Below are 144,179 nucleotides of genomic sequence, written 5' to 3' on the forward strand. Positions count from 1 at the left end.
AGTGAAGCCACTTCACAGTAAGGTTGAGGAGACGAGGGCAGCCATTGAGGAGGCTGAACACAAGCTCTCCATGCTGGAGAACAAGAAGAAGGTACAGTTCTGCTATGTCAGTCACTTGCTAAGTCAGGCAAGCATACAGAAAACCTCAAGCAAGCACTGGAATTGCCACAGACAAGGCACTTCTTCTTAATCAGAACATGGAAGTGAACCTATGTTGCTGAATGATTTCTGGTCATCTGTAATTTGTGTGTTAAGTCTTTCAGTGAGATTCTTGAGCCATTCTGTAGACCCTGCTCTAAATATGGTCTTTTGTATAACTTGCAATGCCTAGTTATCACTGAAGGCAAGGTCCGAAAGAGCAGTTGTAACAAGAATGAGACAAGCCATAGTAAATAGGATGGCACTGTAAGCGTCCATATTTTCACACGATGGATTTTTCACGTTGAGTGGCTCAAAAACATATTTGTGGGTTCTTGAATTCGTGCTGCATGATTGTCAACCCATTTAATATTTGTTCAGAGATAATAGTGAAGATGTTTTCAAGGCTTTTAAAATTTGCGCTGGCCAAAAGTAGCATGAAATGAGCGAAAACTAATGCACTGCGACAATTTGTGTGTTTACATTACGATACCTATGTACACTTGTACATGTACATGTTAGACTACTGATTTTACCACACCTTGTGATATTTTCATAGAAGGTAAACTTAAATTATACTATTCCAGCAGTTACACGTACCAGTCCTGTATTCAACATACCATCATGCATATGAGCTGTACACTCTTGATCCCTTGATTCAATTTCTACTCCTATGCAGGCCCTTGAAGAAAGACTACTGGACCTTGCCCTGAGCTTTGAGAGTGCTACTGTGGATAAGAATGACCAGGAGGACCTGTCCAGGAAGATGACCAAGCAGCTGGACACAGCCAACAAATTCAGACATGTGAGAAAGCACATCCTTTTTTTAATTTTTTTTTTTTTCCCTGTGATATATATTGCTAATTAAAAAAGTGTCATCAACCATTTTTTCTCTTTTTTGATATTTCATACTTCCCACCACATTGACACAGGCGATCCAGATGTCAAAGACAAGAAAACCTAAAAATACTTCAATAGTAAAAATGCAAAAATAATCATGAAATGCATGCCACTGTGCCCAGCAATTCTCCTTAAAACATTTTATAAGAGGTGGAAAAACAGACAAGTCAGATTTTACTGCACTCTAACTGTGTCACTGTACATCACTCATATTTGATCTCATGAGATGAATGAGATGAATGAGGCAGTTTAGGGTCTCAATGCACAAAATTCAGTGCTATCATAATGGAGCACTCAGGAGCCATTTAGCAATCATTATCCTTATGTTTCCAGGCACTTACAGTTGTAGCTTCATGTGCCAAGCCTTTACATCAGCTTTCAGTAATCCCTCCAAACCTTAACCCAGTTGTATGATTAGTAAGCCCACTCAGGTGTACCAATGTGCCTCAGTCTACCATTGCAGCATGGCCATGGTGACACAATGGGGATTAAGGAATTAGGTGATCTCTTGTTCATTGACAATTCATTTCCAAACACCTGTGTGTATTGGTGAAGAAAGTATGCACTCCATTGGGTGTTCGGTAATCTCGCTGTTCATTGATGATTACTTTCTGGACACTTGTGTCTACCAGTTAAGAAAGCATGCATTCCAGCATGTTTGCCAATCAGCGAACAATGCAAAGTAAAGGTTAACCCACTGAGGACAAGTCCCGAGTAAACTCGGGCAAGTGTCTATGGAAAATGCTTCTATGGGAAATGCTTGTTGTAGCAAAATTAAACCGTCCTCAAAAAGTTAGGTTGATTTAATAGCCTTTACACTTTTTGGAAGATATAAAGAAACCACTTATGAAATATTACAGAGCATACCATAAGAAGAGGAATTCAAAGTTTATTTTATGGAAATCAGGTTGGAAATGGCTGAGATATCCAAAAACAAAGTAAAACAAAGCGTCACTTTGTTTTGGATACCTTGGCCATTTCCAAAGCAGTTTTCATAAAACAAACTGTGAAATCCTCGTAGAATGATAATGCTCTTTTATATTTCATGAGAGGTTTCTCATCTCTCGAAATCATCATAAAAAGGTATTAAAAACCTCAACCCCCATCTCAAAACAAAATGTACCATTCCTATAAATATGGATGTTTCTTCTCCCTGCTCCTGCATCATCTCATCAGATCCTCGCCATGGAACACCAGCACTGCATCCAAATCTGCCAGTCCCTGCCCCAGCGGGAGTTTGCCATCTCAGGCGCTGTGGCCATGGCAGCCGCATTTGCCACCTACCTGGGGCCGTACGACCCCAAGTTCCGTCGGTCGGTGCTCACCGTCCACTGGCCGCTATGCCTCCAGGAGAGGGGAGTCCCCCTGGTGATAGATGCCATAGATCCCATGAAAGGTAAAAACAGAACCAAGGGTAGCATTCCAGAATTGTTGTCATACAGAAAGAAGGCACATGATGCATGACTTTCAAGTCATAGGCACTGTTACAGATGTAGAATATTACCCCTCCTGCACGTTTTTGCCCTAATCAGGTGTTAAAATTTGATTACCTGCAAAGTAACTAGTAACCCCCAGGTGAGGAGTAGATTCTCATGAAGTTTGTTGATTTTTAAAGGTGATTGCTGTGCATTCCCCCCCCCCCCCAGAAATAAGGAAGAAAAGAAAAAAAATATAACAATCTAAACCTGGTGTTGGGTTTTGACTGACTGTAGCATCAACAAAAAGTACTGTATGATGCTGATATAATGTTAAGTGTAGCATAGCTACATGTAGGTACATATATATGGGTGCAATCATGCAATGAAGTTTGAAGATGCAATTTTTTTGCATGTATATTCATATTGTGTTGCTTGATATGGGTAATATTTAGTGAAATTACTTGAGATTTTGAACTGTTATCATAATGATTTATGTGGCAGTCTTAATTCAGGTGATCGACTGAGAATAGTTCAGTCTGAGTAAAGCAACCTGCATCTGTTTTGTGCAATGTCCACAGGTTGGATAGTGGAGTGGGCCATACACACCTCACCCAAGACCAGGGCCAACACTGAGATGTTCGAGAGCGCCGTACCACCACTGGACCTCGGCCAAGACGAGGACGATGAAAACCAGGAAGAGGGGGATGGAGAGAAGGGAGAAATGGAGGAGACGAATAGAGGAGGGAGCGGGATGGAAGGGCAGACAGAACGTGAGGAGGGCGAGGGAGGGCAGGAGAAGGGAGAGATAGAAGGAGAAGGTGAAGGACAGGAAGAAGGAGAGGAAGGTGCGGGATTGACAGAAGAGAAGAGCCAGGAAATGAAGGAGAAAGAAGAGGAGATGGATGCCCTACTTGCCCAAACTCAAGGTTTGTTCATTTCTCTCTCACCTCAGTGCATGGTCATTTACTAGATAGTATAATGTGTGTGTTGCTACATTAACCATTAATGATGGGCTGATTTTGCTACACCACACATTTCCCATAGACACCTGCCCTAGTATACTCGGGACTAGTCTTCAACAGGTTAACTTAAGGCCAATATCGCCCTTTGTTCTTGTGTTCCTTTGAACCAGTGTGTCATGAAATTTCAAGAGTAAGTGTTTACAGCCATCCAAGCTTAGTCACTGGACATGTTGTACCTTGTACAATAATTCACATCTATGAAGTAGGTGTTAAATGCTTTCTATCCTGTTAAGCATTAATTAATGTTCAAGCTGTCTTGTTGCTCTATGAAAATTGTATTCAAAATCAACTTTCACCCTCTTAGAGTGGGAAAACCATATAAATTATTGTCTTGTCCAAAGTGGTGACAAAGTGATGACAGTAAAATAATGTGTGATTGCTGGAAAGAGTAATGTGTGTACACTTAATAGATACATGTGTGTACACTAAGTAGCCTGTTTGTTTCTTTTAATCGCATTCATAAGATACTGTTTCAAATTGAGAGAAAAAAATAAATTTTTAACAGCAAATGATATTTACCCTGAACATGGAGATGCATTATGGCTCCATGAAATTCTGGTAATCACTTTTCTGATATTCGTTGTGTGACTTGCAGAAGCCCAGGACCCTCCACAAAACGACCAGGCAGCGGCAGCAGGGGATGACGTGCCCCAGCGAGGATTCACCGCTATGAGTGGGATCGCTGAGAGTCAGCACGCCTACTCTGTTGACGCCTTCCCTCAGATTGGAGCGTCCGAGTATCAGCGCTACGTCCAGTCACTGATCAAGTTACTTGTTGGAGAGGACTGTGTGCATGACTGGTGGATGAAAGGTAATTTTTTTGTTTTTTGTTTTGTTTTGTTTTGTTCTTGTACCTCTGAACAATATACAAATGATGCACAGGTCTGAGTGTGTCAGTAGGGAATTGTGTGCATAAGGTAACTATGGAATGCTTGACCCACGAGACAAAGCCATGTGGGTTAAGGCTAAATTACAGTTCCTTCTGATGCACAAAAAGACGCATACAACTGTACATCATTTGCTCTACAGATTGGCGACAAATTTTGCCCGAAATACATTGATTTATCGTATTTGTGACAATTTGCAAGTCTCTCTTTTTAGCTTGCCATAGATGAAACAATACATCAGTAATCATTGATGCATGAATTAACTGATGCATGGCTAGCCATCTCTTGCTATTAAAGTGTGCAAACTCTTTGATATAAGTACACAAACTATTTTTTTTACAGGTACTCGTAGGCCTATGCCCACCAACATATTTACTGTGTCTGTCTCCAGTGATCAAGCATACTGCCAGTAAAAATTGATACATTGCTCTCAACCAATGAGATTACAAGATTCCTTCTGCCTGTTCTATCATATTCACTGACAACTTCATGTCATCTGAGCTTATCTGGAAGAAAGCTAGTTACCGATCACACTGATACCAGTCAGGGAATGACGCCTAGTTAAAATGTTCTTCATCACTTTTTTTCCTCCCTCATCCCCGACAGGTCTGAGTCTGCGGCAGATGGAGAACCTTGCCATTCAGAAGTCGTCATGGCAACGACCTCCGTACCTGATTGACCCTGACATGGAGGGTGTGCGTTGGCTCAGGAGAATGATCTACCAACACAGACTGGTCAACATAGACATGCACTCCAGGTTAGAAGGATACCCGTTACTTTGCAGAGCTTGCATTTTCGTTGATATGGCATGTAGATTACCCTTGATAAAAGTTTATTGAAAATGGTAAACGATAGGCAAGATAAGCATCCCAAGTGATGTGTGGTACCTCACTGATATCTGTCTAAAGATGTTGTTTACGTTCCTTCTCTCGGACAGTTGTCAGTGTGCTGTCCAAGTTTTATTTTGTATATTAGGTTAGGAGCAACTCATCCTTTCTCAGAGCCTTCATTCCCACTGATATAGAGCATAGAATATCCTTAATAAAAGTGTAGTCAAAATGGTAAACCATGGTCAAGATAAGCAGGTGCTGCGTCACAATCTGAAACAATATGTTTTACCTCACTGACACCCATTTAATAATAATAATAATAATAACTATTTCTTATTGAGCGCTTTTACAGGACCTGATCAAAGCGCTGTACATACATCAACAAACAACATTCACAAAGCATAGGAACATACTTAGTAGTTACAATTGAAATAGTTCAGTCTTGAGTTTCCTTCTAAACATTTCCTCTGAATCACATAGACGGAGTTGTTTTGGTAGAGTGTTCCAGACAACAGATCCAGCATATGAAAATGTACGTTCGAAAGCTTTGGTTTTTGCTTGTGGGATTTGTAGGACTGTCTTATCATTTTGTGACCGGAGTTGATATCTGGTGGCTGTAGGGGTGGTTAGTAGGTTGGATAGGTATTGAGGAGCGGTATTCATCATGCATTTATAGACAAGAAGGGCTAGTTTGAAATCGATACGCTCTTTGATGGGGAGCCAGTGTAACTGCTTCAGTAAAGGAGCACTCGGGGATCTTCTCTTTACACCAAGCACCAGGCGAGCCGCTCGATTTTGGACTTTTTGGAGTCTTTTCACATCACTGACATTCATATTTGCCAGCAGAGAATTTCCATAGTCAAGCCTGCTCAGAACTAGAGAGCGCACTGCATGGTTACATGCATCTTCTGTAAGATACTTTCGAACATGAGATATGTTTCTCAGATGGAGGTTTGCTGTCTGGCACACTCTACTGACATGATCTGTCATCGACAGTATCTGGTCAAAATGAACACCTAGATTTTTTACAGTGTGTGATACATTGACAGTAGTGTTTCCAAGCCGAATGCTTGTATCTCCCGTAGGGCGTAGTCTACTAGATGAGAAAACAATGCTTTGAGTTTTGTCCTCATTTAACTTCAACATATTACTCGCCATCCAGTGCCTTAACTCATGTATGCATTCCTCTAGTTTAATCCGGGCTTCGTTCAGACTGGCAGGATTGCGTGGATCGAAAGTACAGTAAATTTGTGTATCGTCAGCGTACAGATGATATCGTAGGCCATGTCGTCTGATGATATTAGCGACAGGTCTGATGTACATTGTGAAGAGTTGAGGCCCAAGCACCGAGCCCTGAGGGACTCCGTATCTTACAGTATGAGGCTCAGAGAACTTTCCCCTAGTGACGACACGTAGAGAGCGTCCGGTAAGGTACGATGTAAACCATTGTAGAGCTGTGTCTCTGATCCCATAATCAGACTGAAGTCTTGCCAACAAGATCGAATGATCTAGGGTGTCGAATGCGGCACTTAGATCTAGCAGCACAAGTATGACTGCCTTCTTGTGATCAATCTCTTGCAGAATATCTTGCTTCACGCGAAGTAATGCCGTCTCAGTGCTGTGGAAGGCCTTGTAAGCTGACTGAAAGTCCTCATGCAAGTGGCAGTCACGTAAATAAGATGTCAATCTAGAAGATACCTCATGCTCAGTTACTTTTGACATGAAAGCGATGTTTGATACTGGCCGGTAGTTTTCCATAACTTTCTGGTCCAGTGACGGCTTTTTCAACCGAGGAAAGACAATAGCCTCCTTCAGTTTATCTGGGAATACACCGGAATTCATGGATGTGTTTACAATCTGACTTATGACTGGTACGAAAACATCGACATATTCCTTTAAAAGCCAGGTGGGTAATGGGTCAAGATCACAAGATTTACTGGGAGCTCTCAAAATGATCTTCCTTATTTCACTGTCACTAACATAGCTAAACTCAGTCAGTGATGGCATATCCTCAGGACTATCTTGTAGGGTAGACATGATGGGACCAGTGGACGATGAGACACTTCCAGAGGTACTGGATTCAAGGGATTGTCTCATGCTGGATATCTTATCATCAAAATAGTCTGCAAATTCATTGCTCAGCTGAAGATCATCGTCTGAGGCATGTAGCTGTTGCTTATCTGCAGTTCCGAGCAGAGAATGGAGTGTTGTGTACAGACTCTTTGGATTTGACGAAAGAAATACATCAGTGTAGAAACTTCTCTTGGCTGTCTGGATAACTTGAGTGGCATGGTTTTTCTGTTTGACGAAGAGCTCGCGATCGCATGGTGCTCGTGTCTTCCGCCACTTTCGTTCAAGCTTCCGACGCTTCTGTCGAGCTTCATGCACCGTCGAATCATACCAGGGAACGCAGGGTCGTTGCTTCCTTGTGCGTGTTGATGCTGGACAGTGAACATCGAGGACGCGTCTGATAGTTTGATTATATGAGTCTATGGCAGAACTGCTGTCATCTGTAGTCAAATCACTGAGAGTCGTCAGAAGATCTTGTCCAAATGACTTCCTGTCAAGTTGGCGGAAGTTACGAGAAGTTGTCGTTTTCTTCTGTGGATCTGGTTTCTCTCTCTTCAGGATGCAGCCCACATTGAAATGATCAGAAAGTGCTTTGTCACTCACTGAACATTTGGACACAAGACAACTTTCTTTTCGAGACATGATCAGATCTAATGTGTGGCCCATATTGTGGGTAGGTCCAGTAACATGCTGTTGCAGTCCTGCTGCTTTTACAGAACTCAGAAACTGCCTAGTTTCTCGATTTCGTAGAACATCAATGTGGACATTGAAGTCACCTACAACCAGTAGATCTCCAGTTAACATCGCTAAGCTGCCGAGGAAATCATCAATTTCTTCTAGGAAAGCCGTCACTGTGTAACCATTGGCTGCTGAAGGAGGTGGCCTGTAGACAGCAACAATGTTCAAGTTGTTTGAATCATCGCTGACACATACATATTCAAATGTAGTCGTTTGCTGATCTAGCTCCTTGATTTTGAGATGTAACTGTGACTTAAACAGGATGCCGATACCACCATGGCGGTCGCTTTCTCGAGGAAAGTTCATGAAAGAGTAGCCAAGAGGAGAAATTTATTTAAAGATAAAACATCACATGACCATTGAAGATGTTCCATCTCTAGGATAGTTGACAGTGTACGTGTAACTGTCCAAGTGTTTAGTTGTTGTTGTTGTTTTTTTTACAGGTCGTAATATTTATCAGGAGAAAGCTTGCAACATTGTATAATGTACTTTCATAAAAATACACAATACTGTTGAGCAAAGAGAAGAAATTATATACCTGTACCCTTACCTGAAGGTATGGTCCCATTGATATACACGAACACATGTGTATTGAGTGCCTGAATGTCATTCCTATTATCAGATGTATTTTTTTTTTTTTTTCAATACATGCATACCAAGTCATTTTCAAATTGGTGTATGGGCATTGCCTTAATCATGTGATGTTTCTTTTTTTCTCATTCTCCATCTTATCTGGTTCACCCACCATATCAACTACCCTCTCATCGTTTTCACCTCATATGGATTAATACATACTGCAGATGGTAAGTAAAGACTGCATTCCTTTAACTCTGAAAGTGTTTGTTAATATTCTAAAGAGGTTTTTGTACCTGCATACTAGACTTTCTAATGTTGTGCCTTCATTGTAAGAATATTTTTATTTATTTATTTACATGTATTTTTACATTTTTGCATTTTCATATTTAGATGCTGGATGTACTTTAATGAGACTTAACACTGTGATTCAAAGCTAAGACTTAAACAGATTTTTTAGTATACGAAATACATGAAAATGAAATATTGAAACTTTTGTGCTATTTAACTCAGATTGAACTTTAATTATAATTTTATTCATTTTTGTGTTAGAGTCTAACAGATGTTGTCATTTCTTTTGTTTTGACTGTCTTGGGGAAACTAAAATATGTCTGTTTGTGTTTTAATGTTGACTTGTGATTGCAATTCATACATTTGTTTATCTATTTTTATTTTTTTTTTGTCAGTTAATTTGGATGTGAAACTGTATGTTGTGGGCTGTGTTGGAGAATTTGATATGCTAGAGATGTGGTATTTTGACTGGCCATTATTTTGTCTTGATTTCTGTTATGCATGCATTAATTTGGAAATTGTTTTAGCTGTTATGCGTTAACTCTCTGATATTATCCTCACATTCACATGTGATTATGTCATTTCCCCCTATTTTGTTTTGTAGGCGTCACCAGCAAATTCATGTCTATTCAAAAGACACGTTTGAATTGTAAGATTCTCCCCTGCATGAACTTGCATGCTCTCTTTGAAGCACATACACATGTATACACACCCCATTACAAAAGACTGCAGTTACACTTTTCCCTTAGCTTTGCACTCACCTAGTCACGCTGCATGGCATGTTACAAGATATCTAGAGCTCTGCATTGCATGACAGCCTCTACGCAGTATTTTTCTCCCACAGAATGTTGCACTGTCACTGAAGAATTCTTGTAGACAACGAATTGATGTAGATAGTTGGAGGATTTACAAACAGATAATGATGGTAATGCAAACATTTCACATTGCCACATTCAAGTCAGGAATCACTCACTACACCTCTGTTGTATCTCACTCATGTGTCTTGAAGACTCAGTTTAATGACACCTTCATTTTAAATGCATACTGCTTGAACCACATAAATTTGTGTCCATGTAAAAGTATGGTAAGCTCCAGATTTAAATATAGACACTACGACACCTATAAGCCCTGAATTGTGAAAAATAAGAGAGAATTAATATATTATTTTTTTCAAATCGTCCCTAGTGGGAAATTTCTTTACATGATTCATACCATTTACAGTTTGTTAAAAATTAAATGGAAAGTCATCCAAAACCACCTTCACAGAAACTCTCATAAAACCATTCATCAAGAAACAAAAGTGATGTGGGCATTCATTAGTATCAAATCATAACATATTTGTTGCTCTCTGCTTTGAAAATGAAATGAAAGTTGGCATATTATGGCTATTGATAGTGATTCTGTGGATACTGTTTTTACAACTTGCATGCAAATTGTGCACTGAAAGTACAGTAGGTATTGATGATATTTTTATATATTTGGCCTTTATGAGCAGCTGTTAGGCTATCCCACAGTGTAGCAGCACAGTAACTTGGCATGAATTGTACTGGTAATAAGTACAAACATCTCTCTGTTGATTTGATGCGCAGGGATTTCATTAGCACATCTCTGCTATCTTCAGACACCTTTACAAGGCTAGTCCATAACATGTTCTGACAGACATGTACCAATTCTCATCATCAATATTATATCTGAGGTTACATAAATGCAAAATGAAAAATCAAAGTGTATCTTTGAGCAAATGTTACACAAAACGTAATACCAAACAGTCACCATCAGTTTATGATTTTATCGTGATTTTAGGCTAGTTCGTTCACCAGCCTTTCCTAATATTCCTTGCCATATGCGTCACTACTATATTGTGGAGCACACCTGCATTAGCTGCTGTGGAAACTCAAGTGTAGACAGGATTTCTGCACCCACATTCACTGTGAACAGTTCTTGCAGTTCTGTTTCACGCATCATTCTATGATTACTACGCCGAATATTTGTAATGTAGGCAAGCATGCACAGTACACAGCTGCACTGAACACCTTTTAAAAACACTACTTCACTTTCTCTTTCTTTCAGCAGTTTGAAAGTTTGATACTGTCAGACTCAATAAAAAAAAAAAGAAAGAAGAAAGCATTACACGATGATGTAATTGTGTGCTACATTATATTGATTGCCTGGTTGATTTCATGGTTGAACTCTATATAGAAAATGTAGGCAACATCATCGTGCCATGGTGTCAAGCATGTACAACAGTATATAATGAATACACTTTATAGCAATGCACAGAAACATTAGGCATACTTGTACCTTTTTTTTTCTGCTGCAGAATAACCATCTCCTCACCTGTGTCTCTTTTTCTTCATTTCTTTTTTGCATGTACCCTTACACTGCCAGTATGTTGAGTATCTGTAATTTCTACTGACGCATTAATTACTTAGATAATAAGATATATAGTAAGAACAAAAGGGACGATGAGGAAAAAAAAAAAAAAAAACAAACAAACAAACAAAACTGGAATTAGTAGAATGGAATATCTTATCAAGTTCAACTTACTCTCCACCTAAACAGATATGCACTTTCATTTGTTTTATAACTTTTAGCCTCTACACTTCATGATTAACTTAATCCATTCACTACACTTGGCGTTGTAGTTGTATGCTATACACATTATGTCAATGTATATTAGGCTAGATATTAGACACTTTGCACAGCTTAAAATTCTATCACCATTGACACTTGAATATTTTGACTGCTTTGTACTCCAGCACACACACTTTACCGTTAGATATGAACACGCAAAGTGCTGTTGTATGATCACCACAGTACATTGTATTTGATATGCTGTGTCTAGTCACAGGTTTGTATCTGTTTTACAAGTTAAATTTTCTTGTCTTGTGTTTTCATAGACATGTTGGCTATTTCTTTGTGATGGACCAATCCCGTTCCTACTGTATCTCTTAAAATGTAACTTCGTATCAATTTATTGGTGAAGAAACTTGTAGCAGTACATTTATGAACACTCTAGTGACATTCTCAAAGTCATTAATTGTGAATGAAATCTAAGTAGTACAAAGTTGACAAAATATTGAAAGAGAGGAGGATGAATATGATTAGAACAAATGAGAGGAATAGTAATTGACTTTCATAGTTAACATCCAGTTTGCAATAAGTAGGCCCGTGTACCAGTAATTATCTTAGTAGGTTTCTATCTAAGCTGATACTAATTATAGCTGCTATAACACCTAATCTAATCCCGTATTACATTACACATTGTTCAATATTTCACATTATGTACTACCTCTGTTTTGACATATTATACATAATGCATGCATTTTTTTCTTTTCTCATACAGTTCAAAACATTTATGAAATGTCGCTTTGTTTTGTACTTGATGGAACTTCATTACACCTTGTATATCATTTTCTTGTTTCTGCTAACCTGACTTTTTATTTTATTGATATTGAACTGACCATTCTCCCTTATCCCCATTGTTTTTATTACTATCCATGCACACATAGTCATGTGGAAAATAAACTTGGGTAGGTCTGTACATGTTTGCAGTAAAAATCTTGTGTGGTTTGTACTATTCTTTAAATCATACCTGAAGTTCAGTTTAACCCAGATCTTCAAAAAAAAAAATATATATATATATCTTTTTTTTTTTCTGTGCCTTTTCCTTTTCTCATAAGCTATATTTATGCACTATATATTGTTAAGAAAAGTACATTACATTTGTGATATAATGATATTTTTTGAAAGGGGATTGGTGGGGATTTGATATCATTCATTATTGCTGTGACTGTCGTAATTCATGTTAGCGTTATTCGCTTCAGCATTCTGCGATGCATGTTTTATGATACAGTTTGCTGTTCACCAGTTCAGGCTTTTGTTGTTTGTGATTTCACCTGTATGTGCATGTCTCTTTCCAGTGTACGCTGTATCAAACAGTATACATGGTGTATGCTTGTGTCTTTAGTGTCAGGTAGACAAAGGACTGTCATTGATGGCTTTATACTGTAAAAACTGTAAATTATTTTTGCGAGGGTGTAATTTTCGTGAATTTCACGAGTCACAGTTGGAATCGCGAATTAACACACGAAAAAGTCGCCAGATGCTAGAGTAACAGTACATTAAAATTGGCGTATAGGTGTCAATTTGCAAAAACAACATCTCGCGAAAAAGTCTGTGACCACCTCATTCGAGAAAATATCTGCATGCAAAAGTAACAGGCGACAGCGTATACAGTAATACTGCCTGCAGTCAGTGTGTGATCAGTCAGAATCATTAAGATTAGGCTCATTGATGAAGTATCGGTGTTTAACCCATTGAGGACGGACTGATTTTGCCACAACACACATTTCTCATAGACCCCTGCCTGAGTATACTCGGGACTCACCCTCAACGGGTTAATGAATAATTTGTCTAAGAAATCAATCACCTGACAAGGTATTCAAAAATGAAAAAGAAATACTTCTAATGAGAAGTTTTGTGTGTGGTTAGCATGGCATTTCATTGTCATTTCATGTTGCTATCCATTCATCTTTCTTTGCATTCATCCGTGTTTTTTTTTTTTTTTTTTTTTTTCATTACGTAAAAAGCAAAAAAAGAAAGGGCTGAACAAAAAAAGTAGCAGAAACTAAAATGTTATTTTTTGAGTATTCCACTGTCTATAAACCCTGCAATATATCTTGGGGCACAGCAGACTTAATAATGATTTTCCACCATACTAAAACAATGTGTTCTAATGATTTATGTTTTAAGGTTTGACCCATCCATTGTGGTGCGCATTGAGAAGGCCATTCTTGGAGGACGCCCTCTGTTGATGATGAACAGCGAGGAGTGTGTAGACTCTATGTCTGCACCACTCATTCACCATGCTAACCATGGAACAGAGGAAGGTGGCAGTGGAGGTAAGTCAACAATCATTGAAATTCACTGTGTTATGAAATAATAGAGGAACATACAACGTTTCTAGTAAAGTTCCCCCTTCCCCCTCCCACCCTGCTGTCCCCCCCCCCCCCAAAAAAAAAGAAAAAAATATGCATAAAGCTATAATTGCTTCATGCTCAATGCAAAAGTATCTTGTACAATGTAGACTTCTCTCCTCTCACTCTCATGATTCAGCTCATGTGGCTGTTTTACAGATTTGTTTTGGCTGTGGTAGACAGATACAAAACTATACAGCCCTGTATGTTTTCACTATTGTGCTGCACTGAATCTCCAATATACATGTAGTGTTTATCCTTCTTCATTGGAAAATGGTAAAGGAATATATATATTTGTATACACATGAAAAACCAAAACAAAATGGAAAACAAAAGAACAATGTGACTCTGACTGACTGTTTAATTATACCTCCTATGGAAAACCCTTTTTGAAGATGCGTAAGTCATATGACATTGTTTAATCTTTAGAAGGCCTACTTGTCTATGTTCCATTATAAACATTTCATTTTCTGGAATTCAAATTTGGGGAATAATCAGCAAAGCTCCTCTCTACCCATTTAACACCCTACAGATGCCCGCCTCATCAAGTACTGCGGCCGGCGACTGCTGGGTCACGAGAACTTCCGGGTGACCCTGGCTACCACCTGCATGTTCCCGGACCTGAGTGCCCGGACCGCCTCGGCCACCACGCTGGTCAACTACAATGCCTCCCCCGAGATGTTGAGAGAGGACCTCCTGGACCGCGCCTTTGGGCGTGTCATGCCACACCTCTATCTGGAGAAGAAGCGAGTCCTGCGGGCCATCCAGCAACACAAGCAGACCCTGAAGGTTGGTGTAGCTTTTTTGTCTAAAGCTAAGCAGAAAGAGGTGTTTTTTTTTTTTTTTTTTTTTTTTTTTTTTTTTTTTTGTTGGCCATTTGGATGCAGTTTATAGGATTGCCAATTTTTTGATAGTTTGAACGTAATGCCTGGTGCTATGATGACAGCTTATTAATTTCACACTTTATTTTGCTTTCCATTTCTTAGAGTTATAGGTATGATGTTTACTAATCACTCCTGCCTTTTGCCTTTATGGTTATTTTCATGGCATGTCGATTTCAAAAAAAGGGCTGTCAGATGCACTCTGTTATTTTCCTAGAGTAAGCAACATGATATAAGTCTTTCTTGAGGAAAATTATATTTGATTTTTGGGGTAGACAGTCTGTTATATTTGCACTCTTTGATGATTTTGTTCTTGGGGTATTTAAAATAGATATCATTGTATATATATACCTCAGAGTCTCAGTGTATTAGATAAAATTTACTTTTTGAAACATCCTGATTTTGTACAACTGTAAAAATGAGATGAAAGTTGTAAAGCTAGAGTGAAAGGTATTGATTATCAAGCATGGTCTTTTTGTTGTAAAGAGTGAAGCATGATTAGAGTAGAGTTCAATGGTTAAATTAATGAAAGTCTCAACACAGAAAAGAAAGTGAGAAACTGAAGTGGAGGAAATTTATCTTCTGCATCAACCTTGTTCCAGGCCCTGGAGGACAAACTCCTGCAGGTGTTGGAGGGAGAAGTGTCCTCCCAAGAGATCACCTCCCACACAGAGTACGTCAACTCCATCGTGGACCACAAGGAGGCCGTCTTTGCCCGGCTCCAGGAGGCCGAGGCAGTCCTGGACCGGCTGGAGCACATCCGGGACCAGCTCCGGCCGGTGTCCAAGCGTGGCGCCATGCTCTACTCCGTGGTGCAGAGCCTGCAGGGGGTGCAGCGGGAGTACCGCCTGGCCCTACCACTCTTCCTTTGGATGTTTGACCAGGCTGTAGGGGAGGACCTCCCCCCAGAGGTGGTACAGGAGGAGGGCTGGAATGATGTGAGTAGGGGAAGCAGTTGCCATGGCAACATTTTTCTCTCAATCTCCTCTTACACCGTACTTGTTGCCTCGAAATCCTTTATTTCTTTATGAATTGTCCATTTTCCATTTAAATCCTGAGCCACATTTCAGAAAGAGGTTTGCATCCACTCTAAGTTCTAGTTATATGCACTAAGCTAAGGCAGTACCCAGCAAGCAACCAATCAGCCTTGAGCACTTGAGCTAAACTTTTGCAACCAGTGTACCAAAATATCCCAAACTATTTACATGCATGTACAGTACTTGCTGGGCTCTTTGTATTGTTGAATCTGTAGCAAAAAAAACAAAGAAAAAAAAAGAAATAAAAGTAATGATGGTAATAATTTTAAAGAAATAGATATGGTTGGAAGAAATACTCTTGAGATTCCATTCTCCAAATGGTGTAATAATAGTCTAATGTCTAGTAACCAAACAGCACAGAATCTAAGAGTATTAATTTTGTCCTTGCAGGTTTATGAATTTCTATGTACTTGTCTGCATACCATGCTCTCTGTCTAGTTAAAAGCATGGGCCACTGGAAGTTTGAGTAGCAGACGCTTGCCTGCTGCATTTCAATCTTGAAATCATGGACAAGACTCTGCAATGTGAAGTTCTGTTGGTCATGATTATGATATGGATTTATATTCTCTAAGATAACTAATTAACATTTTTTCTCTCTACAGACTGGAAATGGAAGCGATGATGAAGATGATCCACACCACGGGAAGGTTGTTCCTCCACCCAGACTGGGGAGTGCCTCAACTCGCATGTCAGAGCGCAAGGTGACCATCACTGAGGAACCTTCCTCAGACCAGCCACAGGATGGCAGCTCAGGAAAAGAAGGTGAGTGATATTTGTTTTGCGTTTGAATGTTGACTCCATGTTATTCTTCTTTTATCAAACAAGATCATCGATTAAAAAAAGAACATTCTAGGAAGATACAGACAAGGGGGTACTTGTTTGCAAGAGTAACTTAGTATGTTCATATGCAAACTATTGGTTCTGTAATGATTTGGGGGTTTACTTTAGGAATTTTAGAGGCATTTTCATTGCATCAGAGTATCTAGCATAGGGCAGTTTCACCATAAGTGTTAGCCTACTGTGTTATTGCTACTAGCACCAATACCAGATAGCAAATTCAGTTCAGTTTTTACACACAATACCAGTTACTTCAATCTTGTGTGCACACCACTACTTCCTAAGTGAGTACTGTATCCACTGAGAACTGGTGGGCATAATACCAGATCTCAAGTTTGTAAGGTCCACCCCAGGCAACTAGATTCTTAAAACTGCTTCAAGCTACTGTACTTCATTTGTGTGTGTGATTAACCCATGCTTTCTTCCTCTAAGTGGCTCACATGATGGAGAGCTGTCTTTGCTGATTAGCACAGATGGCTTGAAACTTATTGGCAATGAATAGAGATTACCTAATCCCCCCTAATCCCCGTGTGTGTCACAGTGACCTCCCTGTTTGACTATTCAGGGTACATTGTTACACCTGAGTGGGCTTGCTAACTACTGTATACAAGTAGGATTAGTTGGGATGGATTAAACATGTACTTTGTTGGTGATGAAAAAGCATGGCAGGTTAACCTGTTGAAGACAAATCCCCTGTATACTCCAGCAGGTGTCTATGGGAACTGTGAGGAAGAGCAACATCAGCTTGTAGTCAAAAGGTTAAATTACTAAAGTCTGGGAACATTGAGGATTAAATTATGGAGGTATAATGTACATGATTACACCACAGTGAACAGTATACCGCGTTTGTAGTTTCATATTATATCAAATTATATCATATTATATCATATGATAATTTTCTGATCAGAACAAGACCAATAAGAAATGTTAGAATTAAAGATCCAGACCCAGATATTCGTCATAAAATCACAGTTACATGTAAGGCTGCCACTGATGTTCATCATCAGTTTGTCTGTATGAACTGTGTATTCACTGCAACAAATTAAAACATTGCTGTATATCAACAACCAAGTAGGGCAATTTGTCAAACCGTTACAATAAAACAGCTCAACGCCCGAATTTTATCAGTATGAATTCACTGTTGTTATTTTTATTTATTTTATTTTTTTACGGTGTATATAATCTCAGATGGTACTGAACAGGAGGAGGAAGAGGAAGAGGGTACACCCCGGACCACAGCACCAGACATTGTTGTACCAGATGTTCCTACCTTCCCCACAAACGGCATGGAGTACAACAATCTGTCTGCTAATCAGGTCAAACAGCTAGTAGACTGCCTCACACAGACAGTCTTCCAGAACACTAGACAGTGAGTTTCTCTTTGCATTGTATTGTGTACTGTTTTGTTTGATGTTTTCAGAGACTCCAACCCCAAGCACAGTAATCTGACCTTGAGATTCTCCCCCTAGAGACCCCTAGCAAACGGGAGACTCCAAGTTAAAGTGCACGAACCGCACATCACGAGCGTGAAGCGCAAAGTTCCTTGCGGTCGGGGTCCAGAAGCTCTAGGGTTCAAGATGCTCTCTTGTGCTATCTAAGGCTTATTTTTCAACATTCGATTGCAATAAGTGAGAAATCTTTTTCAATGCGAGATACAGAGCCAGGGCAGGAGAAATTAAATCTCAAGTGGGAGAACGGGAGATTTTGCAAAAATGGGCTTTCGGTGGGAGATCTCCCATCAAAAGCGGGAGAGTTGGAGCCTCTGTGTTTCTATTTCATACTTTTGTCTTTTCGGGGGGGGGGGGGGGGGGGAGGGGGGTTGGTGGTATGTAGGCGGGTAGATGAGAAGGGCAAGAGTTAACTTATTCCATACATTTTTGTTCTTCCATTTCACGTAAGGTGTTTCCTGTGACCTAATTGCTGCTAAATAGTCCCTTTATAGTTCAAAGTTGAGGGTTTCTCACCTTCAGATCTGAAGCTGACTTGCCTCCATATAATGTGTGTGATGTGTATGTGTTTTTTTTTTTTGGGGGGGGGGGTTATACCATATGTGCAGGTGTTATTCATTTGATTTTGATGCTGAATTTTTGTTGACGGATGAAAAATTAATCACTTGTTTCCACTTCTCTCTCTTTGCTCTTTATGTGTGCTTCTCTATCTTTCTCTCTCATCATTCAGGAGCCTGTATGATGAGCACCGTCTCCTCTTCGCCACACTCCTCTGCATCAACATCCAGTATGAGACTACAAACATCTTCTCTGAGGAGGAACTGGCTCTCTTGCTCCAAGGTGAGAAATCTCTTGAGAGACTCGTGAGAACCATTGCACCTTACCTGATGCACCCCTCACTTTGAGTGCATTCTGTTCACATGCATAGAATTATGTGTGAAAGTACACTGCTTGTACAGTGAATTTGTAGTTCTCCTCTAGGAATTGGTAGTACTCCTCTTTGAGTGTGTACATAGCTTTTAGTCTTCTTTATTACTTTTTGTTTGCACTTTGTAGTTTGTTTGAATAATGTTTTGAGTGTTTTGCACAAAGTCCCCATGGAGTGTTTTACTTTTTTCTTTTCATCATGGCTGAATGAGATATAAAAATATGAATCAGAAATTATGAGTTTGACTTGTTGATTAAGTGTTTTTAAACCAGTGTACTGTTTGAAGTGTGCATGTCTGCCTAATTCTCTTTTGACACACTTGTTCACTTTACTTGCCTCACAGTGTCATGATTTTGACAATTGCATGAAATCACTTTGACTTCCTGTTTCTTTTTATTATTATTTCCTGACTTTATTTTCACCCTCGAACTTGGAGAGAATTGATACGTGATTAGCACCTTTAATAAGACTGTCTTTCTCTAACCTTGTTGGTTATCCGTTTCTTTTCCTGTTTTTGTGTTTGCATTCCCAATTTCCCTGTTTTCTTGCTGTGTTCTTCTACTATGCACTGTGTTCTCAATTCCCAAGGTTCCCTGCCCTATAGTAAGGGCGTAGCGCTACGGTGTCTTATTGGTAGTAGGACTTCTCTACCAATAAACAGAACAGGTGGGACCACAGAACTCGTTTTCAGCCCTATCAATGTTGTCTTGTCATGTGTGTTCTTCATGTACATGTAGTAGGCACATTTGCAAGATGGCACACAAATTCATTTTCTTATCTTTTAGCTACAGTAGCATTTCATTACAAACAAAAAACAAAAACAAACAAACAAACTCAACACGACCTTTGTTGTATCTTTTCATCGATAAAAACTTCCTGAAAATGTTTATATCAGTTTTGAGTAACAATCGTGCAGCTCCCATTTTGGTCGGGTCCGTGAGGTTCATTGTATTTCCATGTCATAAGAATTTGAAATTATGATTTGTCTTATGGAAGCATTGAATACTTGTGAGTTGCAACCTTAGGACTGATGGCTAAAAGCCCCCTCTATTCCTAGGACTAGGCATTGAGGAAAAGATACCCTGCCCAGGGGGGAACAGTGGTTGCTGGTGGGGATTTGAACTGGGAACCTCATGATTGATTGCCACTATCCTTACCCACTGAGCCACAACCCCTCAAATTGTCACAACACAATCATCTTATAACGTATCATTACATTTTACCACATACATTTGTACTAGCAGGACTTGCTCTGTTTTTGGCAGACCATAACCCTCTGTACGTAGTTAAAGGGGCATAGTCCCGGTAGTGTAGATGGCGCTGTTGATGATACTGCCGATCATCGTTAGCATTGATAGGAAGATTACCGAAGTTGAGCTGTCATCAAGAGTAAAGTGCGTAGGTGTTGCTAAGTAACGTTGCCTTTGTTGTCTTCTTTGCGCATCGCGCAGTCTGTAGTAATGCCTGGGTGCGTGCATATGTGCTTGTTATTGTGACATCACAAAAGAAGTTTGCTAAAGCTGTCATCCCCCTCAGCCGATTCATGAGCCGAACTGTGATGGGACCACTGACTACACTGAATCGGACTTCTTCGGACTCGGGAAAGTGGGCCAAAGCGTAAGCGCCAAAGAGAAGTCGATAGCGTAGGTCTCTATAGGAAACTTGCGCCGTGCGCCCGCGTACACATTTGACTAAAACACCGGGACCATGCACCTTTGATATTTAATGTCTGTCTGTTGTCCCATCTGTCTGTCTGTCTTGTCTGTCTGTCTTTGTTCTGTCTGTTCCACAGTCTGCAGTGTCTGGTTACTAGTGTGTCTATTTGTCTAATATATGTCTTCCACCTTGATTCTATGGACTCAACATTTCTTGAGTTAGACTTTATAGGCTATTCACTTTTATTGTCATCTATAAGTTCACACCTTGCTGTTTCACAGCCACCAACATTTTGAGTTTGTTTCATGGTCTCTTTACTACATTTGTAAGAATTTGCATCAAAAAATTTGATCTCCTTTGTATCATTGGAGGATGCAAAAACCACAAATGAAATTAATTGTGCTTAATGAATATACAGAAATTCAATTGCATACCATGTGCATGTTTATGTGGGTGTCGATATGCAGATGTTAGAGTGTTTTTTTAGTGGCAGGTCAGATTAATTCAATATGACATGTAATATTCATGAATTTTTACTTATTAGTGCACTGTCATTCGGCAGTAGTATTTGCTATACACAGTACTATATTCTCATTGTGTTGTTTGTTCACTAAACATGTTCATATACACATGAAATGTATGATTTCAGTAATACCTTGATGCACATGTACAGGTGTATGTCTTTACTTCTCACAGGAGCTGAAGAAAAATTGTGTATCAATGAAGGTGATGCTTAATCCTGTGCTCTTCATCCTCTCTTCCATTACCTAGGCAACCCGGGGCTGGGCAACATGGAGCTGAGCCTGCTGGACTTTGGCTGTGATGCCCCGCCCCCGCACTTCCTCCCAGCCGACAAGTGGGAGGATGTACTGGCCATCTCTGTCTTGCCGGGGGCCCTGGACTCTCTCTGCGTCCAAGTGGCCGAGATGCCGGAAGAATGGGAGGTGTGGTACAACTCGTCCGAGCCGGAGAGACTCTCGCTGCCCCTAAGACCGGTCACTTCTGCAGGTGAGACAAGATTCAATGCTAGAGGCAAAGATGGGAAGGTGATGTGATATGAAACATAGAAAATAAACAAGAACACCAAACAGTCCACTGGAAAATACAGACAAACCTGTCTTAGCAACCACCTGTCTGAAGAGGCCACCTGCCATATACAACCGATAAACAATTCCCTTCAAGAGAAAAAGCATGTTATAGAACCTGTCTTCAACGGCCACCTGTCTATAACAGCCACTTTTTCAGTCTCCCTTGGGTGACAGTTATAGACAGGTTTGACTGTATCCTGAGGATATACATGGGCTCCAGCAAGTGAAAAACACAACAAGTGTTCTAATCTTTGTCTTCATCTTCTAGGACAGAATGAAGAGACGATTGAATTTCTTTCATATGAATGTTCCAAGTTGGACTTTGGTGGTTCTATTTCAGGAGAGGATTGCAATAGTTATTTAATCTTTTAGTGACTCTTCAGTTTAGGTACTTGTTCAGAACATTTTGTATGAGATATATGTTGACTGATGTCCTATGTACCTCCTTTCAACGTAGGTGAGGAGCGTCCAGTTGATGAGCGAGGTCAGACGTCGGCCCAGAGCTCCCCAGACCTCGGTGGTCTCAACGAGTTCCACCAGCTGATCCTCCTCCGTCTGCTGCGGCCGGACCGCTTCCCCGCGGCCGCCTCCCGCTACGTCCAGCGGCACCTGACCTGCGTCAAGCCCCTCCCCTCGTCTCTAGGCAGTATCATAGGCTCCGCCTCCCGTTGCCTAGGCATCGTGGTCCTCATGCCCCCGTCCCCGGCTGCTGGCAACAAGCGTCTCCCCAGTGAGCTCAAGTCTACTGACCGCCCTGTGGAGATCTTAGAGACATACGCAGGAGTAAGTGTTGATTACAGTTCGAATATCTCATTCAGCATATTAGAAACTAGTTAGAATATACACATATGCAGAAATGTATCACTGCGATTTTTAAGTTGTTGATTTTCTGTGTATGCTAACTTTGTATTCTTTTCACATTCACCGTGCAAAAGAAGAAAATGGCATCACTCCAGATTGTAATGAAAATTATCGTAATGACAATATCACTTTGATTTACGCCTAAAAGGGATTATTGCTTGTTATTATAGCAGGAAAAACAATGAGATGGGAATAGGTTGATCACAAGTCCCTCATTGCATTACTTTTTCCTGATGTGTATTCATGGTTTTTGTGCAATGCAATCAACATAGTAGTATAGTAGTAGTAGTAGTAGTAGTAGTAGTAGTAGTAGTAGTAGTAACAGTAGTAGTAGTAGTAGTAGTAGTAGTAGTAGTAGTAGTAGTAGTAGTAGTAGTAGTAGTAGTAGTAGTAGTAGTAGTAGTAGTAGTAGTAGTAGTAGTAGTAGTAGAAGTAGTAGTAGTAGTAGTAGTAGTAGTAGTAGTAGTAGAAGTAGTAGTAGTAGAAGTAGTAGTACTAGTAGAAGTAGTAGTAGTAATAGCAGAAGATAGTTGTTGAAAAAGTGGTAATAGTAGATAGTAGTTCGTAGTTAAGTAGTAATCTTAGTATTCATGCTTGATTTATCTCTTTGGTTTTATTGTAACCCTGTAGAAGAAGAGCATTCCCTTCGAGAGGATAGCCATCAATGAGGGCACTGAGCAGCAGGTGGAGGTAGCCATTGATGGCACCATTGACCGGGACGGCTGGCTGGTCATTGAAGACCTTCATCTGGCCTCCAAACTCTTCCTGGCCAACCTGCGGGGCCAGCTGATACGGGTCGGAAACACTGGAGGTAAGACTCATGAGGATGAGGGACGGACAGAAAGATTGTTCTTCAGCAATCAGTCTGCAACACAAGCTGATTACTCAATACACAAGACTGTAGCATTGCTTTATATCTTTACCGGTGTGGACATAGTTTGATGTGTAGTCACTGTGAAAGACTACTGAGTTGCCATTCCAAATCATAGCTTGTTAATAGCTGTTTAAATCAAATGTACGTCCTCCAATCCTTAAGCAATGGCTGGCTGTGCTAATGAGTAACGTGTTGCTTGTTTGTGGCATTGATGATTACCTTTCTTCGATTTCATTTTGTATCTGTGGTACACTGTATGTGCCATGAGAACTTGAAGGGTTTAAGACGTGCTACCAAAGACAGTATAATATAGGCTTCAGATAATGTTTGCATTATACAAATCAAATTGTCTTTTGTTAATGCTGTGGAGGGTAACCCAGAGGAAAAAAAAAGAGAAGCAAAACAGAAAAAAAAAAAAAAAAACCTTTATTCTACACAACAAGCACACAGGGAGATTTACTCTCTCTATTTCGCCTGTGTTATGTCGGGAGTTCGTCGAAATCAGACAAAGGCAGTTAAAGAGAGGAGAAGGGGATTTGGGTTCTAAAACTGCCAATACCTGAAGTCAAAATAAATCTCATGTACACTTGGGCCCCGTTTCATAAATAGTTGATATGATAGCAACTCTTATTGGAATGACAATTGTCATAGTAACGACAAGAATCCAGCTTCCTGATTGGCTGTTGCTATTGGAAGTTGTCATTCCACCAAGAGTTGCCATCCTAACATCTTTTATGAAATGGGCCCAGGTGTCAATACTGCATTTTGCCATGCTATCCAACCCCATCAAATTCCAGGTCCACTCGGCCTCAGTCCGATCTCCAGCGATGGTCAGGCCCGGGCCTGTATCTGGCTGACCACCGAGCCCTCGTCCAATCTCCCCGAGGAGCTCCTCCAGTGTGTCCGCATCATCTCCTGGGACATGGTGGGGTCACATCTCCTGGAGGGAGAGGAGGGCCAGGCAACTGGCAGCGTCCTTAGCGGGACCAACGGGACTGCAAGCATTCCTGTTGTCACTCAGAGCAAGGATGACATGCTGAAAACAGGTCAGTGATTTAACCCTGAAAGGGCTGGGAGGAATTCCCTTCCCCTCCCCTCCTCCCCCCTCCCCCCCCCCCCCCCCAGACACACACACACACACACACACACCTTAAGGGTTTTCCATTGCAGTGATCATTTCTGAACCAAAAAGTAAAAAAAAAAAGAAAAAAAAAGTGCCTTGGTCTTTCATAATTTTTGAGCCCACAGTCTTGTGCATCTATTGATATCAAATAAAAAAAGAAATGGACTCATGGTTATTGCACCAAAGGGCATCTTACAATTGTTTGCATCCAAACAATATCCTGCCATGAATAATTACTAATTCTGAAATCATCTGGCTGTGATATCATTATTGAAATAGCTAAAACACAGCTGGGGTAACAAGTTCTTGATGTTGATTTTATCTCTGAAATTAGGTGTGTAGATCAGGTCCACATTAGGAAACAGAAAGAAAGAAAGACACAGGTCCCATGTCCTCCTATGTGTTCTTCTTCAATTTCTTTTCTCTATTCTTCCATTTGTAGCCACCATAGCCGCTCTCCAGTCAGTGAACCCGTCACACTGGCAGACGGTGTCTGAACAGAGCACCTCAGTGAGAGGCGTGGCCTACGGTGCCTGTGTCGTCCATGCGGTGCTCTTGACCCGGCAGACCTACGGCGCCAGGGGACTCTCCCAGTACCAGGCATTCAGCAGTGTACAGGTCAACCACTCCATGGAGGTCATCCTGGGGTCAAAGTTCATGGAAGCTGGGGGTCAGGCCCCAAGTGGGGCCCTGGAAGAACTTTGTCTTCTCATTACTGAGGTGAGGAAAGAAATCAGTCCAGGGCCAACTATCATGCCAAAGGCTTGCAAGTTTTTAGAATGTTTATGATTTTGCTTTTTCTATTTACTGATGAACTATGCAAACATGTATTAAACACAAATGTTTAAATAGCTTGTTATTTATAGATTGTCGTAAGCTATTCAGAGTTTGACTGGATTGAATGGGAAGCAGTATCGTCGCTGGTGCGACAAGACCTCATATCTACAAAATGTCAAATGTTCAGGAGAGCCAAAAACATGGCGGTCAAAGCTCTATAGTGAATGGGATAGCCTTTCCTTTGACATGCTGTGGTGGCTTCACTTTTGGAGAAGACAGTTGGGATTTGGACATGACATCACTTAACCCATTATTTGACCATTAATCAAAGAAAATAAATTTCACCAAATTGCAGGCACAAGGTCTTGTCACCCCAGTGATGATGTGTACTATGTTTACTCTACATGACTGTAATTAACTGATGATGCATGTCACACTTCTTGTGATTAATTTGAAAATCGAAGAAGCCAGAGGACATACTTTGACAGGAGCCATTTTGATACCAGACTTTGTACTTTGTGCTCTTTGTAGGTCGTGTATGGAAACATGCTGACCGACCACTGGGACCACTACTACCTCTCCACTGTGGTCACCCACATCTTGACCGCCACCAGCCGCAGCGGAGGTCAGCTGGTCCTGGGCTCCGTCACCGTGCCGACCCCTCCGGCCAACGTGGACCCTGCCGACTATGCCACCTGGCTGGGGGAGAAGTGGGGAGATGCAGCGAATACCACTGAGGCCATGGGCATGGATGATGGGGTGAAGAAGCTGGTTAACAAAGCAAGGTGCGTGAGAAAGTTTCGAGGGAATAACGAACTATACTACATACGCCATACATTTTTGGCGTAAAATATTCTCTAAATTTGGACCTGTAAGACATTTTAGGGAATGGCTGAATTTGTGATCCAATACCACAGTGACACAATGATAAATGTTGAGTGTTATTACTTTTCAGAAATAAATGATGTGACTTTTCCCTTTGAAAATGATATACAGGGCATTTGGTTTATGCTTGGTGATAGTTTTTGCAAGTTGTCATTTTTGCGACTTTCCATTGATTCACAAAAGTCATGAGTGACTTGTATTCACACACCAATGATCAGTTGTGTATAGTGGAACTGTTGTTAAAGTTCATGTGATATACATTTTAACATCTCAGTGGCCATATAGGATTATTCTGTTTGAGGAACTTCTGTAGATGAAACCTATTATCAATATTTCAAAGGTGAGAGTGTTAGGTACATGGTAGTTCATATTGCTATGTTTTCATATTTCTACCCCATATACGGTGATATGCAGGGAGTCTAATTTTTCGTGAATCAGGAATTCACAACAACTTTATGAGTGGTTAAATCAGTGATCATGAACTACTGCAGGGCATGGAGAAATATATGTGTGCATGTCACATTCATGTCAAAATCAGAGTTGATATTTCAGTGCATTATTAAATTTGCAAAATTGCAAAAATAGATCTCCATGAAATATGTGGTGTATACAGTATACCAGCTGAGGACAACTTGAATGCCATGTTGTGTCTGTTGTGAAATGGTTATCTCATCTTATTGATACATGGTACATCCATTTTCCAACTTACATTTATATAATAGGTAGATGCTCTGTGTGGTTTCCTATTTCTGAGCACTTTTTGTCATGCTATTGTACATGTATTGGGACCATGCATGATATCATCTTTATACTTCTCTTTTTCCTACAGTGGTCTAGACTTCCTGTCATACTTGGACAACCTGTACGAGCTCCAGCACTCTGGACCTAAGGCTCCCTCTGTGGAGACCCACCCACCGTTTGACTCCACCAAGATTGCCAACGCTGTTGACTCCATCACGGAGAGGCTCCCCTCCATCGTCGACCTCGGTGAACTCCCCGTCCACATAGTCAATGACGCCCCCAAGTACACCTTCCCGTACCACACCCAGTCCCTCATGAGTCTGCTCAGTGCTGCCAGTGTGGAGATGCCTCAGAGTATTGGCTTCGTGCTAATGCAGGTATGCAAGATTTCATGTTATAGCAATTTGTTCTCTTACTACTGACCTCCTTTTTAATTTGGAGGAAAGAAACTAAATTTTGACCATTCCCGGTTCTTGTTTCAATAGAAGTTTCCTATTTTTCTTGGTAATTCTGCTACCCAATACCATGGGTATTGCTCTTTCTTTTTTTCTCTTTTGCCAAATTATTCTTATTGTTCATTTAGAAATGGTTAAGAGGTCTGAGAATGTATGTACCAAACTCACTATTCTCATACACATGGTTCAAGAGGGGCGTGATGGGTAAAACATTTTGTTTCACAGTGCAAACCAATGTAATCTCTGTGCAGGATTTGCTATCTGACAGATCAGAGTATTAGGTACTACACCATGATACTGCTGACCCCTTTACAGTATAAAACAAAGTTGTACTTTAGCTCACTGTCAAACTTAACTCAAGTGTTTTCCTCAACTCTGTACTGTAGTGTAATCTTGATCACATCCTCCAACTGCAATTTCAAATACTAATCTCAAAACTCTAGACCCTGTGGTGTTTGGTGTTAGGTGTAAAGAACTTGCCAACATGCAGACTGTGAATGAAATGTGTAACAGTGTATTTCCTGGTGTTTTGTCTTTCACAGGAGTGTCACTGGTTCAACTCCCTGCTGTGCCACGTGCGTCAGTCCCTCTACGCCCTGGAGTGCTGCCTCCTCCAAGGCCAGTATGCCATGGAGCCCGCCCTCAGGAGTCTGGCCATGGCTCTACAGCTGGGTATGGTCCCTGCCAGCTGGGTGCATCCAAACAGACAGCCTTGTGGGCACACCATCATCTCATGGGTCACACGTAAGTTTCTTGCTATAATTTTGAGCATTGTTGCTGTTGCTTTCATTGCTCTCTTTTCCTTTGTCAGCTTATGTCCCACTCTCATTTGGTGCCCTGTGTAATGTGTTCACACCTTTTCCTAATAATGCAGCATTCATCTGTATTTACAACTTGTACATCTGCAAATATTTCAGGGTCTACTCAATTTTTTACACTTGCTGTATCTATTACAATCGTACTAACATTGAAGCAAGAAAGAGACACCAATAGATTTATAAATCATTGTTGTTATTGTTGTTGTTTTTGTTTTTGTTTTTGTTTTTTTCTGTTCCGAATTGTAGGATAAGTCATTTCTGGAATGTGCATATTTTCTTATGAACATTCATTACTATCCCGGGGCTGCACACTACTCCATTATTTTTTCTACTGGTCCAACCTGTCTGTTGGACCAGTAGGTACCTAGTTTTTCCATCTTTTTCTGGTCCATTCCTAAAAAAGTTAAAGGTCTCACAGTGATTCTTATTGGCCCTGGACTGTCAGACCAGTGCCATTGTGCAGCGTTGATTATACTGACTGTGAGAGAAACTTTTTTAATTTTGATTAGATCTGAAGAGACGTCACAGCCAGATGCAGAAATGGATCAAGGAGAGGAAAGTGCCCCGTTCAGCCCCCCACCCCAACGACACGCCAATCCCAGACGAGCCGCGTGGCCACCTCATGACCATCTGGATGGGAGGTCTGGTGAATCCCACGGCCATCATCACGTCCCTCCGGCAGGAGAAGGCTGCCCTCGCTGGCTGTCTCCTGACAGACGTAAGTGCCCCCTTTCTGCCAATACGTTCGTACAGCTGAATACACTGCACGTTCCTGCAGAATTCTCATTTTGTTGTCACAGTGTTCACAGTGGCATGTGAAGTAGTTGTTCAGTTGAGGGTGTGACTTGTAATTGCAAAATGCCTGTCATGCTTCATATATATTCCCCTCCCTCCTGAACAATAAATTAAATTTTGCAGACGAAATTGTCTTACTGCATAATCAGACTCAAATCTAATGTGAATTGGAGGCATTTAATAATCTCACTCCATGTCAGAGAGTACCAAGCTGTCATTGATAGAAGTACACCTTCAAGTTTGAAGTTGATGAGACAACAAAAGCAGACTCTGAAGTGTAACGAGGTGTCAAAAGTCACATGTGATATGTTACATACATGTATTTATATAATTGTTAAAATGTTCTGTGTCGTAGAAAAATCTGCCTTATTTAGTTTCAATTTAATGTATAAAATATAATTCTCTAGTAATCTGTCATATCAACTTCCTTCTAAAGTTTTTGGTGTGTATTGTTTGTCTATTCAAAGATTGAATTAAAGATTGAAACTTTAAAATGATTCAATTCTGATTGTAGGTGGACATTGCCAGCAGTGTGTCCAAGTCAATGGAGGAGGATAGCTTTGATATCGTCCATCATGGTGGCATGTACCTCAGAGATGTCTACCTGGATGGAGCCTCTTGGGATGTGGAGAAGTGCTGTCTGGCAGAAGCCAAGTATGTTCACTTGTGATAGAAGAATGTTTTCTTGATATACACTCACATAGAGAAATGTAGTTGTAGGTTAAATAATTGTACCATGTTACTATGTTAGTGGAGTACAGGATTGTGATATAAGATACCCAAGGTGCATGTATAAAAGCAATGTGCAGTGAATTTAGATATACAGGTGTATATGCAATAAGTTCTTGCTTGTATGGAGTCTGTAGATATATAGATTCATACACATATTGACAAATGGTGAAGATGATACATTACAACCTTAGTGACATTTCTCGGAGAATGTAAGCATTCTGAAATTTAGAGATTCCTAACAGGATTTGCATGCCTTCAGCTTATCATCTTGCCAAATGTGTTTACATGCCTTAAGTCTGAAATTCACTTTGAGAAATTGTTGTGAAAAGTACTTCAGCAGTAGCTTGGACTATAGTCCCCCTGTCAGACCACACAGTTTGTAACACTATAAATAACTACATCTTCTTTCCTACTCAGGCCAACGCTGTCAGTAATGCCCAGCATCTACATTAGGCCAGTCCTACCCGATGAGGAAGCTATGAAAGACGAGGCAGAAGTGGTCAATGAAAATGACCAGCAAGAATCGCCCGCTGCAGAGCCTACCAAGGTTGACGGTGAGGACACGGACACCGAACAACCCAAGCTTGGTGTTTACCGATGCCCTGTCTTCCTCAACCAGTCTAGACAGGTAGGAGTCAACTTCTTAGTTCTCATCCATTGTACAGCTGCGGCTTGTATTCTCACCTGGGTGTTGTAATTCTTTATGTCCATTTTCGCACGCCCGACTCGGTGGACGGCGTACCAACTGTGCATTTTCTGTTCAAACGCACAGACCCACCCAAACTGATCGATAGATTGCCGAATGCTACAGTACAATGAAAACGTTTATAGCTCTTCGGTTCCCCGCATGGTTAGCTTGCATTTTATGTGGTGACTGACTAGCAAGCAGTGCTTCCTACTGGATTTGCATGTAAATTCTTAGTTTCTGTAACTGTCTCGAAAATATGCCAATCATGCGTTTGTTTTCACTCCAGTAGCTGCTAAATACCCAGATGTCGGACCTCGAGAATACATTGTATTTCTCCGATACTGGGGAACATTTATTCTATCTTTTATGTCTTTTCCATTTCCTCAAGTGATGATTTCCTTCTAAAGTGGCCATTTCCTGCCTCCAGGCAGGTCATGCTGCCAAAGAAAATTTACTTCTCAGATGACAAACGGAGTACAGTCTTGAATATTGATTATATGCCGCTTGATCAGAATGAAAAGTTCAGAAAACAGAAATGATGTCACAAAGGTTGGGGGTTAGAGGCTTCAATCCAGACTCCACTTACCAATACTTGGGATGTGATCCAGTGATGGTAGGGTAAAGGTATTTTGTATAATTGTTTTTGAAGAAACATGTTACCTTTTGAGTATAAATGTTGGTGTAATGTCACTGTATGATTTTTATCATAGAGATCAGCAGTTAGAAAAAAAAAATGAAATGAAAATACCCCAAAACAGCAACTAAAGCTTGGTTGCTGTATCATTATGTAAAAGAAAAAGTTGAATAACTATTACAGTCACGCCATTATGTTATGTTACTCCCGCACGCACTGCGCACGGGGCCGCTTCGTGCGGCTGCGTGCAGGTTCGTGCGATCTCGCACGGGAGCGTATGGCTCCGTGCGCCCCTGTACGCGCCCGTGCGTAGTCGTGCACCTCCGTGCGGATCCATACTCCCTCGCACGCTGTCGCACGGACCCGTGCGGGTCTGGCGCACGGTCCCGTGCGGGTCGGGCGCACGGACCCGTGCGGCATTGGGGTGCGATTTCGCACGGCCCCGTGCCGCCAGTGCTTGGTTCCCGCATGATCCCATCTCACCTCCCTGGTTCCCGCAGTGCTTACACGGTACGTGTGTATCAGGTGTATACCGCGTGCGAGTCCATGCGCCATTCCCCGGCCGACAGTTTCATCGCAAGCGTGAAATAGACGATTCCCGACAATACAAGGCATGTTACTTGCGCCAAGGAGCTTCAAACCCTTGCTTGCGCATTGCCAGTCAGTCGGCAAGCCGAAAACCCCGTCTAGAATATCCAAGTTCTCGCACGGGTGACCTCGAGTTGACCCCGCAGATCATGATCACTGAATTACGTTTTCACATGATTTTTTTTTTTTTTTTTAACAGGTTATGGTTAAAACCTGAATGCAATTTTGTTTAAATTTTCCAAGAGCGACATGAAAGGTCATCGACTTCGTGCATGGCTAATTCATTACCGATGTCCCGGAAATAATGGGTTCACATACTCGTCTAAAATTCCCCTAAGAGTCTTCTTTTTCATTGTAGGGCACTAACGAACGCATACCATGTAAAAGGAAAATTATTATCCAGCTATAAGATGATACCTAAGGTGTAACGTGATGATTAGATGGGTCAGCAGCGCGCGCCAGCTGAAATCGTAAGGATATCATTCCTTTACTCGGCACGAAATCGCGAAAATATTGTACTGTCCCACATATAGAAATTGACGTGTTCCATGGAGGCCCTTTGTGTGTTATGAGCGACCCCAGCGTAACTGACATGGTCTATTATAAGCGTCTACTAGCTGTGATATACTGTGCTTGTGTCTGTCGGTGGGCATTATGTACAACTGTACAAGTAGCCTATAATTGCCTCTTGCTTGGCCTCTCTCTCTCTCTCTTCTCTCTCTCGCTCTCAACAAGTCATGAATTCACTTTACCCATCATGCCTAATCGAACTACGACATGATTGAGGTAACCGCGCCTTTTTATTCTCATAGTCAAAATCAAACTAATTCTTTACATAATTAAAAAAAAAAAATCTTCATATAATTTCTCAAAATATTCAAAAGATGGCCTCAGTCAAAACTTTCTACAAAGATTGCATACGGCAATCTTTACGGCCTAAACAAGTTTGTTAGAGTTATTAGTTCACCCTGTGACGATGACTTCGATTGCGTTTTGAACTTGTACCGAACTACTTTCAACACAACTATTACCTTTATAGTTCGATTGATGAACTAGTCTTTTGAATTGATAACCGACATTCGTAATCGTAAGCATACAGTAACAAAATACTGTCAATAACAGTTGGAAAATGCAAATGCTATAATAATAGCGCGAAATACACGAGTAACGATCATCTTCATACATTCTAATTCCCAAGTGATGTCGCTTCGAAAATGACACATGGTTTGACTACTGCTTCAAGCAAAGAAAAGGAAAAGGAATGGGATATACTTCTAATGATAATATCACGCCGTACAAGGCATTCAACTGTATTTGGTAATGTCGGTTACGTTTTTGTGCGCTTTACGTACGGAAAATAAAAGGCAGATTGATGCTATTAAATGCTAACACACCGCATTCAAATGATTTTTTGAAATAGACCGTGTACAATGTAATGTTTTAGTATTCGGTTTGAAACTTTAAATTTGCGAGTCCTTTATAAAGTTATATGGGTTATTACATTATCAAGCAAAAATTACAGTACTTTAAGGATTCGGATTTGCTCAGAAGATTAACAATGCTATCTTTGGCAATAGTTTGCAACAGAGACAATCCTCTTCAATAGATATACAATGTAATTCTGTTTTCATAAATAGAAAGGAAAACGTAAATAAGTCAACTTTATAACTTCAATCAGCTTTCTCACCAATTGAACTTGATTTGATCTGCCGTGCATGATATCGCTATGTGTTCTATTAATTTTATGATATTGTTAAATTTGAGTGTTTAATTGTTTAAGTGTTTTTTTTTAATGCAGAATATTTCAGGTAAGTATAATTCATTGAAGCTAATAATGTTTGTACATATGACGTGTTCGTTGTTTTGTATGTTCATTTTTATAATATATCACGTGTCCATTATCTGATTATTCAGCAGATTTCAACCGTTTTGTTTAGTGCCTGATACATGTAACGGGCAAAATTCTTTAGCGCATAAGCAAACACACAACTTTTGGGAATAAATGTATGTCTTAATGATTGTATCTTATGGAAGAAAACTCGTCTCCTTGCCTGAATTTCAGCTTCTTCTTTTTCAAGCTTGCGGGAAAGAAATAGTTGAACATCAATCGCAATCATAAAAAGAAGCCACATCCTTAAAAATAAACACAGGAGTACTGAGACGCACTACGAAATAAAAACTGGCCTGTTATCACTATTGACAACGTATGACAATGAAATGCTTCCTTTTGTTGGGAGGGGGGGGGGGGGTTATTGATTATTCTGAAGGTTCATAGATCACACAATTTATATGGTTCGCTATTAGCTTAGGTTCGTTAAGAAAAAATAAAATAAACAGATAAATGCGTTCCTTTTCCGGTGGTTTCTTTACCCGAAAGTAATCAAGCAATCACTTATTTCAGTATAAGATTTGTGAATACAAAACGAAACGACGACGGCCTTTAAAGTATTAATTCCGAATACAATTGTAAATATGACTATCGGTCTATACTCAACTTCTCAAATGCAGAAAGATTGCAACTGTAAATGTGGTGTTCTCTAGAAAAAAAAAAAATAATAAATAAAAATAAAAATAGGTTTAAGCTACAAGTTAATGGTTCTGTATAATTGATTATGCTATGGTATCACAAAAGTGACCGAGAATAAGAAGCACTATAATTTTAAATTAATATGATACAATCATAATTATAAAAAAAAAAAACAACATGAAGCTGTCAGGCCTATACATCAACATTTGCTTCTGATACGTATAGTATAAATAAATTATTATGTGAAGCTTTGGCAAGCGCGATAAAAGCGATAGATAATGTGGACGCAACGCCTATAAGGGAAATGTGCCTAATATGGCGGGAATTCAGAATGTTACGGCTGTATACAGCTGCAGTAGAGCAGGCACGAAAGCAGTCGTTGATGCTCTGCAACATTACGACCATGTGCATTATTAGAGGGTTTTTAGTACACGCAAAGAACACGATCTGAAAAGACGACTATCGTTAATTAACTTCATTAACTTTCTCTACTGATGCTGTCTTTTGAATCCCCGCCTACAATGGGTTCTCAGGTTCTATTCACAAGGGTTATGATATCCACGGCGCTTAGTCTAATATTCAAGACGGCGAAGGGAATATCCAAAGCTTATAATACAGTGTATATTCCTTTATCTAAAAACAACAACAGCAACAAAGCAATTTCTCGTGAATTTTAGCGTATTTTTCAATTATTTATAATTTTCCGCTGAAAACGCTACGGTGAAAACGCTTATACCACGCCAATGTCGCTTTATTTCCATTCAACAATGAAAGATTATGCAAAAACAATGTACCGGTACACTACAATACATTATAATTAATAATGTTCTAAATGAACAGAGTGATTTTTGTTTATAACTGATGTATTTGTTGAGAGGGTGGTATAAAAACAGTATAGATAATCCCTTTTATTAGGAACGGTACATTGTTCTAGATAAAGACTAAGCGCACCGCGTGACAGCTGTGGACATCATAACCCTTTGGATATTCCCTTCGCTGCCTTGAATAAAGACTAAGCGCACCGCGTTTACAACAGAACACCTGCGGACATGCAGAAGGCAGTGCTCTTCTTTGTATAGCGGTTAGTTTCGATTCAGAAGTATAGGGATATAAAAACGAGACCAAATTGGTAAAAAATTCATTTATTATGACTAAGCTACTCATTTGGAAATGCTATCATAGCTTGATAAGCGCATCTATGTCCGACAAACAAAATGACACCAAAAAGGTTTTGCCACCTCGAGTGGTACCAACAACCCATTTTTCGGCTCTTGGCCCATGGACTATAGGTATTGGTACTTGCTAAACGCATCTCATTTAGTTTCCATTGACAACAACATGGGAGGAGAATGGAAGCGATCAAGGCCCTCGCTAAAAGACGCTTGTTGTAATACACATTGTGTGCCTTTCTTTCTTTCTACTGTTTCCTATTGTTTGTGAGTTAAAAACTTGCGGCAACTAAGTCACCGCAGCCGACACACAACGCTTACCGACTCATTCATGCGGCGGCAGCGGCACGGACACAAACGCACTTCAGTTTACATTCGGGCTGCCGTATTGGTTAGAATAGTTAATGATAGACCTGTCCTGCGATTGGGTCATTATCTTACACATCCAAGCTATCGCCGTATACGGTAGTGCGTGCGATTGAGCGTAAACGCCGTCGCTAAGCAGGACTGTTGTATTGTTTCGTCCCGTGAAAGAAACAGGTTGTTAGCTTGAACATAGCCCGAACTTTGAGAGCGATTTTCTCCGTTATTCAGAAAATGGACTGACATTATAAGCGTAGTTAATATTCGTTTCTATGATCCATAGGGATGTCCAAATGAGTTGTATTACATATCAGTGTAAAGCTTAGTGTCTGTAGAATTCACATATAGGCATAACTACGATCTCATTTTTTGCGACTTTTGACTCATTCCGACGGAGCGCATCACGTGTGTGGCGCTCCGACAAAATGAGTCATAAGTCGCACGGGGAGTTTTCCCGTAATGAGCCGCAAATGAAGGGGAAGCAGTGCTCGGGTCGAAATTTTTTTATACGGATTTTGATTCCTTGATGTTTTATCTGTTTGTACAGAAAATTTCAGCGTGTAAAAATGAGTACAAGTGTCCCAAATCACAGTTTTTCTGAGACAATTTTTTCGGTTACATTTTTTTTTCGAACGCTCGCCTTTGCGTTGCGTTTCGCACCTATTGTTCTTGCCCGATTGAGATTCCACCTCCGTTTCTAGGGTGTATGCTAATGAGGCATTGCTCTTGACCCCATTGAAGACAAAACAAAGCATGGTGCGCGCGGCGGCGTCGGCGGCCAAGCGGCGAGGGCTTTAGAATTACGCAATAATAGTGAGCTGACCAAGGCTATTGATTGCATGACCAGCGAGTTTCGTTTGATACATGCCCTCCATTTCATGAAGTGGTGATTGATGTGACGCACAAATCGCGCTGAAAACAATAATTCCAACGAACGATCACGCAGAATTTATAATACTTTTTCTATGAGCTAATACAATGATCATAATAATCGAACTTGAAACCTCTTTATGCGAGTGTGTACTTTTACAACGGTTATAACTTGGCCTCATTAATGAATTCATTCAAATAATCATAACTTTCTTTCCCTGGTATGTGACTTGCTGTTTAAAGTTCATCTCTGGAGATATAGTAGGGCCTATAAGTTGTCAATTACATGTATTCTCGTTTTTATAAAGTCGACAATCCGTGTGATAATTCGCCAAATCTATGTAATGCGTACTATTGTTTCCCTGGTTAATAAAACTTATTGCCCTATTTCTTATGATGGTTTGGTCCGTGACGGCATGGAGAGAAATCGGAAGATAAACATTATTAATGCCCAAATACAATGTAGGTCGTGTTCCCTTTTGAGGATATTCTGACTCTTGTCATCTGTGTATTTTTTAGAGGTAGGACCTATCTGAGAAAGGGACAGAAAGCTGTGTCGCTACTCAAAAGTGTGCTTCTTCATTTTGTTTTGTTTTTTAATCAGAATGTTTGTAATGATAGCTGTTTGTCGTGAATTGCTTGTAGCTGACATGTGAGAGGTCAGGTCTGCAAAGAATTTGGCTAACAGCTTTGCGAAGTAGCAGCGCTAATTGCCCATTGAATTGCGTATTCTGAGGAATTTCAAACGAAAGAACTCGGACGACACTGTTCACGCCTTGTATCCGACTTAACCCCCATCAACGAAGCCTTAAACAATGAAAGGTAAATTTCCTGCTATCAAGGGGTGGATAAACACGCAACCAGTATTCTTTCTTCGCCATTGATAGCAGAATCAGTGAAGAATGGAGCAACAGTGTTGGAGGATCGGCATTATGTCTGCTAATTTGTAAAAGAATTTTTCAGTCCCCTTTTGTCTTCAGAACCACAGTCAGGGATGCTAAGTTACTCTATCTCCTACAAGCTGTCGTTACTATCTTAAAACGTGAATTTTATGAAAGGTTAAAAGTGATCGCGGAATCAGTTCTTCTGCGTGACACATGCAGGCTTTTATAATAGCATAAATCGTTTACCTGTATAGAAAGTGCGGGGATACACACTTATCGCAATCATCCGGATTTGAGAGTGATACACTCTACTACTTTTCTTCATCTTTCCCCCAACAAAGACCATGGTAATTCAAAACAAACAAACAAACTAACTAACTAACAAACAAGCAGTTGCATTATATCAGAACGTATACAAATTTTTGTGTTTCATGTATGTATAGGTCATCTCTTGATGTATAGTAGGCATTTGATGTCGTTTTTACAGCGTTTCCTAATAAATGCCTATAGCGAAAACCCAACACAACTTTTATCAAGGAGGAAAGGGAACTTAAATTTAAATATAACATAGTTTATAGAAATCAGACATGTAAATAAGGCAATCATATACATCCGCACGGCCGATTGTAATCTCTTACTTTGATTATCAAACATGATCGCCGGCATTTACGTGCTTTTTTTCTAATTTTTTAAACTTTGCCTCATTTTCTCTTTTTTTTTAAACAACCGCTCGAAACATTTAAAAATCGTAACACAGTCTGCTAATCCCACAACATAATATTCCATTTGATTCGTCACTTATTGTTGGTCAGGTGACGCCAAATGTTGGAATCTCGAGCGATGATACACGGCATTTTGTTTGTTGGTTTTCGTCTCATCACTCAAAAGAATTTTGACTACGATTACAGAGGTATCATCTACAAGACATAACTGATGGTTTACAGTAGTGATCATCAATTCAGTAAGGATTAGTCAAGTCATGAATTCACTTTACCCATCATGTCTTTTCGAACTACGACATTGTTTGGGTAACCGCGCCTTTTTATTCTCATAGTTCATAGTAATTCTTGACATAATCAAAACACATAATTCTTTATATAATTTCTCAAAATATTCGAAAGATGGCCTAAGTCAAAACTTTCTACAAAGATTGCATACGGCAATCTTTACTAGCCTAAACAAGTTTTCTAGAGCTATCAGTTCCCCCTATGACGATGATTTCGATTGCGTTTTTAATTTGCATCGAACTACTTTCAAAACAGCTATTACCTTTATAGTTCGATTAATAAACCAGTCTTTTGAATTCATAAACAACATTCGTAATCGTAACCATACAGTAACATAATACTGCATGTCAATAAAAGTTGGAAAATGTAAATGCTATGTCAGTAGCGCAAAATAAATGAGTACCGATTATCTTCATACATTCTAATTCCTAAGTGATGTCGCTGCGAAAATGACGCATGGTTTGACGACTGCTTCTAGCAAATAAAAGTAAAAAGGAATGGGATATACTTCTAATGATAGTACCACGCCGTACAATGCATTTCACTGTATTTGGTAACGTTTGGTTACGTTTCTGTGCGCTTTACGTACGAAAAATAAAAGGCAGATTGATGCTATTAACATGCTAACACACAACGCATTCAAAATGTTTTTTGAAATACACCGTGTGCAATATAATATTTTAGTATACGTTTTGAAACTTTGAATTTGCGAGTCCTTTATAAAGTTATAAGCAGGGCTATTACATTATCAAGCAAAAAATTAAGTATTTAGGGATTAGGATTTGCGCAGAAGACTAACAGTGCTATATATAGCGATCGTTCGCAACAGAGACAATCCTCTTCATTAGATATACAATGTAATTCTGTCTTCATGAATTGAAAGAGAAACGAAAAGAAGTCAACTTTTTAACTTCATGTAGCTTTCTCACCAATTGAACTTGATTTGATCCGCCATGCATGATATTGCTGTGTGTTCTATTAATTCTATTAAATTATTTAATAGGCGTGGTTGTTTTTTATGCAGAATATCACAAGTAAGTTTAATTCATTGAAGTTCATAATGTTTGTACATATGGCGTGTTCGTAGTTTTGTATTTTCATTTTTATAATATATCATTTGTCCATTATCTGATTCTGACCACGAAAATATGGTGACTGTTTAAATGCGGAGCATATACTGGAAAAATGTAATGTCTCCTGTCAGTATAGACAAACAAATTTCTAGTCTCTCCCCACTTTAAATGGAAACGAAAAAAAACAAAAAACGAAGTTCGACTTTCAGCAGATTTCAACCGTTTTGTATAGTGTCTGATTCATGTAATGGACACAATACTTTAGCACATAAGCAATCACACAACTTTCGGGAATAGATGTGTGTCTTAATGATTGTATCTCATGGAAGAAAACTCGTCTCCTTGCCTGAATTTTAGCTTCTTCCTGTTCAAGCTTGCGTGAAAGAAATAGTTGAACATCAATCGCAATCATTAAGAGAGGCACATCCTTAAAAATAAGCACAGGAGTACTGTTTTCTGTATGTTCCGTAGAGCTGTAAAATGCAGCTCTATGGTGTGTTCACACTATTCTGTTGTAAACGCGGTGCGCTTAGTCTTTATTCTAGACGGCGAAGGGAATATCCAAAGCTTATGATACAGTGTATATCCTTTTATCTAAAAACAACAACAATAACAACAACAACCAAAAAAAAAAAAAAAGATTCCTCTTGAATTTTACCGTATTTTGCAATTATTTATCATTTTCAGGCAAAAACGCTAGTGTGAAAACGCTAACACCACGCCGATGTCGCTTTATTTTCATCCAACAAAAAAGGATAATGCAAAAACAATGTACCGGTACACTACAATACATTATAATGAATAATATTGTAAATAAACAGAGTGATTTTTGTTTAAAATTGATTTATTTGTTTAGAGGGTAGTATAAAAATAGTATAGATAATCCCTATTATGAGGAACTTTAATATGATAATGGTACATTGGTCCAGATAAAGACTAAGCGCACCGCGTGACAGCTGTGGACATCATAACCCTTTGGATATTCCCTTCGCTGCCTTGAATAAAGACTAAGCGCATCGCGTTTACAACAGAACACCTGTGGACATACGGAAGACAGTGCTCTTCTTTGTATAGCGGTTAATTTCGATTCAGAAGTATAGGGATATAAAAACGAGACCAAATTGGTTTTGAAAAAAAAAAAATCATTTTTTATGATTAAGCTACTCATTTGGAAATGCTATCATAGCTTGATAAGCATATCTCTGCCCGACAAACAAACTGACACCAAAAAGGTTTTGCCACCTCAGGTGGTACCAACAACCCATTTTTCGGGCCTTGGCCCATGGACTATAAATTGAAGTGTGTTCATGCTACATTTGAAGGGATAGCATATAGCGAAGGGCAAACAAACCTGAATGGCCATCTTCAGGAAGCTATTTTTTGTTGGCGATTATGAATTACTTAACTATGAAATTGAAAGAAAAACATACAGAAAAACGACTGCAAAATCTTTACATAATGTGCCATTATTTATAATCAAGTTTCCATTACTTTTCTTTTATGATACATTTCCTTCGATTAGTGCTCCTTTATTCTTTCCCATTACATTTCATCACTTTCCTTTCCAGCTATCCACTTCATTCCCGCCTACAAACGTATACAGATATTTTGCCCGTATATACAATCTAAAAAGATATTGCCATAACATAGATAGGCTAACCTGACCGGATGTAACATTACATTTCGATTGCTAAAGTGTGATCGGATTACCATCCATCAAAAAGAATTTAGAAGACCATCATATTTCTCTCCCCCCCCCCACCCTCTTTGATCTCTCTCCCTATCTTTCCAGTTATCCAATTCTTTGATTGAATAGTATCATTAGTGAAGATCACTTCTCAATTATGCTTTGCCTGTATTATATATATATATATATATATATATAATATGTACATTCATCAAACAACATTTAGAAGACCAGCCTATTTTTCTCCCTCTCTCTTTCTCTCCCTTTCAATCTTTCTTCTCATCGCATAGATTCCAGTGTTTCGCCTGAAGACCGGAAGACCTCATAAATGTTTTATCAAATATACAAATTCCACAAAACAATAGTCTTTCCGGTTAGTGATGAGTTTTCATCATAATTATATTATAACAAATAACTTCTGTCTTATCACTATGTGAAATCTTATTTCATGTGATTCGTAATGAGCAATACTTCTTGGCAGTAGAGTTTTAAGTCAATTATAACATTGTACATACAATTGGCAGCATTTAACCCCCTACTGTTGAATCACTATAATGTGCTCGTTGATCTCTTTTATTTATCCCATGGAAGCCTTAAGTCATATCTGTAGGCAGACATAATGGATAATTCCAGAAAGCAAACTTCTTATACAAAAAAAAAGAAACTTCTGTGTGGATGACAGGTACCGCAATGGCATGGATTTTTCAGATTTAGTTATCATAAGTTGTCAAAGAAAGCAAGAAAGATGCAATGATTTATTTGAATATTAAAAATCCCATCAGGCTCTTGTCAACATTATGAAAGGGATAATTGCTGAAACTAAACCGAGAAATAAACTAAAATGAAAGATTGGTCTGCGAAACTCAACTTCGATGTTGCTTGAAGTTTTTTTTTTTTCCTTTCTCTCATACTTATGAATGACAGTCTGATTATGTCATTTAAAGGTCGTTCAAATAATCTACTTGGCCAACAAACCAAATATTCTGTATAACATTCATGCAACGCAAGAGCCGATGGTTATTGCCTTTATAGGGTCCTATAATAATATTCATCATGGTGAAACACAGTCTAATATATGCGAATGTTTTACGAAAGAATACTTTGAATAGACCAGGTGGCCAGAGTATCAGGTTACATTGTACCTCATTGAATAGACAGGATGTTGATATAAAGACATTCCTGGACGCCCTCGTAGAAAAGTCGGGGATTATGAGCATAATAGAGAAGTTCAAAGGCCGATTACAGACGGTCTCTTTTTTTCTGCACCGGTCCATAGAATGCATTTGGCTTCGTAGAAAGCGCTCCAAATTTGCGAAGGGTGATTCAATTTTGTGAGAGATGGACCTGTGATAACCCATCGCTTCAATTGAACACTTTGTTTATAGTCCATGGGCCAGGCCAGATATTGGTACCATCTGAGGTGGCAAAACCCTTTTGGTGTCATTTTGTTTGACGGGCATAGATGTGCTTATCAAGCTATGATAGCATTTCCAAATGAGTAGCTTAGTCATAGTAAATGAATTTTTAACCAATTTGGTCTCGTTATATCCCTATACTTCTGAATCGAAAGTAACCGCTATACAAAGAAGAGCACTGTCTTCTGTATGTTCCACATAGAGCTGTAAAATGCAGCTCTATGGTATGTTCACCAGAGATGCCAAGTTCAAAAGGTTTATGAGTGAGATTTTTATGACTCGGCGTCTCGGCGTTCGCGCGCATGCGCACGCGAACGAGGAGGGTGTCCCCCTCCCATGGTAGGGAGCTTTTTTGAATTATTAGCTCTTAATGATGCGATCTGGTGCATACTTTAGTGACTCTTTTTTACTAATTTTGAAAGGCAAAAGGGAAATATACCTTCAATTGCAACTATCACTTTAATCCTTTGAGCTAGATGCTCCTTATTTTTGGCCCAAATTGCAGACTTCACCAGATGCGTGAGAAAAATGGGTGCCATGCGTGAGATCGTGAGACAGACCCTAAATGCTTGAGTCTCACGCAGAATGCATGAGACTTGGTAGCTCTGGTTCACAGGTGTTCTATTGTAAACGCGGTGCGCTTAGTCTTTATTCAAGGCAGCGAAGGGAATATCCAAAGGTTATGATGTCCACAGCGCTTAGTCTTTATTCTAGACGGCGAAGGGAATATCCAAAGCGTATGATACAGTGTATATCCTTTTATCTAAAAACAACAACAACAACAAAAGCAATTCCTCGTGAATTTTACCGTATCTTTCAATTATTTATCATTTTCCCGCGAAAACGCTACGGTGAAAACGCTGATACCACGCCAATGTCGCTTTATTTCCCTCCAACAATATAAGATAATGCAAAAACAATGTACCGATACACTACGATACATTATAATGAATGATATTGTAAATGAACAGAGTGATTTTTGTTTAAACTGATGTATTTGTTGATAGGGTAGTATAAAAACAGTATAGATAATCCCTTTATGAGGAACTTTAGATATGATAACGGTACATTGGTCTAGATAAAGACTAAGCGCACCGCGTGACAGCTGTGGACATCATAACCCTTTGGATATTCCCTTCGCTGCCTTGAATAAAGACTAAGCGCACCGCGTTTACAACAGAACACCTGTGGACATACCACTGATCTCCCCTCTGTTAGAGGGGAGATCAGTGGGACATACAGAAGGCAGTGCTCTTCTTTGTATAGCGGTTTAGTTTCGATTCAGAAGTATAGGGATATAAAAACGAGACCAAATTGGTTAAAAATTCATTTATTATGACTAAGCTACTCATTTGGAAATGCTATCATAGCTTGATAAGCATATCTATGCCCGACAAACAAACTGACACCAAAAATGTTTTGCCACCTCAGATGGTACCAACAACCCATTTTTCGGGTCTTGGCCCATGGACTATTAGGAGCAAGGTATTTCGGGCAATAAAAGCATGAAGTGTTCTTGTCTTATCTCATGTGTATCGATGAAATCAAATGTTTTCATGCTGCTATTGAAGTGGTTTATTCACTTATTGTGCCAGCGTAACATATATATATATATATATATATATATATATATATATGTGTGTGTGTGTGTGTGTGTGTGTGTGTGTGTGTGTGTGTGTGTGTGTAACATATATATATATATATATATATATATATATATATATATATATATATATCATATATGCATTTAGGTAGGACTACATTTTTTCATTCCATTAGACTTCGCGAACTCATGCACATTGCAGCATTTTCGTATTCATAAACGATTGCAGCAAATGCTCATTTACTTTATACATTATGCTTATTGAATGAGATTAGTTCTTCATTTCTTTCTTGTCTTTTATCGGGGGATGACTGGTACTGTATAAACTATGAAACAAATATTGATTTACACTCATGACATAAGAGAAGAACAATTCAGCAAAATTAGCCGTCTGTTATGAGAGATTGAAGAATGCCAGGAGAAATGTTGTTTATTTCAACAAAAATATTGCCTTTTCCTTATTTTCTCAAGTGATGTGATAATTTTAGGCCTTCAAACCTGTGTGGCTTGTGCTTGTCATACTTCTATGATCATGTCGGCTTCTTCTACAGCTGCTGGAACATACGCGATGGCCAGCCTTTTTTTTTTTTTTTTTTTGTTGTTGTTGTTGTTGCTAAATTGAATAAACTTCTGCGTCGAATTCGGGAATGGTCACCTGCGACCCTGCTTGAAAAGACGCTCTCTCACATGGAGACGAATTTGAATTGTCTATGGGCATTCTAATTTGAATAGTTTTTTGAAGTGATAGGATATAGTGAGAGGAAACTGAGATTGAATTATGAACATATTCATGGCGCTATCTTTTTTTTTTCTTTTATTTTGTCGACGAGTTTGAATTACATAACTGTAAAATTAGAAAACAAACGTACACACACACACACACAGAGAAAAAAAAATGACTATGAAATCTTTGCATAATGATAAACCATTTTGAACACTCGAATATGCCATTTTGTCCTCCTTTGTAATACATTTGCCTCGATTCGTGCTCCTTCATTTTTATCTCGTTGCATCACATTACGAGTACTTTCCTTTCCAGCTATCCACTATGTCTTCTTCATTCTCATCATCTTCAATTAGTCGTCTAGATTGAATATCCTCATCGATGGTGGCGATCACTTATCCAAGATACTTTGCCCGTATTATTATGTATAATCTAATAAGATATCACCATAACGCAGATTATAGGCAAACCTAGCCGTGTATAATATTTCATTTCGTTTGCAAAAGTGTGTTCAGATTACCATTCATCGAACAAAATTAAGAAGACCAGCCTATTTTATTTTTTCTCTCTATCTCTCAATCTTTCTTCTTATCGCATAGACTCCGATGTTTCATACGCAGACCGAAAGAGCTTATAAATGTTCCGTCAACTGACTTGAACATGTGTTTTATAAAATTATATACTTGTAAGTGAATATATATATATATATATATATATATATATATACATATATTCTCCTCCCTTTCTCATGTCTCACACACACACACACATAGACAAAACAATAATCTATCCCGTTTGCTGATGACTTTTATCATATATATCATATCACTGTGTAAGATTTAATCTCACTTGTTGTGTAGTGAACAATATCTCATCCCGACATTACGGTATATATAGGGTTGTAAGTGAATCGTGATTGCACATAAACTTTGCAACATTAAACCCGACATCAAACCTACAAATGCGCTCGTTGATCTCCTTTATTGATCCCATGGAAACCTAAGTCATATAATTATGGTCGAAATCTGGAGGCAGTCATGATAGATAAATTCAAAAAGAAAACGTCTCTATAAAAAAAAAATAGATAAATAAATAAATAAATCGTGGATTTCACAGGTTTAGTCATCATTAGTTGTCAAAGATTGCGAGAAAGGTGCAATGATTTATTTGAATATTGAACATCCCATCAGCTTTTGTCAACATTATAAAATTGTTGAAACAAAACCGAGAAACCAACTCAAATGGAAGATTAGTTCGCGAAACTCAACTTCGATGTTGCTTGAAGTTGTTTTTTTTTCTGTCATACTTATGAGTGACAGTCTGCTTATAAGATCGTTAAAAGAATCTACTTGGCCAAAGAACCAAATGGAGGATCCCTGTATAGCATTCATACAACGCAAGAGCCGATATTGCTACTATGGGGTCCTATATATTCATCATGGTGAAACACAGCCTAACATAATTACGCGCGTGTATTACGTAAGAATACTTTGAATAGACCAGGTGGCCAGAGTATCAGGTTACATTGTACCCCATGAATAGTCAGAATGTTGATACAAAAACATCCCTGGACGCGCTCGTAGCCGCCATCTGAAAAGTCGGGGATTATGAGCATAATAGAGATGTTCAAAGGCCGATTACAGACAGCCAGTTTTTTCTGCACCGGTCCATCGAATACATTATAATGAGGTGCTTCGTATGTATTATGTAACCTTTTTTTGCGGACCCTAATGATTTAATGGTTGTTGGGAATCGAATGTGCAAGTTCTCATGTGGTTGTTACCAACATTTATCATAGCATTTATACTTCGACAATGACATACGCTGCAATAAAGCGAGAAACAAGACATATGGCAGAAGTTTTTTGTTCTTTTCAATCTCTTCCTCTCATACGCTTAGCATTCACGATCGAGAAGACTTCGCGCTACCGCCAATGAGGGCGTATGAGAGAGTGAAAAAAAGATAAGAGTCCCGTATCGGGGCGGGACTGGCAGGATGCTGGATTCGCACGGACTCGCACGGTAGCGTGCCAACACTACGCACGGTACCGTGCCAACACCTCGCACGGTAGCGTGCCAGATGGTCCGCACTCGACGGTGGCACGCAGCCGCACGGAGTCGCACTGACTGGCACGCAGCCGCACGGAGGCGCACGAGGTCGCACGGGGTCGCACGGGGGCGTACAGAAGCGCACGCACCCGCACGAGGCCGTACGAAATGGCACGGAGCCGCACGCACCCGTGCGAAACCGCACGCAGCCGCACGAAGCAGCCCCGTGCGCAGTGCGTGCGGGAGTAACATAACTTAATGGTCTGACTGTATCATATTTGTGAGAGGATTGCACAAGTTACTAATGAAAAGAAGATATGGTGTGGATAACATTTCTGTAATTTTGCTAGTCCGCATGGTTAAGTACATCACAAATTTGGCAGGATCGAAACATCATGACAAATGTAGCTGGTTTTCTAAAACAAGAAATATATATCAGCTGAAGTTTTCTTTGCCTGTAAAATTAGAATTTACCATCCAATTCATGGATTACCAGTCAGACTGGTATTATGTTATGAATTGTGACATTCCATGACATACGCCCTCCTCTCTTTTCCAAAAACAGGTGTGTGCATTCACCCTGGACCTAACCTGCCCCCTTCCTGTTGAGCAGTGGACCATGTCTGGAGCTGCCCTCATTCTCGATCCAGGTGAGTTTGAGGCACAGTATGATTGCCCTGTGGCTAACTTTAGAAAAAGTAAAATGTCAAGGGATTCTTCTTTTTGTACACCTCCAATCAGTGGTGTTCTGGTATGTATACTGTAATTTCAGCCAACACAAAAGAATCTACCCGTGGTTGATCTGTTGATTTTATTTCAGTATGCTTTGTTGTTGTTTAGTCGTTGGTTTGCTTTTTTTTTTTTGCTGTTTTCTCAGGGATGCTGGCTTTTCAGTATTGTTTCATTGCTTCTCAACCGACACTTTTTAGGATATATTCTGTGCCAACGTTGATATGTTCTGCATGCTGTGTCTTAATATAGAATGTGGCATATTTCTATTAATCTTTGGTTGTCTTGGATCTTGCAGAGGCACCAGAGAATGAAACGAGGAAGTGGCCTCAGCCATCAATGCCGCCCTCTACCAGAACACTGGAGGAGACCAAGGCAAGCATCGCCAACGAGGAAGGCGGTAGCGAGAGAGGACCACCCTCCCAGGCATCCAGACGATCCCTTGGTAGCAAACCAGGCAGTGCGACAGGCTTGAGGATAAGCTCGGGATCCCGTCACTCGGCGGTGAGTCGTCCGACCAACAGCAGGCAGTCTGTCCGTTCGGAGAAGAGGGTCACCATCGAGGAAGTGGAAGAAGAGGAGGAGAAGCCAAAACAACCTCTGAAGCAGGAGGCGGTTGCCGAGGAGATGGAGGATGGTGCTGGAGGAGACGGAACGGGGAAGATAGATGAGGAGGAGGAGGAAGCGGCCGAGCTGCTCCTGACAGCAAGGTCCGTGGAGATTGAGAGGAAACGGCACCTGAAGTCGACTTTCGACTACCGCAACCTGGCTGGTGCTCTCAACGATAATCAGAATGCATATCCTTATGAGGAGGATGAGGAGGAAGCCGACAATGAAAATGCAAACAATGATGCAGGGGATGAAGGTGACTATGACGATGGGTTCGAGGCTGCCTCAGAACGTTCTTCCACCAGGAGCTCACACCACTCAGACTCAAGGGCGTCCAGTGCTTCTTTGCAGAATGGGGATGATCGAAAAGATGTGGACGAGGATGAAGATGTCCAGAAGGAGAAAGAGGCAGACGACGAAGGCGATGATGACTATGATAAAGAATCTCGCAAGAGTGCAGAGTCAAGGCAGAGTGTGAAGTCACATCACAGTGTGAAGTCACATCATAGTGCCGAGTCACATGGCAGTGCTCAATCAAGGCAGAGCCATGTAAATGGCAAGGCCAGCCCTACTGAGTCGGACAGGAACTCTCCATATGCCACTGGGAGTAAAGCCACTGACAATATCAAGGAAGGGAAGAGCCCCATGGGGTCAAGAACAAGTCTTCAGTCTAAGAAATTATCACAAAAGTCGAAGGATGAAGATACTGCATCCAAGAAGAGCTTCAAGGCAGCTGAAGGGATCTATGGATCCGACAAAGGCTCAAAGAGAGGTGGGAGTGGTGCCTCAACAAGATCCCGTACCAAGCCAGACCCAGATAAGGACCGTGCATCCTCTGCAGAATCAAGCAGGTCCAATGGGAAAACTTCCCCGAGCGGCAAGGAGTCCAAAGACCTTGTGCCAAGGCCGCCCAGTGATGCAGGTTCCAGGAAATCTGGAAGACCTGGTAGTAGTGGCAGCAGAAGATCCGTCAGGTCCGCATCATCTGTTAAATCCAAGAAGGAAAGTGATGATGATAAGGGGAAGGAGAGGACGTCCTCTGATGATTCCGAGCACCGTAGTGGGTCACCAGGCTCCCCTAAGGGGGACAAGAAGGATCACCACGGCTCCAAGGAATCCCTAAACTTCTTTGAGCAGGCCATCGCCACGATCACTGGGCAGGACAGTGACGATGAGAGCAGCAAGAAGCGAGCGGAGGAGGCCAAGTCAGCTGCTAGCCATGGTAGACAGAGCAGCCAGGGACAGGAGAGTGGCCAAGAAAGGGAGAGTCGGCAGGGGAGGAGGAGCGGACAACTGACGATCAGCCAAGCCTCTGGAAGCATCTTCAACAAGGACGACCCTGCCTACTAAATCAAATGCATTGACAGGTAATCTTTTGTATAACTATAATGTTAATCCAATTTCTCAATGAATATGTATATATTTTCTTCAGATTGTATATGAGAATTTATGGTTTTATTACTATTGCTGAAGTGGACAAGAATCCTGTACAGTTTCTTAATTAGAAATCCTCAGCGTCTGTAATTATTTTGTTCAATACAAGTTCAACTAATCAAAAATGTTATCATAAAAATGTGTGCCAGCTCTGAGCTTGAGTGAATTTTGATATGCATTGTAGGGTTTGTCATTATTTGCTTTGTTTTTGAAATGGTCTGGAATCTTCCCAACTTTGCATGACTTGATATGAAGCTCAATATAATGCATGTAACATTTTTACCATCCATTTTAGAAATGTGTGAAGTCAGTGCTTTAAAACGTATGCTTAATAGGTATAATAATTGCAATGAGGATAACAGACTGCAGAGTTTTTCCTCTAGAAAATAGAAAAAGGATGACCATGACAGTGACCTTTTCTGTTAATGACTTCCCCCGCTTTTTTTTTTCTTCTGGTAACCTACACTTGGTTCCCTCCATAAAAGCATACAACGTATGATTTGTCAACTGAATCATAATACACGCGTGCATCATGTAGGTATTGTTTGGTGTTTCATTGCATTTTACACACCTCTTAGATATAAATAAACCTTTCTTTTATATTCCACTACATGTATACACCATATATGTGATATATGTGATAAACTGACTGTCAAACTTCCAATGTCCAGTATACTGTACATGTGTATATTATTCATTGAATTGTATAGTAATCTTGTGTGCATGCATAGAATGGGGAGACATATTGTAAATATGGATCATTATCATCTTTCAATGTAACAAGTGTATGTCAATTTTTGTGTACATACAGCATTATACAATGTATGTAAATTTGTGTATGAATGTATCTGTGAGAGCATTCCAACTTGAGAAATATGCAATTGTTGAACGTAGGACAAGCATAAACCCAAAGCAAATCAGAATAAATTTGACTTGTGCAGTGTAATATTGAATTCAAATGTGTTATTACTTGGCTGTACATACATAAAAGTTTACTATAAATGTAAAGTACTTGGTTTCCGTCCATAACAGATGTGTGAACTACCTTACCTTTGAGCACAGTGCTTTTTTTTATAGTGCATTGGAAGATGAACAGTTTCAACATGCAGGGGAGTGTGTTGATTCATACAATATCTGCCACCATATTTTGGAGATGTCAGTTTATACACGTTGTACATGTATGAGCCGTCCAGTGTTCTTACAAGACACAGCATTTGATTGAAATTTGTTAACCAAATGTGTAGCAAGCTACCTCTTCTGACGATGTTATTCATTCTGCAAAGTGGCAAATCTTCACAACTGTTTAGTATGCTGGAAAAAATATAGCCTATACAGTCAACCAAAAGTGCATGGATCAGTTATCTCAAGTGTAGTAGTGCACCCAATTTCCAACATGTACGCAAAGCTGGATGGCTGTTTTGCGTCATCTTGAAAGTGGTGTGTTCCAGTAAGATTAATGCTGTTCCCATGTCATCAGATGACAACATGTTTACTGTCTATGCAATGGCAGCTGCTCAGACTACAAAAAGTTTTAACCAATAATTGTTGAGGAGAGTGAAACCAAAACTGGGGGTGGGGGGGGGGGGGGGGGGGTTCCCTTGCATCATCTTTTAGCATGCTTGGAAAACTACAGGGTGTGCAGCAAAAATGTACACGTTGAAATGATTGTTATGAGGGAGATTATTCCTGAGGAAATTCAACTGTTCATGTCACCTTTGTACCATTTACTTTGCTGTGAATGAGTTGGAACATGGGCCATGCTTGCAATGCTGAATAAATGTTCACTGGTTTTGTGACAAGAAAAAAAAAAAAAAAATGTTTCACGTTGGTTTCATCATGGTTTTGTCATAATGTTTTAGGAAATCATTGAATACTGTTTACACCATATATTATATTTAGCGAGTATATATGAAGAGTTTGTTTGCAAAAAACGATAAGTCCATTTTTGAAGATTTTGAAGTACGGTCTCTAAGTACAAAATAATACCTTTTTAATGATATATTGGTCACTACATACAAAGGTACATGTTTGAAGTTATGGTCAAAAGAAGCAAAAATGTTCTTATTATTCTCTTTATTTTTCTTGACCTTTAATCACAAATATCTCCATTTGGCAAATATGGACTTATCGGTTTTTGCAAACAAACTCTTCATATTTTTTCTCAAGACAGGACTTTTCGACAAATTTGTGAGTGGTTGAATTTGCGCTAGTGGAGCACGAGTAATCTGCAGAGAAATGTCTGCTTGCATTTCACATTCATGGTGGGATCAGAGTTAACATTTTTCCTCTGTAGTTAAATCCTCGAATAGCATCCGACTTCTGAAATTTACGAAAATGAAAACCTCGCAAAATATATGTGGCATATAAAGTACATGTAGGTCATTCCTTACACCAGTATTTCTGGGTGAAATGAACGTTTTCGAAAGAAAACGAAAGCTGTAATTGCCAGAGTCCCAATATGGCCTCTTTTAAAATGCATGCATGAGAAGAGGGTAATCATAAAACTTGGTCTCATCAAGGAGCTATTACACAATAGCTCCTTGGTCTCATAATGATTACACCAACACCACTCACACATTATTATTCATGGAAATTTTGGCTGTAAAGACTAAAATGGAAGGTGCCCATAGTATTTGTCTTCTTGACTTTGTTTGGAGGATTAGTTTCTACCAGCATTTAGAGGCAGATGTACAAGTGTATATTAAAATATAAACAATGAATATCTACACTGAGCAGAATCAAGGAAATTTACATTCTTGATAACATTTTTGATTTGCTTCTGTCATTCAATACTAATCTCTATAGAGGACTCTAAAAGATGCTTGTATGTTTGTTTCTTTGTCTATATGTGGAGTTAAAATAACACACCATCAACAGATATACTGATGAATGCAATTGTATTTCAAACAGAATTTATTTTGCATGTTTGCATTAGATAGTAGGAATGCAAGGGACCATAATACAACATCTTTCATAGACAATTACTCTGAGTAAAACATTCTACAGATATATAGTTCATAAGTTTCAGGTAGTACTCAAATTCAATACTGCCACACTATAAATACAATCCATACCTGTCCTAAACATTTAATATATTGTACATTGTATCCTGGGATATGATATGTCACAAAATATACTTTCAGCAAGACACCTTATTATTCATTTCAATTTTATTTGAAACCTACAGATTAAAGAGACAGTCACACACAGATAACAGATGAAGAATCCCTCCACCAGAACACTTGAGTGCCATAAATGAGATACTTTGGCAAGGTGATAAAAGAGTTGCTATACAGAGAATACAGATAATGCAAACACTTCATGTTCATTCATATTGAAATGAGATAACATATCATTGTACACTGTACTTAAATCTACTTTTACTGCAGAAGTGGAAAAAAAAAAATGTGCGGTGAAATAGGCCTAGGTGGTGTTTCTTGCCCCATATGAGGTATGTGGTACAGATTATACTTGCTTCAGAAAAACACGAGACAAAAAAATCTGCACCTAAAACATCTCCATTCAAGTTACCATTTCTTTAGAATTACACGCAGCAGTAAGATAAAATGTCTTCTCTATGATAATACATTCACATCTATGTAGTGTGATGAAAATGATGGGAAAGAGCAGTGGTGTGTTTTCTTGATGAAAAAGAAAGAAAGTAAGAAAGAATGATATACTGTGAAATTAATGTACAGTTCAGCCAGCGATCAAGTTCCCCCTAGATCACGATCACGGGCGATCAGTGATCGCATACGCGATATGTCGCAATCAATTGATTGTATGCCGAATTGCATACAATCAATTGATCGCGTATGCGATCACTGATCGCCCGTGATCGCGATCGAGGGGGAACTTGATCGCTGGCTGAACTGTATGTGTAGAAGATATCCTTAGTCATACAGACGATGGTTACAATTTAGCTTGAGGCAAAAAAAAAGAAAAAAGAATGGTGATTGATATAAACTGTCTTTGTAATACAGTTCGACCTTGATTATCCGGCCATGTCGGAGACTGGAGCTCATCCGGAGAAGCGAATTGGCCAGATATGGGAGACACAATGCTAATGTAATTATAGCTGTCGTCCAAGCTGCCGTCCCAGTGCACTGGCAGCTCGACTGCGCCATGATTTACTGACAAGTTTTCCATTCGTGTTCTTATGGTGAATTTATAGATCATGACTGCTTACTTTTATGATAATAATGTGGTGTGAAGTTATGTTTAGTTCTGGTGGGAATATTGTAGGTAAATCATGTGAATTTTGTACAAAATTTAATTGAGTTTAGAATCACATTTTTTTTCTCCATTTTTGGATGAAAAAAAAAAGTCCTTCACTGCGTGAACGCATCCTGAAAAGTGTCAGTTTTCCGGATAAAAGGAGGCTGGATAATGGAGGTCGAACTGTATAAGTTTCACTTAGGAACATGCATGTACAAGTAGCTGCAGCTACACCATTCTTTGCTCCAGATAATACAACCATTGTACACATACATAGTCATACAAAATAATCAATGTACATGTATTGTATGGGCACAGCACATACAGAGGTACGTACATGTATCAACATACATAGTGTATGAATCTGAGTAACTGGAAGCTCTATTCATATTCCAACATTTTGAGTTGAATCATTTTTACTGTACAAGCAATACTGATATATAATGAAATAAGCTGATTATGGTATAAATGGTTAGCAATTCATAGATCAGACAGAACAAGGGATCAACCCGGCAGCATTGCAATAGCATGACAGCTAATCGGGGATGTGAGAGTTTAGAGTCTAGTCTGATTTCAGACTTTTTTACTCTGCCCAGAACCCAATTTTCAGTCTAACACTTATTTTTTTCTTTTGTTAAATTCACAATTCAAATTCATTAACTAGTCCATATTTAAATACATTTCAAACTTCTTTTTTTTTTCTTTGTTTTTTCTTTAAGTTTCATTTACTCTTTTTTCAGACTTCACTTCTGCAAGTGCTCTCCCACCCCTGGCTAACGATACAAAATTCAGCAGTTGTGTGGCTGGTTAAGCTTACATTTATGCAGACACCAGCTTTATGCAGTAGAGTAAAATGGTTCAATGGACAGCTACACAATCTAGGCAAACAAAGGAGCAAATGGTGTACTAAAATAATCTTGACATATCACATTTCAAAGGAAAAGAATAAAATATAAAAAGCAAAAGACCAAACAATTTCAAAAAAGAAAACAACAACTAGAAGATCTACTTTTGTTCAAACAGTATCTGAAAATAGTGTCTTCAGATCCTTACAAGGTTATTTATCAGTTGTTGTGTCAATATGCTTGCAGCTGTTTTGTTTTGTTTTGTTTTTTGTTTGTTTGTTTTTTACTTTATTTTATTTTCTTCTCTTTTCTTTTTCATTGCCATTTCATTATGTCCTAGCCTTGCTGGTCCAAAAGAAAGAATCCTGGAAAATGGACAGCATTTACAGTTTTATGAACAACAACCTAGAAAGAATTTTTTTTTCTTTTTTGATGTCAGCAAGCATCAGAAATGGCGCATAGAAAGCAAAAATAGCATCATTTCTATAAAATAAGATGAAAGTTTGTGTTAAGCACCAAATTCAAGACAAAAAAAAAAACAGGTTAAATAGAAAAAAAAAAGAAAAATCCAAGAAAATGCACATACAAGGTTTGCAAGAAACTACCAAGTGCAAAATGTACACAGAAAATCACGGTGTGATTCCTTTATCATACTATACTCAAAAGCAGTAGGACAGCATAAAAATCATTTTCTCAAGGTGTTTGGAGTCAGTTCTGAAAATGTTCTCTGTTGTCCAGTAAAAGAGGGCTAATACAAGGGTGCATATAGTGTGATATGCAATAGTCCATGAAAATGCACACAAAAAATTTCAAATTTTCAAGTACACTTCTGGTTGCTTTGGTCTATGCTGTTCGTCTCCTTCCGGAAGTTTTTTCTCGCAATTTTCCTTCCTGTGTATCAAAGTGGCAGGTTTGCTTGTTTTGGTTGGGTTTTGGTCCAACACAACGTATGATAGTGATCAGGTATAATCAGAAGTACCTGTGGGGACCTATACACAGTACAGGGGTAGAAGGGGTTAGTTATAGCCTTGTGGGGTGTATCTTTGCACCCCCCCCCTCCCCTGAAAGTTTGTTGTACTGTATTGACTATACACCACATTTCAGACTAGTCTGTACCCAGACAGTGACTCCGTGGAAATTCTTATAGCACATAATATTGTGTGCAGAAGAACTCTTTTCATGGGGCAAATGCAACACAGGAATCGGTTTCCTTGGCTACACAGAGAAAGATTGCTTCTTCTCATCTTTGGGGAAGGAGATGTTGCAGAGAGTCACTGACAGGCTGTAGCAGCATCGTGTGAATCTCGCATCCCTTTTCTAGCCGTCCTCCTCATCCACCAGATAGTTTGGCTGGTTGGTGTTGTGAAGGTTGGCCACACTCTCTCTCTTCTCCTCCATGCGAGCCAGTCGCTTCCTCCGAGTAGCCACCCGGTAGGCATTCCACACCCGCAGCGTCCCATCCCACGAGCCTGAGATGTACTGTGGAGAAAAGTGAACAAATGGAGCAAAAAAATTAGCTTGTTGCTTTACAAGGATACTTGACTGTTATCAAGAAACCTCAGAATTATTAATACATCCAAGCCATCCACTCCCCCAACACACACACAAACACATACATACGTACCTGTATGTACAGACATAAAATGGCATTTCAGTAATTAAACAGAACACTGATTGAACACAGCTTCTCTTATTTTATACACATTACTGCAAAGATGGTGCAATGTCTCCTTTCCTTTCGTCTGGAAAGAAATGTGTTAAAATTACATTCCTTTTTTGTTTTCCATTCCCCCCCCCCCCCCTTCATATCAAAATATCTTTTACCGGTGAAAAGGAGATATATGTAAATGTGTTTTATGCTTAACCTATCAAGATCTTTAAAAGGTTACCATGTCAGATGGCAATTTCTACCACTAAACAACCCAGGACTAAGCTAATTTTGTATGGATTATGTAATATATTGTACACACAAATTGAAAAAAAAAAATTCTCGTGACTCACTTAGATTCCTCATCACCTATTCAACTACAAAATGTGTTTGGTACATCTTTCGATGTACACTGTACAAGCAAGAAGAAATTATCACATACATTTAGTAATCTTATATCAGATCTACTAATGTACACGAAAACTGTAAAACATGATATATTCGCGGCATGAAATTTTCGCGAATTGGAGCTGACAGCCTTTTCCGTGGCATGAAATTTTCACGAAGTGCCACTGGCGTTTAATGCATATAGTGTAAACAAGAACTTTCGCGTGCATTTTAATTTCGCGAATCTTGGCACTCGCGAAATTCGCAAAATTAAAGTGCGCGCGAAAATTCCTCGTTTTACAGTATTGTCTGCGATGACATACAAATGACACCAGCTAGAACAGTGATAACAGGTATATACAGTTGTAGGTCTCACCTGGTTCCTCTCTGGTACGTGTATGATGCATCTGATGGAGTCAGTGTGCCCATAGTTCGTCTGCAACAACTTGTTCTTCTTTGGGTTGTACACTCTGTCAATCATGCATGGATAAATGTGATGAGAGTGAAGACATTCAAGCAATTTACAGGGGTGGGGGATTGGTGTTTAAGTTGTAGCTCAATTATCTTTGTCGTGCCATAATGATAATGGTAGCAATTATGTGGTACTATATAATTTGTTTTTTAACCCGTTGAGGATGAGTCCCGCGTATACTCGGGCAGGTGTCTATGGAAAGTGCGTGTAGTAGCAAAATCAAGCCGTCTTCAACAGGTTAAGAGCTGCATGTCATTCTCTCTATGTATGAAAACTACAACTGAAATCAAAATGATAAAACATGAGATGACGATGACATTCTCAGTTACCAGCAGCAATGAAATTGAGATTTCTTGTAAAGGCTACTGCACACTTTATGACTTTCAGTAGCAAGACTGACTTTGGATCTGAAATAAACAAGAGTGTGATTATTCTGAGGATATTATAATCTATTTCAGATCCAAAGTCGGCCAGTCATGTGACTGAAAGTTGTATAATGTGCGGGGGCCTTTAGTCGTTAGCCATGAAAAAGCTCATTGTATCTTCATCACTTAAAGGGACAAGTAAAAGGCTACCCTAAATGAACATCATCATTTTTAATACTCACAAACATATCACTTGTAATCTTTACAAAAATCATTACGCAAAAACTGTAATAACACAAATATCCATTTTCATGCAACTGGACTTTGACATATCAGACTATTAACTCGTTGAAAACAATTAATGACAATACTCAGGCAGGTGTCTATGGGAAAGCCGTGTTTTATGAAAATTAGCTTGTCCGTAACGGATTAAAATTGCACTCGATTTCTGTGAAAAGGGGGAACACACATACACATCAACAAGAGTAATAACAACCAAACAAAGAAAAATCCTTCATGAGAGTTAGAGGGGATGTTTCTGGGTGTTGCTCTGGACAAGTTTGATTGCTTCACCCGACGAGGACGAGTCCCGAGTATACTCGGGCAGGTGTCTGTATGGGAAATGCGTGTTGTAGCAAAATCAAACCTTCCTCAACGGGTTAAGGCAGACCTTACATAACACTGAAACAACAGAAAACAAAGAAGCAGAAGAAGAAACAACATAAGACAAGGTAGATGACAAAAGCTTGAGACTCACTTGATGACACTGTGGACTCCTGCCACGATGCACTCTGAGACATTGTCCAGACAGATGGCTGACACTGGGCCGTGGGCGTTGATGACCTGTTCACAGGACATCCCATCTCCACTCTGAGGTAAGACAAGGAGGGACAGGAACAAGAATTCTAAATGCTGTTTGCAAGACCTGTTGCCTTCATATATGGTGGAATTTTATTTTTGCAATTCAGAGCGTTTTCATTTCATTACCATAATTGTTATTATTACTTCTTCTTTTCTTTCTTTTTTTCTCTTTTTTTTTTTGGGGGGGGAGGGGAGGGGTAGGCAATTGCCATGAATATGAAATGATATCTCGGTTAAAGTCATCAAAGCCACATGATCTTTTCTTGATACTAAACATGTGACACCACATATGATTTCTGCACTATCTGAGCAGTATATTGAAAACTGCATTGCACACTAACTAGTAGAGATGAAGCAGATGGGTAACAAAAAGTTTGTCAAAGTTTCCTGAAACTATAAGGGGGATCTAGGGCAATTACCCCCTGGGCAATTACTCCAGACCATTCCCCTGACCCAAACCCTAATTCTAAATCCTGAACCTAATCCTAACCCCAACTCTAACCCTAAAGCTAACCCTAAACCATAAATTGCCCAGATACGCTACAAGGGCATGGGAGACGCAGTGTGACAACTCACCCACAGTCTGATAGTTCCGTCTTCCGACGCTGTGATCCAATTGTCACCAAAGTCGCTCCACTTGACCTGCGTGACCTCGCCCTCGTGACCTTGCAGCGTGTTCCTCAGGGTCATCTCGTGACCCTTCTCGCTAAAGTGACGAATGTACGCCATCTTGTCTCCAGAGGCACAGGCAAACTCATTCCTGGGTGTGGCGAGGGAGGATACAAATATCAGAATATTTTGACAGGTGATACAAAGCGCTGGAACCAAATGCAAATTAAGCACATGACATGCACGAAGGTTGCATTGGTAGTGATTACATCACTGATGAAGAATACACGTGATATAAGAATGGAAATGTAATCGTCTCTCTGTGACCAAATATCCGAAAAAACAGGAAACTGCTGAAATTGATTGAAAAATTGCCCTTTTCAGCATGAATATGCATATACATTTTTCATTGTTTCAGTACCAGCGATGAGGGGAAAAAAAAAATAGTGGGCATGTACATAAAGATAGACTATCCATGTTGGACTCATTATTTCATTGTTTCAAATGTTTCTGATTGTGTCTGATTTTGGATGATGTACAATGTATTTCTCTGCTTCAAATGCTCAACAAGCTCACCAATGCACAAATTCCATAATTTTTTAGGAAAGATCAAATATCATCTTTCCAGAATTCACCCTATAATAATAAAAACTTTCAAAGAAAAAAAAAAAATCCCAACCTTTACAGCATTACGAAATTATGAACAACAAACAACAACAAAACATAAAATATAATCAGCTTACACATGTTAAAGGTATAGCTCTCACATTAAGGAAGATTACGTTCCTTACCGTCTGTGGCTATAATCCATGTCAATAATGATCCCATCACACGCCAGTTCCTCAATGTCAAAGCCATCCTCAGACACATTCCTGAAGCGATCCACCAGTCTGCGATGAGAGGGCAAGAGTACAGAAGACGTATGATAAAAACGTACTGCCAACATTCACCCATTAAGAGCAGGAAGATCTAAACAGCAATCAGGGAGATGCTTGTGCCATGCATGCATCTCAATGGGCAAAATGATTCCTGAATAGGGGAGATTTCTAAATGAATTTCTCTTATTGAGGCAAGAAGAGATGATGCTGTTTTCAGGAAGCCCTCAAAAAGTCAGGAAGACTTGGCAGCATTGCACCAAATGGATTCCTGTGACTGCTGGACCGCTGAGCTTTTACTGTGCATACAACATTATCACAAACCATAATAACAGCTTTCATCATTATATTACTATCATATTACTATAATCATCCTCAAATATCGTTACCGCTATCTTCTTCATCATCATAATCATATGATTATAGATGATTGTTTTGTGTATCATGACTACATCCCTTATAATTTACCAAAATTATATTCCTCATGGGGAAAGATATATTACAAAGAAACTTATTATGCATGTAACACAACAAAAAAGGCAATGTTCAGCTGCAGATCATTATTCATATGAAATATGTTAATTAATTTCATCATTGCCGTTTGTCATGCATTTCTTGAGTAGGACTATCTGGAATAAGGAAATAATGGCAACAAAACATCCTTAGAATGAGGCTGCACAATAACCCATTTTTCTACTGGTCAGACCTGTCCGTCGGACCATTTAAGGTGCCCAGTTTTTCCTTTATTAACTGGTCCATTCACGAAAAAGTTACTGGTTCAACAATGATTTTTATGGTCAGGGACCGTCGTACCAGCGTTAGTGTGCAGCGTTGCTAGTATCAATGCTTGCGAGACACATTCTTGAAAACTCAATGTAGTTGAAAAATAGTTTGTTTGTTTGTTTGTTTGTTTGTTTTCTCTCTCTCTTATCTAACTACAAGTGTACTTCACTTTCTGATATTTTTCCCCCTCCTGGTACTACATAAGTGTTCACTCTCTATTCTTTTTCCTTTTCTTCTTCTCTTCTTCTTCTTCTTCTTTGTCATGTTCTTCTTCTTTGTCATCTTCTTCTTCTGTTTTTCTTTTTTGGCCCATTTTGACTTCTGTTGTCTATTCTGTGGCAAAGTTTGGATGGTAATGATCATTTTGTTCTTGTTCTGTGGCTTTCTTCAGAGGTTATTGACAATACTTACTTTCCTGATTCTAAATCCCAGATGCATATTCTTCTGTCCCAGCCTGAGGTTACCTAATACACAGAAAAACACAATAAGAATCAATTTATCAAAAACATTCTATATTTGTCAAGATTTGCATCACACAACACAGACACTTAGCCTGTTTCATATTTCTGGTCTTCTTCTTCTTCTTCTTTATATTGTGCTGAATTCAGTCTCACAAATGTGTGAAAAAAAGGTGGATAAAAAGAAACAAACATGCCTCCCGGTTCTAAAGAAACAAATTACGCATTCAAGAGTGCTTGTTTTAGACATTTCCTTGGAAGGCAAAAGTGGTTACAAAGACAACCAATGAAATTCAGCAAGTCACATAGGTGAATATTACTTCTGAATCAGCATCATTTGAATTATGCAAATAGCTTTCAATTCATTGTCACTTCACTCTTCACGTGACCTTGTATCACAAAACCAACAGTCGCATGACCTGATTTTGTGAGGGCTAAAAATTTTTTTAAAGTGAGGAAAAAGGGGGGGGGGGTTATATTTTCTGAAAGAGCAATTCTCTTTTGATGCATTTCAAAAAATTCAAATCGTAAAACAGAATGTGGAAATCCCTTTAATCGTCTTTTATGCATTTTTTTTTTCTAAATAAGTACTGCACTTTCTCATCCCTTCAAAAAAGTTGACATAATACTGCTGGTGTGACAAGATCTTGCAACTTAAATTTGGGTAAAAATCACATTCTTTGCATTGATTGTCAGGAAATCAGTCAAGTGTTGTCCTGTCCAAATCCAAACCATCTTATCCCGGAAACAAAGCCCCCATGGTACGCCAAAGGAAAGGCTATTCCATTTGTCATGACAATGTGGCTGCCATGTATATTTGCTCTCCCCACATCTGCCATATTTAAAATAATATGTTTGGTTGCCCCAAACTGTGATGAGGTCTAGATGACTATCGCCCTCACCAGGAAGGTGGTACGGAATCCGTGCTCCCGTCCGACAAGGAACATGCTCGTGACGCAGCTGCTGTGTCCCGAGAGGACATTCTTGCAGATGAAGCCAGCTACCCGGTTGGTCACTGAGTCAGTCTGTTTGGAGAGAGACAAGGAAAAAATGAGCACCTTTTCCTCATCAACTGTCACTGTATGCAATATGCATCATGCACTCTTTAACCCTATTCTAACTGGGGGGGTCAAATTGACCTCCCCCCTTGACGTTTCGCGCCACGATTTCGCAATGCGCAAAGATTTTGCCCTACGGCTTTTTTCATTGAAGTCTCCCGCATATTTTGAGACTAAATTTGCGATGTCCCGTTACACCGTTCTGATGTTACATAATGTTTTGCATATGCATGTCAACCCCAAAACAGCTCAAATTCATGATATCGTGCGCAAATCCAATGCAAATTGTGCTTTTTTGGTTAAATTGATATAAATAGGATTATTTCAACTTTTAACCATTAAAATCAATCAATTCTAGTGTAGATAAGCCTGAAAGTGCCTGCAACAAATTATGGCTAAAAAACAATAGAAAACAAAAAGGTCGAAAAAACAGTAAAATATATAAGAATTTAACAAAACAATAGAAAACAAAAGAAATTGATTTTGATTGTGTTATTTTTTTACACGAAAATTAATTGATGTGCTTTGAGGAATTCTGACACAACAATTTAGCAATCCTCCAGTCTTTTTAATGGAGTTATAGGTGAAAATATGATTTCATGCACAAATTTGCATAATTAATCCATTAAAAATAGAAAGGCAATATTTTTCTATTGTATGACCATGTAATCTTGTAGTTGACATCCAGCTCTATCTTCAGGCAAAATTTCGCGGTGATCGCGTGATCAGCGGCCGAGATCTGAAGGGGGGGGGGGTCAAATTGAACCCCCCCAGTAAAAACTTGGTCTCAAATAGCCCAGTTAGAATAGGGTTAAAGGAAGTTAAAATGAGACCATATAAAAGCACTTGACTGCTCGTACTATAGTTATCGATTAGCCAGAGAAAAGTGTCCTACTTCACCTAGGCCAAGGACTAAGATAAGACAAACCTACATGAGTTCTAATGAATCCTTTGTTGTGAATTAAAAAAAATAATAATTATTATTAATAATCAATTTACCACTCTGTAATGGTACAAACCAAATATAGCATCAAAAACAAAAATTATGCTAGCACTGCTGCAGTGTCAACATGTGTGTTTTGCCCTTAGAATATTCAATTTGATGACTAACTTTGATATGAGAGCAATATCTCAAACATTCAATGACAGTTGTAGCTTCAGAAACAAACTAGCAAACAAATAATAGAAAATCTAACACTAACATGTCATCCCTTATCCACCCCCCCCCCCCCCATGGTTACACTCATTGCTTTGATCCAGCATTCAGTCACACTATCCAATGTTATGGCTGATTTCAATCCTAATTTAAGAGTTTCAAAACTTCATGAATCAGACCCACAGGTGGTATTCTCTCTTTGAACAAGAAAATAAAGGAAGAAAAAAAGATGAAAACCAACCAACAAACAAACATATCAAATCAAAATATGTAATGAATAGGAAATCTCTCCACATTACATACACTGTATGTCATAAATATTCAAGCCAAAAAGAAGCAAAATTCAATACCATCTCTTCTCTTTCATCATCAACAAGGCATGAAAGTTTATTTTGTTACGGCCCAGTGCACATAGGAGGAAGTGCAAGCTAGTATAAAAGCGCAAAACTTGTCTATTAAAGCAGGATGCATTGTGTGGGGATGCTGTAACCTCAAACCAACCCGGCATCTTAACGACTCTTCTGATGGCTTATAAGGGGGAATTTAAAATTTTGGCAAAGGACAGGGAATGTACCGAAACTAGCTGTCAAGTTTGAAGGAAGAAGTATGCAGTAAATTGTGGAGCAGAGCGGTCTTGTGGTTAATAGTGAAATATGCATGTCACAAAAAGAAAGCACCGGGGGGGGGGGGGGGGGGGGGGGAAGAGAGAGAGAGAGAGATGAATCCAAAGAAATAATAGCCTGAACTCTGCAGTTTTCCCTATCTCTGGATTTACCTCACAGCTTGACTATTCTGCATGTGACACTGACACAATATACATTGCCTGTCACAGAAACCACAACCCTCATAACTCTAATACAATGCTTAATGCACCACGACTGTACGTCTTGGTGATCAAAGTCTTTTTCCTGTGTCAAGGGAAGTGATCTCTAGCTGCTATTCCTACCACACAATGTGGAAAGCATTCACCGATTTATGCATGCAAGACAGGAAAATTCTGGATTCAGAGCACATTGTCTGGTTCCCTTTGGTAAGTCTTACCAAATACTTTTTTATGCAGCATATCACAATTGTGATGAACATTTACAGTAAACCAGTATAAATATGATAAATGTTGAGTACTGCACTGCACATATGCAAAGGCCATGGAACAGCTTGTACAGGAAAGAATGCCTGCACAATCTGGAAACCCATACTATTTGACTGACTGAGGGAATTGAATAGAGGTTACATGCATGGATGGGTGCCAAGGACATTGTGCAGGCTGTTTGTACACTATGCATAGAAAAATAAATCACTACGAGTCAAGTACCAGTATTAGTCCCTTATTATTACCATGCAAGTAATCCTTGGAGTCTTAGATTTGCACAATCATCTCTAATATTGTTGATGCTGTGCCACAAACTCATAATTCTCGGGGTGATCACTCATATCTACATGCTGGTCCATTCCCATGACATAAACTTCCACAATACCTTCATGAACTGTCCTCTGCTATTCACTTTGATACAAGTATATGTCTTTGTAAACCCTAGTTATTTAGACAAGCATTTTTGTAGATATTTCCTTCTTCCCTTTTCTTATATCCCTCTACATACATATTCTCGTTCTGGCTTTCTTTGTACCATGTCCATATATTCATGATGAATATCAAAGCATTACAAGTGTTCAAGACATATTATTAATTATTACCAACTATCAAATAGTGGGTAAGCTCTTTTTAATAACAAGTCATGTGCCATGGCTTGCTGACAATGTAATTGTCCTAACCACCACTATGTTTTGCATTAAAGAAAGAAAGATAAGAACTGTTTAAAGGGATGGTACAGTATTGGTGGAGATGAAAATTGGGCTTTAACTTTTTTTTCGAGATACCAAGAAAACACTAAATGAAATAGTACAGAGCATACCATTTTAAGAGGAATTCAAAGTTTATTTGATGAAAACCGGGTTTGGAATAGCTGAAACATCCAAAAACAAAGTAAAACAAAATGATCGTAATAAAATGTGAGCCCCACACTTTATTAGGATCACTATGTTTTGGATATCTCAGCCATTTCAAAATCGATTTTCATAAAATAAACATTGAAATCCTCATGGAATTACATGCTCTTTCATATTTCATAAGAGGTTTCTCGCTATCTCACCAAAAAATGGTAAAAACCTGAAGTTAAGTCTCAACCAAAACTATACGATCCCTTTAAATCATATTTTGAAATTGTTCACCTGTTCTCAGTGTAAAGAATGAGTAATTGTGTAACATGGGATATTAATAACTGACTGATCCGAGAGAACCTCATTATGAGGAACTGAAAGCCTTGGAAGGCAATTAACCTTGCTACACAAGGTTCCTGTAAATTCACCTTGTCATAAAAATGTTTTGCTCTATCTGACCTCTTCACAACAAGGGTCCACTGTTAAACATTGCAAAGTGCATTCAAATTCAGCGTAGAGTTCAGTGACCCGAAATTCAGTGGATAGTTTTAGTGACCTTATAGTCAGTGGATAGTTCAGTGACCCTTCAGACTTGTGCATTTGAGAGTAGGAGAAAAATCTTTGAAATGAAAAATCTCTTTGGAACTCACCTCATCATCCAGTGATATCGTCTCCTCAAATTCCGATGAGTTATCAGAGCTGGACTCGGAGAAGTTATTGAGCAGGATGCGGTACTTCTTGAGGAGGTCTACATTGTTGGAGGGTTTCATGTCACGTAGTGCATTCACTGCTGCATCGTCAAATCCCCAAATGTCTGAATGGGATGAAATATTATCACACATAGAATACTGTATACACCATATGTAGTAAACTCTTGAATTTCTAATTTTCATGCATCAATACTTCCGAAGGATTTTGCCAGTGTTTACATGCAGATTCATGACTATAGAGTACAGGTCACTAATGACGGGAGATGCAAGTGTGCGCATTACATTCATGTCAAGGTCAGACCTAATAAGTTTGCATGTTATTAAATTTGTGAATGCCACTCCGACTCATTTTCATATGTGACCCGCTACAACAAAATGATCCTAAAGTCGGGCGAGGTCGATTATTTGAAAATTGCATTATATAATCCCCTAATCTTTCTGCTTTAAATTGATATATAACACATTTTATAAAAATAATCGGCTGCGGAGATATCGATGTTTAAAAGAGAGCATGTTGAGACGTCTGGAAAATCACTGTTTCGAGAAAAGCGCCCTAAAAGTCTTCCTTTCGACGCAATCGCGATCAAGGGACACGCAAGTGAGTTTTCACCTCTGGACAACAGAAGGTAAGCCCTAGCAACCCCCTAAGAGTTCATTCAAGCACATCAGCGTCGGCGGTCTCCTCACCAACCAATCAGTGACCAGGATGTGAGAAGCGGCTGAGCGTAGCGCACCCCGCCCGCACGCACCAGTCGACTGGGCAGTGTGCGAGCTTCACGCTTCGGTCAGCAGCAAGCAGCAAACTGACCAATGAGATCACTCTGGTCGTTGTTAGGGGCGGAACCTATCTGCGGCGCTCAATCCAAATTTTCGAACCAGTTTCTGCTTCGTTGAAACGCTAAAAAACATGGCTCAGAAAAACGCTATTTTTTGGTCTTTCCTTTGATCATTTTGCTTCAAAATTTCGACAGATGATAGAAGACATGTTAGACTCCAATAATATATCAAAATCAGAAAATCGTAAGTTTTGACCAATTTTAATGCTCTGACTTCAAACTCGATTTTCACGGCTTCGACCGTGCGCGACTTTAGGACCTTTTTGTTGTAGCGGGTCACATATTACTGTCCTATTTCAACGTGGTATGTACGATGTAATGGCATCTGTGCAGCAAACATTCAGCACACACTTCTGTAGCCATAATCATGCCTTTATTTTTCCACTTACATGTAGATACAATCTACACTGTTTCTTTCCTTTTTTTTTTGGGGGGGGGGGGGTGTGGTAAAGTAAAGATGTCTTGCATTTGTTGCGGGGATTTTGTCCCACCAAGCGGTGTTTCCATTTAACTATGACCAGGCCTTACAATATCTGTATTTCTACATATCTGAAAGATATGCAAGGTGCTATTTGCCCTTTCTCGTTGGGCCCAGTACTCACATATGTTGCCATCTTCGGCCCCTAGGAGAAGCAGGTCCAGAGACTCGACAAAGAGTGCCTTCAGTAGGGCTGAGTTGTTGTGTTTGTAGGTGCAAGAGTTCGCACCACCGCTGGGCTTGCTGTACGAATAGTGGCTCGGGGTGGGGTTGTGAAGGCTGCGTACAAAGGCGCTCACCTGAGGGCGCCGTTCCTCACGCTTTTCATTCCGCAACTGGGCCAGTTTGGTTTTGGCCTCAGTCAGTAGAAATGTCTCCTGACTGCATGACCAGGAAAAAATATAGAAATCTTGTCAAGTTTACACAACCATTTTCTCCCATTGTACTGTGAAATGAGATATGTTTAATGTTGATCAATTTCATAAATTGACCAAGACAGTTTCAACAATTACTAGGTTTTAAAAGATATTGTCTCCTGTTCAACAGAACTGCCTCCAGGGCGGAAAAGCCCACTGCAATATTTTTGTTCCCCCACCCATATCACAATAATGACACCTAAGGGGGATAACAAAAGGACCAATAACCCCAAAACAAAGAATCCAGCACCATTTACACCATGTATATCAACTGGCAAGTCCACCCGCATAAATGAACCTGAAGAACCCCCAAACCAAATGATCACAAAATAAAACAGCAAGCAAAAAACATACAGACAGCAGTGTCGTTTCCATGTTGCTTGAGCTTGGGAATGAAGAAAAAGAAACGCATACATTTTCGGTCATCATATAGATATACTTTATATCTACAAGCATGCAACATATTCAAGGATGATATTGTGTTATGTAAGTGATAAATGATTCGATGAATAAATGAATAAGTACAATTTCAATTACTGATTTAAGTAAACAAAGGACATGTGATTTTACAGATGATGAAGCCTAGAAACCTGGTAGTGTAGGGATTGTATAAAGGATTGTGAAGGCTGACCCAGCTCTGACATATTTGAGAATCAAAAAAGTTAATTAAGTAAAGCTTCATTACTGTTCTCCATGGAAATACACAAAAAGAAAAAAAAAAATCTTGATTGGAGTCAACCATGACAGATCACGGTATGAATGCACGCCTCGATACATGTAGTCACGTGGCGATGGTTTTCAAATGTATCCCAGAAAGCACTGAATGAAGATCAGTTCAATCGGACCAGCTACAAAGGTACGTTTCCCACACTAAAGGGTTATTAAAAGAAAATGAGATAGAGAAAAAGTGAAAACTGTCTGGGATATCTCTCAGCTAGCTCACCTGTACATGAAGTGATTTGTCTGGAGTCTCTCCCAGTTGTGGGCCTGACCGTCGCTGCCTCCATCAAAGAACAGGATAGGATCTTTCTTGGCTTTGAGTCAAAACAGCACAGAAAGAGGTAATTTAGTATTCCTCTCACAGGGCAACAGTCTAAAACACTAATGGGCAACCTACATGTATTTGGAATATGTGTGACCTCTGTTCGTATGTGTGTGTGTGTTCGAAACAAATTTGTATGCCACAACCATTAGGTCCCTACTGATTGTTTCTTGTTTTTGTTTTAGTTTGCTTAGTGATTTTTTGGTTTGAGTACAAGGTAGGATATCAGCAAAGCCTGTTTTTTTGTTTTTGTGTTTTTGTGTTTTCTTTAATAATAAGTTTATAGGCCAGTTTTAGCCTATAGTGACCACCTAGCTCCACACCACAGAAAAGTAGGTCAAAATGATTTTTTTTTTTTTACTTTTCGATGAAGTTTAAAGGAGGAAGTTCTAAGTTTGAAAATGATAACTTGGTAGAATTTGATCATGCTAACCCATTCAAACAGTGATTGAAATAAGAGGGAGATAGGAGGTTACGTTCTGACGAAAGCGAAGAAAAGAAGATTAAAGATTATTATGGTCACCTGGTCATGCAGGGCAGAAAAATCAATGGAAAAAAGTGTGGTCCAGAAAAGCCTGCTAACATCTCAATTCTGGCCAAGTTTTAAGCTGCAAAATTTTTGACAGAAGACAGAGAAAGTATTACTCTCTCAGTTAAGGCAACCTTTAAATTTGAGATTGAGTTTGCCAAACCAACATGACATATTGAAGTCCACTACAGAGAATCTGAATCTGCAACTTTCTGCGGGTTTTGAGGTGGGTGGTCGCATGCATTTTGTGTATGTACAATATCTACTTCACTTTTTTTTTCTCTCTCTCTCTTATTTTTATTTATTTATTTTTTTTTTGCTGTTGTTCATATCTAATATTGCATATACAAGCCATCTGTTGATATTATTTCCTGTATTGTCTCCTTTTTTCGCAAGGTATATTACTAAAAGCATATCATGGTAGATGAACACATCTTGTTCTTTGGGGCATTTGAGTGTAAAGCAGGATGCTAGTAACATGAAAGTACAGTTGTACCTGGAAATGACATACACATCATGTGAACTGTATTCTTCCCATGGATTTTCCCTTGCCCATGCTGTGAATAATGGCTGTCTCATTTTCAACTAACAAATACTGCAGTGCCGTAGCATACAACACGATTTACTCCTCCTCTGTCAAGCGTACCTGATGTGATATCTTTGTGGCCAGTTTCATTCACATGTAATCTGAACAGCGAATTAAAAATATATATAGTTGTGAAAGCTTGTTAAAGGGGCATTACATACGATTTTCATAATTTCACATCAAATAGTCCATAAATCGACAGCTCAATATACAGTGCACTCCCGTTACAACGAACACGGTTATAATGAAATTTCGTTATAATGAAGTAAAACTTCTGGTCCCAAAATTATTGCAATTAAAGTCTATGGTACAAAATTCACTTATAACGAACACGGTTATAGCGAAATTTTCGTTATAATGAAGTCTTTCCCGAGCACCACTGACAAAGAAAAACAAAAGAAATGTGCTCCATTATGCGGATCGCTTTCGAGAATACGTAGCGGAACAAGGCATTTACAGCGTCTCTGCATCCATGGGCGAACGCGTCACATCACTGTGTGTTCGCTTGGTGTGTCACGCACAGTTTCTGAGGGGGACTTGCGTTATTGTAATACACTGTACAATAATCTGAAATTGATTAACTATTTGTTTTATTGTTCACATAGCTTTCCAGTGTATGACGAGTATTCAACAAACAGAATATCATGCGTGGCTTCCTTGTTTTCGCTATACATGTATTATTGTATTAGTTCGGTTATAACGAAAGAAAACTGCCGGTCCCGAGCATTTCGTTATAACGGGAGTGCACTGTATGGAGATTTTACAAAGTTATTGTGGTCCTTGAGCACAGAAACCAAATATAATAGTCTGAAAAATTGTACACAAATTACACTGAACAATGTGGATGGCATAGGAGCCTCACTTATTTCAAAAATGTATCAGTGCAATTCCATTACAATACTGCTTGCTAATTTAACAAGTTCACCTGTGTAGAATCTTGGCAATGATTCAAACTTAAATCAGCCTTTATTTAATAAAACCAAAGCCATAAAGCAAACACAACTAGGGTTCCAAAATGGCAAGATCCTGGCATTCCAAATCATGAAGGATTAGACCAGAATGGTGACGCCAGATCTCTTCACAACAGCGCTGCCAACAGAATGTCCTGGGGAACTACTCCTGTGTCTTCCTCACATCTCCCTCCCCCCTCCCCCCCCCCCCTCCCCATCTAACCAACCAATCCCCTAAGACCCTAATCTCCTTAAGGAATGGAGGGAGTGAGTGCAAAGTGAAAGTGGGAAATCCCCACTACATGTAGGTTATTGTATGTCACTCTTTATAGGGAGTGAGTATACCATGACAAGTGAGAAGCCAATACATCTACAGTATACAGTCAGCTGTCCTTGAGGTGTTTTCCCATTTGTGGAGACTTTAAATACAGTGAAAGACAGGTAGCGGAGTGCAGCATATCAGGACAATACCATTACACAAGTGAGTATTTATTAGAGATTACCCTTATATTGGAGTCAGTCAGGTATAAATCATAGTGTGTGGATATCAATAGGGGCAGAAAGTGACTGCACTTGGTGAGTATACATTGTAGGTCTACACAGTGTGTATTTACAGGTTTATGTGCACATATCACGTACAAATACAATGGAGGCTACACCCTGTGCAAGAGCTAGTCTGCTTTCTTTATAGTATGCTATTGTATGTTGTTCTTTGTACATGTTTTTGTATTTTGTTACATTTCAACATGTCAATGGGCTGAGTGTTCTTCTGTGCACAAAGGCAATACTGTGGACAGAGTTGCTGTCATTTCGTTCTTCTTGTAAAGATACAGTAATAAGCCAGTTCGGGGTTCCAGTTTGAGCATGAGCAGAAAAAGGTCATTTGTACCGAGAGACAGGTTGGTTTTTAATTTCACTGAGATAAGCAACCCTCTTACTGTAATGCTATGATTATTCATGGAATCCTTATAAATAGTGCCTGCCAGTACATCAACCTGACAGCAAGCCTGGTATTTGGCAATGTTAACAGAAAAAGTTTGTTAATGTATTCAAAACAGCACAATGAAATAGATGCTTCCCAAAGTGTTGATTGACAAACCATTCAGGTCACTTCATCTACACAGGTTAATTCTTCAAATTCATGAAAATTCTTCCGTCGATGGAGGGCAATCTGTCAATCAGGTTAATTCTTTGTTAGAATACGAGTTCTATAAATTGCTATGTTGGGCAAGCTGCTGCATTATGTCGCTTCGAATTTAGTGAAGTGCCTAACCAACTGAGAAAAATGAAAGGTCATTTGTACCCATGTGCACATGAGCTATCTCCGAACTGGCTTATTAGATTGGGACCTTCAGATACAGAGTTTATCTGTGCTTGCAAGATTCATATCCAAAGCCAGCTTGGATTTGTGACACTGCATCACAATAGGTCACATCAAAGGTAACAAAAGATCACAGGGGTTGTTTCCCCCAGGGAGCCAGATAATGGTATTTTGAGAGCCAACTGTGGTATGTTGAACTTTGCTTTTGGGTGTTCTCATGCAGAGTTATTGTAAAGTTGTTGTGGAGTTGTTTTTTTCTGCCTGATTTCAAAGTTTAGTGGCATAAAATGATTGTGTGAAGCTTTGTGCACGATTCTGTTACGCTCTTTAAAACAACAACAACAACAACAACAAAAACAACCTAGTGTAGAATTCGATCACAGAAAATGGCATGTAATCCGTCATGCCATAGGGTAATCTACACTCAGCAAATAAGAAAGTAAATGCTTTTTCAAGTTTCTATTTCTCATAGAATATTAGGCTAAAAGCTAATGTATACAGTATTACATACCATATTAAAGGTAATTTAATTGGCTATCAACTTGGTAGGTCAACAAAAAAGGGAAATTTTACGCATGAGTGAACACCTTTATTTTCTCCTCTAAGGCACAAAAGTAAAAATTGCAAAACTGAACAAGTCATTCATGCGTATGTGCTCTCCCATAGAACAATAAGAACAAACAACAAATTTCACACAAAAAGAAACATGAATTAAGTTGAAAAACTAAACCTTTGATCTCTATATCTTTAAAGGTAGGGGATACCTTTTACAGACCTCCCAAAATGCAGCAAAACATTAAATATGAACCTCAGGGGACTTGTTTAGGCCACTGCTGAGAAATTTGGAAGTCAACAGTTATCTACAATTTGAATAATGCACAAAACTCAACTGCTCAGTAGTTCTGTGTGTCAGCCACACTTAAGCCTTTTTGTTGCAGTCTTCTGTAATTTTTTATCTATAAACACAAATCTAAAAGTACAAGAGCTGATGTAATAACATATAGAGTGTGTGGCAAGAATATAGAAATGTTTGTAGGTTTTGATGAACTTTCTTCACAAAATATACATGATGGACACACGCATGCAGTGCATGGGTCTGCAAAGGTAGCCTAGTAATGTACTGGAATTTACGGTGAGCCCCGAAAAAAATTCAATTCAAAATCTAACGGTCAATAAAAATGTACTAAATGTTACCTTCCACTTTCAATACTTTATGGGAGTTTCTAAAATGATACTCTCTTCAACGTACTGTATTTATACAATAAATCTTTTCATTTAAGGCATGCAAATGGGATTCCCTACCTTTAAAGCCCATATGATCAATGAAGGCTAAAAATAATGAAGGAAAATAAAGAATCTTATGTCAAATCTAAATTCAAATGGTATAAAAGAATAATAAACAAAAATGGTAGAAATTTGAGGGTTTTTTTTTCAAATTACAAAATTGTAAACAATGTTTGGTTCTTGAATTTGTCTCATGAATTCTTAAATCACTCTAGATTAAAAAAAAATAAAATAAAGAAATTCTGCTCATTTAATCATCTGTTTGCTTATTATTCCCTATGTCATTTGAAGTTTGAATTGACAGAAAATTCTGATTTTGCTCTTTAGTTTCCCACTTTGTTTTTCTTAGAGGTTATAAAGAGATAATGAGAAAGAATACTTGTTTTTGTTATTCATTCATGTCTCTCATTGTATTAAACTGGTTTTTGTTGTCTGTGTTATCGTGAAGGGCATTTGCAAATGAAAGAGAACATGTCAATTTTTGCAATTTTTAATCTTGTGTCTTGGAGGACAAAAACAAATGTGCTCACTCAAGCGTAAAATTTTCTTTTTAATCAACCTAGGAGCGTAATAGCCAATTGAATTTCCTTTAATATGGTACTATATAATACATTGATTTTCATCAACACCTATGAAAAATATGACCTCAAAAAAGTGTTTACTTTCTTTTTTTTGCTGAGTGTATAAGTAAAATTCCACACATCACAGTGCTAGATATGTTTTAGCTAGACAGTTTCAAATCAAATGTTTGTTTTAAACACAAAACAGCTGGTTGCTTTTAACCTGAAAATGATGTAAACATAAACTGTGATTTTTCTGCAACACCTATAAATTTTGTTTCATGATGTTTTCCTTTGGAATTATGAACAACTATTTGCATTTCCTGCATGTATGATTGCAGATTAACTTCACGTTTTCACAAGATATATCGAGAAAAATTCACTATTTTCAATTCATTTGTGTCTAAAGATAATGGGGACTGGGATATATAGATACTGTTTTCAAACTGTATTTTCCTTGTGTTCTTTGCCGTTGATATTTTGTGAATTGCATACATCAAATAACTCTTTCAGGCTATGAAATAATGAAATATATAAGATTTAAAACAAAATGGTTCATGAGGAAAAATGTTATCAAAAGCAAACTTAATAGAACTGAGAATTAACATCTTCTTACATTTAATTTTGAACAGGGATTTCTAGACAGTACATGTAGTGGACATCTAAATATAAATATGTACTATTAGAAAAAAAAATAATCTGAAAAAAATTGCATATTTGCATCATTATGAATATGTGTAGAAATAAAAGTAAATAGAGTAATATAATTACCAATGTGACTACAATTCACAAAGAAAACAAATAAACTACAACTGTATGTGTATACCAAATTTGGTTGCAATCGGAAAAAAAAAAAAATAAACAGCTGGGTAATAAGTGGTAGGGGCCTTTTAGCCCTCCCCCCCCTCCAGTTTTTCAAGCCTCCAACATACATTTGCCCCTTTCCCTAGTCTTGTTGTTGTTGTTGTTGTTGTTTGTTTTTTCCATTATTATTATGGACACTTACAAATGTACATCTAAGCTCGTTTTCTTTAGCAGTACTAATTTAAATGCTTGATATCAAATCACATTTTTTTTTCCAACTTGCATGTGTGCTTGAGAGTGGGGGAGGGGGCTAGAAATTTTCTAGTTTGGGAAGTTATGCACAAAATTAAAATCTTCTCTATCAGAATTTCATTTTCACTCAAAAAGTCTTCTACTTGCTACGACTCGTAAGGCTTAAATACAAACCATTCACAGTGAAAGGTCTAGGAGTGGCAAAATTTTCCCAAAGGGACTATTGTATGTGGATTTTGCAATGCAGGGGATCACATGTTTGCATCATGTGAAACTTTGAACGTAAGCCAAAATGAATTTCCCGATTGCAGATTCATTGCATGGTAAGGTCACAGGATTATCTATAGGCAATTTTGAGCAAGAATACTGGTAGCAATATTGTAACAAAGAACCAAAATAAATCAACAAAAACAAATAAAACCCCAGTGAAATATATCCATGGCATACTTTAAAGGGACTGTACAATACTGGTTGAGGTAGGGATTCATGTTTTGAACATTCCTAAGTGAGATAATGAGAAGCCTCCTATGAAAATATGAAAGAGCATATAATTTCAAGAAGGATTCAACATTTATTTGATGAAAATTGGTTTTCAAATGACTGAGATATCCAAAAAAAAGTGCTAATAATAAAAGGCGACATGTCACAACTTTATTAGGATCTCTTTGTTTCACCTTGTTTTTGGATATCTCAGCCATTTCAAAACCGATTTTCATCGAATAAACTTTTGATACCCCTAAGAACTGCATGCTCTTTGACATCTCATAGAGTGGTTTCTGAATATCTTGCAAAATGTTAAAAGCTACATAGCTAAATACACCTTGATCAGAAATGTACACACCCTTTAATGGTGATGGAGGAAACTTACTGTATGTCAGACACTCCACGGCGTGTTTGCACTTCAGGGTTGTGATGCAGCCATGGGGGTTGTACTTCCACATCAGTATGTAGCGTCGGCTGCTGCTGGCTGTTAGTGGGTATTACAGCAATTGCGGCAAGTCATTTCCATCATCATTTCACCGTCATCATCATTATTATCAGATTAATATCAAGACTATCAAGAGTAGCATCATCACCACCACTGCATGGTTACTACTGTCACTCAAATCATAACCATCACCATCATCTAAACATCATCAGTAGTGAGTACCATTGTCATTTTTCTATTTCATTACTAATCAGTATATTCACCAGCAGCAGCAGCATCGTCAGCATCATCATTGCTATGTCAATTACTATTATCACCTACACCATCAGCATCATTGTCACCAACATCACAATCACAAGCATTTAAAGCCATCCTCTCCTATTCTGAGGGGGTTGTACAGCTTGGTTCACTCTCTACCTTATGATAATGTCTCGAATGCATTTGCCTGTACAAGCATCAGAAGACAGGTGTTAGAGTACTTGCACTATTTAAAAAAAAAAAAAAAAAAGTCTGATGTGCATTAAGCTCAAGTTTTCAATGTACATGTATTTGAACTGAAAAAAAAAAAAAATGTCTGTAAAGTGCATTTTGGGCAGAGTAAAAAAAGAAAGTCTGAAATCAGATTAAGCTCTGATCTCATATCCCTCTGTGATTGTATCATTATTTTATATGATTCACTGAAAGTTAGTTGCAAGGATCCTGTGATTACCATTTATGATGGAAAATGCAGGGAAATAGACACACAAAACAGCATGAGGAATTCAACATGGGACTATACAGATGGGCAAATTGCTATTTAACAATAGAGTGTTTCACACTGACCTATGACCTGGTTGAGTTCTGGGATGTACTTCATATGTTGTAGGTGATACTTCTCATTCTCCTCATCTTGAAATGTGCCGATGAAATCTGACACCTGAAGAGCAATCAATAAGACCACATTTACAGTGCGAGGCTTGGCCGCGGCTCGGTCGTGGCTAAGCCCACCTTCATTTCAGTGTAAACGTGCAAAAGGCCAAATGCGAGGCCAAAATTGGCCTTGCATTGGCCATGCTCTCGAGGTGGTCTCGGCCGTGGCCAAGCCGCGGCCAAGCCCGGCCTTTTCTCAGTGTAAACACAAACTGGACCAAATGCGCAGCCAATCTTAGTCTGGCTTCCAAACCCTCTGCCTGTATTATTTCGCTATTCAGGATATTAACCCCCTTCAACGTCAAAAACTAGTATAGTTTAAGGTGGTTTTTGTCCTGCAAAGGATTTTTTCCTTCAGCAAAGGCCTTTGCCTGAACGGCGACTTCGTTGCCACGGAATTCAGTTGGCAAAGGTTTTGAAAACCAGACAATACCAAATTGCGTTTGTTTACAAGCAGAGCGCCACTATGACAAAATATTGAAAGGTTTGAATCAAAAGCGCGGCCAAGCCCGGCAGTGTTAATGGACAACATTGCAAGGCTCGGCCCCACAATTGAAGCTGGGCTCGGTCGTGGCTCGGTTCAGCCCCGCACTGGAAACAGGGTCTAAGATCACAATCTGACTATTGAAATGTGTTGATATAATTTGAATACCAGTGGGAAAATCAATAAGATCACAGTCAGACTCTAGAAATAAACGCTGTATTTGGACACAATTTGATAACCATCAGAAAATCAATATGTTCACAGCCTGACTTAAATGAAAAGTGGTAATACAATCTACTAGAAGTGCAAAAATCAATAAGATCACTGTCAGACTTGAACCTCAATAAAAGACATTTGGTTTCTTTTAACATGTGCACACCATATCAGTCTCTCCTATTTAAACAACTCATCATTCACATGGTTTCTTTCTTCTCCCTTTCTTCTTCTTCTTCTTCCTCTTCTTCTTCTTCTTCTTCTTCTTCTTATCTTTTGTCTGCATCCTCCTCAGTGAGATGACTACAGCTGCTATTCACATACATCTCAAAAAGTAACATGATATCACATTGTTTCACGATAGTATGCAAAATAACACTGTAACCTGTAACTCACTACAGTATCAGGTTCCAGTGTTATTTCATATATATCTGAATGGTAACAAGATACAAAATAACAAGCGCTGGAATCTTTTATTAATCCACTAAAAAGACTAGTCAGCTGTGTATGCTCGAGTATATTCGGGCACATTTCTATCACAGGAAATGTATGTTACAGCAAAATCAGCTTACTAGTCCAGACAGATTAACGTAATGACTATGTTTTTAGGTGGTACATAGTGGCTTACATTTTCCCCAGACTTGGGGTCGTAGAGCGCTGCTACAGGCGATGTTCCGCACGACACCCAGAGCGTCTTGTTCTTGGGCACGTAGCAGAGGTCGGTGATGGTGGATAGGAATCCGTCCAGTCGGTGTGTAAGTTTGCCGTCCTGGGACCAGATCTTGACCACTTTGTCAAAGGATCCGGTCACTAGCCTTTTGGGTGTGTGTGTCAGACGGACAATAAGATGCGCAAATATGAAGCAGTTTGTCAGCTTTGGTGGGGTTATTAGAGGGGGCAGCATTTCATGCACTTTCATAGAGGCAGCCGCATTTGTACACTATACAATGTAATACATGTACAGTACTTGTAACACATAAAAGGTTAGAAGAAAAGGAGGGTTCAGTGCTTATTGAATTGAATTGAATTGAATTGAATTGAATTGAATTGAATTGAATTGAATTATTACCCAAATTCACACTTTTCTTCTTTTTTTTTTTAGATCAATAGCAGAATTATTATAGTTTCTTTTAAAATCATTTCTGGTATGAGGGAAAAAAAAGTTTCTAAACCTCTCATCCATTTTCAACATATATACAATGTACGTAGTCATGTGAGTGAAAAGGCCTTCTTGTCAGCTGAATACAGTGTATTTTGAATGTGATGAAATCTTATTCGTAATAATGAGTTTGAAATGCACTATCCAGTATTTTTTTTCACAAACTTTCTCTTCTGTACAGGTAAGATACTGTGTACTCTTTAATTATAGATTAAGTTATATAGAAATTGTAGGTTTGTTGGGGGGAATGGGGGGGGGGGTAGAAGGGTGGCTTCAAAACCTTTTACTTGCCCAATTCGGGCAAGCATTTGTTCTCATTGTTCAAAAACATTTGCCAGAATTTCATTTTCACTTGCCCCAAGCAATCGGCAAGTGCTTATGTTGCACCCTGTACCCTTGACTTCAAGAAGGGTATAAATACACAACAGACATAGAAATACTCACCAAGTGTTGTTTTCTGAATCCCTGATGAGGACGAGACATGATATACCAGCATCATGAGCTTTGGGGTTGCTGAGGGATTTTAGGAGAGAAATTTTAAAGCATACATTCATGAGCTGACCACTTCTGTTCTTGATGTGTTAAAAGTATCTTTACCTTGTTGTGCTTTTACATAAATATTGTCGGTAGGGCCACAAGATCTTGTATGTCAAATGTTCAGGAGAGCAAAAAACAAACAAACAAACAAACAAGAACATGGTGGCCAAAGCACTATACCGAATGGGATAGCCTTTCCTTTGAAGTGCTGTAGTGGCTTCATTTAGGGGGTATTATAGAAGACAGTTAGGATTTGGACAGGACATCACTACACTGATTATCTGACCATTTATCTAAAAAAAGTCTGTGTCATCAAAATTTGAGATTATAAGCTCTTGTCACCCAAGTGACTTCTTCTGGTGGAGGGAAGGGGGGGGGGGGGGTTGCCGGTGGGGGGAGGGGTGCTGGTGGGAGGAGGAAGAGGAAGGGAACATAATCATCAGCTTTTTAGTTGTACATTGGATGCTAGATACAGAGAAGACAATTTCTGTATTAAATGTATTGCCGTGAATCTGGTTGATTCATCAATCAAAATAGCCCGACAGTGTATTTCCCAGGTCTTCCCAATGTTGAAATAGAGGGTCTATAAAAACAGGTAGAAACATTAAAAAACCTCACAGGGGCATACATGTACAAATAAACCCTTTGGACATTATCTCCGAATTTTGAAAGCTATCTAACACTGTCTGTAGCTTGGAGAAAATTGTGCTAGATGTTTGACAGGAAGTTAAGTGTTGAGTGCAGCTAGTATAGTTTGTGGGGAAAATGGAAGCATGGCTGGAACACATGTTCAAAGCTCCACAGAGATCGATAAAGCAAACTTGTACTGTCGGTGTGGTCTTAATTGCAATAGCAGTAATAAATTACTAAAATTAAATCAATGGATATTTACAGTCACACCTTGGTGGAAAATGGCTATCTGTAGACTTTGATACAAAACTAGACACTTTGTAGTACCGTACTTAACAATGATTGCACTCACTGTCACAACTTTCGGACTATTACAAGTTTTATTATGATTATTGTTAGTACAGTATCATGGTCATGATCAATTATCATTATTATTATTATTATTATTATTATTATCATCATCATCATCATTGTTGTTGTTGTTATCATTACTACATGTACTATTACCATACTACAACATTGTACTACTAATATCTACAAGTACTGATTACAGTCGTCATTAATACTGTTACTGATCATTATCATCATCAACATATCATAAATTACTACAAGTTAAACTAGTATTTTGACTATCATTTTTGCATAATCATTCTTATTATTATCATTAATATTGCTATCATCAATTTTATTCTATGATCTAGATTGTTAAGTCTCTGTGTCAAACTGGTTTATTTTGAAGTTAAAGTCAAATTACATGTAGTGTTAGATGTAGCTAGAGCAGGACACTACTACATGTACTAGGAAAACTAAACTGTACAATGTTCCATTTTACAAACTGTTGTATCATACTTCCAGCATAGAACTGTATGCTCTCATCTCAAGAAAAATGAGAGGGTTTTTAACAGCAAGGCCCTCTGAAAGAATTGTGTTATCACTGTTAAAGTACAGATTTGATGTTACACTGGGTAGGTACATGTATGACATGCTCATATCACCATCGAGTCAAGTTAATGGAGTGTCCAAAATCATCTCCTCCAGCATGACTTTCATGTCACAAAGTACCAAATTATGTAATATTATTCCCATACTGCATTGTCAAAGGATGTATGCGGCACATTTTTTGAAGTACGTACATTGTACATCTTTAACCAAACAAAATTGCCTAGTACAATGTATACACCAGAACATAGAGGTCTACAAGCAAACAGAGTGGACACCATTTAAAAGCAGGTCATTGTTGCTTATTTCACAAATTATGAAAGGTACACCAGATCCAAACTGATTTCTTAATTTTACATGAAGTAAAATCGGACAACTATTCTAAGATATAACTCTTTTGTGGAGTTGTCTTTATTGCAACTTGACTGACGAATTGCTCTCCATCAATGCAAATTATGTTGAAGAAGGGCAATACACTGTAAGTAAATCTGTGACAATAAAAATTATCAACCATTTCATTTTTTAATGAAAAACTAGCAGCAAAGAAGGCATGATGTAGATTGGAGGGGGTGGAGGCAAGAAGGCATTTTTAAACAGACGAAAAAAAAAACAAGCAAAGAAAGTATGCCATGCATATTTACACTGAGTAAAATCAATACAGACAACAGTAAGGTCTCCTCCATACTACAAGTAGAAGGCAGTTTCCCTGTGTTTGCGACCCACATGATGTGCAATGTACATGTATGCTTGGCAAGTGCTATGAAGTCAACTGATTGAACTGTGCATGCAGATGACACTAATTGCTACAATATCAATGGAGAGCACATCTTAGTAGCCAACAGAATGGATACCGTCATCCATGGCTAGTGACCACATTGTCATGCCAGCAATTGCAGCAGGCCCTGGTACAGTGCACTCCCATTATGACACACAAGGATCAAATTGCGGTTTCATGTAAAAATTCATGCCGCAACATTATGATATCACTCTTTGTTTTGTTTTGTTTTTTATATTGTTTATTTCTTCGGTTATTACTTACAAAATCTTGCTTATAAAAAACAAAATGTTGCTATACCCAATGAAAGAAAAAGCTGCCTGTTGCAAGGACTTTGTTTCTACGGGAGTCCACTGTACGAACGTCGCTCAAACTGCAGAATCAGCGTTGAGTCAAAATGACTCTGCAGTGTTCTGAAATCTATCACCTGTTGATTCATTTTGCAATAGCACAACTTATCTTGCTCATTCATCATTCTCAGAAATGCAAGAATAAAAATGCAATCTCGCCATCTGTTCCTGCCTAAACACTCAAAATATAAGGTTTCTGTCCAAGCAATACACAGATTGGTGGAGTATAATAATGCTTTGAAAAAAAAAAAAATCAACACACATTGTAAAATAACACATACATCCAGGCAGTCAATACTTCATAATTTGGAATGTATGCTATGGAGAATTTTGCATATTATCAGAAATGTATGCATTACATTTTGTAATTAATATCAGTACTGATCACAATTAGTAACTAGCAAAGTTTAGAAACTAAGTCTACTTAGCTGCAGATCAGATTTGAATATTTAAAATTCACGGACACTGTTATTGTCTGAGCTGATTAGAATTTATTGGTTAGCATATAATTTATTTTCAAATCAACTCAGATTACAGTCACAGTTCACACACTCTAGCGTCAAAAAAAAGAAAGATCAGCACAAAAAAAAGAGAAATTATCTAGTCTAAAGCTTGAAAATACAAAGCGGAACTTAAAAAGGTTTTGTTAATTTAAGAAACAGAAAAGCAGCTACTCAAGTTCTACAAGCTATCTACCAGTATCAAAATCTAACAAATTACAATTTATCAAACTACAGGTGTAAGGTACACTGTACAAAGCAACATGTACATTATATATTTCAGAATTACAACAGGACATGTTTAGCAAACAATGCAAAATAATTAGTATCATCTAGAATCTACAACTGTAGCAATTTGCAGAGTTACAAAGGTGCCAAGCTGATGGCATTTGTTAAATTTGCTGATTAGATCTTGGATGCCCAACTGACGGTACAAACTTACGTCATTCTGTTAAGATGAAGAACGTCCAAGTTTGAAGCATGACAATTTCAGTTAGATAAATCAGCATAAATATCTCAAACATTTCATGATAGAGTGATTACAAATCTAGAACAATTTCTATCAATTTGTGTACAATGCAGTATATACACTGGTCACTCTAAAGAACAAAAAAAAAAAAAAAAAGGAAAAGAAACCTTTCAGATTCCTGGCATTGTTCAATATTTTCCACCATAAGATAACTATTAAACCAGTGACATTCCAGGCCAAGGAAACCAGTTGTTGTTTACATGTACAAACAATTAAAATATAATATCTATAAACTTTTCTAAAATTTTCTTGTTTTGTTCTATTAAAAATCACAAGTCCCTAAAACTCCATTCTATGCTGCATCCCAACAAATGTCCTTCCTACAGGTTTGTACTCCCATTGCTGCAAAAGGCACCATTTCCAGCATGTAACTATGCTGTACCTCCTATTTAAAGGAATTCACACCCCATTCCATAGGTATTGTATAAGAAGACAGTCTACATCCAACCTACATGTATACATGTGTGTAAGCTGTTTGCCTACTCTGGTTATTGTATAAAAAGGCATCATGTATGAAAACTGATATTCCGTCACTCATTTTGAAAAACCACTTTCAAGACCGTTAATTGTGTTGGTTGCTAATAAAATCACTGAGGACCATGCATGGTGTTCACTGATCATTGTCTTAATACTATTATTCAGTAACACACATTTTCAGGAAGGAATCCTTCTTTTTAACTTTATTCTAGAATCAGTTTTGTCATTTGCTTTCAGGTTATTATTTTTTTTTTTTTTCATTACAGCCACAATGTGGATTTTAAAAAGCATTAACATGAATGTGCTCTATTGCAAGGTTGTGTATCTATTCCATGGAAGCAGCAACAAACTGATCGTTAAAATTCAAAAGGAAACATTTTATTTACATCAAGCTTCTCGATGCACAGTGTGTTCATTTCTCAATATTTGTACTATGAAGAGATATCACAATTTGGAAAGTATTATAATCAGAAAAATGAAAGGACCAAAAGGTGGACACAACATGCAGCAAAATATGCATGGGGTACATGCCCTTTATCCCATAGACAGATAGTTTGTACCAGCATTTTGTGAGACAATGAATTTGAGAGAGTTTGAATGAACAATCGAGGTATCAAGTTACAAGACCGTATACATGATCTTTTTATCTGCTCATAAACTATTTGATGTTTTCTTTTTGTTTTCTTTTGTGTTTCTTTTATTCAAGGCTTGCAAACATGAGGCAATCAGTTTGAACACAGTTCTATTGTGTGAGGTGTGCATGTACGTTAGGAAGGGTCTTGCCTTTACAGGAAGATTGTGTGGTCGATGTAATTTGGCAAGATGAGGATATGGATATTATATGGGATTGACATCAGCATGTGAATTTACTATGCATCAGAATTAGGGAAAGTCCCCTTGGACTTCCGGTCAGTGGAATATTTCCTTCCTTTTACTCCGAGAGCACTGTGGTGTCAGATGACTACAAAGAGGACTGTCTATTCATGTTCTGTGAGTCATGCATGAAAACTTTTCTGCTCCCTGTTACTTCCGCTACTGATGATTTACGGGCATGTGAATTGGGTGTGGTGGCTTGCGTGCATACGGGCTATATTTGATACTTTTGTTGTCAATCGGCACATATCAGTTGTGCTCAGGTATCGTAAACTGTGCTACAGTTTTATAAGAATAATTTCTCCTCTGTAAAAACTGCAGAGAATGAAAACTGAACTGAAATTACGAAAGTGAGGCAAGAGTTACCGAGGCATTTTAACTGTTTTCAAAACTTAAAAGAAGAATAACAAACAGGCGAACAAATCTCCTTTTTCCTAGGCATTGCTAACAATCTCACATACCAGTGCTTGGATGAAAATATCAAATAATATCAGATTGCCAGGTCCCTGAGTGACTTTTGAAATATGTACTTAATAAACTTTGCTTTCCACATTAATTCATGATGTATGTACTTGTTAAATGTAATGGAAATGTATTCATAACGTTATATTTGAAGGGCTTTATTTGCTATGTCCTAAGGGATGTTGGTTTCTGTGGTGTGAGAAGAGAAGCACCCAGCAGGTTGAAATGTCTAGAGCTGTGCCATGCAGGTTTTTTTTTTTTTTTTTTTTTTTTTTAGTCATCTTTCATTCCAACATCTCAGTGATGTATTTCGAACAAATTGTTGCTTCTGTTGAGTATTTACGACTTTACTTTCCTTCTTATCCTTCTATTCTAGTCATAGAAAACTCTTCTCTATCCTAAAGCTAAATATGAGCTGTACATTGTAAGACAAAACTGTTCAGTCAGAAAACTTGCAAAAGCAATCAATGATAATTTATGATATATTTTACTGCAAAACTGAAATTTAAAGCTGTCTCAACATATTATCAAACGAGTGTACCATCAGCTAAACATGTGAATGATACATGGTGTGAACAGTCTCCTTCCCGAACTTTATATTCTATCAGCATTAGGCTTTCTCTCATTTGACTTACATAGGTACATTGTACCATTGTCAATATCAAAGGTAAAGCCACAATTTGGATTTATGAACTAAGAAAATTGGAGCTCACCAAAAGACTGGCGTCAGACCTCTGTTACCAGGATATGAGGAGGAGTCATAAATGATGAGTTTTTGGTCAAACCTGAAAAGAAGAACAAGAGTAGATAGTATACTACAGTGTAGGTAATACACACCAAACTGACAGATAAAAAAAAAAACACATTTTTTCTAATGCAATGCAAGGAAGGATACCACCATACACACTGTTACATGTCTGTATGACACACAATATATAAAATGATAATCATCCAATGATGATGTTTGTTGTGTGAAGTCTCGTCTCGAGTTGATCATATTGTTTGAGGTTGTCTCCCTATTCATCTTTACCCTTCCCAGGTTGCCCATCAATGATCCAGGGACCATCTGTGGCCCTACCTCTTCGGCCCTACCTCTTCCTTTTGTTTGTTCACCCTTTGCTTTATAGTCCCTCTTCTCACCTTATACCTGTTTGGCTACCTGCCTTCGACACCTAGATAAATCTACCCTTTTGCTTTCTTCCTTCTGTGTCCGTAGCCCCTCCAAGACAGTGCAAGTTGTGTGTACATGTAGTTCATAATGTGTCTCCCTGTGTACCCTGTATGTTTGTAATTTTGCCTCTGACAAAGATTCTGCTAAATCAAAAGCTCATGCCAATTTCGACTCCATTAAAAGTCTATTGGCCAACCACTATTGGACAAGCAGTTTGCAGCTGCTCTTTTTCCTTTTGGTTTTAATCTTTAAACTTTTCAGTGGAAAATCCAAGATTCACTCTACAATGTATTTCAATAACGTGACAATGCCAGTCACGCAATATACGAATTGTTTTCGGACTGTGTTGGTCTAGCTGGTATCACTCACTTTTGATACATGAATCTATCTTTATTTCTCACTATATGATTTCAAGTAAAACTTTCACTGTTCTGTTCACAAGCCTTCACTTCTCTGTAACAGTCTACTTTATTACACAATCCATAAGTCATGTTCTTTGAAGTATTCATAATGTACATGTAAACGGTACATGTACAGTGTATCTTGTAGTTCAGTTTACATTCCCACTTTGTAGCATTATGGGGAATTCCAGGCAAGCAGACAAAGCCAAAAAACAGATAACCGGAAGACAACAGGATATCACATGCTACACTCACAGGCCTATAAATTGTAATGACATCACGAGTTTGCGTCTGCTACAGATATGGTTACCACAGCAGTTGTTCTGGTCTCTTGCACTGCTTTTAGGTGGTTACACACTCTGATTGAGTCAAAGACACAATTTGATTTCACTAGTCTACAAAGCTCCCCGATCCCACCCCACCCCCCCCCCCCAAAAAAAAAAAAAAAATGATAAAAAATCAAGAAAAACAAAAAAGAAAACAAAAAAAAGACAGACACACTAGCTTCAGTGTGTAATAAAGCCAAAGGAAACCAAACCCCAAATTTATTTGTGGATTGAATAAATTTATGCAGCAATATTAGTCTCAAGCAAACTGGACAATTAATTCGCAAATTTTGTATTTCAACAGTTTTGGTGCTGTCATCGTTTCCAGGTTGATGGTACAATGGCGGTGTACTTTTCTTGAAAAATTAAATTTTGTGGAATTCTTTACATATATTTTCTAAGTGTACCTGTTTGTCCATATTGATGCCGTAAGCTGTAGTGTTCTTATCCAATGAGGGCAGCATTGCAACAGCAAGGAGTCAATTTGCCTTTGCATCAATTGCTCAATTTTCCTCAAACTTTCACTGATTTATTCTACTAAATATTGCTATTTTCGCTCAATCCACACTTATTTGTGGGTTTGGATTCAAGTGTATCACATGGGATATCAGAAACTGCTTGGCACACATTGATTTTGGATATTTTGAATAGCGATGAATGTAAAATCCGTTCTTTAGATTCATTACCATTATCATTATAACAGCGAAGCAGTATAGAAAACAGTAGTATTAGCTTTTGTGGTTAATAGTAGTTGCATTAGCACTACTTTCATCAGTTGTGGCAGTACTATAGTGACATGTAAAATTATAGTTGAACTACTTCTAGTTCTATGACCAAGTGTTTAATTTGTAAAATTCTGTATCCTAATTGATATCTCTGTGCTGTACAATAGCTCTTTCACAAACACAAGAATCATATCAATGTTCCATATTATCATTATCAATGTAATTTTAAATAGTGCTGGTACAATCAGTAAGTCCTAGAAGGAATGATACAGATGGCAGTTTCACATTAAAAAAAAGTCTCTTCATATTCAAGCTGACCTTGTCAGTTAAAATGAAATTACATCAACAGAATAGCAAAAGGTTAAATAAAATCAGACAAACAATAAAGAAAGTCACACATTTTTTTGAAGTTATTGTTCCAAGATGATAATCACAGAAAAATGACAGAAAATCTAGATGGAGGCAATGGGCAATAGCTTGATATGCCTTGTGAGGGAAGCAATAGTTTGATATGCCGTGTGAGGGAGGCAATTACTACACCACTCACCCCGCAGAGTATACCCTGGATTCCAGACACACTATACACTTGATGATGTCGGAGTGCTCTCGTGAGTTGTAGGAATATTTCAGGTTGATCAGGTGACCACTTTCACGATCTGGCGAGAAGAAAAAGGTACAGTATTCAGTTATCTCAACACCAACACAGCATTGACTGCAGGCAGTGTGCTACCTCCTGTCTGTGCAAAACTACAATAAAACAAAATACAATAGAAAAGCCCAGGGAACAAACAGGGACTCAAACAATGATGACACGGAAAACAGGAAAAGAATTAACAGAGTATTTCAGAGCTGATTTGTCCCTAGAGCTAGATGCTAGTGTGTGAATGGAGTAATGACAGCTTGACAAAAGAAAATTGAAGAGGATGTGGATAGAATTGCAATGGTACCTGAATGGCATTTACTGCATTTTTATTTTTTTTATTTATTTTCCTATTTTTTTCACAAAAGAAAACAAAAAATACATATCTATCGTAGTGGAAAGTGGGGGAAGGCTTTTGAGTACTGGTAATATTCCAAGTACCAGTGTTGCCTCTTTGTGCAGTCATTGTTGTTGTAGATTAAAGCCAACCAGTTCTGTTTTCAAGCAATGTGGCATGTCTATACATCTCTGTATGTAGGGTAGTAACAGCCATGAAGAGATCCTTTCTAAACTGCTATAATACTACGGACATATCTTATAAAATCAAATGCATTTGGTGAAGATTATTTAACATCAAAGCGCTACTTGTGACAGCAAATTCTTCATGTTTTACTTGATGCCTTCGACCAAAATCAATCACTACCCAGGCTGCTACTAGTATATACCTAATTCTTTCACTATATATTTCAGTGTACACTTGACTGCACATCTTCCCTGTCTTAGCCACAAATAGTCACTGTAACACCTTAAGATATATCTACAGCGCCAATGCTGATGTTATTATCAACAATTATCATCATTTTCATTACTTCTACAACTATCATTTTTTTTCTTTTTCTCATCAGTTTCATCCTGATATCGCTGAAACCTTCAGGGAACAGCATCATTGAACTCACTCTCGTCTAGGCTGAAGACTCGGATGCAGGCATTGAAACCACAGACCAGCTGGTGGCGACGGAGGTTAAGGGCCATAGAGTAGACAGGAGAACCAAACTACACAAACAAGGTATCAAAAAAAAAAAAAAAACATCAACAACAAACAGTTAACCCTCATTGTGCATGGTTGGTTCATCAATGAGCACAGATGTATGTAAACTCACTGCCGATGAAAAAAAGAATCAGGTTATCTAACCTGCTTAAATCCCTATGGTGTCATCATTGCCTTACAGTTGGACTGAGCCACACTGTTGAAACACAAAAGTAGGTTGCTATGATCATATATTTCCAACTGCATGCATGTCACTTCAGTTACTTGAGAGCAATGAATTACATTGTACAAAAATGTCAAGTACGGTTGGACTTCTAAAAATGTTGATGAAAATGCATGTCTGGTCTCAAATTGTCTCGAATACTAGACATCATATCTTGATCCTCGGATCTAAAGCTGCCAGTCATTTAGAAAAGAATGAACAACTGGACAGAAATCCCTAGTACCTTTTGACAGTATTGCTGAGCATTCATTCAATGTCAGCTTCCCTCAGACACAACTGGAAGGCTGTTTTACAATCTAACAATTTTAAATTTTGACGACAATGACCATGGCAGCCACAGTATTCACTGATAGATTGGTCAGAAATCACTGAAGACTTGGGAAATCATTTAGTGCTTTTTGAAAGACCATATAAAAGTCGATTTTTTTTTTCAAGTTTTTTTCTTACTCATTGGTCTCAGAAAACAATCTCATCCCTGTGCCACATGTGGTTTAACTTCCTTGTACTGCTTCTATCTACAAGTAAGAAAGGTATAATAATTACTATCCATGACAATGCCATGCATTTTTAAATAGATTCAAAATCATTCTAATTTTTAATGGGTTGAGAGCACAAAAGCTTTATCCCGTGGGGACTTACCGAGATGCGATCATGCACTGCTGCCGCTGTAGACCATGCTATGATAGTCCCGTCGTTCGATGAGGAAAACATCACCTTTGCTTCATGCCTGGATGTTGATACAGTAATGGAGCAGTGACTCAGTATTTGAACTAGCTTATATTTCTTTACTTTTTACTCCCATTTCATAGGATATAAGATTTTGATCTTTCCATTAGACTCAGTGTATCTAATGTACAGTTGTACCATAATATTTTCACAAGCCTTATTAAATAAGGGCCTTCAGCAAAAGACAATGCAAGTAGATAGACCCTACTGGACATCAAAGGGGATACCAGTCCTGCTCTAGCCTTGACAAAATTGAGCATTGATTACAGCTCTATTGATTGCAATTGCTGGCACCTACACTGTAACTAGCAGGGTAACAAGAGGTAAAGTGTATTCAGCACTACACCCTACAGCCAAAATTCTCCAAGATGGTTTTAAACCATATATCCATGATTTAAATTCAGTCCATACACTAAAAATCAATGCAAAGTTGGCACACCTTTCCGAACACACATGTTCATTATCAAATTAACTGGGATGTCTGCTGTTGTACAGGACATGCCACACAAATATATCATGCAAAATATGCGCAATCAAAGAACAAAATTCGGAATAACTAAGTACCTACATTAAGTGTACTATTCTTAGTGCAAAAGGTACAAGATGATAACCCTCCAGGTAAATTAAATTACTGCTGTTTTAAGTATAACATTAGATCTCTTCATTCATAGATCTATCCTTTATTAAATTTTCTTAACTTTTGATTTTGTAAACCTGTTGTTGAGAAATCAGCTTACCAGTAAAGAAAGGCTGTCACCCATCCCTGGTGTTCATGGTTAGACACAGACAGCTTGTAACCTTCCACCTCCCACATCTTGATGAAGCCATCTGGATTGGATAGAAGAAACAATGAAAGATGTTCTTGAGCTATCCAAACACAAATTGAAGCACATTTCTTTCTAGGTGTCTGAATCTGCACTCAAATGTCACAATATGGGTTGGATCTGATGCAGATAACATTCGCTCTGGTACGCATTCTGGCAAGACTTCCCTTAGCTCCCCTCACCTACAGTGTACACATTCGTAGAGTCATATTTCCCCCATCAGTTGCAAATGTGAGTCGGGTAAATTATCAGGGATGTGCCTTCAGTCATTTACTATGATTATGAGTGTTAGGGTGGTTTATTATTATAGAGTTAGGGTTGGGTTAGGGTTATAAAATTGCTAGGTAACGTTGAATCTGTTGATATCAGTCTCCATGTCTTACAGTAGGGCCTACTGTACGTAACAGAACAAGACACACATTTCCTTAATCAGTATCGGGTGAGGAACGCAACGTAAACATCCTTTAGTTTTGATCAGGGCACTTGATCAGGCCATTGAGGTAGATTCTACTTTACTCATCCTTAGTCTTAGTTAGACCTTTACTCGCCTTAGAAATTCAAACCTGACAGGTAGGCCTACTTTACAGCTACTAATTACTATCGCTATTAATCATTTATGGTTAAAAAGTACTGACACTGTGTTAGCCCTAGCATCTAAACTAGGGTCTAAGCTGAAGAGTATAGGATCTAAATTTTAATTTGTTGTTTCTGTCGTGTCGTACACTAGATTCTAGAGTTCTGGGGTTTCTATTCTACTATTTAGTACTAGGCCCCTACAGTAGGCTCAGTACTGTAAAAGTGGATATTTTCGCTCGACTAATTTTTCGCGCTTGGCCAGATGAGAAGAGTTTCGCTTGTTTTTAATTCCGCGGAATCAAGACATCGCGCACAGGAACATATGGCAAGCAAAAATATTCGCGTGCTTTTATTTTCGCGCTAGTTTCTGGTTGCGCGAAATGCCCGAAAATTTCAGCACCGCGAAAATTTCAACTTTTACAGTACTATTTTAGTACTAACGTTAGCGTACTCGGGAACTAGGACCTACTCACTAGACGTCTAGAAGTCTAAAACTAACAATAACATTACAAAAGTATAGTCTAGATCCCGACAAGATCTAACATTTAGGTGCTATTTAACAGTGGTTAGAGACGTAGCCAACTATTAAAGTTAGCGAATAGTCAATAGAGCTGCTAAAATTTCTAGCGTTTGCACATTAATTTCTCCTTAATTAATTTCTCCTAGATTAAATAAATCTGCGGCATTTCTCCTGAATTCCTCAAGTCGTGTGCTGCACAAGTAGCACCAATATTGCAAGTCATATTTACGCAAATTCTTCGGATTGGCACGCTACCTCGAGATTGGAGACAAGGTAACATACATGCTTTGTACAAGAAGGGAAGAAGATCCGACCCAGCCAACTACAGGCCGATATCCCTCACATCTGTATCACCCCTAAACGTAATATCAACGCTAAATGTAATATCGAACCTAAATGTTATACACCTTAACCCTAAATGTACCCTAAATGTAATACATTTTACCGCTAAATGTAATAATTGAGTCAACCCTAAATGTAATAACCGGAGACAACCCTAAATGTAATACATGTCAATCCTAAATGTATTTATCGACCCTAAATGTAATACTTTTTAACCCTAAATGTACAACCTGTAATATCAATCCTAAATGTAATACATCTTAACCCTAAATGTAATACAACTTAACCCTTAATGTAATAGAACTTAACCCTAAATGTAATAACAACCCTAAATGTAATATTGGCCCTAAATATAATATATCTTGTAACGCTATTTGCAATGTAATATCGACCCTAAATGTAATAGATCTTAAGGCTAAATGTAATAACAACCCTAAATGTAATACATTTTAATGCTAAATGTAATAACAATCCTAAATGTAATTCATGTCAACCCTATTAAATGTAATACATTTCAACACTTAAAGGTAGGGAATCCCATTTGCATGCCTTAAATGAAGAGTAGAATTTGAAACACTGTACAGTGGTATGTTGAAGAGAGTATCATTTTAGAAACTCCCATAAAGTATTGATAGTGAAGGTAACATTTAGTACATTTTTATTGACCGTTAGATTTTGAATTGAATTTTTTTCGGGGCTCACCGTAAATTCCAGTACATTACTAGGCTACCTTTGCAGACCCATGCACTGCATGTGTGTCCATTATGTATATTTTGTGAAGAAAGTTCATCAAAAGTTACAAACATTTCTATACATTTTTGCCACACAATCTATATCGTCGTGCGCATGGCAGATTGTCGTTAGCGCGCTTCCGTGCGCATGGCAGATTGTTGTTAGCGCACTTCCGTGCGCATGACAGAATATTGTTAACCCTATGCGCACTCCCACACCCTAACGACAATCTGCCATGCGCACTCCCACACTGTAACGACAATCTGCCAGGCGCAGGGAAGCGCGCTAACGACAATCTGCCATGCGCACGACGATATGTTTACATCAGCTCTTACACTTTTAGATTTGTGTTTATAAATAAAAAAATACAGAAGACTGCAACAAAAAGGCTTAAGTGTGGCTGACACACAGAACTACTGAGTAGTTGAGTTTTGTGCATTATTAAAATTGTAGATAACTGTTGACTTCCAAATTTCTAAGCAGTGGCCTAAACAAGTCCCCTGAGGTTCATATTTAATGTTTTGCTGCATTTTGGGAGTTCTGTAAAAGGTATCCCCTACCTGTAATGTAATTACGACCTTAAATTTAATACACCTCATTATAGAGAGTGTAACCAACACAGAATATGGGGCTAAAGGTCAGGGGGTATTCATAGGGGATATGATGCAACTTTCTCTCGCACTCTTGAAAGAACGGTAATAGTTGCTTAGATTTGTTTTTGTTTTTTACCCAGGTAAAAATCACACAGTCTTATTAAATCCATTGTTTGCTGCAAAGTTAATTTGGTCCATGTGACATAGTTCTTTATTACCTTTATCATACTATCACATAAACATTTTGTATTCCAAGCTTTATTCAGTGTTCATTATTACTTAGAGTTTTGTTGAAAAAGAAAAAAAATGGGCAAAAGTTAAGTCAGTTTGCCTTACTCATAGATTCATATATCATAGGAAAGTCAATGATACAAATGGTGACTGAAAGATGATAGAAAAGACATCTTTTTCCTTTTGCTTTACGGGCAATTTTGAATTTATTTTGTGTACCCTCCCCACGACCAATTGTCCCAGTTTCGTGTCACTAAGTATAGTAGTGATTACCAGGAGTAGTGAACAATGTCATGAGGCTAATATTTCAGACAGCAATTTGCTGCCATGTTGATTGTGTGACAGATATTTCATCATTGAAATATTATATAGATAATGATGGTTCATTAAAAAATTTGTGAAATCTTTCTTAATCTTTCTAATTTCTAATTTTCTCAATCTACTTGCTCTTTCATCCCATTTCATCAGTAGGTATGTGTTTGTTTTTTTCTTGCAATATTATTCATATTTAGAACTTCCTTGCAAAGAATTTCTGCCCATTTTTTTTTCTTTTTCATCAAAACTGTAAACAATCGTGAACACTGAATGAAGATTGGAATACAAAATGTTAAATGTGATTGTATGATAAAGGTATAGATTTAAAAAAACTATGTCAAATGGACCTAATTAACTTTGCAGCAAACAAAGGAATTAATAAGACTGTGTGATTTTTACCTGCGTAAACAACAAAAACAAATCTAAGCAACTACTGCTGCTCTTGCAAGAGTGCTATAAAAAGTTGTATCATATCCCCTTCGTACACCCCCTGACCTTTTGCCCGATATTCTGCATTGGTTACACTCTCTATAATGAGAAATTTAGGGTTGTAATTACATTTTGAAGCATAAAAATGTATTACATTTGTAGGGTTGACATGAATTACATTTAGGATTGTTAATACATTTAGCGTTAAAATGCATTACATTTACGGTTGTTAAATTACATTTAGCGTTAAGAGATAACATTAAGGGTCGATTTTACATTTAGGGTTAAAATGTATTACATTTAGGGTTGTGATTACATTTAGGGTTAAGGTGTATTACATGTACATTTAGGGTCGATATCACATAACTTTAGGGTTAAAGATGTATTACATTTAGGGTCGATATTACATTTAGGGTTAAAAAAGTAAATACTACATTTAGGGTCAATATTACATTTAGGGTTGACATGTATTACATTTAGGGTTGTTATTACAATGTATATTTAGGGTTGTTTCCGGTTATTCCATTTAGGGTTAAAATGTATTACATTTAGGGTTGACTCGATTATTACATTTAGCATTAAAATATGTTACATTTAGGGTTGTTATTACATTTAGGGTTAAGGTGTATCACATTTAGGGTCGATATTACATTTAGCGTTGATATTACATTTAGCGTTGATGGTACATTTAGGGGTGATACAACATCCATCTGCTGCAAAGTCTTGGAACATCTCGCCACATTATGAGCCATCTGGAGGATAACAACATCCTCAGTAACACACAACATGGATTCAGATCCAGACGGTCGTGTGAGTCCCAACTGATCACAACAATTCATCATATTTTCATCTCTGTCGAAACCACTAAGGAAGTTGACGCTGTTGTGTTAGACTTCGCAAAAGTGTTTGATACTACAAATTGTATACCACATCAGAGGCTTCTTCATCGCCTGAAGTATCTTGGAATCTAGGGCTCACTACTTTCATGGATTTCACACTTTCTCACAAAAAGGGAACAAACAGTCGTAGTCCAAGAATCATCCTCTATGCTCTAGACCTGTTCATGTTTCTTCAGGAGTGCCCCAAGGCATGGTTCTGGGCCCATTGCTTTTCTTAACATACTGTATATATATCAATAATCTCCCTGATCAAGTTTCATCCAGTGTCTGCTTATTTGCCCATGACTTGTGTAATTTACTGTCCCATTAAGACACATAAAGATTGTGTCATACTTCAACAAGATTTACGTACGTGTACCTTAGACTAAGACCACATTGGAGATTTGGGGAAAAAGATGGCAAATGAAATACAAGCCGGACAAATGCAACGTTATGCGCTTCACAAGGAAGTCTCGACCCATTCATCACATGTACTTTGTACACTTTATCCGGTCATCAGTTAGAGTCAGTGTCCAGTCATAAATACCTAGTAGGAGTTGTAATATCAGACAACTTAAAATGAAATAGACATATTGATACAACCACAGCTAGAGCAAGCAGCATGATTGGCTTCCTCCGTCGTAATCTACATAATGCACCGAGAAATGTTAAACTCCAAGCATATAAGAGCCTAGTGCGTCCCCACTTGGAAAGGAGTGGGACCTAGTTTCACTCAACGTATTAACATCTCAAAGATTCAAGCAGTACAAAATAAAGCAGCCAGATTCATCTGTAAGACTGTAACCTTAATGATTTTAAAGGACAAGTTCACCTTCATAAACATACATGTAAGGATTGAGAGAATGTAGCAATATTAGTAGAACACATCATTGAAAGTTTGAGGAAAATCAGACAATCCGTTCAAAAGTTATGAATTTTTGAAGTTTTTGTGCAGTACCCGCTGGATGAGAAGACTACTGCAGTGTATGAATAACTTAGATGTCACATGCGTACAACAATATAAGGAAAATATAAAGCGAATTTCACAAAATTCCATCTTTTGAAAAAAGTACATATTCCTTTGACTCGTTACCGATAAATGTTATGGGTAATATTATTCCCCCTGCCTTTAGAAAGAGGCAAGTCAATTGCTCTTTTATTATGCGAAAAAAGTGAAAATATGTTGAATTTTCTTTTATATTTTCTTTATACTGTTGTACGCATATGACTCACAAGCTGTAGTAGTCTCCTCATCCAGCGGTTCCAACACAAAAATTTTAAAAATTCATAACTTTTGCATCGATTGTCCAATTTTCCTCAAACTTTCACTGATGTGTTCTACTTGTTGCATTTTCTCAATCCTTATGTTTATGAAGGTGAACTTGTCCTTTAATGGCAGTCTTCTGTCTCCGGAATGATAAATGATCTTTAACTTCATCCACTCCTAGCCCAGATTGATAAAGAACGACGCAAGCTTCTAAGGCTGTCTACATTCATACAAATAAAATAAAGCATGGTATTAACATTGATTTAACACTTCAAGTTCGAGGATTATATCAGCCTTGACCGAAAGATCGGTCTGTATCTGTCCGTCAGGGAATGTTCCGCAGAGACTGTGTCTGGCTTCACGGATCCCCTCCGTATACGGAGGACAGCGTTAATGGCAAAAAAATAAAAGACTCCTCCGGACAGACGGATCTTTCTGTCTAATATCAGCCCTGCTTGAGCACTGAGAGGTAAATTTATGACAGCCCGAAGTTATCATCCTGGTGATTATTCTACTTCACACATTTCTTCAACTGCTCTCGCCAACTCTTTCTTCCATAGAACAGCGAAGGATTGGAATAATCTGCCGAGTATACTATAAATAAAGTAAAAAAGTTTAATATCAAAGAGATGAATAGAACTGTTTTAGACCTACTGTACACTGTAGGCCTGTATGGTTGGGTGTTCATAATACCGGCCACCTAATGTTTTGCTATCAATAGAAACGTGAAAAATCTCACAATTTGCCTGAAATTTTACTCACGTGTGGAGAAAATACTCTGGATTCACAAGCGCGCACTGAAAATGCGATCTGAGGTACGCGCTCTAGATGGCGGCTTCGAACGCGTGGGGTGTCATTTTTTCCACACTTAGTTGTCCTGTTCATTTCAACCGACCAAAGTACGAAAATACTCTTTCCAGAGGTCAGTACTTCACCCGGAAGAAGAAGAAGAAGAAGACCACCCTGGCAACACGTACACGTATAAAGGGCACTTAAATGCGTTTTTTCGACAGGCCGCTGTTTTTTTCCAGTCGTCATTTTTTTCCCCAATAATATTTGAATACATTTTGAATCCTTCGATATTACTTTTGAAGGACTGTTTGATGAATTTGAATTGATTTTCATTGGGAAACTTTTCATCGTAATTGAAATAAATTAGATGAGTCGGTTTGTTTTTTCACATTTATTTCTCGTTTCTGTTTCAACTGGTACGGTCATAGCGGGCGACAAAATAATTATGTCATGTGTATGTGTAACGTGTGTGCACGATCATACAAGCGGCGGTGACAATTTTGCGGTCAAAATCGTTAAATTCATTACGGAAGGATACTCTACATCTAACAACGAGTCAGCAGAGGTAGGCCTAATATGCAGTTACACAATAAATCTTACTCGATTTTGCTAAATTTCGGTAATTTAGAGGGAATACTTTAGATTATCTATTTGTTTTCGCCTCATTTTACTCGGTAGCGTAGCCCAGTGAAGAATCGAACACCGTTGCGCGTAGTCCCATGCGTACATTTTCTTTCTGTACGCGCAATACTGCGCGGTCGGTTGATATGGACCCGGGCGGTGTGTTGAACACCTAGATGTACCATACTGTTTAGACAGTGTTACAATGGTTACGTAGAGTTCTACAAATTTGTACGTCGTTTAGTGATTAGAAGTAATTTAATGATAATTTACATTTAAAGAAGCGCTCAAGAAGCGTCACCTCCGTTGAGGCGCTTTGATTAGCTGCACATCACACACCACAGTGCTGAGTGATACTCTATCCAGAGTTTTACAGCGTATTCATCCAGATCAAGATCCAGATCCAGATCCACAATTTTTCAACACATGGGATGTAAAACTGACATCGATATGTATACCTGGGACTAAATAAATAGCCTCTAGCGGCTCTACTGTACCTTCGAAACCGGCGATAATTTCACGACGTAAAGGATGGTATCCCAACGCCGTTACGGATCTGTGGTGGGTTTCCTTCAGAACATTCTGTTTTTCCATCGCCATCGTGAAGGATTTGATGATGTTTCTTTGGCCTTCTACATGTTTACAAAGTGTCACCAGTCAGCATAACCTCTCAATTGCTTCGTTCGTTCGTCGATCGTTTGTAAACACCGCGCGCGTGTGTTATGTGTAAACTCCATTCAAAATCATTGCACACACACACGATTGTACAGACCCACTTCGACCATGATAGAGAATCGCATACTAGTACACATACGCATACACACGCACACACACGCACACACACACACACACACGCACACACACACACACACACGCACACACACACACACACACACACACACACACACACACACACACACACTTACTCGCACATAATGTATGTAAACTATACACACTCCTGGCGAGTCACTTAGCAACCACTGCACAATCACGTCACATGGCAGAAAAGTGCAAGTGCCGTTATGTATGGCGCCCCCTTGTGGGAAGGGAATGCACAACGATTTACACACAGACTGTGCCGCATCCACGGCGCCGCGCCGTCACTCGCCACGGTCAGTGAAATCCTCCCACCTCCTTCCCCTTCCATTGGCAAAATAGATTAATAATCAAATAATTATGGCCCTCCTCTCTGAAAGTACACGTATAATAATAAATAATAATAATAATGTACATTTATATAGCGCTTATAACAGTAGTTTCTAAGCGCTTAACATTTAAATCTTAAATTAATACATGTATAAGGATATTTGACTGCTGCTTATAGAAAGCAGCAACCACAGATGTTTTGGTGTTTTCTTTCCTATCATTTTCCTTTCGTGCAAATTGAAATACGAACTGAACTATTAGGCCCTTTCACACGCGTTTTTTTTTTTTGATAGACAAGTTAACACTTTCCCTCGTGTTTTTTTTTTTTTATTTTTATGTCACATTTTGAGGGTTTATTATTCTCCATACATTCTGAAAGAAGTCCGGTAGGTCAAGTGCTCTTTCGTAAGAAAATGTCGTGGCAAGAAAAACCACGATGAATAGTTTGTCTCCGACTGGCTCAACGAATAAAATGTTGTTGCAAAAGCGATATCTTTGAATCATTTTGATTTTCTCACAACTTAGGGGTGAAGATTATAATGTGGCAAGGGTTTGAATAGGGATAGGGATCATCGTTAGGGTGGAGATAGGGTTTAGGGTTGGTGTTAGGGTTAGGGTTAGGCTAGGTTTGGTATTAGGGTTGGGGTTATAGGGTTAGGGTTGGGGTTAGGGTAAAGAGTCCAGCAGGGTTAGTGTTTAGGATACGGTTGAGGGGTAATTGCACTAGTTAGGGTGGGATTTCACGGAGCACGCGAACGATTTGCGAAGGATGCGAATGACAAAATCCAACATTCGGAAAAGTTTTTCTCCGAATGTGTTCCGACAATGAAGCTGAAAACTATTCTTGCGCAATTTGTGCGAAGTTCCCACGACGTATGTGCGATTGTCGTGTGTATCATTGCTAAAGTACAGCATGTTACGTACACGAAGAACACGCGACGGAAATGCGAACAACGAAAAATTTTCAATAATCATGGGAGAAAATGTAGCAAGGAGAGGTGGAAGCAATAAAAAAAAAAAAATCAACTCAAATCAGCTTTCTTGAGTTGATTTTTTTTCTTTCCTCTATTTCTCTTTTCGTTTTCTCTCATTTCTCTATCGTGTGTTTGCCTACATTTTATTTTTTCCCCTAGGACGTATCTCCACTAGTAAAGCATTTGATTTTTTTTTTGCAGTTCCTCCAACACATAATCTCTATAGTTCAAATGAAATTTACATACTTAAGATTGATTTTATGTGTATTCTGCGATTTTTTTTTGTATATCAAATATTCTTTCTCTTTGCTAGTCTTTAATTTCTTTTGTTACTATAGTTGTTAATAATTGTTTGATGTTTAGATGTATGCTACGATTTCTATTTGCAGAAAACGTACAGGGCATACATCCCCCAAACGTGCGCTAAACGTTCGCGAGAATGTCTCAAACGGTACGCGAACAGTTTGCGATTACGTTGTAAAATGATCGGAAAAACTTCGCATATTTCGCGTAACATACGCGAGACATTCGTCGAAGTTTCGGAGTCTGTTTGGGGTTTCACGAACATTTTGCGAACATCGCGCTTGTCTTGCGAAGGTCTTGCGCATATGACAAAGCTTTAAAGACACTTTCGAGAACAATTCACGAGCAAATCCCGACTAAGTGTGCGGAAAAGGTTCGCAAAAAATTTCAAACTTTTTTGAAATTCTCGCCGAAGTAAAAACGACATTCGCGAACAATTGACGACGCTTCCGAACCCTCACGTTTGTTTGGCGATCTTTTGCAGACTAAAATGCGACTGCTGGATTTTGCCATTCGCGTCATTCGCAAATCGTTCTCGTGCTCCGTGAAATCCCACCCTTAGGGAATCAATGGACATCACATACACACACCCATTACACCTCACAAAACCTTTAGTGTATGAGGTGTACTACGGCACAATAATCCAAGGAGAGGTCGACAATGTTTCTTTCGGGGTATACGTATCGGGTGATACATGGGACGTTGAATAAATGAATATTAGTAACAATGGAAGTTGCTTGTAAATAGTTTTTCCTGCGCGACTAGGTACCTATAGTATGAAGTTTAGGAAATAAATATGAAATCAGCAACACTATTTGCTTTGAGGTCCTGTTTACCTTTCGGAGCAGTGATTCAAATAAAAATGTTCAAGATATCACTTTTGATGCGTATGTGTCAGTTGAGTCACAAAACTTCCTACCATATAACATTTTTTCAATAAAGCCTACAGAGATATCACTGTTAGTCCTCATCAAACCACAATTGCAGACGGTTTAGTCTGGAAACATTTGAATCATAACTATTGTTCACATTTTGTACTATGTAACAAAACTTAACATCGATTACATTGGTTCAAATATTGTTGCATTAGTTGTTTCTATCCCTATAACCAACATTCTGAAGCAATAGTGCTGGGTTTTTGTTTCATTTGGAAGTGGTAAATTATACCTTTAAGAAAATTATTTGCAACGTATAGATCTGAAGAATAATTATTATTCTGTTGGTATAAGTAGAGCACCGATTTGTGGTATGAAAAATGTTTAAGTGGGCTGCATTCTTTAATAGTTAAGGGAGAAATATTGTATTTAATTGAGAGCACTGCGTCTGAACTCTTTAAAGGTTTATGTCATACAAATTCATGTTGATTTGTGTTGATTTGTGATACCCCCAATATAACATTTGCGGTGAAATGAATGTCGAGAATCCATCAATGTTTTACAATAATTTCATTCTATTATTCTTTACATTACTTGGGGGCACTGTGGCATATAGTGGATAAGACTCCCGACTCCCGATCCGAGGACTCGAGTTCGAATCCCGCCCAGTGCTTACGTCCTTGGACAAGATGTTTTTTCCCACAATGTCCCTCTCAACCCAAGTGTATAAATGGGTACCTGGCACCGCTAGGGTAATAATAATAGCAGGGCCCTCTGGTAGAGCACTGGCAACACTGAAGAGGCTACCCTGGGTAAAGAAGACCTTATTATTATTATTATTATTATTATTATTATTATTATTATTATTATTATTATTATTATTACTATTATTATTATCATTATCATTATTATTATTATTATTATTATTATTATTATTATTATTATTACTATTATTATCATTATTATCATTATAAACCCCCCCCCCCCAAAAAAAAAAAAAAAAAAACTTCCAAACTAAGATTCTGGTTGTGTCCTCATCTTTCAATCATTGCTAGCGTATTAATCATGCTTAGCAAAAGACAATGGAATGCACCCTCCCCGAGATCGAGCATAACTTGTATGTCGTTCCCTCGTCACGTCTTTTGTTTCACTTTTGTTGTGTAAAAAATTACGGGAATTCTAATCACTCTTCAGACTTTCTCGTGATTCTTTTTTTACATCACCTCATAGAAAAAAAAAATAGTTTATAAACAAAACAGCCGTTCTTGTATCACTTATGCTGCGATTATGCGCAGTTTATAAATAAATGTAAACCCGTTATTTTGATGTAAATTTTTCAAGTTTCAGTTTTCTACAAAATGTTTCACAGCCCTTTCTGGCCTGTCCGAAGGATTTTGAAAGTGAAAGTGGAACGATTTCAGTTTGGGTCTCCCACCATTTATCATTTATCGCTCTTCTATATGTTCTCTCTTTTTTTTTCTGCTTTTTCTCCCTCTTTTCATTCATTTTTCCTATTCTTCTCCCTCCCTTTTCTTTTTTTGCTAAAAAGGGGTACGGTTCATACGTTACCACTGACTTTGACTGGCCTACATTTACATTCCCTGAAAAAAAAAAAAAAAAACAAACAGCTAGTGTGTATGTGTGTGTGTGTTTCAGACAAAGTGGATAATGAACAAGAGATCAGAAGTTATTTCTGTAAAGTGATTTAAGATTGTCTTTGTATGATAATGTCCAATGCTTATCATACACAGCATCTGATATTCTTTAATAAGGAATTTTTACAATGTATTCGAATCAACGGATATTTGAATTACCTATGTCATTACTTTTGAATTACCTATGACCGACATGATACTCTCATTGACGTAGGAGATGTGGAAAGAATTTCTTTTGTGCGGATATTTGACTTGGCTATGACTGCTTGTGTATAGGTCCCTACCTATTAGGAAATTTGATTTCCCTCATGAAATCTGAATCATTATCATACTTGCTTCAGTACATGGCGTGTTGATTTAGCATTTGACTTGGAAAACTTGTGCGTACATAGCATCATACATCAAAAGCCAATCTACGGAGGCAAGGGACATGAAATTTATGTATATTGAAATCTTTGCACTCCTACTAAAAAAAAATGTGAATCTTATGGTAGGACTTCCATCGAATATCTCATAGTTTAAGAATATAACTTTTCAGGTTCGGACTATACTTCCTTGGTCAAAGAGAGAGAGAAAGAGAGAGAGAGAGAGAGAGAAATCACTTTTCTTGAGCCAATGAAAAGATAATACTTCTTTAGTCAGTTTTCTTGAAGTTCATGAATATTTACATGGTATTTTACAGCAAATTCAAAATTGTTTCTCAAGTTTCAGTTTTCTAAAAAATGCTTCATCACTCTTTCGTGTTCCCTGATAATAAAAAGAGGTCTTCTACAGGAAAAGGAAAAATTATTGAGATGCTTAATTGTTTTGATAAAGTCCTGACAGATTGTCTCTGAATGATAATGCAATTGTCTTCGCCTGATAATGTTTATGATAATGTTATAATCTTGACAAAGATATCTTTGTTGTGTTTTGGAGTGGACGTTTCCTGACGAAATTGGACGCTTTCACACCTACTCTCGATGTTTGCACATTTCCCTATATTTTCACATTTCCCAAAGTATAGGCCTACAAATTTAACCGTGACAAAAATAACGAAAATGAACTGTTTTGAAAAAAAAAAGTAATATGAGTAATATTTTACAAAGACCCTGCTTCTATGTTGTCCTGTATACTTCCCTACATTGGCAAAAGGGAGCAAATGGCATCGAGTACAAATGCTACAAAAATGAAGAAAATATGTTTTTGGGTAGGCCCTTCAACATGGAAATTTGCGATGAGAAAAAAATTGTCGGTTTTCGTGCAAGTTATATGGTGATGCATTTATGACAAAAGAATTTTGATATTCCCATAGAAACTCAATATTTTGTAACTTGCTTCCTTTTGTCAGAGTATTATCGATTTGTAGCAAACATGAAAAATCTGACAAAAGGAAGCCGCGAGACAATCATAGTTGAGTATGTTATTTGCTTCCTTTTGCCAAAATATTATAGATTTGTAACAAACATAAAAAATGGAAAAAGAAAGCAAGTGACAATGATATCATAAGGATGTTACTTGCTCCCTTTTGCCAAAGCATCTTAGATTGTGTGCAAATATATATGATTTGACAAAGGGAAGCAAATGACAATCATATCATGAGGTTGTTACTTGCTTCCTTTTGCCATTTTTTCATGCAATTTTGTGCGCTTGCTTCCTTTTGCCACCCGAATATCCCAGAAATGGGCCAAAATTGAAACTTTTGGATCCTTCAGTTGAATACAGCATGCCTCAAATATGCCAAATCAATAAAAAAGTCAATATCCATGCAAATTTCACTTGCTTCCTTTTGCCAAAGTAGGGCAGCTAACTATAGTGATCATCGGGCATAGATCGAAAGGCATCAGAGCATTACTGCCTTGATTTCCACGTTTGTCAGTACATGGGACCATACTGTACTCGAGGCATTTGACCATACTGTGCTCGAGGGACTGATTCCAGTTTTGTTTCTTTGCTCGTGACAGCTTAGAAGACAGAAATTGCATCATTAGTTTGAAACGGAGGGAGTGTGGAGGCAAGTAGATATAAAGCGACATCGCATATGCTGCGGTATGGTTCTATACCTATAACCATGGCGAACGTGATGATATTTTTAGTTATTTTGCACGGAATGTTTGTAACTCGACGTGTGTGCGTATAAAGTAGCCACGTCGACTACTATAGTATCCATGTGTACATTGAATTTTAGGGGTGTGTATAGACTATAATAGAGCTCTTCGGTCACAGTGGGCATGGAACTGCAAGACATGGTTAGGTGCTGCAGCTGTTTTTTTTTTTTTTTTCTCTCTCTCTCTCTCTCTCTCTTATGCTGAAGATCCCGGTATAGCTTCAGCGAAAAGGCATATACATGCATCGAGGCATACATGCTTAATCACTATACAGCCTACTTCTGATCACAGTCAAAATTCTTCGGCTGTATGTGTAATATTTTCATAGTTAAGTAGAAATCTTTAATAAATTTAGGCTGCACAAGATATTCATCGGAAAAATTTTATGATAAAATATATGCGAACCGAGCCCAACCTCCCAATCTATGAAATTTCCCCGTCACCGTCTCTATAACTGGAGTTTTCAGTGTGGGCCTATGTCTCACTTACATTATTCACTGTCGTCATAATATAGTTCACTAACATATTTTCTAAATGTATGAAGTATATTATTTCTGTGTTTTTTTTTTCCGTTGTGGTTCGACAGAACAGTGCCTGGTTTTACATTACTACTATTAGATAATAGCTATATCTACTACACCAGGGACCGATTTTTGTCCATGCCCACATATGGAAGATGTGTATTATTCTCATACTATTCGTCTTGAAGCCAAATGTTGCCAAGCCCCGAGAATTCAGAAATCAAATGATCTCTATATGGCTAATATCGTGCATACTGGCTGGCTCAGTTGTTATATCCGCCACACACAGTGACGCTATATACACTGCCATGTAGACATCCCTCACACATGCAGCAGCCCCGAACTTGGCTTCTATATAATTATTATGAGCGCAGTCTGTATTATTGTGATCCAGGCACCTGCATGTTATGCCGTACAAAATTGTACTTGATCGACTACCCTGTCGTTGACCTTTGCTCAGCCTGCGCTGCATATGGCATCGGGGTGTCTAGACAATCTCGACTCAGAAGGGAATGCGATTTTTCAGCTATTGCATACAGTATATGTTCCTCATCCCAGGTCGCACCTACGTACTCTCCCCCCCCCCCTAAAATAAGATTTATATTCCGTCCCCACCCGCTACACACAAACACATACATGTTGTTGTTTTTTATATGGATTATACGTTCGTGCATAGTTCTGACAGCACCAAAAACACTATATAGGCCTAATGCAATCGGTGAAAAGTAAAATGGAGGGATATGTATGATAACAATAACAGGAAAAAGAAGAGCGTTTATAATGATATATACAATTTCACTTGACAAAAAAAAAAAAAAAACACATCTCTCCTCTCTCTCTCTTATATCTCTCTCTTATATCTCTCTCTATCTTTTATATATATATATATATATATAAATAAATATATATATATATATATATATATATAAATATATATATATATATATATAGATATACAATATCTCACTTCAAAAAATCGAGTGAAAATATTCACTCTTGAAGGAGTGAATACAATACGAAAGAGTGAATTCAGAGAAAAATTGGAGTGAATTGTGAGTGAAAATGTTCATTTTCACTCAAAATTCACTCTAGTTTCACTCTAAGTTCAATCTTTTTTGTATTCACTCCTTCAAGAGTGAATATTTTCACTCGATTTTTTTTTTAGAGTAGGACCCTATATAAATAGATATATATAATGTTATATAGGCCTATATGATATGTTAGTAGACATAAGATTATATTATCCCAAAATCTTGGAGGGGGATAAAAGTAAGCCTGAACGCCCTCCCCTTCCCCCATTGACGTCTAATGCCACCCCCATAGGCTTACAATATATTCTGAATATTACTGAAGGGCTTATTTGAAACGCAAAGGAGAACGCAAGGTTCACATTGATAGAATGAATAATAGACTTATGCCTATACAATGGGTCAAAGTCCAAAGGACACGGTACATATGATTTGCAAAGAAGAAAGAGAAAAAGAAAAAAAGGATATCAGCCCACTCAACCTGTGCAATTAAAACTTATCTTCCTATAATGCAATGACGTTATTTAATGTCGAATCCAAAAGTAGTGGTTGAGGTGGGAAGGAATCGGGATTTAAACTTTTGCTACATAATTGGAAACCGCTTTGTAATTCTAAAAGTAATTAAAAGTTTAGTTGATGTAAATCGGTTGGGAAATCGCAGAGACATCCAAAACAGAGTAAAACAATGTTGTCCTGTTAGAGGTGCATGAGGCCCTCCTTGTTTCTCGATAACTCAGCCATTTTTAAATTTTACTTCATGAGTAACTGATCTATCTAAAAACAAAGAGGCAATAATAATAGGAGGGACCCACCTTTTCATTACGACCACTTTGTTTTACTTGTTTTTTTTTTATATTTCAGCGATTTTCGAACTGATTTTCATCAAACAAATTTTCATTCATTAAAACAAATTGTCATTCATTTTCATATGCTCTGAAAAATTCAACATGGTTGCTTTCATGAAGTCAAAAAAAAAAAAAAATCCTCGTTTCAAGCAAAACTATTCCATCCCTTTAAGACGTATAGACAAGAGCCTATCCCAGGTTTGTACTATCGTGAATTTCTGACTGTATAGACCAATAGTATTGGCTAGATGTACAACCAAGGAAACCACAAACATTCCATTCCATTCATTCATTTCCCCCATATGCTAACGATGGTAGATATTTTAACGCAAATATGTACAAGGTATAGGTATAGACTGACGTACATGCACATTTATTTCACTTTTCTGTCTTCATAGGTGTGCCTGAAAGACGCGGACATGAAGAAAACCTGGAACGACGGGACGGCTTTCATCATCGCCATCGTGTGTCTTTTGTCAGTCGTTTCAACAGGTAAGTTAAAACATATGTCAAGTTTGGACGGAAATGGAAGGAAAATCTCACTGTTTATACACGGGAATTTTGAAATAAGTCTATCAGTGAAATTTGTTTGTTTGTTTGTGGTTTTTTTTTTTGCGGTCGTAAACATACAGATAAATAAAAGATGCATGGAATGAAACATATATTACATAGCAAATGAAGAGTATGACACATCATCAATACTATGAAAAACAATAAAATGTAGGATTATACACAAAGATAGCGGCTGGATAGCACATACTATCAGCTGCATTTTTTCAGGTCCCGCTGGTCCTCCCTGGGACCTAGTTATAAAAAGGTAAATACTGGAATAGCGTTTAAAGGATACATAAAGAAATATAAAATTGTAATAGTCTTAGGAAATATTTTATATTGCAATATTGTACAGGATCTCGAGGCCATATTAACTGGGTTTTTTTTTTTTTTTTTTTTGGTACAGTCTGTATTGTGTAAATACATTTGCTTTGTATTCATTATTAGCAAATAGGTGGATTGACATGATTGAGATTAACTGAATTAAGAAAGGGGCAGTTTAAAATAAATCAAAGGTTAAATTAAAAAATGACAGCTGAAAGGCAGATAATAGTTGTTAGTTCAGTTTTTCTTTGCTCTATTCATTTTTCGTCAGTCTCGGTCGCGCTCTCTCTATCACTCTCTCTTTATCTAGGTTTCTACTTATTGTGGATGGAAGACGTATAGACATTGACATGTTTACCCAACACAGTTTCCATCTAAAGTCCAAACTTAATTGCAGCAATGTTCTCTCTTTCCTTAAGGTGAAAGTGGATGGGTAGGTAACTACTTGATTACTGCATCCCAGTGGATAAACGAGAAGAATAGTAAATGGAAAGATAAACTACTAAGAATAGTAAATGGAAAGATAAACTACTAAGAATAGTAAATGGAAAGATAAACTGCTAAATAAGGTTATAGCGTTGAACCTGTTTTCCCTAATATTGTATTGCTATATTCAATTACATTACATTTCAACTAAAACAAGTCACTGCAGAGTGCTTAATCTGAAAGAAAAACAAGTTACTATCAAATTCCCATCACGTGCTCATTGTCATAATCATGCTGTGTAATAGTCATTAGCCGACTGTTATACGAACAACTTGCTTTGTCCTAAGAAAAAAAAAAATGCCATAAACTTTGCATTTGTGGTAGACAGCTACTATAGCCAGTGCACGTCTGATAAGAGAGATGGTTTTAAAATCAACAAATAAGACTGCAGAGTAGAGACTTCTTGAAAGAGAAATTGACTTTGCAGTAAGATATACGAAAAGAAGAACAGTAATGGTTTAACTCCATTACATGGAAAGAGCTCGGCTACGTTATTGTAAACATACTCTTACATGAGATACTAATTAACTGTCACGTGGTCAGTGGTCGAGATAAAACTCATGAACCAACTTTGTGTTACCTTCAAAAATGTAACCTTCGATTGAGGATTAATATATAGGATCCATTCTGTTGTTCAAATATTAACAATCGCAGTGTGTGTTTGTTTTGTGTCGTATCTAAAGCGCTGTGTTCAGTAAGGTACGATGTGATGTGTGCATTTTATGAATGCTATGAAGTGTCATGCAGTGAAGTGACATGAATAGAAGTGTAAGAAGGTGTGGCGCCTATTATACTGGGTTACTGTATACCAAGCAAAGAGAAGAAGAAGCATTTGATTCTGTAGAATTGTCAGGATGATATTGGCACAAGCGTGTTGGTAGGCCGAACAATCTTGTGTATCCTCACTTTTTTTTTATAATAGATTTACATTGAATAAGCATTGATTAATTTAAGAAGCCAGCAAAATGTCGACGCATAATGATATTCATAACGTAGGTCTTACAAAGAAACAGCAATCACTTAAACATGATCTTTATAACACTCACAAGTTCTGATCTCGAGCAGGTCGAAAGACATGCAATTCTGCAAACGTGTGGATTATGTTGGAGGCCCCGGGCCATCTCAAGTGTGTTCAGGCCTGGAATATATCTTGACCGGCCTCGATCCATATTTTATAAATGTAATACTCAGAAAATTCAAAGGTTTTCCATACACAAAAAAAGACTTCAATTTCACTTTATCAATAGGTCGAGATATTTGAAAAACGGCAAAATTTTCATGTTCTGTTAGAAATCAAAAGGCTGATTTCAAATCTATACCGCCCGTCCAATTAAGTTTAGGAATGGCTTGAAATTAAAGCATAATTAGCACCACATTCAAGGTCTTACGTTCGTGTTCAACACTGTATACACTGCGAGTTCGGACTGCACGTAAATTCCAAAGCCACTCTTTCACAGGCACTTCAATTCGTGACCGTATTTCTTACTGCTTCCTTGTTATATCATGTGTGTGGGTAGCCCGACCAGACACTGTTACGCTATGCGAAAACACCATGTACACAGCGACTGGGCTGTGTATAGTTAGTGTGTGGGTGTATGGGTGTGTGGGTGTTTCTCAGACAATTATGACACAAAGAGCTTATCATTAAAAAAGCACTGCTATATACTATTTTCATCCGTTTCCACCAGATTGCAGAATTCCAGATGATGTCGTAGTTGTTGATGTCCGTCCTGTTTTACTGCGTGGTCATCAAGGGAAACTTCGATGTGAATTCTATGGGCCACCATATGCCGTATACTGGCTCAAAGGTAATGGGTGGACATCCAATCATACAGTCAATTGTATTTGATTGAAGACCTGAATGTAAAAACGACCCAAGTCCAATTTTTGGCCAAATTCAGTTTGACATGGGAAATTGTATATAGCTTATGCATGGACTCATCTTGTGTATAAATGATAAATCCTAATTACCCCCGGAGGTGCCTGAAATGAATGAGTTAAATCTTATATGAATGTAAGAATGAAGGGCTTGGGTCATTCTTTCATTCATATTATAGCGCCCTCTCTCATCCTTCTCTCATCTCTAATTATATCATGTATGATTCAAAGAACGACCCAAGTCCATCACACAAAATGGCCTCTCCACAATTAATGTAAATGTTAATTGTCATAATGATAATGTTCTAATTTGTATATACAATGTTGCCTTCCCATCACAGTTAAATAGAATATTATTGGACAAATAAAAAAGATATAAAGTTTTTGTAAGTTTACTCTAAATGGTCTTCCATGGACTTGGGTCGTTCTTACATTCAGATACTCAATTCTTAAGTAACTTGCCTCCCCCCCCTCTCTCTCTCTCCCTTTCTCTATCTGTCATCACTACATTATAGTGTGCAGTGACAGCTACACTGCTGTTTTGATATTTCACCCATTGTAATGAGGGGTAATTGCTCGTTTAATATCTTACCCATTATAATGAATGGTAACTTAAAAAAAGTGATGGGAATCTGCATATTTTGTGTCGCACAGGTTACATAATATAAATCCCGGCAGCCTAGGGGGTATTGATTAGGCGAACGAGGTACCAGTTTCTGAGTAGTGGGGTTTACAGAGGGGTCCTACCATGTGCAGTTATGTACGTCTGCTTCTGCTGCAAGTGGGCCCCAGGGCCCTCCAAAGTGGCCCAAAGTGGTCCTAAATTTTAGGCATTCTAGAGGTACCACATCAAACCAAGTAGAAACTCAAGAGGCATCCCCACTGAGAACCGAATGGCCCCTGTTAGACAAAATCTCTACTGCAAGGGTCCGCCAGGTGTTACTGAAGGGGCCGCAGTTTGCAAGTGTTGGTCGTAATGGAGTCTGCCGCAAGACTATGCTGCATGCACCACTTGCGCTGTAGCCTATAGACGTGCAGCGCCAATTGTGCGTATAGTTGTCTTGGCTCAGATTCCTTTACGATCTACAGTTAGGGTTTTGTGCCTGTAAACTAGAAGGGGCTCCAAAATGGGCCTCGATCAAACATGGTAGGTATACCTCCTGAAACCAGTGCCAAATTATCAATTCAATTTTACAAAGTACCGAATGGTCCCTGTCAGACAAAATTTCTGCTGCACAGAGCCCGCCATACAGACCTTCTGCTGGCCCACATGACCATAATTGTAGAATTTGGTTAATCGCGTTGCAATTCAATTTAATTCAATTCAATTCAATTCAGTTAATTTCAAGTCAATTCAATGCAATTCCATAATGATTTTCATTCAATTCAGTTCAAATTAATCAAGCTAAAAAATTGACCATAATTTGATGCATGGGAACCGGCCGCCAAACCCTCCTTTAGGGCCCCCAGATTTGGCCTCAATGAAACATAGAAGGTACCATTGCAATCACTCTAAGATTTACAATACGTATACGGTCATCCCCAGAGTAAGGAATGACCCATCTACTATGCCAGACAAAATTTCTCCTGTAAAAGTACCGCCAGACCTGTATAAATGGTGGACCATAGTAGAGGGTCATTTTCGGAAAATTAGGCACGCTTAGGACTTAAAAGTATCATACCACGTGAAACCAGTAAGAAATGAAAGAGCTTATCTTGTCAAGTAAAATTACCGCTCTACAGAACAACAAGACTGAAATTTGGGCCTCGATCCGACAAATGGTTCATGGACAACTATATGCACAAATGGCACTGTCCCATAGGTTACAGTAAAAGTGTTAGGCCTACATGACGGTAATGGTCTTGGAGCAGACTCCTTTACGACCAACGGCTGCAAATAGGGCCCCTTTGCGAGCGTCTGGCGGGCCCTTTGCAGCAGAGATTTTGTCTGGCAAGAGCCATTTGGAACTCAGTGGGATGGCCTCTTGAGTTGATCAATTGGTTTAATTTGGTCCCTAGAATGTTTTAGAGGGCCGCCTTGGCGCTCACTTGCAGTGCTTAGAAGCGACACGACAGACGTTCATATCTGCCTATGGTATGTCCCCCTCTGTAAGCCCCACTACTCATCAAAAAAAAAAATATATTAGTCTAGCTTCTGGACTCTTTTTACTCGTAGCTGCGGTGATCGTGTACGCGTCAAGCCGTATGAGGGCGTGACACCCGAGGATAGCGATACGCCGAGAACTGCGATACCCGAAAATGGGCGCGCAGTCTCTGGATTATCGCAATCAAAAAAATTGCGCCCTCTTTTGGTTTATCGCACCAAGGAAAAGGGGACGGAGCCCAGACTAATCAAATATTGGTAGGGGCCTACCTTGTTCGTCTGAACAAAAGCCCATGGGCTGCGAGGCTAATGCCTCGTATATATAGGCATACACACTGATGTCATATGATGTGTATAATCATGATGTGTTTTTGCATCATAAAATTAATCATATATTAGGTATGCCCACACTTCATAATAATATCAGGACCCTCTAGCAGAACGGCGTAAAAACTGAAGAGACTACCCCGGATAAGTAGACCATAATAACTATTGTTACAAGAGTGTTGTTATTATCATGATTATTATCATTATAAATATCTGTACAACTATCATGATTATATTTATGCAAACAAGGGATATTGCTTAACCTATCCATACCTACACCTCTCTGCCTCAATATGTCTTGTAGGTGACACTCTCAATGATGCAACCACCCAGGTCGACTGGCACCGGAATTTGCTCAGCGGTGAAAAATATCACGCTGGGCTCATGACGATGGACGCTAATTACTCCTTGATCATCTACACCGTTAGTGACGATGACGCCGGCCGCTATTATTGCAGGGTGTCCGACCACCGAGGCGTTCTCATTTGGAGCTATACGGATGTGTCCGTGAAAGGTTGGTTTCCCGAATTTCTTGGTTCCAAGTTAAACCTCTATTCTCTTCGGGAAGAGGGCTGTCATTTGAAATAGCAATTACTGGGTGATCATGATATTTAGAGATCATGAGAAGCCCTAGGTGATAAGTAAGCAATTGCCTACAAATCATTACTACTATTGTTGTTATCACTCTCATATTTTTCTTCATGCATCATTCGGACATCTACTCTTCACCGATCCGCATGGGTATCAAGGTTTCTCCTTTTACGAGGATACATTGTGCATGTACCCACATGTCATTTCACCTTTTTGTTTTAATGCCACATTTTTTTCTATACAAACTTTAGAGCTTTCCCTTTACCACCCCAGTATCTTATGGTGCATCTTATCTCACCTCATTGCATTTTCCTTTCCTTCACCTTTGTGAATTATCATTTATTATTATTATTTTTTTTTTTTTGGCTGTTGCCTCCTACGTCATTTTCATCCTTCACATGTTGTCCGCGATGACCCTGGGGATCATCACTGGTCCTGTACCTCTCCCTTTTGCCTACCCACCCTTTTGCTTTGAAATCCTTCCTCCCTTTATGCACGTCATTTGTCATTTAAGTGTGTACAGTTCTGGTTGAGGTGAGGATTTAGCTTTTAACGTTTTGCGAGATATTCGGAAACCGCTCTATAAAAAGTCAAAGAGCCTGCAATTCTAAGGGGTATCAAAAGTGTTTTTGATGAAAATCGGTTTTGAAATGGCTGACATATCCAAAAACAAGGTGAATCAAAGAGATCCTAATAAACGGCGTGGCCTGTCGCCTTTTATTATTATCATTTTTTTTTGATATCTCATCCATTTGAAAACCAGTTTTCATCAAACAAACGTTGAATCCTTCTTAGAATTACATGCTCTTTCATATTTCACAAGAGGTTTCTCATTATCTCACTTAGGAATGTTTAAAATATGAATCCCTACCTCAACCAGTACTGTACAGTTCCTTTTACCTACTCATTTTCTTTTTCAGTTCTGCGTTCCGCTCCATACAGACATTGCATGGGGTGTGTAGTCCTTAGTGTCTGCCGTGTATGTTTTTTTTTTCTTGCTTTTGATGCAGATTATGCAGAGATCTACAGCAAAGACCCCTTTTGACTCCATTTTAATCCACAAGTAATTCTCAGCAGCTTTTCTCTCTCTCTCTCTCTCTCTCTCTATCTCTCTCTCACACACACACACACTGTTACCTTCTTCGAGGTAGGGAAATGTGCATGGGTACTCTTTCTGGATCAGGCAAATGTGGTTATGACATTTTTTTTTTTTTAATTGAGTTTTTCCATCAATGTAATAATTCATCTTATTTGTATCATCATTACCTATAATTCTTGTCTCATCTTCTGCAGTCAAAAAGCTTGCTGTCTCCAATATTTTGCATCAATAACGCCTTTGGTTTGCGCATTATTACCATGTTGTTTAACCTTTTGTTCATTTACGATAGTATATCTCTCAGAAAGCATGGTATATAAGTACATTGTATATTCACCTGTGGCATGTTTGTAATATATATTTACTTAGTTAATAGCATTCCAGTAATTTCATTTGTATTTTCTTTTGTGTGTATGTGGGTGGGGGGTTAAGCTTTGTTGGAAAATGAAATATAATTGATTGAATTGAAATCGGAAATGTGCAAAGAGACTAACTATATATAATTATTCTTTACAGATTATATCTCTTATATAGTGTTAATTGCTTAAGTATGTACATTTATTTGAAATTCATTCATCTATGTTAAATTTACACTTATTATTACTGATCGTCGGCGGTTAGCATGCATTGTGTTTATTCTCATTTCTTTACAGCTCCGCCCCCTCCTGATTTCCTCAGGGTCACAGGATGTTTGAGTTCGGATTGCTCCTTGAGTTACAACCCAGAAGGTACGGCACTGAGATGTCAAGCAGAGAATGTGGAGCAGGATCTCATCAACATATACTGGCTTCCCAATGGAGGCAATCAAGAGCAAAATCCTGTGCCTGTAAGAAACAATGATGGAACACAAAACATCTATGCGAACATAAATCTCACGGCAGAAATGAGTGGAACATTTGCCTGCGTGGCTGAAATAAAGTCCACCCACTCCGAAGTGAAGCGGATAACTGTAACCATTCCGACTCCAATCACTACCTCGTCATCAACAACCGTGACGACCACAGTGACTGCTGCCACAATTGCATCGACGAGATCGCCTGCCAGTCGACCGAAAAGAAACAATATTGGTATTCAATCAATCCTTTGTTATTTGATGAGGCCTTCACTATGTCGTTCATGATGTATTATTAGCTCAAGTGAGCTGTTGCGATCGCTCTCCGTCCGGCGTCCGTCGTGCATCGTCCGTCGTCCGTCGTGCGTAAATTTTTACATTTTCATCTGCTTCTTAAGAACCCCATGACCGATTTTCACCAAACTTGGCAGGTAGCATCCCTAGGGGATAGGATCTCACTTTGTTCAAATGGGCACCATGGCCCACCTGGGGTCCCCAGGGGGGCCCAAACACCCTAAAATTAAGGAATCTTTCAAAAATCTTCTTCTCTAGAACCAGAAGTTATAGGGCTTTAAGTTGATGCTATGAGTAAGTACATTGATGACTGTAGTTTCAAGTTTGTTCATGGGGGAATCAGGGATGCCCCCCCCCCCCCCCCCCCCTTGGGACCCAGGGGAGGGGTCCTAATGGGGTCTAAATTGTACATTTTCATCTTCACTTTGAGATCGCCATGTCTGATTTTCACCAAACTTGGTAGGTAGCATCCCTAGGTGGATAGGATCTCAATTTGTTCAAATGGGCACAATGTCCTTCTTGGGGGGCCCCTAGCCCCCCCCCCCCACATTAAGGAATATTTAAAATCTTCTACTCTAGAACCAGAAATGATAAAGCAAAGTTAATACCCTGAGCTTGTACATTGATGACTTTAGTTCCATGGTTGTTCATTGCAGATGTTGCTGTCCACCCCCCACCCTGGAGTTGAGGGGGGGGGGGGGATGAATCCATATGCAGACCTAAGTATCCAATATTTTCATTTAAGAGTGTGATAGAATGCATGGAAGGTGAAATTGCGATACTCATGTGAGCGCGTCACCAGCGGGTCTCTTGTTACACTTTCCAACGAGAATGATTGTCAGGACGTGGGTTTAAATGCTAGACATGTACGTACACAGGTATAAACATCTAAAATTGACATTTACCAGTTAAGACAGACATGAGTAGTGAACTTTTGGACCTGGTACAGGGACTTGAATGTTGACGATTTTTTTTTTCAATATCCTTGTCAAAATGCATTCCTTTGGTTATTCAGATTTACGTGTTCTTCTTTTTTCTTATTATTTCTTTCAAATGTTAGTTACTAAAAATTTAAAAAGAAAGTGATCAAGTTCCGTACGAACTAGTGTATTATGTTTTCACAGTTATACTCTCTGGAATGAAAAAACAAAACAACAAAACAAATAGAATCACGCCTCTCTCCTCAGACTAAAGGTTGATCAGTTGATTGAGTTTGTATTTATTTTCACTTTGTCTTCACACAAAGCAAAGGGACAGACATAAGTAATTTCCAATGATTGTTACAATGTCTGAGATAACTGAAACCATGCAGTAACGACGGTATACGTAAGCAACAATATAAATAGTTATAAAAAGCAAAAGCATGTGTCTGTTGGGGAGGGGGCTAAATTACAAGTATAGATTGTATTCATTAGGCCCCTGAAATGTAAACAAACGAAAAAGTAGGCTGAATACAAAAAAAAAAAAAGTTTAATAAACAGAAAACAACTACAATTGAAGTTGAAACTCCGCTTATAAGAAAGAGATCGGACGAAAAAATAAGATATTAAGGGAGAGATTATACGATAGAATGCTGGGGAAAATGAAGGTGGAACAAATATGGAATGTGGGTCTTGCACAGATCTTTTTTTTTTTTAACCTATACATCTCTCTTTTAAATATGCTGGTTCTCATGTAATTTGCAGCTCGATCTGTGTTTGCCCGTATGCAAATAAGACGTAATTTTTCGATAAATCGTAAGTGCGCAGTAGTTTGCAGTTTGCAGTTCGCAATCAACAATAACTTGTAGCGATGATGCCGAAAACTTGAACTGCAGAAAAAAAAAAGTTCAAAAGATTGCTTGTTGTTGTTGTTTCATTTCATTTCATTTCATTTCATTTGTTTTTTGGGTTTCTTGCATAATTTGATGTAGTGCCGTATACATGTAATGGGAAGCTAGTGCACGTATGGTAAAAAGGGAATGTAACCGACAGTGCAAAAGGCTTCGCCCTCTTGTATTACCGTACTACTGTATGACCGCCCAAAATTACAACGGGAACCTCCGCAACGATAACGCATAATTTCAGGGTATGAAACCGTAACTTATTACAATATCTTACAGTAAACCCCACCTGATTTGCTTTAGTAATCAAAGAGAAATGAGACTTTTTGTGGAGAATGTCAGGAATACCTTCCCTCCAAGTTTTGTCCATTGTGTTCAGACGTTATGCAGATCCAAAAGCAACCAAGTGCTAAAGTTGGAGGAATCAGACCAATTACATCCTTTACAACGATCCACATTTCTTTGACCACTTATTCAATTGAATGGGATTATCTGTAAAAAATAGCTAAGCTGTTATTCTTTTAGACCCTAAAACATCATTAGGGCAGTTTAATTATGTAGGAAGTTATCACTGCAAAAATCTTATTGTAATTTTCATTGGGACATACTGCGTATCTCCCTGTCCTCCTTTATCACTGGAGATGTTCTTTTTTGTTTTGTTTTTTATTCCTGTTTACAGGACTCATTGTAGGTGTTATCATTGCTGTCGTTGCCATCGTTGTTTTGAGTGGCCTTTTCTACTGGTTCTACACTAAACGTAAGTGACAACTCTATACCTCACTAGTCTTTCTTTTTGTCATGTAGTCGGCAATGCACTATGGCACTATACGGATGGAAAAGACAAGAAACAAGGAAGAAAGAGAGAGAGAGAAAGGGAGAGAGAGGGGGAGAGAGAGAATCAGATTTAGAGAGAAAAAAGAGATTCGTTGAATATGAACGTACTTTGAAAGCATGTATATGTGCTATTTCATGTTATGCAAAGAGAGAGAGAGAGAGAGAGAGAGAGAGAGGGTTTTTACATAATTATTCACACGAAGATGATTATATAATCGCCGACAGTCACATGCGCTCCAGTTGGTATTACCACGTATACCACAGGCTCAGTGAAAACAAGTAGGCTTTGTTCATACAGAATTCGACATGGTATTGTTGAAAACGTATTGCTGAAAACTTCCTATTCGTATTGCTGCTGCCATTGCACTATATATACGTGATCTCCCCATCTGAGAAAAATGTGATTATTACAAACGTTAATTTCATATCCACGTAAAACGCAACACTTCTATACGAAGTGGTATTCTAATAACACTTTCTAACATCTGACGGACAAAAGTAATGTCAAAGATCCAGAATAGAGTGTGGAGAAAAAGTTGACCCGAATAATTCGAATTTCATTCGCTCCTTACAGAGGTACGTTCGAAAAACCACGTCAACTTAAATAAGCGCAAGTTCGTCAACGAAGCGTACGCTCATCGGTAACGTTCGACTTCAATGATTCCAGCTGAGATTCTTTGGCTAAATGTGTGTAGGCCTACCTACAAGATCAGGAAATGTTTCTTTTTAGGCATTCTCGAATATATGTGAGGCGGGCAAGTCTTTCCATTGCATGGTAGCCTCACGTGCCTGGTCTGTAATGCGTAATATTGTCATGTGTATATGGAGCTATAATGGAAACAATGCGATATGTTATTTTACACTTTCACGCATTATCTTTCGTCAGGGAAGTCAAAGTCCAAGCAGGAAGTCAGCCTGTCAAATTACTCTGGTAAGTGAACGTGGTGCAATGCTATAACACTTATTACTTGTACAGGCTGTATAACATGAGAACTTAGTGCGACAATATTTACAATTTAAAGAGTTTGAACGCAAACGGGTTTACAGTCGTTTTTTTTAAACATTTTAAAGCAAGCATATCATCAGATAGTGCACAACAGACCCTTCTTAGAAATACCTCACCTGTTTTACAGTAAGAATTATTCTCGAAGCTATGATAAAAAATATTACGTATGTTCTCACTATCTTTTGTTCAATAGGTTTGATCGCGGATATCTGAAATTGACAAATATGGAGTTAAGTCGTTTGGAGATCAAACAATTCATTTCCGTATGAAATAAGAGATCCCCCCCCCCCTCTGAAATTTTTCTTTCAATACATTTTAATGTCAACATATCACTGAATCCTTCCGGTTTGTATCGCATCTCAGGCTATTGTACAATCAACAGTAATCTGACGCCTAGGTGATCTAATCGGGATGTACGTCTGTATAAATGTGGTATTAAAACAATAACGGAAATGAACGATTACTTTTTGTTTGCAAAGGATGGTAGATACCATGCAGAATGATTGTTGTTTAACATAACTGATGTGAAAGAGTTATTTATTGTTACTTACTTGACTCCGAAAGTGTCAAACTTTGATATGCACTTCTCGTTCACAGGGCCAATATCCTACATTGAGCTGTGGGAGATGAGTACCAAAACGAACAATAACAACGACCTCGCTAAGTTCCTTAGACAGTTCCTCATTGACGAGAAGGAACTGGGCGATGACTGTCAGTTGGTGATACCACCTAAAGATATCTTTAACGGTCTGTGTAGATGGAAAGAGAAGACTAAAGAGGGAAGGCAATGGAAGCAGCTCATTAACGAAAAATATCAAATATACAACTCTAGTACCTTGCAGGAGCAGTTAGAAGGTTAGTTTTGATTTGATTTGTATGACGATGGGGATGTGTGTTTGTGAGCTGAATGTGTATGCGTCCGCATGTGTGTGTGTGTGTGTGTGTGTGTGTGTTAGTGCGTATGACTTCCTTAAGGATTTGATATCGTGTGACTGTATATGGTTGTTGATTTTGTTGTAGATGTATTCAGTCAAAGCTGACTTGGGTCTTTGAGCTCTTGTGATTATATTGTCCGTCGTGCGTAGTGTGTCTTGCGTAAGCTACATTTTCAGGATCTAGTACGGTCTGCTATATATGTCGAAATATTGGATCCCTTGAGATTTTCGTGCCAAATTTGATTTTTTTTTTTTTAGCTATCTTGGTCACTTTGGGGTTGCTGAATCCAAAAAAACATTGATTCCATTTTTTCGACCACGTCTTCAGCCGCCATTTTGAATGTCAAAATGGCCGCCATAGCTAACTGTATTTTGACCCAGTTCTCATAATGTGAGCATCATATAAGGTTCAGATTTGATGCAAAAAGCATGGTTATGATGTCAGACATTCTGATACACCATTTCCTGATATTGTATATTTTTTATGCCTCCGCCACGAAGTGGTGCCGGAGGCATTATGTTTTCGGGTTGTCCGTCCGTCCGTCCGTCCTTCCGTCCGTCCGTAATGAATTTTGTGGACAGGGTAACTATCAAAACCTTTTGAGGTATCCTAATGAAACTTGGCAGGTATGTGTATTAGGGGGTGAAGTTGTGCCTATTAACTTTTGGGTGCACATGCTCAAGGTCAAAGGTCAAAAGGTCAAGGTCAAATACATACAATTTTACTATTTCCACCATATCTATGCAATGCCTGAAGATATTTTCTTGAAACTTAGTGTATACATGTATTACCCAATTAAGATTCTCTGGTGAAAGTTTGGGTCATGAGGTCAAAGGTCAAAGGTCAAAAGGTCAAGTAAAATATTAAAACTTCACCTTTTTTCTCTGAACCTTGGAAATTGTTCAAGGTATCTTCATGGAACATTGTATATATACATGTACTGACTGGCAGTGATTATCTAGAGAATTTAGGGTTCATGGGGTCAAAGGTCAGGGGTCAAAGGTCAAGGGCAACACTTCAAAATATTACTATTTCCCTCATGTTTATGCAATGCCAGCAGGATTATTTTTTTTTTTTTACACTTGGTGTATGCATGTATAACCTAATAGAGATTCTCTGGAAAGTTTTTCTTTTCTTTTGTTTTTGCCTCAAAGGTCAAAAAGCCAAAGATCAAGTGAAAGTGCTGAACTAATTTTTTTCTCCATATCTTGGAAGTGGCTCAAGTTATCTTGAAACGTACTACATATTTATGCATGTTCTGCCTGACAGTGATTATCTTATGAATTTTGGGGTCAAAGTCCAGATGAAAATGGTAACAATTTACTATTCAATACAGAAATTGCACTTTTTCTCCATACCTTGAAAATTACTCAATGCAAACGTATGAATGGGTCAAAGTCAAGTTAAAGTCCTTAAATCCCAAATACATGCTCTCCTATTCATCCAATTAAACTTAGGTCATGGAAGGTGAACATTCAACACATTTGTGACAAACTTGTCATTTTAATATTTTGCCAATTTTGTGAAAATGTAATCACACATTGTCCACATATACTATCTAGACCTATTAGGAGAATCATGCTTTATGGCGGAGGCACACCAGTCGCCATAGCGACATTTCTAGTTCATTATTTGAGGGCTGCCATCTTGAAATTCAAAATGGCCGCCATAGCTAAAAGTATTTTTAGTGTATCTCAGGTTGTAAGCATTACGAAAAGTATAAATTTGGGGCAAAGAGTATGCTTATGATGTCAGAGATGCTAATATATACATTTTTGTTTTAAATGATGGATAATTTTTTTTGGTGGCCACCTTGAAATTCAAAATGGCCACCATAGCAAATGTAATTTGGGCTTATATCTCATATCGTATGCATTGTGTAAGGTTCTAACTTGGGGCATAAAGCATGTGTATGCTATCAGACTTTCTGAAACATCTTTTTCTGAAATGATCGTCCATTTTGATATTATAGGTGGCCATCTTAAAATTCAAAATGGCCGCCATACCAGAATGTATATTTTGACCCATATTTCATGTTGTAAACAATACAGAAATGCACTTTGATCCCCTCCCTAAAATTGGAGATCATTTTTGAGGCTGTCGTTTTATCATTCAAAATGGCTGCTTTTCAGCTAATATCTGTGGTTACAAGGAACTTTTAGGCATATGAATGTTTATGGTGGTGTACAAGTTGTATATTGTACATTCTTTTACAAACACACACACACACACACACACGCACACATTATTCATTCTGTAATTATGGATTATTCGCATTGGCTGCCACTCTTGAAATTCAAGATGGATTTCGACCCATATTTGGTGCTGTAAGATCTTTACCATGCAAACTCAAGCATGCTGGAGCACTTTCATATTGGACCTATTGTCATCCACCAACAAAACACATGTCATGCACCGACAAAACATTCTTGGAACAACACCGAATGACTACAGCTGTCCACGCCATGTTTACCACCAACTCGAACTCTCGTGTCCCGGATGGACACTTTTATTCCGCACCCGCTGGTTTCACACTGCTGTTCTCCATCACACCTCCCCCCACAAGAGGAAAGTTATGAATGTAACTTTTCGACTATAAACACCTTCGTTGTAAGGCTTACTTCCATTATAATTACTGGTTTTAAGTCTTATCAGAATCAGTAAACTCCGGCATCCATTGTCCACTTTTAGAACAATATATGACAACTTGACAAGCCCCCCTACAAAACATGTAAATACAATAATTACGCAATGTGTCTACAGTAATACACATGTGAAACTGTTTTCAATGGGTGCACATACGGGTGCACATAATCCGGAAAGATCACACCGGAAGTAATTAATCATTTCTCCAGTAGCATCGATATTTTGACTGAGACTGTGCTTTCTGGTAGTCTCGACTGTAATTATATCCTCACATACTTGATCAATAAACTTACATAACTTCAGGCATGAATAGTATTTTTTTTTTGTAGCACATACACTTTATCTTTAAATGTGAAAAACAAAATACACTTTCTTCATGAAATTGTGCTGACTGTTGCAAAATTATGTCTATTTCTCGAACACAAACTTTCACTGGAGGTTCACTGAATGAGGTAACAGCACGCATCTCTTGATTATAACGATATCGTATTTAAACACTACTATATGACACATGTGTACATCTACTCAATGTACTTGCTAATAAATCTTATACTTATGTCAACTCTGCGTCATAAGTTAGCCAAAACAACAACAAAAATTTAACCATCGGACATTTCTTTTTGTCCCTTCACACATATGTACGTATCATCGGTCACTCGTTAAGATGTTATAATATATGTGCAAACTCTGGAAAATATCGAGATCACACTCGACACACAAATGTGACTCTGTCACTCTGTAACGAAATACATATACACGTACAGGTTATTAATTTATAAAAGTGACATTATAATTATCTTGGCTTCTTTATGCCTCACTGTCACTCAACACTTTTTCATTAACCCTATAAAGCCCAAGGGGGGGGGGGGGCACATTGTGCCCCCCCCTCCCGGATTTTCATTTGCCGCCCCTTTGCCCTTTACCCGATTTCAACCGAATTTGGTGACTTTTCCTAAAATCTTATTGCGAACATTTTGATATATGATTTAGCTATACTTGGTGTTGCTGGTTGCCATGGCAACCATAAACTGACAACCATGTCAGTCAGATTTTGCATCGTTTTGCTGTTCCCATTTTATTTAACAGCTTTACAGTGTATGAAATGGGTGTTTCTTGGCTGAAATTTGTTGAAGGGGTAAAATTTGACGTAATTATCATCTTGGAAAGTTTTTCTTATTATTTCCTTTGTTTTTATGTTACAAAGGCAAAAAACAATAGATATAATAGAGATAATTGAAAACAATAATATTTTCTAAAGATTGCCCTCCTATTTTGTGTTATTTTGATTCCCTCACCCAAGTTACGCCTCTAATATCATTAGTTTATCATATTATCAATTTGCAATCTTGAAATTCCACTATTATGCAAATATGAAATGTCATAACTATTATGTACCCATCCCAAACATTTCATCTCAGGTCTCATAATGTATCATTATGTTGACATGAATAGCGCCCCCACGTGATGACCTTGAGAAATTTCAACCATAACAAATATTAAGATTCCACTTGCTTATCATTTATGACAAATATGAAAATGATTGGTCTATAATAAGACATACATAAAGGGGATAAAGACATTATACAGAAAAATCATGTTTTTACCATATTTCCTATGTATTTCTTTATATTTTGGAAAATAGCGCCCTCCATGGATGACCTTGAGAAAATTCAAATGTACGGTCGTGTAGAGCATGAGTTACTCTACCCATGTGCCAAATATGACGATGATACATCAAATAATAAAAAAGGGTAAATTGGCACCTCGTCTACACCCACCCTGTCCACTGTCCACCTAGTCTAATGCCATCTCGTCTAAACCCACTTCGTCTACTACCAACTCGTCTACCAACCATTTTGTCTATATGCCAATTAGTCTAATTGTCATTTCGTCTACTAGCCATTTTATCTAATGTCCAATTTGTCTAAGTCACATTTCGTCTAACACCCATTACGTCTATTGACCATTTCGTCTATTAATCATTAGGTCTATGAATAAAATAGTCTACAGTTCATTTTGTCTAATAGCCAATTAGTCTACAACCACCTTGTCTAATAGTCAAGTAGTCTAATAACCGGTCAGTCTACTCCCAATTGGTCTACTCCCAACTGGTCTACACCCAATTGGTCTACTCCCAACTCGTCTACTCCCAATTGGTCTACTCCCAACTCGTCTACACCCAACTCGTCTACTCCCAATTGGTCTACTCCCAACTCGTCTACTCCCAATTGGTCTACTCCCAACTCGTCTACTCCCAACTAGTCTACACCCAACTGGTCTACACCCGACTCGTCTACTGCCAACTCGTCTACTACCAACTAGTCTACTCCCAACTGGTCTACTACTAGTTATAGTTTTTTTTTTTTGTTATTTAAGTCTACTTCATCCAGTTTCTTTTTTCCCAGTGAAATAGGTTGAACACTCTTGGTGCCCCATTTGAATTTTACATTTTTATGTTCTAATTATGACACTTTTTAGGAAAAAAAGATAATGTCACAGTGTGAAAAACTTGCTGTGTTATTTTTGTGGTGGATGTGTAATTTATATCAGAAGCAATCATGCAGCATTTATATGTCCAAACTTCAACACTCCATCCATTCAACTTTGATACACAATCATAAGTATGGTAAAAATGAAAATGAACACTTTAGAAGTACATTATCAGTATTCTTTATTCTGTCTGCCACGTACTGATGTATGTAAACGGTTAAATGCACAAAAAAGGTTGAAACATATGCACAAAAATATGATTCATGTACAATATATAGCTACTACTGAGATGAATAATTTACTAGCCTGCAATGTACTCAATACACGTTTCGCGAGGAACCTAACGAAGTCCACGCGCATGCGTACAAAAACCAGCCAGCACACTGATAGTCTTTGCTCAAGTGACACAATTGGCAATTTCGACGCGTTAGGGTTACGGGAAAAAAAATCGCATCCCGCCAAGATCGCTGCATGCATGCATGCACGCGCATGGAGGTTAGTTTGCAGGAACAAACCCTTGTTGGTCGTAATAGGAGTCTGCATGTGCCAAGACTAATACACGTACCACTGCACTGCAGCCTCTCCCAACAAGGGTTTGTACAGACTTCTAAAATCAGTTTCTCACGGTGAAAATCAAACTCCACCCATGTGATTGGTTGCTTTCCAATGTCCATCACCATCTCTTGGGACTTGTCTGGCAGCACCCAGTAACTGGATAATTAGAAAGGCAGATTAGGCAGATATCACCAGTCCACGGATGAAATAAAAACAACACTGGTCAGACCAGGGAGGTGACCTCCCTGGTCAGACAACCCTTATACCAGTGCACCAAATTCCAAGGGGTGTATCAGGTGACCTTTTCTTCCTACTCTGCACAGTAGTCCGTATTGTCATCTTTCCCCCTTAATCTGGCTCTTCTGTAAACCATGGAGTAACATATTATGCAGATATATGTGGATTCATTCACGTGTAAACCATGAAATGACTAAAATGTAATGAGATATTTTGGGGGCATTATTTACTATTCTGAACAAGATTTCAAGGCATGTTATAACTTTTTGCAACAATTCATGACATTCCCCTTATATGACTATCAAAAGAGCATACATATTATTCTAAGAGACGAAAATCAAATTTGAGATGGTCAAGATATCCCAAAACAAAGTGGTCCTAATGAAATGGGGGAAATTTCTTTTATATGGACCACCTTGCTTTACTTTGTTTTTGGATATTTCCAAATCCGACTTTCATCAAATAGAATTTTAACTTCTGTTTGATAATAATATCTCGAGTAGTTTCTATCTTGCAAAATGTCAAAAGCTGAATCACCATCTCAACCAAAATTACCATCCTTTAACACCTACTTGTTTTCTTCTCGCTGGTATACTGTGTACTCATGGGCCCTTAAATAAACACAAACCTAGGTTCATTGTAAGTGTATACCAACCTAATGTATATGACAATCTAAAATTGATACCCTTGAATTTCATTATGTGTAGGTTCTGAATGAAACCTTAATTTTGAGAAAATCAATGCTGAAAAGCAAAGAACAGTTCTTGTGCCTATGCAGGAACCAGACCCAGAAAAACATTTTACTTCTAAGAGGTTTTCTACTTCTATGAGGAATTTTTAATAAGTGGAGTCAGAGATGGTCTTCTGTATAACTTCTCTCCCTAGTTTGATCTCTCTCCTAGTAAGTTCCGACAGTGTTTCAAATTCACTGTAAATTCCTCCCTATTCATTGGTCTGATAAAACAATACATTTCCAGAGTGAATGTATGTATCCATACGTCTTTTAAAACTTGTGATACTGATAGATATCAATGTAAAATCTCCTGGATGCTGCAGTTGATCATAACTTGCAATTGATTGCAATTCTCTATTCTATACTAGTTAAAATCATTTGCTGGTTGCCATCAATTTTTTTTTCCATCTTTATTAATTGCAAAACACTGAAAGAGCTAATACTTAGTTGTTATGTGTTCACTCAAAATGAGTTGAATCTACTGTGTCATAGCTGTAATAATCTAATTAAGTGCTTTTTGGAAATGAACCTGCAGTATGTTGGTAACAACGTAATATTTGTCACTGTCGTCCAATGTTTTGCCATGATTTACAACATCATTCATATTTTTTTGAATCATTTACAATTTTGTGGATCAAACTTTTTGCTCAGTTGTATTTTTGGATTTGAGTTGCAATTTGGGAATTATGACCACTCTATAGTAGGCCTAATGTTATTTTTCACAACACTTAGATATGATACATATAGAATTTTCAATATGCCTCTTTCCATTATACAATATTTTTATGGATAAATACAAAATCACATGAACTGACCTACACTTTGTATCTCCCTCGATTTTTGAGCATAGTAGACTTGAAATTTGGCACATGACATTGAGGCCGCCATTGTAGAATTTTAGCTTTTGTCATTGTCAACAGTGTTTGCCATGGTAGCAGCATTTTCATTAAAAAAAAAAAAAAAACATACAAAATTTTGTGGAACAAACTGCTCACTTTTTGAACAATTGATTTGCAAGTTGAGAGACTATAATGATCACTCTTGCATGTTAATAGGGCCTACTATTTCATTTTAGCAAGACAGTTGTGTGTGTGGTAGCAGCATTTTCATTAAGAAAAACATACGAAATTTTGTGGAACAAACTGCTCACTTTTTGAACAATTGATTTGCAAGTTGAGCGACTATAATGATCACTCTTGCATGTTAATAGGGCCTACTATTTCATTTTAGCAAGACAGTTGTGTGTGTGTGTGTGTGTGTGTGTGTGTGGTTTTCAGTCTGTCTGTTGCCATGACATGAGTATTATCTTACAATTACAGAATTATGTGGATTGATCTAACTCCCTCATTTATTGAGCATTAGAATTGAAATGTCGCATATATGTGGCCGCTACTGTAAAGTGAAGACATGCAAACTTCATCTCTTGTAATTGCTGGTCAATGTATTGACGTGATAACAGCATTTTTTTTTTTTTAAATTAAACGTCATACAAATTGTTAGTTGATTTTTAATAGCTAAACCCAGCAGTTTGTAGGATTTGACTTGAGATTTGACACATAATACCAATACAAATTCAATTGCTCAAAGTATTTCTTTCGTCAATATCAAGCAATGCGTTCCCATGGCAACATCCTTTTTCTATATTATAATTATTATATATAATTTTATATATATATATATATATATATATATATATAAAGAAAAGTAACAAAGTTGCAACAAAGTTCATGCTGTATTCACCAACGGTTTATTTCTTCACACAAATTTTCGAGGGTCTCGCCGCCCTTTCTCAAGTGTTGATACTCAACAGTATCAACACTTGAGAAAGGGCGGCGAGACGCTCGAAAATTTGTGTGAAGAAATAAACCGTTGGTGAATACAGCATGAACTTTGTTGCAGCTTTGTTACTTTTCTTTTTATCTTGCCAACATGTGGACTACCTTATCAACATATATATATATATATATATATATATATATATATATATAATAGAGCTTACTCCCTCAGTCTTTGAACATTTCACTTGATATTCGGTACATGTGACCACTATAAAGCATGTTGATACTGGAATTCAATCTTTGGAGTATGGAAAATCCGTGTTGCCATTGTAACGGCATTTTTCATTAAAAGATATTCACTTCTTTCGTCAGGGACAGACAGTATTTGCCACAGAAATAATTAACTTTTTGAATAAAAATCATTCAAACAAAAACATTATTGCTTACGCTATTTTCCTCAGTTTTGAGAATGTTGTTATAGCTTTAGATTTAGCACATTTTGGGAAACCATTATAGATTTTAGATATGCATATTGAAAAACACATCTTTGTCAATGTTAAATAACGCATTGCCATGGTAGCAACTTTTTATTTCTGATAAAAAGCATACAGAAACATTGTGTATTGAGCTAACTCCCTCAGTTTGAGGTCCATGGGGGTATTAATCACATTTAGTGATAGTTCTAGTCTGTATTGCATGTATTGTTGCTGCCAGTCCTCTGTGGTACATTCTTATTATTTTCTGAGCAACACATTTTTGCTTGTTTGTTTACATTTCAATGAACTTCTGTTGTTGTTTTTGAAAGAAATGTATATAGGTAGGCTATTGTTCTTTAAACTGTAATATTCTCTGTTAAAAAGTTTAAAAAATGGGCGTATATTCCTTGGCAATGTAGCCCACATTATGTGTGGGACCTTGATATTTTGACCTGGCTATAGAAACTTCAAAAATTCATAACTTTTTCTTTTTCTAATTTTGCTCAAACTGTCACTGATATGTTCTAATAATGTTGCTGAATTCTCTCAATCCACATGATTTCAACGTGAACTTGCGCAGTACTTACTTTTACGATATCATCAAAACATATCTAATCTCTTTTCTGTTACTCCCCAAATTAGCCAAAAGCATTACAACATATATAATACTACAGTTATCAGGGTCATGGCTTTATGACAACATAAAACTGTTTAATTGAAATATCAAACAATCGCAAAAAAATATTTTGATGATATCGTAAAAGTCAAGTTCACATTGAAATACATGTGGATTGAGAGAATTCAGCAACATAATTAGAACAATAAACATATCAGTGACCGTTTGAGGAAAGTTAGATAAAGAGCAAGTTATAACTTCAAAAATTCATAACTTTGTTATTAGGCTCTATAATATTATCCACATTATTCGTAAGATACATGAACGCCTATATTTATTGACTAATTCAGCTAAAACAGTTTGAATGCATGACAATTATAAATTTGACATTGGTGTCAGATTTTTACTTGAATGGATTGATCCAGGTTAGCTAATCTTATATCTCAGCTCCTATGGGCCTATTGGCAAACTATTTCGTTGAGATTTTGCTTTGGTACATGTACAACGCATATTTAGCAATAGCACGACAAGACATTACGTAGGCCTGAAGGGAAAAGTCACCAAATCATTAAGTATAGTAATCTATTACTGTAGATGAAAAAAGCCTTAGTATATTTATCTCAAACTTCCAAGAAGGCGAATTTGATGAAATGCATGATAAGCAGGCACCATGCATAAATAGGTGAATTAACTTGGGTTTTTATATATATGTAAACTCGCATTCACAATTAAATCAGAATGTCACATACAATGTAAAAGCTTATCATAGCTATTATCTTTTTTTCTTAAACAGATAAAGGTTAGGCTCGTATAGTCAGACATAGTTTTGTACAATCTTGTATAGCCCTTCATGAAATATTATAGAAATATGAAAGAAGGAGTTATATGACACATTGGATAAGTATGTCGGCCAGAGGCCAAGAAAACTATACATGTAAGGTAGACTGATATAAAAAAACACAACAAAAACCTACAAACTTGTTCAGCTATTAATGCAAATGGGGAGTGAATTTTCAATGTACAAAAACAGAGAATGATTTAGGCCTTTTGTAGTATTTCTTTCATAAAGAGATTTATTGAGAGAAAGGTGAAAATAGAGGGAAAAATCATGTTGGTCTTGACATGATTCAGTAATTATGAAGAGTAGACAGACGGACAGAAAGAAAAAAAATCTAGTGAGAGCTTGAAAAGAGAGAAAAGAAGAAAACGAATAAACAGGAAGGGAATGGCTGGGATAGTTCCTCATGCAAGGAGGTGGTCTCTCATTGCAGACAGAAATGGAGCATTTCTTGCTCTAGAAAGTACATTCCGAGGTGTTACATAACAGTTCAAACCACCATCTGGCTTTCTACACAGGTTGACCTTTATCTCAGTGGGGGTTAGCCAGACAGGCCCCAATAGGACATGTCAATCACGGTTACCATGACAATCCTCTCAGAATGAAGCTCTGCCTGATAAACATGAAAATGTGTTTCTGGACTCAAAGGTTGTTGGGAGAAGCTACAACACAGGGCCTATGGGACAGTGCCGATTAGAAGTGGTGCATATAGTAGTCTTGGCGCAGACTCCTCTACGACCAACAAGGGTTTGTGCCTGCAAACTACATGGAGGTACGGGTGGACTGGGGTGGTCGGTCGAAATGTAATTCTGTTACGTATGACTGACAATTCGTTTGTGATGGAGGATTGTAACTGAGCTAGTTTATCATTATTTAGTTATTTTACGGCCAGAATGTAGACTGGATAGTCATGTCTCACCATTGATTAGTATGTCTTTATATTCAGCATGTGCGGAATAATTAACAACTAGAATAGTCTAATAGTAATATTGATTTTTGTGCTAATCAAGGGCAGGTTTAATATGAATAGTTCATGACAGTGAGACGGACTGGACACTAGACAAAGTGGTATATTCATTATTAGCATGACCAGATGGAAATGATCAGTTTGGGTAAATTGTTGAGAGTAAAACTATATCAGTTGGGAGTACACCAATTGGGAGTAGACGAGTTGCTGGGAGTAGACCAATTGGGAGGAGACGAGTTGGGAGTAGACGAGTTGGGAGTAGACCAATTGGGAGTAGACCAGTTGGGAGTAGACGAGTAGAGAGTAGACCAATTGGGAGTAGACCAGTTGGGAGTAGACCAGTTGGGAGTAGACCAATTAGGAGTAGACGAGTTGGGAGTAGACCAGATGGGTATAGACCATATTGGGTATGGACAAACTAAGGGTTGGACGATATGATAACTAGACAAAGTGAATGTAGACTAAATGACTTGTAGACGAGGTGGGAGTAGACTAACTAGTAGTAGACAAAATAGATATTAGACGACATGGCAAATAGACATTAGGAGTGTAGACGATTTGGCTATTAGATCAATTGTTTTGTAGACGAAATGCTCCCTAGACGAGTTGGGTATTAGACAATTACGGGTAGTGGCCGGGCAAAGTGACTATTAGACAATATGGGTACTGGACAAAACGAGTTGTAGACCAAATGGGTATTAGACTAATCGGTAATAGACGATATGCCAGTAGACCAATTGGAAAATAGACAAAGTGTCTGTAGACGAGGTGACTATAAACCTAAAAAAGTTATATAGGGGGGGGGGGCACAATGTGCCCCCCCCCCCCCCCTTGGGCCTGCGAGGGGTCAAAATAGCTTGGGCTTAATAGGGTTAATACAAAACAACACAAATTCTTTTTTTTAACACAAATCGGTTGACATAAAACTCAAAATTTGATCAACAGTTTTCCTGTGACTGGCCGGTTGTGTTTTGCTATACTGTTTTTGCATTTGCTAGCATTAACTCTGTAACGTATCGGTATACATAACAATATGAATCCTTTGACTCTTTGGGGTACATTGAATGAAATCAAAATAGAAGTATGCAACTGATGCACAGCTTTCACTGTAATCTTACAGCTTTCACTGTAATCTTACACACCACAAATGTTGTATCCTGACACTTCCTGTAATGTTGGGTTTTCAAAATACCATATAATGCTTGGCGTGTAACACATCATAAAATTTTGCAAGTGATGTCTTCTTATAAAAACATAATATTGCGTACTTCCTCATACTTCCTGGCATCACTCACATAATACTGTTTTCGTTTAAAACAAATATGATTAGCATAAATACAATTTCTTCCTTCACAGATCCTTGGGAAAGGAAGAAAACTGAACGAGAATACATAAACACATATGTACGCTTTCATATACAAAAAAAAATCAACATCAGTTTCTTGTCTGTTTTGAGTCTTGTTTGAAATGTTCTGCTTGATGTAAGTTTCACTGTAGATTTGAGATTGTTATCGTTCGGCAACATTATCAGCGCGTGCACAGTTTCAAGCTCGCGACAAAGCGTCTGCTAATTTGTCGTCCTTTCAGCCTGCTATGTGCACAATTCTCAGTGGGTAATGCTGGAGAATCAAACTCCAACGGAAAAGACGCTGATTTTTGTGCTTGAAGCGTTCTAAGAATGTCAATGGGTTATGGTCAGTGTACACCACGATGTCTCTTCCACCGTCCAAATACGCTTCGAAATGTTGCGCAGCTAGAACGACACTGAGACATTCCTTCTCCACAGTTGAATACTGTTGCTGATGGCAATTCAGTTTTTTGGAGAAGAAACACACTGGTTTGCTGTGTCCGTTGTCGTTGTCCTGAAGTAGCACGGCTCCTACTCCTCGGTCACTAGCATCCGTAGCCAGCTGGAAGCTCCTCTCGAAGTTTGGTGCGATGAGCACGGGATCGTTCATGAGGACGGCCTTCAGCTTCTGGAACGCACCCTGGCAGGTCGCCGACCACTGGAACGTTGTACCCTTTTTCAACAGGTCCGTCAAGGGCACCACCAAGTGACTGCAGTTGGGAACGAATCTCCGGTAGAATCCGCACATTCCCAAAAAGCGCTGAAGCTCCCATTTCGATGCCGGTACGGGGAAGTCCACAGTGGCTCGGGCCTTGGCATCTCGTGGTGCGACGCTACCTCGGCCTACCTTGTGACCTAAGTAGGTCACACAAGCTTTTCCAAACTCGCATTTGGCCAGATTCACCACGAGTCCTGCATGTGACAACCTCCGGAACAGCTCTCGAAGATGAGCAACATGCTCCTCCAACGTATTGCTGAAAACCAACACATCGTCAATATAGACAACACAGTTATCATGACCAGCAATAACTCGATTCATCATCCGTTGAAAAGTGGAGGGGGAATTTTTCATTCCGAAGGGCATGACACGACACTGGTATAAACCGGAGGGCGTGACAAACGCCGAAATCTCTCTTGCATCTCTGTCCAATGATACCTGCCAATACCCTTTCATCAAATCCAATTTGCTGACATACTCAGCACTTCCTACCCGATCAATACATTCCTCAATCAAAGGAAGTGGAATCGAATCAGTCTTGGTTATGGTATTGACCTTCCGGTAATCTACACAAAACCTGGACGTTCCGTCTGCCTTTGGGACTAGCACTACTGGGGAACTCCAGTTTGAGTTACTGGGCTCTATGATTCCATTTGCAAGCATGAAATCTATTTCCCTATCCACCTCTTCTCTCTTAGCAGGAAGAATCCGATATGGATGCTGCTTTATGGGTGCATTTTCACCAACATCTACTGTATGAATAGTGTCTTTCGCACAGCCCAATTTATCTCTGCAAACCTCCGGAAATTCCTGGAAGATGTCGACAACATCTTGCCTCTCCGAATCAGACGGATGACTGAGCAGTAACTCTGGATTTTCTAGTGTCTTTGAGTTCTCTACTCGCGGAATCATTCCTGACTTGAAACTCGCACTCAAATCCTTAGTGCAGAACATGAAAACTTCCGTTTTCATCTCTTTCTAGAATATCCTCCTCGAATGTTTCCGATACCTGATTGCCAAACACTACATTCATCAGTTTCAATGGAGTGATAATTTTGAGATTATTCTCGTGTGATGGTGTTCTGAAATGTTGACACAGAATTGTCACAGAAAGTGTCACAGAACTGAGCTTTTATTGCTCCTTTGTAGTTTTAGGATCATTGGCGGTACGGCAGTAAGCATCTTGAAGTCTTGATAATAGAGGATGACCCACACAAGGGCAATCAGGAAAACCTACTCATTGGTATTCCTTATTCATTCTGTGTTATTCCGGAAATACATCCAGCAATTATGAGCTCCCTGATGAGTTGTTTCATTTTCTGGTCAACAAACAAGCTTGTGAATGAGATGCCTGGTAAACAGGGTGACCATGGTATTTCTTTCCATTGTGAGACTTTTCCTTGTTTGTCTTCATTCTCTCGAGGAGGCGTCAGGTTTTTGAAAATCACCTTTAATCGTATTAATGCTTGCTTTTGTACATATGTTTAATAACTGGGATTAAATATAACTATTAACGAGGTTCCACGACACCAAAAAATGTTTTGCATAAGAGGCAAAAACAAATCACATGTACGCGAACCGCATACAGGTACCCGCTTGGTTATTATGGGACGTGGGATGTAACGCTTACATTTTTGCCCACACTTATGGGAAGTGGTATGGGACCTCCCCCCCACCCCACGCAGTTTTTGCCCCTCAGGATGGTTTGATGACGTCATTTGAACCTCGTCCTTGCAGTCTGAACTTATGGCGGCCATTTTGAATTAAGAGATAGCTGTCGTTCTGCGTTACCTGAAAAAGAATTCGGTCCAACTCTTACAATTTTGGCAAATTCATCTAAGACCAGGCGTCCACTAGGGCGCGGACAAGACCCAGACAAGACCCGGAATGCAAATTTGGTATTCCGCACTCCTTCGGCAACCTGTCCGCACGTTCCTGAACGTGTCCGCTCACTGTCCTAAACATGTCCGGGCGTTTCCGCACCTTCGGGAGAGAGAAAAATTTCCGCGTCCAAATTTTGATCGAGACCAAAATTTGAAAGGCGGACGTCCACTTGGGCGCGGACAAGCCCCGGAAAGGTTGCGGAAGCAAAATCTGTTATTTCGGCATCCTGTCCGCGACAAACGCGGAATAACTTTGTGAATCGACTTGTCCTGGGACATTCCTAGGACTGTCCGCGGACTGTCCGCGGACTGTCCGCGGACTGACTGCGGACATTCCTAGGAATCACTCCGGAAGAGCGCGAAATACCTCGGCAATATGCTAATCGTAGCCGGGCAGCGCGGAAATATCTAGGATTACACCAGAAATGAACGCGGACAATCAGGATGCCTTCCGGACAACAAAAGTTAGGCATGCGGACAAACTGCGGAAATGTCCTAAAACATTCCTGGTGTCTTCCGCTTTCATTCGGGAAGCTTCCCCACACCGTGGGATTCTTTCCGGAGCGTGTGCGGAAGGAGCGGAAGGGTTCCGGACAAGCGGGACATCCTCAGGACAACGTCAGGACAAGTCGCCGAAGGTGTCAGGAAGTTCATTTCCGCGTCCAAATTTTGGTCTCGATGAAAATTTGGACGTGGAAATTTTTCTCTCTCCCGAAGGTGCGGAAACGCCCGGACATGTTTAGGACAGTGAGCGGACACGTTCAGGAACGTGCGGACAGGTTCCCGAAGGAGTGCGGAATACCAAATTTGCATTCCGGGGCTTGTCCGCGTCTTGTCCGCGCCCTAGTGGACGCCTGGTCGAACGCGGAAATGAACTTTCTGACACCTTCGATGACTTGTCCTGACGATGTCCTGAGGATGTCCCGCTTGTCCGGAACCCTTCCGCTCCTTCCGCACTCGCTCCGGAAAGAATCCCGCGGTGTGGGGAAGCTTCGCGAATGAAAGCGGAAGACACCAGGAATGTTTTAGGACAGCGCGGAGCCGATGCGGATCTATTATGCAAGTGTCCGGAACCGATGCGGAAACTTCGTGATCCAGACACGAAAGTGTCGACATTTTCCGCGAGCGTCATGCCAATGAAACGCAAAAAGAGCAAGAAGGGAGGCGAGGCCCCCATGCAAATATCCCCATCACAGGCACACCTTTCGTCTAGTGATGAAGAACAGGTAAATCTAAGGAGTTCCCGGTCCCAGAAGGCAAAGAAGAAGGTAGTAGAGACTGTGCCAATAGCAACCAGAAAGAAGTGAAATCAGCCCTCTTAACCTCCTAGTAAGTTTATGTTGATTTGATCTTTTCAGAAATTATTTTTTCATCTCATGACGCAAATCTCTCGTTTGAAGAGGCTACACCCCAGTAAATAATGCCAGTGCATATCTTGGCAATCAATGACTTAAAATCAAAGATATAAAACACCCGTTTCTTGACCCTGGCCTAATCTAAGCATCAGTCATCGCCACAGCACCACAGGAGGGGGGGGGGGGCACCGCGAGAGGAGGATATTGTTTTGGTTTTGGCATGGGCTATGTAGCTCCATGGTGCGTGTGTGTGTGTGTGTGTGTACGTGTGTGTGTGTGAGTGTAGACATTCAGCGTATGCAGACCAGGGACCTCCCTGTGCAGACAGAGCATGCCTAGTACTGCAGTGACTGGAACTATTGTCATTCCATTTTGTCTCTCCCCTTCTCCCTCCCCCATCTCCCCCCCCCCCTCTCTCTCTCTCCCTCTCTCTCTCTTTCTCAGCAGGCTGATTGTAACCAGGGAGGTAGTATCACCTCCCCCGTTGTAACTCACTGCCAAATAGCACATTGTCAGCACCAGCAAACTGGCAATGCTCTCCTTCTTATTCATGTTTTTTCGTTATTTACGGGTCAATTTTTTTCGTTCGAAATGTAAAATGGATGACCATAGAATTTCTCAATAGAATATAAAATTGAAAACTTTAGAAAGGATAGAGAAAATTGAGTTCACTTTGAATGGTCTGCCACAGGCAGATATCCTTATCATGCTCTTACGTAATACGACAGCTGCTTTCTCAATGATCCAGTCAGCAGGCTGTTGTAACCAGGGAGGTAGTCTCACCTCCCCTTTGTAACTCACTGCCAAATAGCACATTGTCAGCACCGGCAAACTGGTAATGCTCTCCTTCTTATTCCTGTATTTTCGTTATTTACGGGTCAATTTTTTTTCGTTCGAAATGTAAAATGGATGACCATAGAATTTCTCAATAGAATATAAAATTGAAAACTTTAAAAAGGATAGAGAAAATTGAGTGCAATTTGAATGGTCTGCCACAGGCAGATATTCTTATCATGCTCTTACGTAATACGACAGCTGCTGGAGTCATCAAACCCTGGCTTGGCCTCCAGGTTTGTCACGTCTGAGCAGAAAGTTTATTTGCAATGGACAAGTACTTCGACTCCCAACTCCCAAACAACAAATATACGCACCCCACTTTGGCGAACTCCAGTTGGGGACTCGCCTCAAACGAGGGATTGACGGCATGTGAGTCACTTTCATGGTTCCCATTACTTAAATGGTACATTTTCCTTTATTTGCAAACAAACTAGGCTGTCCAATGTGACAGCCCGGCTGAAAAATCACAAAAGTAGGTGGAAATACACTCAGAAAAAAAAAAAACATAGAGTTTTTGGCTAAATGTTAATGTATTATATAAACATGAACAAGTTGTTATTCATACGGAAATGCTCTCTAATGATACAATATATTAGAAAAAAAGACAAATTCATCACAATGAAAAGCATGAATTCAATTGCAAAAATATACCTGTGGTCTCATTACAATGTAATATCTTTGAAGCCCAAAATAACAATGAAAGCTAAAGATAATGAAGGAAAATGACATGAATAAAGAATTTTCTGTCAAATCAAAATTCAAGTGAAATGAGAGAAAAAGCAATGAATTATGAACTCGAAAAATTGTTTGATTTCTTTCTATCTTTTTTTTTTTTGCTGAGTGTATATATTTAAGTACACTCTAATCATCACAAATCATTTCGGAAATATTCTTTACCTGAATGATTTTTGTAGTTGTTACTACCTAATGATTCTATGTTCTTTTTTTGTTTTAGTTGCAAATAAACTCGATTGTCCAATTTGACAGCCCAGCTGACCCCCCCCCCCAAAAAAAAAGAGTAAATTTAAGTAGGTTAAAAAATATTTCCCCATTTTCTACTTCATTGACAATAGGCTAGTAAGCTCTCAGCATGAAAAAAAAAAACAAATAAAAAACTTCTCGGACTTGACTCATTGCAAAATGTTCAAAAGTGATAAAAATAAGAGAGATTTAGAGATGCACAAGGGTAAAAATGAGAGAAAGACAAACAAATTTAATGATTAGGATCATTTTGGTAAGCTCTGCAGAAGTATCAGACAAAACATGTATATACTTCAGGAAGGATAAAGCACAGGTCTAAAAAAGGGGAATAAAGAATATATACATACATTTATATTTATATGTATATATATATATATATATATATATATATATATATATATATATGTTTAGATAGATATATGATTCAAAAGGTTTGCGAATATCATCCATGTGACTGTAGGCAGAGAAAAGATTGTTCTCCCAGATGAGACAAATTAAAAAAAAAAAAATGAATCGTCAGCCGACATGTAGACAGTCCTATTCTTCGACTTTTGGTGGTCACATTTGTAAGATAATATTGACCAATCATATATCAATATGATATCAGCAGCTACTGCGGAAGCACAACAAGGAGCATCAATGACGGCTAGCAGTCAAATGAGGAAAAGTCAAAGTCAGCGCCAAATTTATACCTTTCCATTTTCCTGGTATTGTCAGCAGTTTGTCCGCATGCCTAACATATGTTGTCCGGAAGGCATCCTGATTGTCCGCGTTCATTCCTGGTGTAATCCTAGATGTCTCCGCGCTGCCCGGCTACGATTAGCATATTCCGAGGTATTTCGCGCTCTTCCGGAGTGATTCCTAGGAATGTCCGCAGTCAGTCCGCGGACAGTCCGCGGACAGTCCTATAGGAATGTCCCAGGACAAGCCGATTCACACACTTATTCCGCGTCTGACGCGGACAGGATGCCGAAATGACAGAATTTGCTTCCGCACCATTTCCTGAGCTTGTCCGGCTTATTGTACTCTTTGTTTATGTTCACTGTTTTTGTATTCGTAGTAATCGTAGTCCGTAAGTTTCCCCATGATGCTCGTCCCCTCTCTTTCCTCTGCTTCCATGCCATTTGTCTCGCCAATCATGCCAATCGCTCAGCCTTGTGTATCTCACACTGCATCATGTTTGGATATTGTACCAATAACTTTGCATGAATTTTGAAGAAGAAACTGATATATCATATGTAATAAACTGTAAATATTTTTTGCCCGAAGAATTAAACACCCGTATGTACACTGCTTCACAGTGCCAACATGCCCAATCTAACTCCGTTTTAAAGGGGATGGCTAGTAACCGATCAGTGGGAATCAGTGGGAATGCTGAGGGATGATTGTTCCAATCTTTGTGGGATTCATTTAAGAGTACATTATATATCTACTGTTGTGTGAAAATTATTTGCTTCAGAACGGTCTCATATTCAAGTAATGTGCAGATTAATGCCCCGTCACTGACCAGGGACGCTTACCTGGAAAGATTAAACTGCACATTACTTGAATATGAGACCATTCTGAAGCAAATAATTTTCACATAAGAATAGATATATAATGTACTTTTAAATGAATCCCACAAGGATTGGAACAATCATCCCTCAGCATTCCCATTGATTCCCACTGATCAGTTACTAGCCATCCCCTTTAAGTTTTCTACATATCAACGCTCGCAGCTTGCCCAAAAATTATGATAATGTAACCAATTTGTTGTCATCTCTCAACTTTGATTTCTCATATATTGGTGTAAGTGAAACTTGGTTGAATGACAAATCTCCACCGATATTTGATATAGATGGTTACTCTTTGATTCGCTCTGATAGAGCAAACCGTCGTGGAGGCGGCGTAGCACTGTACGTTGCAAATAAATACTCATGTACTGTAAGGCATAATTTATCCTTTGTAAACTCTAATGCTGAGATTTTATCTGTTGAAATTGAAATACCAAATGAAAAGAATATAATTGTTGTAGTTATTTACCGACCGCCAGATGCAAGTGTTGACTTATTTCTTGATGATTTTGAAATTATATTATCTAAAATCAATACCAGTAATAAGAAAGCATGTGTAATGGGTGATTTTAATATTGATTTATCATCTGAAAATAATAACTCACAAAGACTTTGCACAATACTTCAGTCTATTTTTTTTCATTGTGCTATCGATAAACCGACAAGGATTAGTGCGCAATCATCTTTAATTGATAATATATTTATAAATACAAATGTAGCGCAAAGTCAATCCGGTATTCTTTATAGTGAGATTTCGGATCATCTCCCCATTTTTTGTATCTTATTTGATGTACAAAGATATTCCAAGAAAACAAATAAGGGAAAATTACGTAGGTTTACAACCCAAAATATTAACCGCCTGAATGATGCTTTATCTTCAGAAAACTGGGATGACGTACTTGCTTGTGATGATGTGGATAAAGCATATGAATTATTTTGGAATAAATTTTGTTATCATTTTGATAAGAATATCCCATTGCGAAATAAACAAACAGGAAGTAAAAAAATAAGAAATCCATGGATTACAAGAGGTATTTTGCAATCGATATCAAAGAGAAATGAATTATATATGTTGCAATTAAATAATCACTCTGATGAAAATTTACATGAATATAAACGGTATAGAAATAAACTGACAACAATAATACGAACGTCGCGTAGATTGTATTATAAAAATCAACTTGTGAATGCACAAGGAAAAATGTCTACCACATGGAAAATTGTGAAAGAAATATTAGGGAATAATAAACAGAAAATTATTCCCAAAATATTCAATCTTAATGATCATTGTGTTAAATCTTCACAAAATATATTGTTAATGCTTTTAATGAGTTTTTTGTAAAAATTGGTCCCAATCAGGCCAAGAAAGTTGATAGCCATGGAACCAATTTTCATCAATATCTTCATAATGCGTGTAATCATTCACTTTTTTAAAGCCTACTGATTATATAGAAATTATGCATATAACATCATCTTTGAAATCAACACATTCTACTGGTTGTGATGAAATCAGCAGTGTTTTGCTGAAACAGATCATCGGATCGATTATTATCCCCCTCTTTCATATCTTCAATCTTTCTTTATTATCTGGAGTATTTCCTACTCCTTTCAAGATAGCCAAAGTTATTCCTGTGTATAAAAAAAAATGATTCTTCGAATATTAGTAATTACCGACCCATTTCTTTATTACCTACCTTTTCTAAAATACTTGAAAGAATTGTATATAATAGATTGGACAGTTTTTTAACCAAATACAATATTTTGAATCCTGATCAGTATGGGTTCAGAAAATCACATTCAACTGACCTGGCGCTCGCACAATTGTATGATCGAGTATCAAATGCCTTAGCTGACCGAAAGCATGTTATTGGTGTCTTTATGGACTTAAGCAAGGCATTTGATACTCTTGACCATTCTATTTTGCTATCAAAGCTACATTTTTATGGTATAAGAGGAACTGCTCTGAAACTGATCGCAAGTTATTTAAATGATCGAAAGCAATTCACATGTTTTGAATTCTGTAATTCGGATACATTGTTGATCAAATGCGGTGTACCACAAGGGTCCATTCTTGGGCCATTATTGTTTTTGTTATATGTTAATGATTTACCTAATGCATCAAGTTTATTACAGTACGTTATTTTTGCTGATGATACCAATGTATTTCTCTCAAATTCAGATTTTCAATGTCTTATTAGATCTTTAAATAATGAATTACCAAAATTGTCTCAGTGGTTCAAAAGTAATATCTTATCTTTAAATCTAAAGAAAACAAATTATATGCACTTCAAACATCCAAGGAAACTGATTTGTAGTGACACTGAATGTATTCTAAAAATAGACGGTATTCCTCTTGAGAGGACAACATCCACTAAATTTCTTGGAATTGTAATTAATGAAACTCTTACTTGGAATGATCATGTGAAATATATTTCATCTCCTATTGCTCGTAATGTTGGAATATTATGTAAACTCAGACATCTTCTGCTTTAAGATCTTAAAGGTGAACGACATCCACACTTTACAAAATGCACTTTTGATGTTCCGCTTTAATACTGACTTATTACCCTCTTCATTTATTGATATGTTCCAGCTGAACTCAGAAATCCATTCTTATCCTACAAGGCAAGCAATGGATGTACACTTGAAGAACCCTAAAACACTCCTAGCACACAAATCAGTAAGACATACTGGCCCAGATATCTGGAATAGACTTCCACTTGAATTACGTAATATGAAGTCTTATTCATTCATTTAAAAAAGCAGTAAAGAAAGTGTTGATTTCACAGTACCGGTGATACCTTCTTTGTTTCTATTATGTTTCTTTCTCTCCGAGTCTCTGCACGTGCGGATGCACCTGCAGTACACTGTGCTCCTCTGATCCACTGGGATTCATTCCTTCTCTGTTGTTCATTATTCATGTTATGTCGGGCGAATCATGGTTCACTATAACGTCATGCCCTGAAAGGGCACGTAGAAATTTATGCTGTGTATGTAGATGATTGCTTTTTGTCTTCTCTTTTTCTCTCTTTCTCATTCAATGTAACTTTTAAAAGACAAAAGCAACACTTATCATGTGAATACATCACTGTAATTTATTAGTATAAATACAGTATGAGCATGTATGTATGTGTCTAGGTATAGAGGTATATCGAGTTGATCTGGCGAGACTAGTATCCGGAGGTTTTTATCATCTCCTCCCCTTCCTTCCTTCTTCTCTCTCTCTCTCTCTCTT

General features: G+C 38.4%; 4 protein-coding genes across 4 annotated transcripts in view; 2 read left to right on the forward strand and 2 right to left on the reverse strand.

The window, feature by feature from the left end:
- The window catches only part of LOC140229748 (uncharacterized), a 15,686-nt gene extending 11,535 nt beyond the window's left edge, over positions 1-4,151 (forward strand). The window contains exons 12-17 of the mRNA XM_072309983.1: positions 1-91; positions 818-943; positions 2,215-2,434; positions 3,035-3,382; positions 3,589-3,608; positions 4,074-4,151. The exon at positions 1-91 is cut by the window's left edge and continues 24 nt beyond it. Coding sequence (XP_072166084.1) covers positions 1-91; positions 818-943; positions 2,215-2,434; positions 3,035-3,382; positions 3,589-3,608; positions 4,074-4,151 — 883 coding nt within the window. The remainder of the gene's footprint in view (positions 92-817; positions 944-2,214; positions 2,435-3,034; positions 3,383-3,588; positions 3,609-4,073) is intronic.
- A 1,390-nt stretch (positions 4,152-5,541) lies between these two features.
- LOC140229749 (uncharacterized) lies at positions 5,542-8,309 on the reverse strand. Its single transcript, XM_072309984.1, has 2 exons — positions 6,570-8,309; positions 5,542-5,562 (listed from the first exon to the last, which is right to left on the reverse strand). The coding sequence occupies exons 1-2, from the start codon at positions 8,307-8,309 to the stop codon at positions 5,542-5,544; spliced, it is 1,761 nt and encodes a 586-aa protein (XP_072166085.1).
- Positions 8,310-55,574: 47,265 nt separating this feature from the next.
- LOC140230101 (uncharacterized) lies at positions 55,575-99,100 on the reverse strand. The gene is made up of 20 exons (XM_072310305.1): positions 98,915-99,100; positions 91,035-91,125; positions 90,211-90,298; positions 89,257-89,353; positions 88,208-88,316; positions 85,751-85,822; positions 79,410-79,478; positions 78,435-78,621; positions 77,023-77,116; positions 76,141-76,239; positions 68,888-68,978; positions 67,653-67,909; positions 66,155-66,318; positions 62,258-62,380; positions 61,309-61,361; positions 60,031-60,129; positions 59,207-59,390; positions 58,527-58,639; positions 57,309-57,402; positions 55,575-56,376 (listed from the first exon to the last, which is right to left on the reverse strand). Exons 1-20 carry the CDS (start codon positions 99,015-99,017, stop codon positions 56,215-56,217), a joined length of 2,349 nt encoding a protein of 782 aa, XP_072166406.1. The 5' UTR covers positions 99,018-99,100; the 3' UTR covers positions 55,575-56,214.
- A 339-nt stretch (positions 99,101-99,439) lies between these two features.
- On the forward strand, positions 99,440-116,329 carry LOC140229750 (uncharacterized). Its single transcript, XM_072309985.1, has 5 exons — positions 99,440-99,529; positions 108,250-108,343; positions 110,902-111,021; positions 113,827-114,036; positions 115,863-116,329. The coding sequence occupies exons 1-5, from the start codon at positions 99,440-99,442 to the stop codon at positions 116,327-116,329; spliced, it is 981 nt and encodes a 326-aa protein (XP_072166086.1).
- Positions 116,330-144,179: the final 27,850 nt, after the last annotated feature.

This window comes from Diadema setosum, chromosome 6 (assembly GCF_964275005.1).
Source record: "Diadema setosum chromosome 6, eeDiaSeto1, whole genome shotgun sequence".
NCBI lineage: Eukaryota > Metazoa > Echinodermata > Echinoidea > Diadematoida > Diadematidae > Diadema > Diadema setosum.

Bases quoted from the DNA above. Each gene is read 5' to 3' on its own strand.
- LOC140229749 (XM_072309984.1), bottom strand. From the start codon at position 8,309: ATGAACTTTCCTCGAGAAAGCGACCGCCATGGTGGTATCGGCATCCTG. The intron at 5,563-6,569 runs GTAAGATACGGA...ATGTATGTACAG, and splicing joins AGTTCTCTGAGCCTCATACT to CGCTTTGATCAGGTCCTGTA.
- LOC140230101 (XM_072310305.1), bottom strand. From the start codon at position 99,017: ATGGCGATGGAAAAACAGAATGTTCTGAAGGAAACCCACCACAGATCC. The intron at 62,381-66,154 runs GTGAGTTCCAAA...CTCTCCAAACAG, and splicing joins CGATATCACTGGATGATGAG to ACTGACTCAGTGACCAACCG. The intron at 58,640-59,206 runs GTGAGTTGTCAC...GTCTTACCTCAG, and splicing joins ACGGAACTATCAGACTGTGG to AGTGGAGATGGGATGTCCTG.
- LOC140229750 (XM_072309985.1), top strand. From the start codon at position 99,440: ATGTATGGCGCCCCCTTGTGGGAAGGGAATGCACAACGATTTACACAC. The intron at 108,344-110,901 runs GTAAGTTAAAAC...CGTTTCCACCAG, and splicing joins TTTGTCAGTCGTTTCAACAG to ATTGCAGAATTCCAGATGAT. The intron at 114,037-115,862 runs GTTGGTTTCCCG...ATTTCTTTACAG, and splicing joins TACGGATGTGTCCGTGAAAG to CTCCGCCCCCTCCTGATTTC.